The 144,179-nt window shown below is 44.0% G+C and overlaps 2 long non-coding RNA genes across 2 annotated transcripts; one reads left to right on the top strand and one right to left on the bottom strand.

The window, feature by feature from the left end:
- Nucleotides 1-52,703: 52,703 nt before the first annotated feature.
- Nucleotides 52,704-96,047, bottom strand: LOC125447833 (uncharacterized). The gene is made up of 7 exons (XR_009443045.1): nucleotides 96,001-96,047; nucleotides 94,894-95,087; nucleotides 94,518-94,703; nucleotides 93,141-93,214; nucleotides 76,785-77,265; nucleotides 61,459-61,555; nucleotides 52,704-52,798 (listed from the first exon to the last, which is right to left on the bottom strand). It is a non-coding gene; the product is annotated as an uncharacterized LOC125447833 (long non-coding RNA).
- Nucleotides 96,048-127,102: 31,055 nt separating this feature from the next.
- On the top strand, nucleotides 127,103-131,619 carry LOC125447796 (uncharacterized). The gene is made up of 3 exons (XR_007246607.1): nucleotides 127,103-127,181; nucleotides 127,564-127,675; nucleotides 130,361-131,619. It is a non-coding gene; the product is annotated as an uncharacterized LOC125447796 (long non-coding RNA).
- The last annotated feature ends 12,560 nt before the right edge of the window (nucleotides 131,620-144,179 follow it).

Raw genomic sequence — 144,179 nt, 5'->3', positions numbered from 1 at the left:
CAGTCCTGGGCATGAAACTTCCGGAAGCCGGGATTTGAAGTGATGAGAGACAGCACTGAACAGATTCATGTGAATGGTGCCGTGTACGTGGCATGTTAGCAGTAAAATTAGATTGGAAAGTTGGGAAAGCTCACCTTGTGTAGTACAAAGCTGAAAGCTGGTCTGTTTGAAGCTTTGAATAGAGAAGGTTCAGGTCTATAAATCACTGTCTGACAGAACCCAAACAGGTTCTGTTGATATGAAGGGGAATTCGATGGCTATGTTAAAATTGATAATGTGCACAGTTACACGGAGAAGGTAAGAGATAACATTAAAAGAGACACTCATTTACTCCTTGTGAAGAGCCGCACAGCTGTGGTGCGCTGCGTGGCCTCTGCCTGTGTTGTGACAAATTTTGTGATCCTGAGTGAAATCAGAGTTCAGCCAACAGAATGTGGGAAATTAGACAAAAGTTTTGTTTACACAAGTGAGACACATCTACGCAACAGAGAATCACACAACAGCAATGAAATCTTTTGAATTCATCCCTGTATATCAATGCTCCTCAGCCTCCTGACATTTACTACAAACTTTCTTCCTACATTTGATCTCCAAAAATGCATCATACGTGTCCTGCCAACTTTCCAGTTGGTCTATATCCTGCTTTATCCTTCGTATCCTTCCTGCCAATCCACATGTCTACCAATTCTCATTTCATCAGCAAACTTAATCAGATGACTGACGTTATCATCTAAATTACTTACAAAAACTACAAACAGAGGTCCAGGTATTATCCTAATGGAACCCTACTGGTCACAGACCTCCAGTCAGAAATTCACCCCTCCATAACTACCCATTTCTAACTTCAGACTCATTGTTCTTGCAATAGACCCACATGACATGTATTTCCTGGAGAGTTGCCTCTAAATCAGACACCAGTCAGGAAGGGGACAGCATCAACCAACCTGATCTCTTTATTTGCCATTGGATTTTACCGAAACAGTTTATAAATTTCAGCCTCACTGTGGAATGTGAAGACGGGCCATGGGACTGCAGTTTCCTCTCCTGCTGTCGAATAAAGATCATTCTAACTGTAAAATGAGTTATTGTAGTTTGGAAATTTACCTCCCTGAACTCATTGCCATCTGCTTTAACAGGAGGAGCTGGAATATCCTGATAGATTTCAATGTGAAGTTGCATGTTTACAAATTCAGTTTGAAAATATCAATATAATTTAGCAACATAACGCTGTCACTGACTGAATGAAGCAACTGCCCAGAAGGAGGCGGCTGTGTGTTTAAACCCCATGATGAACAGTTTTTGTTGAGCACACCACATCCCTGCAGCAATGTTCCCATTTAAAAATTGATAGGAGAACATCCCCCATACTTAAAAAGCTGCTGAATAGGCAAAGGGCAAAGAAGCAGCATCCCCAAAATCGGTGGCTCATGTTGCCGCCAAACACCATGAGCCTGATGTGGCGAGAGCACACAACCTTATGAACTGCAGACAGACATGCTACTGTTGCACCTCCGGCTCTCAATGAGCGAGCTTTTGCTGCGCAGGATTAAGAGAAGTGATTGTATCCCTACAAGACGTCGTTACCAGCAAAGGGGGTCAAAAGGTCGTGCACATTCTATCCAACTTCTTCCCGTGCTCTCTGCCTGTCTCCAATGATCTTCTGTCATTCTCCAATTTTTTTTTGTCTCCCTCATCCTTCCCTTGATTGCTTCAGCCCCTCTCTTGCCTTTTCACATCCTGCTGTGACCTGGAGAGATTGATTCCAGTCTGTATGTCACAGGGCGGATCCAGGAATAATTATCGATCCTCCAAAAGAAACGGCCAGAAAGAAACGATTTGTTTGTTGGATGGGGGTAGGGGCAGATTCCAAAACAGATACACTCACCAATATCCTTTCAAGTAAAATGACAAAACAATTAACTCATTGTATTCCTGCACTCGGATCATTAGAAACCTAATGCTCTTGGTTTCGAATGAACCCAATGTGCTTTCCTCAGCTCCCTGCTGGGTAGGGGAATGGTAACGCATCTGTTTCAGGATCAGGAGATTGTAATTTTCTCTCTGGCTCGATTGCAGTTCATAGCGTCTTTATACTTCCATTTCACTATTTCTCATCTGACTGAAGCCGTGATGAGGTTTGACTTTCTGTCGCACATGAACGAGAATCCTTTCACTGTCTCACATTTGTAAACGTCACCAAGAACATCCGAGTTAATGTCCCAGCGGCATCAAAGGAAGGGAAGCTGAAATATTTCCACAAGCTGTGAGTAGGCACTTTTCCATTTCCTAAAGCCACCGACCCAATTATGCAGCTCTTAGGAATGGCAAAGAAACAAACCAGAAAACCAAGTCTCAGCTTTATGAATCTTTAGAAATTATTTGGGAAGTGGAATCAGAGGGGAGTAAAGGGTGAACTGTCCGGTGAACAGAGACAGTCATGGCACCTTCCCCATCTTTAAGAGTCTCAGGCATTGACTCATTTTCTGGGGATCATTCGTTGATCAGGGGCATTAAAAGGATTCCTGCCAGAGCTGCTCTGCTTCTGCTACGGTTACTATCATGAACCAGGAATGGAAGCCAACTCATAGTCGTCAGAATACCAAATCTCAGCCAAAAGCAAGAAGGAGTCAATTTCATGAATATTTCTTCTGATTTAATTTCATCAAACATCCCCTTTTCACGTCTGCATTTGATGTTAGAATGATAAAGGCATTATTCATCCATCCGCTTGGAAACAGAGCAAAAACACACCTCTGGCAGAATTTGAACCCAGTCAATAAAAGACGCCAGATAAAAGCAGGGATTGCATCTCTGAGAGAAAGTTCACTTCCTATTGTTAGGGCATAACTTTGGTTTCCAATCACAAAATAACCTCAGTTCTATTGTTAATGCTTCACGGGGAAATATATGCCACGCATTTCAAATCCATGAATTGTTTTTATTGTCAATGCTATTCAGCTGCACGCCTTCACGAAATGTATTTACTTCTAAATTTCCCGTATCTGTTTTTAAAATTCCTGATCGGTTCTGTCGCAATATATAATGGGCTTCACTTTGAAGAATATGCCGCACTTTTCAAAACCACAAGTGTTTTCGCGTTGTCTTAATCATCTGTTCACAAAATTTCCTTACACCTATAGTTATTCAAATTTGAATTGATTCTCCTGCCTGGCCCTGCCCCCACCCTTGCACTGCCACCTACTTTTCGCCCGACACCTCCCCCCACGATCCCCGTAAGATCCAGCCACTGACTCTCATTGTTAAACCCACTCCTTGAATGTTTTCTTATTTGTTTTTTTAAACCCTCTGGAATCAGCTTCTAACTTTATTTCTGGAAAATCGTTGCCAACTTAACTCTGAGAGAAAGAAACTCTGCTCTAATATTTTCTTCATCATTCACTGATAGTTTTGAATCTCTGACATCTCTGAGCTTGATTCTCACGAAAGAAGGATTCATCCTCCTGTACAGGCACTCTGAAACTCGCATAGTCAGGAAAGTTACGTTTGTTTACTTCCCAATTTTCCCAGGTTCAGATGCAACTTTTCCAAATTTTGCAACATCAGGTGAATGTAATCCTGCATCCTGTCCATCATCCCAATATGGTCAGCTGTGTATTTTCTAATCTCTGCATTGTTGGTGAAGACTGACGACAAAAATTACATACAATGATCCAACTGAGGCTGAACTACAGACATTACAGTTGCACAATGATCTTTTTTGCTGACTTAGTGTGACTTTTTTTCCATTTATAAACTCAACTAACCCAAATTATTGTCTAATCACATTATGGACATCGTTTCTATGTGGATCAAAAGCTCTCAACTCATCTCCTTTGTTACTTCTTGGAATGTGGGAACAGCTTATAATGTCAATATCCCAGTAACCCGACTGACTCTCCGCCATTTCCAACATAAGTGACATTCAACCACCTCTCTGTGGGGCTGTAGTCACTTCCAGTGCAGACTGGGTCAGGAGAGTAAATTTCTTTACCAAATGTCAAACTGAATCTGAAATTTACATTTAAGTTTTAAAAAAGCCTCTCCTAATAATAGTGTATTGTCTTTCTGTGTTGATCCCCCATTTGAGCATCACTTCATGCTTCCCCATATTGAATGAACCGAATGATTACGTTGAGAATGGACGTACTTGCCTGACCTCTCGATATTCTAAACTCTATCGGGCATTGACTGATTTAATTTGTATGCTCCCAGAGGACAGCCCTCACATCCCTAGGATGAATCGAATGAACATTCCTGGCGTGACATTGAAGGCAAGTACTCCCTTCTGCGAGCTAGGAAATCACTCCTGCCTGACCCACATTTGTGCGCTCATTAAAACCAAGCCAAATGCAGGAAGACTTTTACATTCAGCTTTTGCAATCTGATCCCTGTAAAGGTCGACCCAACCACTCATTGTCGTTTGCCTGCCGATGAGAAGCTTTACTGAATTGTTCAGAATGACATCCTAATTTGTCTGAACACAAGCATTCGCTCTTCTATCTTCACCGTCCCATTATGTATTTTAACATCACGTAATTTGTCAGTTTGTCTTACTTTTCCAATATTTCCAAACAATCTCACTCATAGTAATGCAGTGGTTTAGTCAATTCGGAAATACTACAGAAGCAGATGGGAGTGTGCTTGTCTTGTAAATCGAAGGTCATGGGTTGGATCTCTGCTCGTGTGTTGTAGCCTATTGGCTGTTAATTCCAGAGTTAAATGTTTGCCATTCCCTTTTTGGACCCTAGACCTTCCTTCGAGTGAAGGTGCAACTCAGTAAATGTGATCTTAGTGTGACTGAGTTTCCTGTTTACTTTGAAGGAGGAAAGACGAGTGTTTCAAACCTTAAAAGGGCAATGACATCAATACGAAGTTAGGGCTGAAGTGAAATGGAAAATTGGGTTAAGAATTGGCCCAGTATAGGTCCGATAGCAGAGATTTACGGAGACAATTCAGAATAGTCAGAAAAAAAACGTTCAGCTGTACTTGCTAGTTTCCCGTTGCATTTGAAGACGAGCACACATTTTTTGCAGCCTCATTCTGGCTTCGCAATTGCATTGCATCGCACCATCCAGAAGGTAAGAGTCAGGCAGATAGAGACACAGAACAAGCAGAACACCTTCAGTGCACGTACAATGACAGTTAAAGTGCTGAGGAGACACACAGCATGCTGAGATGGAGTGAGATTATTTATCTGAAAGAGTTCCTTACATAACGTCTGTTACATGAAGACTCCCCTCACTTTGGCAAGAGATGTATTTGCTGCCATGAAACTCTGATAAACAAATAAATATTTGCCTCGCTACAGCACAGCATTTAGAGGCAGTGACATAATGTCCTCTGTAGCAGCGTGACCTCGTGCAAGAATGCTAGGACTATCAACCGAATTCAAGGCATCAAAAGATACCTATGCGCCGTACAATGTGTTTGCTGTTCCTGCAAGCAGATTTCAATTGCTTTACCCTCTATCTTCCTTAGTTTCCAGCTTGCAGTAAGCACTTCAAACCCAAACAAATCTGCCATGTGTTTCCACTTTCACGCTTTATTTGAACCACCACCCAAGCGAGAAGACACATGTACGATAGAGAGATTGGCCATCACTGGACCTCTCACTCTGGGATGACATGAATGGTAATGTGCACTTTGTTTGATCCACAAATCAGCTTGCAGTACTATCCCACGCTGATTCGGACAGCAGTGCCCTCCCTATGAAATCTGTATGCTGTGCAGATATGCTCCATTTGTGTAAATGTAACATTTGTCTAAATTGCCAAATTCTGCTGGTCTAGCTCTGATTTCACACAGAAACATAAGCTTGTCCCAGCGCAGACGGAGACTATGCAGCCCAGCTTCACTGTGCCCATTCTCCACAATGAGTATATGGGGAAAACTTTTAGTGTCATTCTCTTGACTTCTCCCTGGAACTCAGTGCTACTTTCAACATAATGATCTAATTCATTTTCCAATAATTTGATTGAACCTGCTTTTTGTTACAATCAGACAGTGATTACAGATCCTAGGCAACCCCTGTGTGAAAAAAAAATATTTCTCATGTCATTTTAAGTTCTTTTCCGAATCACTTTAATTCTCTGCCTAATTGTTCTCGATCCAATTATGCAAGGGAGCATTTTCTCCTTGCTGACTCTGCATAGCCCCCTCATGACTTGGAAAGGTTCAAATAAACCCACTTTTACCCTTCGGTTCTCCAAGGAGAACTGCTCCAAACTTTCCAAACCATCTTCACTGCTGACATTCCACATATCCGGCACCATTCACATGATCCTGCTCAGCGCTGTCTCCACTCACCTCGCGGACACATTTACTGATGTTATCTGCCCAAATCTTAGTGATAATCCAAGTGGAGCATAATTCAACGCCAGACTGCATGGATAAATTATCTGAATGACTTGTTTTGACTTACACTACTTGCGTTGCTGCGCCATGCTCACTCCAATGACACCTCTGCTTCTGAAGTTCAATCTTATTTCAAGAAGCTCAACTTTGTGAAATGCTACCCAATTCTCAAAAAGCTGATCAGGCGACCTGGCAAAACGAATATCAAACAACCAGAGCTCGTCCGACATTTGAATCCAGAATGTCTCACATTCTGGTTGACTACAAATGAGCTAGTAAAACTCTTGCATTTCTACCACGGAATTATGTGTGAAACAGAAGACCATTTGAAGAACATCTTCCCATTCTGTCTCCCTGCTCCCGGGTGGTATTGTTACTCCCTTGCCCTGGGACGGGGCACTCTTCAGTTGTGGCTTGAACCATTTTCTTCCTCTTGCAAACAGTACTCGGAGAGAGAGATAGAGGGGCATATGCGCTCTTCTGATTCCTCGCAATTACTTGAGGGGGCGGTCAGTGGCACGCATGCGCAGCAAATCAGCAACTTTGGTTGTGAACTTCCAACAAATGTCTGTCATCCGAGACAGAGAAAGATGTTGAGCTGCTGGGAAAGATAGAAATGGACATCATAGATTCTTCTCTCAGGTAAATCAGTGTGAATTATTTTGTGCAGCCTGATTGTTCAGAATTTGTCTTCACACAGCAAACCTGCAAAAAGACTTTTGCAACATGGCCATCGGTTTCTTTGCTGCAACCGGGCAGGAGTTATAGCTGTTATATCTGACGCCAGAATTCCCACATTAAGAGCATCTGCGTAGAACTCTCACTCATGGCCTCAATCCCATGCAAAAAAGAAACTGTTCAGCACATCGAGCCCACGGAGAGTTTCTTGTCACTTTTATCTCTCGGTGGTTATTTAGGAGTGGGGATTTCTGTCCTAATAATAGTGCCTGCGTTGCTTAGCTGTCTCCAATAGGCTGATCCATGACTTGATTTCTTGTGGTCATGATCCTCTTGTTATTCACAACTTTCCATTTCATTGGGAGGACCCTGTTGTCTGAAACAGAGTAGGGAATTACTGCAGGTTTCCAGAGCATTGAGCACACTGCATTTAATGTTTCTCATCTTCATTTGTTTTATATGGAGGTTTCATCCAGTGTCGTATTGCTTGTGCTAACAGCCTGAAGTATCTGTTTTTGTTATCAACAAGTGTTTCCCTTTGCTCTCTCATGACTTCAGGAAGTCCGAACTGATTGAACACAGCTTTTTTTGTTTGGCTGGGAGGGTGCCAGTTGATTGGGAGATTTGGCACAATTGTCGAAAGTAATAATGAACTGTGCGGGATATGAACTGGAGGCTCCTCGTGTAGCCATAATACACAATCTTCAAAGCACGAATCATACCCCTGAACCAATGACCCAGTACAGCCATCAAGCCCTTCTGACAAACCAGCCATTGCCACCAATTTGTACCCAGCTTTGAACCAGCTGAGACTCACTCACAATGAAGTGCATTCCATGTTGCTCCTGGAATTCAAAAGAGCAAAGGGTCTCAAGTATACCTTCTTATTTTGTCTCCCTGCTCCTGGCACAGTTTATAAAATTCAGGCTCACTGTTACTGTGAAGAAGTGCGGTCAGGCTGTGGTTCCCGCTCCTGCTGTTGGATAAAGATCACTGTCGCTGTGTTCAGTGAGAGGAAATGAATCACTGTTGGTTGGAAACATTTCTTTCCGAACTCACTGTCACTCTGCTGCAACAGGAGGAGCGGGAAACTCCTGAAAAATTGTAGAATAAATTGGGTGTCTATAGGTTAATTAATAAAAGATTAGTATAATAGTATTAAAACGGTGCTGTCACCAACTGAAAGAAGAGGCTGCCCAGAGGGAGGCGGCTGTGCGTTTCAACCCCATGATGAACAATTGGTGTATTACTTTGCACATGAAGGGAACAGGGCATTCTCTCCAAAACATTGGGCAAGCCACATCCCGAAACTATGTTCTCGTGTAAAAGTGCCAAGACATTTGAAACCAATCAAAAACAAGACTTTGATCAATCTATGTTGTCACCAACAACCTCTGCCCTCACATCGACTCCAGGGCGGATCCAGGGCTTATTCCCGACTCTCTTTCAGGTGCAATGAGAGAGGAAGGATCTGAGTGGGAAGAAACAACTGAAGAGATTCCTCTATCGGATATTGTTCGGTTAATTCAGCCACCAAAACACAATATTTCTCTCATTTCACCAAGAAAAGTGTCATGAGCATCATTAATAGAAATACAGAATCCTCGTAGTTGTTTAATGTGAGGCCATACACGAAAGTGCCTGTGATTGTAATGCACAACAAAGATGCTTTGTGATTTCAGACAGACTTTGATTTCACAACAAACCACGCTCCCAAGCTGTCGAAGATTTTCGTGAAAAGAAGCCAAACAGTGAATGGAGTACACCGCTGCAGATAACAGGTTCTTGTTCAGGATTTGAACGTGGGACCTCTCGCAAGCCTTTTAATAACCTGAAATAAGAATCATATTTCGAGACCAACGTAGCCAACTTCACCTTTCACTTGTAGCCGAGGTGACCCTCATACAATGACATTTTCCCAAACTCAGATGTCAGAGGCTTGTTTCAAGGTTCCATCTGCTCAAAAGCTGTGTAATAATATCTCTCAACAGGCTGATTGCATTTTTAAAAATCTCAGCTCGGGCAGTGAAAGCAACAACGAACAGTTTCTTCCCATTCTGCCCCGGCTCTGGGGCAGCTGCTATTTTCTCTTTTCCCCCAGGTCCAGGGTCTCTTCAATGGCAGATGGATTAAACCATTTCCTTCCATGGGCAGGCAGTGCTTGGAGATGGTATACGTTTTGCAGCTCCTTCTGAAACGCTGGAAGGGCAAAGAAGCAGAAGAGGCAGAATCAGATGTCAGGAAATTATTTATGATAACTGGGAGCTTTTGTCAAATGACATGAATCAGAAACAGAGAGGAGAAGATAAAAGTCGAAACTGGGGACTATTCTGTTTGGAAACTTAATATGGGATCTTTATGTGCAGTCCGTTTGATTTCAGGATTCAACTTCACACAGCAATCTTGCAGCAAATAAAGTTCACAACACATACATCGGTTCCTTTGCTGCGACCCGGCAGGAATTAATTTCTGACACCGATAGTCCCAGATTAAGAGAAACCGATTGAAACACTTATTCAGTGAGTATCATTCCCGACGCTCCTGAGCAGCGGGGCTGCAGGCAGTTCAACGCGGAAAGGAGAGTTAAAAATGAACCATTGTTTCTCCCTCACACGCCTACTCTGTCTCAGAGACAGTAGAAAATGTCAGGAATCACAGGACACCAGGCTTTCGTCCCACAGGGTTGTGTGAAATCACATGCTTTCAAAACGCTTCTCCTCCATCAGGTGAAGTGACACTTCCCACTGGCATCTCCACGTCTCAGAGACAGGGATAGTGACGCCATAAACCTACAGCATGATTCCGGTGCAGAAAGAAGCCGTTCAGCTCATCGAGTCCACGGCCACTCTCTGACCCTTGTATCTCTCTGATAATATTCAGTATTTGTCATGGCTATCCTAATAATGGTGTATTGTGTTTGTGCCATGCATTTTCTCCGATATGATAATCATCGTGTCATTCACAGCTTCTCATTGTGCCGGGAGGGCATTGCTGTCTGAAACAACGTGAGCAACTACTGGAGGGTATCCTGCACATGGAACACACCACAACTGATGTGTTTCACATTCAACGATTGGCTCCTGCCATGTCAGAGAACAGCTTTAATCAGATCATCGCAGACCGACAGAGAACAGGAGAAGACCACTCAGACTTTCACAAGTGTGCCACCTCACCAGCGTAAGCTTGACCCATATATCAGTATGAGATATTTATTTTAGATGCACGGTGTTGCTGGAAGCAGATCAAAATGCATCAAAATGATGCGGTCTGATTTAGATGAGATCAAGGCCAGTTTGAGATCCCTGAGAGTCTTTGCAGTGAAGATTTATCACATGGGGTAGAAGGAAGCAAGATTAAAACAACCTCTGTCCATCGTCAACAGATATCATCGCTGGTGGTGAAAAGTCCAGTATAAATACAACTCTCCGTATTTTCAATGTTCGAAAATCCGATCCCCCTGTTTACTGGTCCTGATCTGTGGAAACAGTTTCTCACTGTCTGCTTCATCCAAACACTAGCGCCAAGAAATATCTGTTTAATCTGATTTTCACGAAACAGAACAATCCCAGCCTTTGGAGTCTGTCCAGAAAATCCAAATTCCCTCATCCTTGGGCATGCTGAGGCTGGAGAATTGCGTCGCAAGTTTAGGAACAACGTTCGGTGGAAGCACGGAAGCGAAACAAAACAGAAATCCAATCTCCAGCTAAGTGAATCTTCAAAACTTTTTGTAATCCAACTGGAAAAAAATGGGATAATAATCTGCCATTAGAGTGAACCCGGCGCAGGAGAAGAGGCAAACAGAACCATCGGGGAGCAGAGATACAGATTGAGAAGAAAATATTATTGAAACTTTTCTGTGGCTTCGAATTCCCGAAACAATGTGAAATGTACCGCACTCTGGGGGTTTGGGGTTGGGGGGGGGGGTTGCAGAATGCCTTTATACAGGCAGCGTCTTGGTCTAGAGGCATGATTCTCACGTAGGGTCATGTACAATACTGACATGCAGGAGGTCCCAGGTTTAAATCCCACATGAGCCCCGTGTTTTTTTTTACTCTCACTTTTGCCAAAAAACAACTTGCTTCAATGAAGCCCGTCATAGGAATGGGGCAAAGCTATGATTGCAGCGAACACAGCAAAGGAAAAGAATTGTTCAAATTGAAAACGAATGCTCTTGTTCACCACACAATCCTACTCTGAATGAATCCGCAGATAGAAAGAACTGCAAATGCTAGAGTCAGAATCGTCACACCGTGGAGCTGGATGAACACAGTGGGTCAGGTAGCATCAGATTAGAAGGAGAGTTGATGCTTCGGACCTGGGCCATTCGTCAGAGTGAATAGTCCAGCTGTACTATTGATCAATTATATGCATGTGAAACTTCAGGTCGATGGGATGGGAAGCAATTCGAGACAGCACTGAACAGGTTCATGTGAATGGTGACGTGTATGAGCAAAGTCAGCAATCATGAGAGATTGGTAAGTTGAGACAGTTCTCCTTGCTGAAGGGAAAACTGGTTTGATTGAAACTTCCCAGGTCATGAGGGGTATGAACAGAGGAAATCAGGGGGTGAAAATGCTCACACCCCTGAAAGGATCGAGAACGATCAGGCAGAGATTTAAAGTCATGAGGAAAACGTCAGAGTGACATGCCGAAGAGCGTTTTTTGCAGAAAAAGTAATGAGGACCTGCAAATGTCACATCTGACTGCGACAGAGGCAGATTCATTCACCCCAAAACGGAATTCGATGGTTATTGTTACAAGTAACAATATGCAGAGTTACAGGGAGAAGGCAAAAGACATACTCATTTACTCATTGTGGAGAGCGGGCACAGCTAAGGCTGGCTGCATGGTCTCTATTTGCATTGTGACAAATGTTGTGATTCTGAATGGAATCAGATTTCCACCAGCAGAATGTGGGAACTGAGATAACGGTTATATTTACACTGCCATGACACGTTTGTGCAACAGAATAATACACAACAATAGTGAAGATCTCTTGGCATCATTCTTGTAGGTACATTTCACACACCAGATGTAAAGCTGAATCCTTGACTGAACAAAACCACTGTATCCAATAGCAGTGTGGTGCAATGGGAGCATGCTGGCACCATAACTGTGAGGTAGAAGCATCATAAAACATCCTCTCCTCTTTGAACCAGGTGCGTCGTGTTTTGTTCTGTGTTTTGATCAATTTTCCGCTTCCCATAGTTTAATGTGTGTGAACTTAAATATCACATATTGAAACACGGGCCAAATTTAGACAGGTGAGGTTACACGCTTGTGACGGTCTGAAAGTTCTTCTTCTGTTATCTGTCGGTCTCTTCTGAACCGATTTGTAAAACCTTTTCTCTGAGACGGGAATCAGCTGGGGAAGTTGAAACACATTTTTCCATGCCCTGCAGTAATTCTCCATGCTAAGATGTAAATGACAAGAGGAGCAGCATGTCAGAGACAGCATCACGGCATAGGCACCATTATTAAGGCCAGATATCACCAATTGTGAAAACACCTCAGAGAAATACAAGTGACAGAGAGTAGATGGGCTGAACGGCGTCTTCCTGCGTGGGAATGACACCATGGGGTTATGACGTCACTCTCCCTGTCTCTGTGAGGCAGAGCATTTAAAAGGCCTCTTGTCAGCGTGAACCCACTGGTGTGACACGCAGCTGGGTGACTGAGCAAATCCCTTCCCACACATTTAGCAGGTGAATGGTCTCTCCCTGGAGTGACTGTGACGGGGAGCTTCCAGCTGCCCTGGGTATCTGTATCCCTTCGCACTATCCACACATTTCCAAGGTTTTATTCCATGATGCTGATCTCCTGGCATCTCTCCAGGTTGGACGGTCTGTTGAATCCTTGTCCATAAACACAATGTGTGTACAGATTCTCTGCTCTGTGGATTTTGTTTTCAGAATGTTAACTGGATGATGTTGAATAATCTCTGCGGTTAGCTCACTGGAACATTCAGAATCAGGTGTGTCAGTGTCCGGGTGTTGGCGCTTTCCCACTCACACTGATCTTTGAAATCTTTTCCCACAGACATACCAGATAAACATATTCCCTTCTGGTCCTGATGAATTCAATAACGGTTGGATTTTGACACTGTGTTTGATTTGACTCTCCCATTTTCAATGTCTTTCTTTGTATTAACATTACAAACATCATCACTGTCTGAACAGGGTAAAGTCTCAGAACAAACAAATTCAGTTTCTGAGAGATATTTTTCCTTTATTGCACACACCCCAAAACTTATGACCCACACTAAAAGATGTGAAAATCAGTGCCAAAAGCAAAAACAACATTCCTGAATAAATCAGGTTGTTGTTCCCAGTGTCTATGAGGCATTGTATACCCTGAGGTACCAACTTGCGATGGGAAGTACCCAGCCCAGTGGTGGACTCTACAAGCTCCCCGTCCAGAGAGAGGTCACAAAAGATAGATGGTACCCTTTGGGGTTAGTAGGAACTGCCCATGTTGGGGTCTGAGATAACAAGGTGTGGGAGAACAGGGTGTGGAGCTGGATGAACACAGCAGACCGGGCAGCATCAGAAGAGCAGGGAAGCTGACATTTAAGGTCTGGACCCTTCGTCTTAATTGAGGAGGGGAAGCGCACTCTGAAATAAATCGAGAGAGGGGAAGGCAGTAAGAGAAGGTGGATAGTGGACCAGATAGCTGGAGAGAAGTTGGGAAGGTCATGGAGGCAGGTCTGAAGCCAGTAAAGGTGAGTGTAGGTAGGGAGTTGGATGTGGTTTGGTCAGTGAGGATTGAGAGGCGGGTATGTGGGATGGAAGACAGACAGGTCAAGGAGGTGAAAATGAAGTGAGTAGAGGTGGGGTAGGGACAGGGAGGGATTGAGGGACAGTGACAGGGAGCAAGGGACAAGGACAGGGAGGGACAGGGACAGTGAGGGAAGGACAGGGAGTGAGGGAGAGGGAGCGAGGGACAGGGAAGGGTCAGGGAAAATCAAGGAGGGAGTGAGGGACAGGGATGGAGGCACAGGGAGGGAGCAAGGAAAGGGACATGGAGGGAGGGACAGAGAGGCGGCAAGGAGTAGGCACAGGGACAGGGAAGGTCAGAGAGGGAGCTAGGGACAGGGATAGGAATGGACAAAGAGGGAGAGGGAGATGGAGGGGGCAAAGGACAAGGACAGGGAGGGGGGGGAACAGGGTGAGTCACGGAGGGGGACAGGTTGGGACAGACAGGGATGGAGTGACGGACTGGGACAAGGAGAGGAAGCAAGGTACAGGGAGGGAGCAATGGCTAGGGGCAGGGAGATAGGACAGGGACAGGGAGGAAGGGGCAGGGATGGACAGGGAGGGAGAGGGGGAGCAAGGGGCGGGGAGTGAGCGAGGGATAGGCGGGGGCAGAGAGGGACTGTGATAGAGGGAGGGGCATGGAGGAAAGGAGCGAGGGACAGGTGGAGTGCAGGAGTGAGCGAGGAGGTGAGTGAATGAGGGATGGGGAGGAAGGGAGCAAGGGACGGGGTAGGAAGGGAGCAAGGGATGGGGTAAGGTAGGGACAGGGAGTGAGAGAGCAAGGGATGCGGATCGAGGGATGGGGAGGGAGGGAGCATGGGATGAGGAGGGAGTGATGGGGAGTGGGGTGGGAGGGAGCAAGCGAGGGAACGAGGGACAGGGAGTGAGTGGTAGGGAGGAAGGGATGGGGTAGGGAGGGAAGGAGGGATGGGGAGAGTGTGACGGGGAGTGAGCAAGAGGCAGGGAGGGAGGAAGTGAGGGACAGGAGGAGGGAAGGAGTGAGTGAGGGGGTGAAGGATGGGGAGGAAGAGAGCAAGGGACAGGGGTTGGGAGGAAGCGAGTGATGGGGAGGGACCGAGGGAGAGATGGGGAGGGGGAGGGAGTGATGAAGCCAGAGAGAGAGGGAGGTTGTGAGGGAGGGACCGGGGATGGGGAAGGAGCGAGGGAGGGGGATGGGAGTGAGGGTGCAAGAGAGAGAGTCGGGGAGTGGGGAGGGTGGCAAAGATGGGGAGTTGGAGGGGACAAGGGAGTGGGAGTTGGAAGGAGGGACTGAGAGGGAGGCAGCAAACAAGGGAGCCAGGGACAGGGAGCAGGGGAGTGAGGGATGGGGAGGAAGGGAGCAAGGGATGGGGAGTGAGCGAGGGGCAGGGAGGGAGGGAGAGTGGGAACGAGGGAGGGGTGGCAGGGAGTGAGGGATAAGGAAGGGAGTGACAGGGAGGGAGCGAGCATCAGGGAGGGGGGAAAGAGCGAGGGACAGACAGGGAGATGGTCGGGAGAAAGCTAAGGGGAGGGGGGCGGAGCGAGGGAGGGAGAGGAGTGAGGGAGCAAGGGATGTAGTTAGTGAGGGACGGACAGGGAGCAAGGGCGGGAGCGAGGGACAGGGAGGGAAAGATGGGGAACGAGGGAGTGAGGGATGGGGAGCGAGGGACAGGGGTAGGGAGTGAGCAAGGGATGGATGCAAGGGAGGGAGGGGGAGAAGGTGCAAGGGATGGGGAGGCAGGGAGCGAGAGACAGAGGGAGGGATGGATGGGGTGGGAGCTAGGGAGGTAGCAAGGGATGTAGAGAGAGCAAGAGAGGGAGCAAGGGACAGGGAGAGAGCGAGGGACATGGAGCGAGTGACAGGGAGGAAGCGAGGGATATGGAGGGCTAGGGAGAGGGGCAGGGAGGGAGAGAGGAGGAGTGAGGGACAGGAAGAGAGAAGGAGCGAGGGACAGGGATCGGGATGGATAAGGAGGGGGAATAAGGAGGGGGAGTGACAGGGAGGTAGCAAATAACAGGGAGGGAGGGACAGGGGCAGAGAATGAGGAGAAGGAACAGGAACGAAGCAAACAACAGAGGAAGGGATAGGGAGAGGAGCAGGGAGGGTCAGGGAGGTAGACAGGTTTGGACGGACAGGGAGGGAGCCTGTCTCTTTCCAGCTGAACTTCTTCCACACAAAGACAAACAACAATATAGTTTGCTGTGCTGCTTGGCACTTTTTAATGAACGTTAATTACATATTGAAGTTTTGGATGCAGTCAGTGGAATGGTGCCTTTTCTCTTCGGCCTGTGAGTTGAGAGAAATATTGACATGTTTCCCTGTAACCCTCTGTGGGATAAGGTTGGATAAACCAGCACTACCCTCAGTCTGTGACAGCAGCGACAGGCTGCTTCATTGCTGAAACATTGAACTGAAATAAGAAAATCCTGGATGGATTTATTAATGAGTGAATTTGATTGATGGATGAATTTGGGTAAAGGGATATTTGAGCACATTCTTCAGCTGCTGCCTGAACTTAGTCTGGGTCACGGCATAAATCGCGGTGTTTGTGCAGCAACTGAGGAGCTGCAGCATGAAGCCCAGTTCCTGCACACAGACATGTAGATACACAGAGTTATACCCAATCCACTTCATCCGGAACCATATAGAAAACACCATTAACATTGACCACAACAGGATGAAATTGGCTGAGATCACAAACAATAAAATGATGGATTTTTTTCGATTTTGCATTTCCATGTCACACTGACCATCCCCATTGGTGTGAGCCCGGAGTCTCCTGCGGGCTCTGCTGGTCACTAAAATGTGTCTGACGGTGAAAACATTGAGCAGCAGAATCAGGAGAAATGGGAGAGTCGGGGTTAGAATGTGGTGGAGGAACTCGATTGTGACCCAGGCACGAGAGTCATAAACATCATCGGTTACATCACAAAACCAGGGGGTGTTCCCCAGCCAATAGCGAGCTGTGAGCATAAAATACCAGAAAATGTTCTTTAAACAGCTCAGCACAGTCACTGTTCCCAGAACCACAGCCGCCGTTTTCTCACTGCAATATTTACTTTTCAGCTTCTGGCAACAAATGGCCACAAATCGATCAAAGGTGAAAGTGACGGTGAACCAGACAGAACAGTCAGTGGCTGCATAAAGCAGGACGGCGTGGATATTACACACAGGGATGTCCCGCAGGAAATAAAACTGTTCCCGATAAACAATGGGAATGTGTCTCAATATCAGGTCGAGAATAATGACCAGTAGATCCGCTCCTGCCATGGCCCCCAGGTAACGTCTGACACATGGAGACAATCCACAATCTTTATAAAGCAGGACGTAGATTGTCACTGCGTTAACTGTGAGTGAGGAAAACAAATAAATTATACATCAGCCTGGAGACAAAGTTACCAGTTTGATTGAGAGCCCAGTGACATTTTCAAATGTGTCAGTGATTTAATGTAAAAAAAATGACGCTGAAATGACAAATACTATGTCCCATTTTTTAAGAAAAATGTTACGAAAAGCACAAGAAACTCTCCCCCTCCCCCCCCCGAAAGGCACAAACGCACATCCATAAGAACAGATGGTTTCTAGAACATTCCCACAGACTCGATCGCTCGAGAGCAAGCACAGGTCACCTCTTTACAGCTCCTGATATAAAGGGTGAAGACATTGCCGTCCTGAAGGATTCTCTCTCAGTTCCTTGAAGACAAACAGAGATTAGAAATTTCCAACTTTTTTATCTAAATTGTGGTCAATTTTCGGTTGTGAAGAAAAACGAACACAGGGAAAATGTATCAGAGATAATGGGTACTGCAGATGCTGGAGATTCCAAGATAATAAAATGTGAGGCTGGATGAACACAGCAGGCCAAGCAGCATCTCAGGAGCACAAAAGCTGACGTTTCGGGCCTAGACCCTTCATCAGAGAGGGGGATGGGGGGAGGGAACTGGAATAAATAGGGAGAGAGGGGGAGGCGGACCGAAGATGGAGAGTAAAGAAGATAGGTGGAGAGGGTGTAGGTGTGGAGGTAGGGAGGGGATAGGTCAGTCCAGGGAAGACGGACAGGTCAAGGAGGTGGGATGAGGTTAGTAGGTAGCTGGGGGTGCGGCTTGGGGTGGGAGGCTGGGGGTGCGGCCCACCCCAAGCCGCACCCCCAGCTACCTACTAACCTCATCCCACCTCCTTGACCTGTCCGTCTTCCCTGGACTGACCTATCCCCTCCCTACCTCCCCACCTACACCCTCTCCACCTATCTTCTTTACTCTCCATCTTCGGTCCGCCTCCCCCTCTCTCCCTATTTATTCCAGTTCCCTCCCCCCATCCCCCTCTCTGATGAAGGGTCTAGGCCCGAAACGTCAGCTTTTGTGCTCCTGAGATGCTGCTTGGCCTGCTGTGTTCATCCAGCCTCACATTTTATTACAGGGAAAATGTATTCACCTCTTTAACTGCCTGAGGGGATTTTGAAACAGTGTCCCCTTCTGCCTGGAATGGGATCTTTTCCCTCGGGATCTAATTTTTTGTTCAATTAACTGACATCCTACTGTTCACAAATAATGTCAGTTGGAGACTGTTCCGGGGAATGTCGGTTACAGAACATTCTGGGGAATGTCGGTTACAGAATGTGATGGAGTGATGAAGATCCACATCACAAAGGCCCTTCTGTCCATCAGTTTTGGGGAGACCCACTCAGCCTCACGGTGGAAATCTCTCCCCAAACTCAACACAACTGGCAAACACAAATTAAAGGCATTGCCAGATCAGCTGAAGTGGTCAGTTATCTCACATTCTCAATCCACCTCACAGAACCAGCCCAGACACCACAAACCCAGATGAAATATCTGTTCAGCATGGAGCACTGTGCAGACCAGGCTAGAGTCCTGCTCAATACAACCCGGCAATCTGTCCAGAGTGGGACACTGTGCAGGCCTCACCAGTCACATAGATATCAGTCCAGCACGGGGAGCTGTGCAGACCACACCAGTGCGTTGATCTATAAGCCTGGACCAGGTATCTCTCCAGCACGGGGGGCTGTGAAGTGAACACCACTGATCTGATCTGTAAACCTAGAGCAGTTGCCCTCCTAGCGGACAAGCATATGGACGTACATAGAATACTGTAGGCTAGATGGGGTTGAGATCGGTATGACAGGTCGGCACAACATCGAGGGCCGAAGGGCCTGTACTGTGCTGTAATGTTCTATGTTCTATGTGTAGATCTGTACAGACCACCCCAGTGCAGTGCTCAGTAACGCTGTGTTAAATCGTTGCCCAGCCTGGGGAAACTTGCAGCCAATGCTGGAAGTGACAGGATGTGCGGCTCCCATCCATTTACAGCTCCATATCTCCAATGTGCCATGACAAGGGGTGCCATGGGGTGACAATCACTGCCAGAGAGAGATGGTGGGGCATCAGTTTAAATACAAACAAATGGGAGGGGTTGGATATATAGACAGAGAGGGGGAGAATGAGAGACAGTGTCATGGAAGGATGTGTTCACATGTTTTAGAATGCTGACATGTAGACATTTTGATAGCATCTTGAAACGTGGGTCAGTTTTTCAGGAATGATGCAAGAATAGGATATTGCTGTGAGTTAAGATGATGGAGAGTTTGAATGAGCATTTGTTCTGCATTTGTTCACCACACTCTATGTCACACAGCTTTTGACTCATTGGGCTGAAACTAACATTAATTTGTCTCAGTGACATTTTAATTGCGTGTGACAGAGGGATAGTCTGCAGGAGGCCGAGCTAGTTTTCTGATGATTTCTTATCAAACTCCCCTCATTATCTACCTACCCCAGCACATGCCATTCCTCTCATTCAATGCCAGCCTGATTCTCCCACCCATCATGGATGGTAATATTTCCCATTGCCTGGATGGCCTGGATATTCCATTATCCCTGGTGCAGGTGCCACCTTTAAAAGGCCAATGAGCACACAGTTGACCTTTCTCAGTTCGAAGCCAGCCTGCACGGTATACCCCGAGCCTGAAAGATAAGGGGCAATTTCACCAAGATTTGTTGGAAGGTGCACGGAATTGCTGGCGGATGGGCTTTTTCAGAGAAAGGCCATTCTCTTCCCAGCTGAGGTCACACCACTAGACCCACTGAGCATGGTCTGAGCTCACCATCCAGCTCAGTGCAGTATCTGCAGTCTGAAGAAATGTCCAGCAATACAGGACAAGAATCAGTAACCTTCCTCGCTCAGCCAGGATAAGTATCACTGTATTCTCTCTCTCTCTCTCTCTCTCTCACCTCCTCCGTACCCCTGCACTGAAAACACTGTATGGACTCAACACTGGTGACTGCCTCTCTCTGCACACCTCACCCTTCCCTCGGCCACCACCAACCCCACCTCCCCACCCCAAACCTAAACCAGCACTTACAGCAGGACAACCACGTTCACTCTCCCTCCCTTTCTCTCATTCCAGGAGAAACAGCCTGGAATAGGACTGAAAGGGCCAAGCCAGGTGCTGGAGTGTCTGACATCAGTTCCCTCAACCCCCTCTGCCTGCCACGTGGAGATAACTGGAACGACCCATGTGGAGATTCCAAAATATTCACTTCCCATCACCCGAGTAAGAAGCAATATTCAGTGAAGGGTAATTCTCACTATAAACCCACTGTCAGTTCCATTTCCGCCTGCCACAGCTTAGAAACCGTGTGCCTGATGCCATCTCCCTTTTATATCGAGCCGGCACAAACGAAATCCTCACGGTCTTGGTGGGCAGGAGGATGGGCTCACAACACATCGTCTCTACCAGCTCCCAGGAAGGGAGCATGGAGTCTTCCTCCTGCACCTCCTCCTTCAGACAGCTCAGACACTGAAACCAACCTGTAACATTTACTATCTCCTAACTTGTCCTGGCATCTTCAATAAGCAAACACTGAAATTGTCAGAGGCACAGTTCCCATAGAACACCTGAAATGCTGCCACATTCACAATTGTGGGCAAGTGACACACTGATATACTCCCACAGACCGAGTCAAATATTGACATGTTGTCAACAAAACAACAGACATCCTGATACACACCACATGTGGAGAATGAAATATGGACAAACCACAGAGCAAGAGAAATCTGACAGGCTCCCCTTACCTGTGTTAGTACTGGTGTATTTGTGTGTGTCTCTGTGTGGGGTAGGTCTGACAGTGTCTGCGGTATTTGAACCTCCTGTCAACCTTCTACGCTCCAGCAAAAAAACTCCCAGCCTATCCAGCCTCTCCCCATAACTCACACTATCCATTCCCAGCAACATCTTGGTAAATCTCTTCTGAAGCCTCTCCTGCTGAATATTATCCTTCCTATAACAATGTGACCAGAACTGGTTACAATACTCCAGAAGAGGCTTCACTAATATCCCGTGCAATGTCAACATGATGTGCCTCCTCCCAAACTCAAAGGTCTGAGCAATGAAGACAATGTACTAATGCCTTCTCAACCACACTGTCTGTTTGTCTCTCTGTTCTGTCACACTACCAAAGAAATTATTTAAATTTTACAAGTCCTTCCCCGGTTGTTTTACCAAAATGCAATACCTCCTATTTATCCAAATTAAACACCATCTGAGAGACCACAGCCAAGTGAATGAAATTGCCACTCACTCTTGAAATGTTGAAAACCCTTGTCTCTCCAGAAGGCCTGCAAACTTCGACCTTGATTTTCAAAAGACCCTGAGCATGGTTTGCCTTGTGCAGGCAGGAGGAGCAGGGAGGAGGATTGCAGACCAGCCAGTGGTGAGGAGATGCAGGAATACAATTTGTTGTCTTGTAACATTTAACCATGTTGAGAACAGGGTGTTCACACATTTGAGGCAGAAATAGTGATCTACAATATGGTCTTTTGGGGCAGAAATTATGGCCTTTCATCGTCTCTGGTTTTCAGTAATAATATCAGTTTGAGATCCTTCATAGCGCACAGTGTACCTGCAGGATTTCTTTCCCAAACATTGCAGTCTACAGATAATAGCCATTTAAGCGAGAACTCATAGCCAAGCAATTAAAGGTATTAATAGTTTATCACAATGGCAGAGTGAATCCACTCAATATCCTACAGTTGAGCCAAATGCTTTGCGTTTGTTTGTAATAAAAAAAACTCCCCGTGTAGTTCAGTAAAATTGACTAGAATTTCAGAAAATCAGACTTAGCCGAAAGCTTGCACTTGAAAAGTGATCCAAAATCTGGGCATATTGTAGGTCTTGTGAAGTGGGTAGCGCCCATGCCCCTGAGGCAGAGCTCTGGATTTGATTCCAATCCCTGAAACTGTAGTAATGTTCCCAGCTCTGGAACAGAAGTTCTCAGTTCATGTCCTGCCTGTTTCAGAGGTGTGTCACTGCATGACAGAACATGTTGTTGAGCAAACATACAGGAGAATAGTGTTGCAGATTCAGGGCCTATTGCAGTGTGGTGGTAGTGTTCCTCCCTCTGTGCCCAAAGGTCTAGATTCAAATCCCATACAGGTGTTTCATAATATATCTAAACAAGTTTATTAAAATTATTTTAAAATTGTGACTTGATCGAGAAGGGAGAGGTATCAATTTTGAATTTCATGATTTAGGCCAGGGATGGCAAAAAACATAGAGATTCATGTTGAGAGGAGTAAAATTTGCACTTTATAAACGTTTGTAACATCATGCAGGGCATGGTTTGGGTGAATTGTCAAGGTCTTTTTCCCTGAGTAAATGAGTTCAAAATTAGAAGACATGGGTTTAAGGTGAGAGGGGAAAAAATTAAGGAGGACCGAAGAGGCAACCTTTTCATGCAGAGGATGATGCGTGTGTGGAACAAACTGCCAGAGAAAGTTGTGCAGGCGAATAAAAACATTTAAATGGCATCTGGACGGCTATATGACCAGGAAGGATTTTGAGGGACATGTGCCAAATGCTAGCAAATGGGACGAGATTAATTTAGGGATGCCTCTTCAGGAGATCCTCAGAGTAGCTTCCTCAGCACAGGCATCTTCAGCTGCTTCATCAATGTCTTTCCCCATCTTAAGATCAGAAGTGGGAACGGCCACTGAAGATTACACAATATTCAGAACAATTTGTCACCCCTCAGGTACTGAAGCAGTCTGTGTCCATGTGCAGCAAGACCTGGGCAACATCCAAGCTTGTGTTGTTAAAGTGTATGTAACATGCAGGTAACAGTACTGCTGGACACTGCACATTTCCACAGAACAAAGAGGAGCTTATTCAGCAACTCACACTTGCTTCACAGGAATATGAGGAAGCCATTCAGCCCATCAAAACTCTTGGGCAAGAAGATGGGTAGCTCATTCAGTCCCTCTAGCCTTTTACACATGAAGAAGAGGAGTCTAGTTTTATGGACCAGACAAGAACCCCCCTCAAAAATATTTTAGGCAGGTAGCCTCGACCCTAACAATTTCTTACTAAAGGCAAATATGAAGTGTCACGTTCCAGATGCAATGTGACTGTTTAAGCTGCTTCATGTTAAACAAAACACAATTTATTCAGCACTGTAGTTAAAATACAAATAAAGAAAGAGGAATTTAGAATAACTTAACTCTATTGGAAAATGTAACAGAAAAATAGTACAGTTGCTATTATGAATTACCTGTTCCAGTATAGTAAATTCCCATAAACCCACCTATTGTCACAAAGGAAATTTCAGTCAAAGATTCTCATATGCAGTCCTCCGATCCAGTTGGGGAAAAAAAAATCCAGTGAAAATTCAGAGACAGTAGCAGCCAGGAGACATTCATTGATATGTCGAACTTTGTTGAGACCCCAATAGCTTCTGACATTAATGAAAACCAAAACCCAGAAATCCTAACCTGAGAGAGCTGGTCACACTCATGCAGGCTGCATGAAATAAAAAAAAACCCATGGTCTCCCAAGCTATTTCCTCAAGTGTCATTAACGAGACTGCTTATACCTCTCGGTCAATCTCTCTCTGAAAAGAAATGTTGACAAAATTACTTCTTAAAGTTACTGCTTTGTCATACAAGTGAGCACATCGAACTGCTAAACAGGAACCGGGGGTAACCCAATCAGGCCCTTGGCCCTGTCCAATCGGATGAGGAAGGAGCCATTCATCCCCTTGAGGCACTTACACAGGAACAGGATGAGGCCATCCAGCCCTTCTTGCCACTTGTACGGGGTCATAACGAGGTAACTGATGCTCCAACATGACAAACAATTGGAGCAGAGGCTGCACAGATAGACTGCTCCATATTGTTCCTCATGCCTCTTTTGCTTGTAGAACACACGTGGTACTTTTACTTGGTTTTATAGCAGTGAGGAGGGAAGTCAAATGTTTTGTGCAAAGTCTCAAGGAGGCATTTTGAATCTCTGAGGCGATGGAGTGATATTCCCTATGGATGTCAGAAACTAGAGGGAATGTTTAGTTTCAGAAGGAAACTAGAGGATACTGTGGGGATTGTGAACAACATGACCTTCATTGCAGGGTCACACATTAATGTGGGGAGAGTTCATTCAGAGCTGGTACCCTTCTCAATCACCATGGGGCTCCGCAGAGGCACATAAACTATTAGGAATGCAATCTCCTGGGTAATGTATGGAATTTCTCACCCTATCAATGTATTTTTTGGACATGAAGTTTTAATGCAATCATCTCATATTCTCTTACAGTACAACAGATTAAATTCTCAGTTTCTTCACACTGTCCTCAATGTTACCATCATCTTGGAGATTAGACTGGTGATACACATTTGTACTGTGTCCATGGCAAGAGATTATTTCTTACAAAGGCGATTAAATATGTACACAGTGCCCCAAATGCTCTCCCATCAAGGCTCTACAATTGCAGGATCCAAATGATACACGTGATAACACATGAATAATGGCCTTCAGTCTGGGAAAAGGTGCTGTCTGTATCGTCACAGCTAAACAATTCTCAATTCATGCTGTATACTGTCCCTTAATACTAAACTCAAAAACTTTCTTCATTTACCTGTGTGCAACCATGTCAAATGTCTTCTGTAAATTCAAATTCACCACTCTCACTATTTCTCATTTGTGGATGTCCCAACTATTATGTACATATTATTCAGTCATACAAATGCTGGACAAGGGGCCACTACATGCAGGAATTACCAACACAAATAGGGAAGAACATCTAATTTTGTCGGTTATCTGGTTTTCTCTATTGTTACATCTCCTCATCCATATTATCTCTCTCTATATAGTGTGACTGTGTGCGTGTGCGTGCGCGTGTGTGCGGGTGTTAAGTACGAAGACATGTTTCTGGGTACAATTTGGATGCTAATCTAAGATCTGTGGATTCCTCAATTAACAAAAACTCCAAAGGTTTAACAAAGACGATTTCCTTTCCTGAATCTGAGTTGATTTTGCCAAATCATGATTCCCAAACTGTCCTTATAAAAGATTCCAACATTTTACTCATCACATACATCAAGTTGATCAATGTTTAGCTTCTTTTTTTTTTGTTTTCCCTCCTTCCCTTGTTTTTAGGCCTACAACTTCTACATTCCAGGCGCAGGAAACTGAATTTGCAGAACCTAAAGAATTTTGAAGTGTAATCAATAATTCTACCTTTTAATTACAACTTTTACAAGACTTTTGGATACATGCATGAATAAGAAACATTTGGAGTGATAATGTGAATAACACAGGCCAGTGGGACAAAGTTAGTTTGGGATTATGTTTGATATGGACGTTGGACTGAAGTGCTGGGTGGCCCTGGAACTGTTTCACGAGCTCAACGGCCACCTCCATGAATATTCTGGGATGGAGATACAGCAACATACCAAAGCTCAATTCAATTAGTTTTTTTGTGTAATTCCTCTTTATTAATTCTAATCTGTTACAATTTTTCATTTTCACCAGTCACTCTGTCCTGCAGGATTTCTGGAAGGTTTTCTGCATCTTCCTCTGTGGAAACAGAAGTAATGTATTCCACTCAGCAGTGGGTCAGTGGGATTGAGGTGAAGAGAGATGGCCCCTGTCAACGAGTGAATACATTGAAACACTGCACTGAGGAGCTGATGGACATGGCACCCACTCCTGCTTGGAGAGTTCTAAAATCTAACCAGTTCAATGAAACTGTTGTTTCATGGCCACCGACAGGTTATGCTGAAACCAGTGGAACAATGCCGTGATCACCTCATTTTTGAATCAAATTGGCTGCACACTTTGCACCTGACAGTTCCAGCTAGAGACAAGAATAAGTTTGCAGTCAAAATATTTGTAACTGGATGAGTGGCCAGTAGAGGACTGCAACTGGAAAAGCGTAGATGCTGGTTCATTCAGAAACAGCACTGCGGCAGGAATGAAGACTGGGGGCACTATTGGTGACTGAGGGAATATTTAGATATAAATCAGCTCAGGACAAAATGGGGCAATGATGTTGAGGAACAATTTTGTTCTTCCTCAGATGTTTGTAAGTGAAGGGTATGAAATCAATGGAACAGCAACAGCGCTTATAGTTGAAAACAAATACAATAGCTAACAGCTTTGCCAAACAGATCACAGGAATAGTGACGACATTCACAATGGCTTACAGAATTAATACATGGACAGAGATAGAGAGACTTCCTGGGAAAGCCAGCAATATTGTGAATGGGTTAGTAACACGCCTGAATAAACATCAGTACATATTCTTTCCACAATGTTAACAAGATCCAATTGAAAGAATGCCAGTAAACAGCCCAAGATAAACTCCTGTATGTTGCTGGAACATTCCAATCTGTTACTCTCCGATTCTTGTACATTGTTCGAACATTCCAGTCTATGGTTGGAGATTTTGTCCATTATTGGAACATTCCAGTCTATTGTTCTCACATTCTGAGCCATTATTAGAACTTCCCAATCCACTGTTCACCAATTTTGATCTCTCCCTCTCTGAAGCTGCTGATTCTAATTGTGTTGAGGATGATGCTGCTGCTGATACGATGGGAGAACACGTTGAAAGAACCCCCCATTAATAGTAGAGGAAAACCACTCAGTGACATAGTGACATAGTTCGGATCCATTGAATCTGATATTAATCTGAGTCACAGACAAACAGGTCGAGTCAACCCCTGTCACTACAACTCTTTTAATGTAACAGCAATACATGGTCTGGGTGGGATGTTGACCAGCTATTGGTCTTATTGGCCATCTCCAATTACTCTCAATGTTACAGGTAAAGGAGAAAAGTGATGCCTTCTCTGCACAGGCTCAATGATTCTGCCGTGTTACAAACATACAATGCTCTCTGTAACCGCATTCCGAAGAGCCAATTGAGAAGTTGTCACTATGCTGAAGTCTCCTCCAACAGAACGACAGCCAATTTTAAAAAAAACTGTCTCAGGCCACAACTACCCTGAACACGCACAGGAAGTTTGGATGTCCCTGAACTTTGCACTCACTTCTCTAATAAGGCAACATTTTATCTTTAACACAATACATTCAATAATTTGCTTCTGAAGTTGCAAACATCTTTTCGCACAGTTCATATGCCTTTTCAGATTTATTAGTTTAGCCCAAAAGTAAATGTTATATTTCCAGTCGCCTTGGAACATAGAACATTGAAAATAGAACATGAAACAGTGCAGCACAGCACAGGCCCTTTGGCCCACGATATGGTGCTGACCTATTAAACTAATCTAAGATCAGACTATCCCACAGATACTACATTTTACTATCATCCATGTGCTTATCCAAGAGTTGCTTAAATGCCCCTAATGTATCTGACTCCACTACCAATGCTGGCAGCGCAATCCATGCACCCCTCACTCTCTGTGTAAAGAACCTACCTCTGACATCTCCCCTGTACCTTCCTCCAATCACCTTAAACTCATGCCATCTCAAAATATATATTTCCGCCCTGGAAAAAAAGAGTGTCTGGCTATCCACTCTATCTATGCCTCTCATCTCTCGTACACCTCTATCAATCACCTCTCATCCTTATTCACTCCAATGAGAAAAGCCCTGGTTTCCTCAACTTTTCCTTATAAGATCTTATATCCAGTCCAGGCAATATCCTGGAAAATCTCCTCTGCACCCTCTCCATATCCTTCCTGTAATGAGGCTACCAGAACTGAAAACACTATTCCAAGTGTGTCCAACAAGGGGTTTTATAGAGCTGCCTTTTTTATTCAGATTAAAGGTCAGACACAGCATCTATGTGATTAGTTACGAAACAGAAAGGAAGAGACGACAGTTGCTGTGGAGACTGGTCAGGAATAACATTGTATCACTTGGGCACCATTATCTTCCTCACACATGGAATGAAACCAACGCAGAGAAGGAAACGGAATACATTTTGAAGAAGGAATGGCAAGTGAGAATGTAAGCAAATCGGAACAGTGTGAAATGGAATGGAGGAGACACAGTTTTGTGTATGTGCGTGTGCGTAGAGATGGATAAGATTGTTCATTGGTGCACAAGGCACCCTGAATGACCAACAGAGCGCCAGCTAACAAAATATGATACAGATGATGTACAAAATGCACAAAATATTGAAACATTATTTGATTATCAGCTGAGGTAGTATATTTCCCTTCTCTCAAGGATTCGCCCTCTCTGGGATTCCCTGATCTAGTCTCTCATTCTTTTCTGTTTGAGTGTTATAAATTCCTTCTTCTTCTGTCCCAGTTTTTAAAAATAATTAAAACTCTACCAGGAAACAAATATATTGGCCCACTGGGTTCTGTCAAGGGCAAGTGTCTGTCATATTATTGGCGGTAAAAGTTCTGACATCAGACACACAATGTGACCTTGTACAAACAATGTACAGAGGACCACAGCACAAGGTATTTCCCAAAAACGAACGGAAAGGACTTTTACATCCGTTGATAACCTAGTTTTCTCTCATTTTACACCTCCTCCTCCTCCATATTCTCTCTCTCTTGCTCTCTCTCCCTTTATATTGAGTAACTATATTCTCCAATCGTTCTCCATGTCGCCAATCACAAATCTTCCTCTTTCAGTTGCCCACACCTGGATGTGACATGGTTATAATTGGGGAAATTCATGACAAAGACATGTGGGAGCAACGGATCAGAGATAATTGGAAGGGAAGCCCTGCAGGGAAGACAGCGGAACAGCAATGTCAGGAGTTTCTGCCGATAATTCAGAGGCACACCTAAAATTCATCACAAGGTAGAAGCATACTTAGGGGAGGCAAGGCAGCCGTGGGTGATAAGGGAAGTCAGGCACAGCACAAAAGCACAACAGGGAGCGTACAATGCAGTGAAGATTCTTGGGAATCCAGAGAAGACTTTAAATACGAGCACAGCAGAAATAATTAAAACAACAAGGAGGAGAGGATGGAATATTCTGCTACGCAGAGATTTTTATGTGTGTTTTCTGGAAGAGAGGGAGGCAAGAGCAAACATTGGACTGCTGGAAAATGTGGTTGGAATAGTTATGGGAATCAAAGATTTGGCAAAGGAATTGAACAGGTAATTTGCATCAGTCTTCACAGTGGAAGACACCAGCAACATGCCAGAACTTCAAAGGAATCAGAGGGCAGAGGTGAGAAGGAGAAGGTGCTGGGGAAGCTGAAAGGTTTTGGGGCAGGTAGATTAAGCAGATTAGATGGAGTGCACCCCATGGTTTTAAGGAGATATTTGAGGAGATTGTGGAGGCTTCCCTGGTGATCTTTCAGGAATCATTGGTGTCAGGGATGGTCCTGGAGGACTGGCAAAAATATCTCCCCTGTTTAAGGAGAAACAGACGCAGGAGACAGGAAATTATAAATGGCTGGACAAGCTGAAATTGTTGTTTGGAAGGCTCAGTGGATCCTTGGGTTTATGGATATAGATACAGCGTAGAAAAGCAAGGAAGTTGTGGAGCATTTTGAAAATTCTGTTATTAACCTACAGCATAACAAGGGTTAAATTCACAAATTATATCACAAAAGCAGACTTGCAAGTACTTTTGAAACAAAGAATCTCAGTTTGAAGCAGACAGGACCATACGTGACAAACAAACTGTTGCCTAGATTCTGTAGTTAGGATGTGGCGAACAGTTTGCAAGTAAACAGATTGAAACAAAATGCACGATTAAAGCTGTTGCTGTCGAGGTCCCAACATGCAACTATGTCATCTCCAGTGAAGAAAGAATAAAAACAGATATTTGAAAAGTATGTGGACTTGTTCCTCATTTCCTAGCAACCCAAATCACCCCTTCCAAGTGAAGCAACATTTCAGTCGTATCCTTTCAATCCAGTCAACTGTTGTTGCTGCTCACTCAGCACTCCTCTTTACACTGGTGAGACCAAACAGAGACTGCCTTGAGTAACATGTCCACCCTGTCTTTTGGAATCACCCTGACTTTCTCATTGCTTAAAATATCAATAACCAACTTACTCTCGTGCTAATATTTCAGTCCTGGGCTGCCATAATGTTCCAATGAAGCACTTCCTAAGCTCGAGTAACACCTTATTTTACACTTTGGTACTTTGCAATAGTCGAATTTAATATTGTATTACATAAAGTCACAGCCTGGACCCATTATGACTGTCCTGCATTTCTCATACATTCTCTCTCCCTGTCTCCCTAAGGCCTTGTCTTGTTTGTGTCTTGTTTACGTTGCAATCAATAGGGAGAACCCATCTCTCCCATTCACACCTTAATTTACACCCATTTTACATCTTGTTTCTCTTTCACCAAAGTTAAAATGCCTGTTCGTTTTTTGCACTGCACCTCCACACCCCCTCTGCTCCACCTCTGTCAAGGTATTAAAATAAAAAATACTTTCCAACTCTTTTCGGTTCTGAAGAAGGGTCATGCTGACTGGAAACTTTCACTCTGTTCCTCTGTCTCCATAGGTATGCCCAGGCTTGCTGGGTATTTCCAGAAATGAATAAGCACAGAATAAATTTTCAACAAAACAAAGAACTATGGACACTGTAAATCTGAAAGAAAAACAAAACAATAATTGCCAGTGAAAGTGGGAACTTTGAAGAAGCATCACTGGATCCGACAGATTAACTCTGTTTTCACTCCACAGGTGCTGCCAGACTTGCTTATTTTCTCCTCAATTTTCTGTTTTTGAATAAATGTCAATGATGTGAACATAAACACAAGGTGCACAGATTCATTGGTTCTGAAATTTCATAAGGCTGGCACCACTGACACTGCAGAGCTCTTAATCACAGTCAGAGAGAGAAACAGGGAGAAGCACATTCACTTTAAACACAGGAGATGGCACTACGGGAAGGGAGAATATTCAGATGAATACGCTAAAGGGCTTTGAGGAATGTGACAAATTGGAGGCATGGCACCATGGAACCTCAAAAGAATGAGAATATTAAAATGGAAGTGTTGCTACAACAGAGCCCAGAGTAGCTCACTGAGTACAGAGGTGGTAGGGGATTGGCCTTGGTGTGAACTGGAGGAGAGGCAGCAGAATTACTTTGCAGGTATCTCAGCTCAAAACTGGACATTCATGTGACGACGGAGACCACAGCAGCAGGAGAAGCAGCCGAAGCAGAGTTCAAGCACAGTCTGTAAATTTTTTGGTCGGGATAATTCCTCAGTCTCCCATTATCATCAAGCCAGTCAATGCAGTGGCAAGTGCGGATGAACATGCCTCAGACAGAACCAGCTGAACCTAAAACTGATGCCAAACCTTTATAAATACCGCATTCGGCTGCTTACATTCCAAGCAGCAGAACCTATCGATTATAGACAGGGAAAAGGTGATGGTAAGACCAACAGACCAACAATCCTGTCACACCCTGTCATAAATGGTGCTGGATGGTTAAACAACTCCCTGGAGGAGAGGGCTCCACAAATAACCTCATCCTAAATAATGGAACAGCCCTCCACATCAGTGCAAAAGTCAAGGCTGTGGAACCTGCACCATTCTCAGCCAGAAGTATTCAGTGGGTGATCCACCATCTTGTCATAGTGTCCACAGGATCACAGATGCCAATTTTCACCCAATTAGATTCGCTGCATGGGACATCAAGAGACAGCTAAACACAACAGATGTGCCCTAACACCATTCCTGCAATAAGCTTGAAGGCTTGTGCTGCACAACAAGCCATGCCCCTGAGGGAAGCTGTTTCATTCCAGCCCCAACTCTGACATTTGCCTGGCAATGTGGAAAATTACTCAACTATGCCCAGTTCCCAAAGAGGAGAATAATTGCAATCTGAGCAGTTACCCCACCCTCAGTCTCATCATGATAGTGGAGTTATTTTTGACAGAGCTGTCATGCAGCACAGAAATAACCTGCTCAAATGTGGTTCCCAATAGGACCCCATGTGGAAATGGCGTTGTTGTGGAAATGTCACTGGATTTCTCATCTAAACCAATCTAATGTTCTGGAAGCTGGTGCATGTTAAAAACATTTTATAAAGTATTGAGATCTAAAGTCTGGTGTCAGTAACAGTGACCTTGAAGCCAATATCGATTGTGAATATAAATTTGCTTCAACAACGTACATTCAGGATACAAATCTATCGTGTTTTCCTGGTCTGTCCTAAAAGTGACTCCAGCCCTGTGATGAATTCTTTGATGGTCTCTGAAACAGCAATGCATGGCAGTCAACTGTATCAAAACGCTCCAACATCTTAGAAGATAAAACCAGACAAAACACTTGGTCCCAGCCTCAGTAATGGAAAAAGGGAACAGGAAACGCTGTCCTGTTGATCCTGCAGAGCCCTCCTTCCTGACGTTTGAGAGCTTGTGAGAACATTTAAAGAGCTTTCCCACAGAATGCACAGAAACATCAGAAAAGGAGTAGGCTTATCAACCCATTGAGCCTTCCCTGTTATAGTTCATGGCCAAATATCTCAATGCACTTCTCCCACACTATATACATATCGCTTAATGTGATTAATCATGGTAAAATTGTAAAGTAGAAACTACAGTCATCCCTTCGACCCATTGATCTTGCTCCCCCATTGAACATAATGGTTTAATTATGATCCTGTACCCGCTTCCCATACTGCAGCTGTCTTCCCATCCATTTCGTGCCAGGAAATCTTTATTTTTATTCAGTGCCTGGCTTCCACAGCCTTGTGCAGTAGAGAATGTCCCAGGTTCACCAGTCTCTCTGTGCAGGCATTTATTCTCATCTCAATGCACAGTGGCTGCCTGTACCTAATACTGTGGTCTATTGTTTTAGACGTCCCAGTCTGGGGCATTATCATCTCTGTTTCCAACCTGTCTCACCCTGTCAGAGTTTTGTATGTTGCACTGAGATCTCCACTCATTTTCCTAACCCTCATGGAATATTGGCCCAGGTGACTCGGACTCTGCTCAAACAACAAGCGTGTCACCCCAGAGATCAGACTGATCATCCTGCGCTGCACTCCCTCAATGTCAGGTTTGTCCTTTATGAGGTAAGGAGACCAAAACATACACAAAATACTGCATAATTATCGAGGTGAGGTCACATCTGCGACTTGGTCTACAGTCATACAAACAGCCTTCTTCTATCATAATCCTCTGTCTCCTGCAACTAAGACAATTTTGGATGTAACTTGCCCAGTTACACTTGATGCCATGAGATATTATTTTATTTATCAGTTTTCTACGTAGGGCTTTTTCAAAAGGCATTGCTTAAAAATCTTATTCATGGCCAACACAAAACAGTCAAATTTGTTAGGCATGACTTCCCTCTGGTAAAATCATACTGTCTGTCCCTGATCAAACCTTGCTGTATTAATGGAGATCAATTTTCTCCCTTCCTATTTCCTCCCATGCTTTCCCGAACACTGATCTGGTGCTCATTGGGCTACTGATCCGCGGTCTACCACTATCATAAACTGTAAACAGGAAACACATCATCTGTTTTCCAGTCCTCTAGCTCGTCTCTTGTGGAGATTCGTATAAATTTGGGTCAGGGCCTTTCACCTCTCTTCTCCCATAACATCCTATGATAAAACTCATCCATACTTGGGAATGTGCCCAATTTTACATCAGACAAAACCATCAATCCCTGCTTGCATCTTATTCCAATCTGCTCGAGAGCTTCACCGTCCATCTTCTTGAATTCTCCACTTAAAACAGATGCAAAATACTGATGTAACAATCTATCAATTTTCTACACACAGATTGGCCCTTGGTTTCTGAAATGTCCTAATTGTTCCTTGGCTATCCTGTTCCTGTAGAATGTTTTGGTCATCTCCCTAATCTTGTGACCTTGCACATCTCTACACCCAAGTGTGAGTCAGTCCCCTCTGTGAATTTTCTACGTTTCACTGAGATCACTCTCAAACTTTGAAACTCCAGAGAACACAGGCCGAGTTTCCTCATCAGACAATCTTGCCATCTGTGGGATTAAGCTGGAGAATACCCACTGCACTTCCTCTTTGTTCAGTATATTCTTTCTTTGAAAACTGTAGACAGGTACAGTCAACTAAGTACAGTCTTACTGACATTCGATGCAACAGCTACAGGATGTCTTTACTTATATATGCTCATTCCCTTTGAATGAGGGTTTGCCCAACTTTCAGCTTTCCATTTGCACATGTTCCTCCACATACCCTTCACTTTAATTTTGCCTACTAACTCACTGTGTAAACTTAGAAAATCATCCATATATACCACATCCACTAGTTCTGCATTATCTATGTCTACAAAAAATTCAAACAATTTGATAAAAAAGGATGGTCAATTGGAATCTTTTCTTTCATAAATTCATTAGCATTCCCTCCAATTTTATTTTTACTTTCTAAATATCCAATATCCCATACTTTATGTTGGATTCCAACAGATTCTCTCCTATGGATGACAAGTTAGCTGGTCTGTAGTTCACCACTCTCCCTTTTCCCTTCTTAATCCATTGGATTACATTGAAATATTTCTAGTTTCCCAGATTGGCTTTTTTGCCTTTGCAAACTGTGCAAGAAAATTACACAGTGATGCCCAATACAAACAAAATGTTGACTGTGGCTTCCTCCAAAATTCTCATATGAAGTATATCTGGTCCGCCAGACTTATGGATGCTTAATCCTGTTAGGTTTTCAAATAATACCTTGTCACTTGTATGAATGATTTTAGTCTTTAGTTACACACGTCCTACGGTCATTTAATATTTCTGGGAGATTTTATGGGTCTTTCTCCATGAAAGCAGGCACAAGGTAATTGTTTAGTTTCCCTGTAACGTCTGTTTTCTGCAGTGGGTTTTCCTATTTGCACAGTCACTGTTCCATGTTTGACCTTGTTTTCATTTTCTTTCTGGCAGTCTTTATATTTCTTGTTAGTTTTTGTTCTCTTTATGACTTTTTTTCACCCCATCGGTTTGCTGTTCCTCTTTTGGTTGGTGCTAAATTACTGTGAACCCATGGCTTACCACAATATCTGGCGTTTTTGCAATCGAATGCCATCTTTAACTTCTTTCATTAACAACCATTATGCTATCTTTCCCTCTTGCTATTTGCACTTGGGGGATTTTTGTATGTTGTGAACCTTACAGAGATTCTGTGCATAATAGACATTGCCTGTCTGCCATTAAATCTCTTTTCATGTACTTTTCCAACTCACTGAAGTCACCTTGCTCCTCACACCTTCACGGATTGCCTGGTTCAGGTTTATGATTGTTTTTTTATTTAAACGAATACAAAGAAACAAAAATGTATACAGATGTCATGTAAAATTCAACATACTGTAATCACTACTCCAGAAGTTCCTTTTCAGCAATGTTTCCAATTCGCGGCTCTGACCACACACCACCAATTCCCAAATAGCCTTATCTCTAGCTTGGTGCTCAACATAAAATCAACTCATATGCATTCATGAAATCCACTTTTCCAAGAATTAGTATTCACGTAGGTGAAAATTGAATCTGTCCATTATCACTGCAGAACCCACAAACTCGTATATCTAATTTCCTGTTTTATAACATGCCCAAGATTTACACTGCAGTTTTGTCTTTGAAATATGACTGCCATCAATGTTTGCTTCTCCTTACTGTTTCTAAACTCCACTTTAGCAGATTAAGGAGTCTGAACAATGTGGGTTCTGAGGAGATTAATGGTAGATTCAGGTAGGATATTTGGCATGGCCTACCTTAACTTTGAAATCATCTCACAACATCTTGTTTGTTCTCCTCAAGTGTCATTGTGACATTTTCACAGCTTTCCCACAGCGAAGGACAATGATATTTCAGCAATGCTGTGCATTCTTCCCACCTGGGTTGGGAACCTTACAACAGGCTGGCAAAGTGTTGTTTCTACTGCAGAGGATCATAGTGAGATCACATCTGGAGTAGTGTGCACAGATTTAGTCTCCTGGCTGAAGAAAGGATATTGTTGCATTAGAAGCAGCTCAGAGATGGTCCCCTCAACTGATTCCTTCAATGAAGGTATTATGAAGCGGAAGTTGACCCCCACTGAGAACTAAACCCAAAATATCCTGAGAGGAATGCCTCACCTTATAATCTGTTAAAAGGAGTGGGATAAGTGGTGTAATCTCTTTTTTCAGCAAAATCGAATGGTTAAATAAACTAAATCCCTGACATTCACTCTACAATCAACAAGTAACAATTTATTCATCTTACTTGAATAGTGAATAAATTAACTAAACTATTTCCGAACCAAACCCCTGCTAATTGCTCACTATTCCCAAATTATCAAACTTCTAATGGTATGATGTTCCAATAAATCTAACTCCCAGTAATGTAAAATTAAAAAAAAATCTAGTCTTTCAAAATTACAGTGTGTTATATCTTCTGGAATGTACTGTGTCTTCTCTGCTGAATGTTCTGTAAAGAACACCATCTGCATTAAATCTTCTGTCATAAATATTAACCAGTTGTGCTGAAGGTACCTTTCACTTAGACGGTGCTTTCTCTAAGGCACAGAAAAAGCACGTCATCTTTTACAGAGACTACACAGTGTTTCCCCTCCCAGCATTTTACAAGCAGCAATATTTTACAAACACCAAATTCTAGCATCCTGTCTCCCAGTTCTCAAATACCCTACCCAACTTCGCAACACTGATAATGAAAGGATGCTCAGGTTGGCTCAGTACACATTAGAGTTTATTAAAAAAATGAAAGATATTCTTATTTTGACATAGAATGAGCCAATTCAGCCACTCATGCCTCTTACACGGAAATCAGAGATCTTTTACAGTTTTGTGCCTGTTACACAGGAATTGTTATAGAAGTTATAGAAAGGGAAAACACTAATCATCTATTCGAGGGAATAAAAAAGTAATGAGCCACGTGTTGGGATTCAAGGTAAATTATTAGAATCCACTGTCAAGGAATTAATAACAGGGGATTTGGAAAGGCAAACCACAACCCATTGTAGTCAGTATGGTTTCATGAAGGATAAAGAGAGTCTGAATTATTTCCTCAAGTTCTATAAAGATGACAGCAAGGTGGCTTGGCAGTTAGCACAGCAAGCAAGGTAGATAATGGGGATCCTGAGGATATACTACATCTGGATTTCCAGCATACATTGAATAAGGCACAAGACAAGTGATTAATCCATACAATAAGAACACATGGGGTTGGGAATAATTTATTGGCTTTAATAGAGCAGCAGTGAATGAAAAAATAATTGACAGAGACAGAATAGATGGTTCGCTTTCTGGTTGACAACTCTATTCCATCCCAAAAGTTAAGTTCCAAGGCCTAAAATACTTGTAATCTATATTATTGCCTGGATAATGGGATAGAAAATACTATAGCCACATTTTCAGATGACACAAAAATAGATGGAAAGTTAAGATGCATGAAAATGTATGAAATATGCATAGGTGCAGTGAATGGGCCAACATTTGGCAGATAAAATTTAACACGGATAATTATGGTGCTATCCATTTTAGCCAGACAAATGGAAAAGAATGTTGTCATCTAAATGGAGAGGACCTTCAGTGTGCTTAGGAGCAGAGGGATCTGGGTGTCATTATACATATGACAGAAAATCCGCATGCAAGTACAGCAGGTATTGAGTAAAGCAATTGCAATTTTAGCTTTAATTTCTGAAAAGCAGGGAAGCGTTGCTGCAACAATGCAAGCCTTTAGTGAGCCTGAGACTGGGGTATTGTCTGCAGGTTTGGTGTCCTGACTGGAGGAGGATATAGGTGCATTGGAGGCAGTCCAGAAGAGGTCTTCTGGATTGATTCCAGAATGAAGAGTTTGTCTTATGGAGACAGATTGAGTAGATCAGGCGTATTCTCTCTGATGTTTAGAAGATTGAGATGAAATTTCATTTAGCTATGTAAGCTGCTAAAGCTGGCTGACAATATAAATGTGAGGTGGATGTTTCTTCAAGTGAATCAATCAAGAACAAGAGATAATTTTTAGGAAAAGTTGGAGTAGATTTAAAACAGGGGTGAGGAGAAATTACTTCTGTCTACAGGTTGTAATTCTATGCAAGTCACTACCCCAGGGTGCACTGGATGCTGGGATAAATTGGGTCAATGAAGGGTTATGGAGAGCGGGCAGGAAAATGGCACTGGGCCGACGTGTTGTCAGCCATGATCATATTAAATGGTGGAGCAGGTTCGAGCGGCTGAATTGTGACTGATGGTTCTTGTTCTTATTCAGCCATTCAATGTGTGACACAAGAGTGGAGGAGGACTGCTGAGCAAACAGGAAGCAGACATTCGGGATAAATCAGTATTCATCAGTGTGACAGAAACGTCACCACTGGAGTCACAGTGAGCTCTGCTGCGTCCTCAATTGTTTACAAACTTAATCAATGATATGGAGGAGCGGAATAACTGTACTGCAACTACATTTGACAATCACATTAAGATAAGCACAAAATTAAATGATCAAGAGAAGGTGGAGCATCTGTAGATGGATATAGACAGGTAAAGTCACTGGATAATAGTTTAACAGGTAGGATGTCATATGATACATCACTTGATATTTTTCTTCCCTTTCCCCAGAAGAATGGAAGACAGTATTTTACTGAAATGGACAGAGATTACAGGGCTTAGTCATGTAGAGTGAACTGGAGGGATCACTCTGACCCGTTCATACCTCAGAAATGCTGCTCCATCTCCCTGATGGTCTTCTCTCTGATGTTCCCACTGGCCCCACTGCCCTCACTACATACAGGGTATCTTGTTGTGTCTGGTTGGTGGTGAGGAATGGTGAGGGGGAGGGGGTTTTGAGCCGTGTATCACAGGAAAGGCCTTCATTCAAAATGCAATCCTCTCTTTTGATGCAGAGACCCAAAGACAGTGGGAACAGCTGCCTGCTTCTGAATGAAGAGGCTGTGGATGCTGCCAGGACAGTGGGTATTCACCAACATGGTGTACTGTGTATGATCAATGGAGTTAGGGTTCCTTCTCTGTTAGTCCCACACCCCTGGTCTTCTCTCCTAATTTTAACTATTAACACCTGCATAATATACTATACTGGTTTATCCCATCTACTATTTCAACCTTGATCTATGAAATATAGTCTTCATGATGCCAATAATCCACTGCAATCACTTCCAGCTTCAAACCAGCCAAAGCAAATCTGAGTCAATTCTCCAGCACCCATATCCAAACAAGGACAAAATCTCATCCATCCACCATTCATCTACTGATCTATATTGTTATTGGGTCTGGCAATGCATTTATTTTAATATTCCCAATCATGTCATCACATCCATCCATGAAATGTCCCTCCGTCTTGCTCTATCTATTATCCAAACCACTGCCAGTTGTGCATTTTAAAACTAATTTTCTCCATGTGTGTTCTCTCTCAAATAATGATTTTTACATCTCACACTCCATCACACCCACCACAGACAGAATGAACCCCTTGGCTGTTCAGATGTCATGGAAATATGGAGAAATATATTTGTAAAAGTCCTGCTTACTGTCACTCACAACATGGGCTGTAAATTTCCCTGTGCTAGGCAGATATCTCAGGCAAGTATAGTTGCAATATACTGGCAAAGACTTGCTATGGCCCCTGTGCTGGGCAGATCGCCCAGTTTACTGAGCAATAAGCTAGCATAGTTTGCACAGCTCCCCATGCTGGGTTGTCATCTTGTCCCAGTTAATGGCTGGTACTGTGAGGCAGATTCAGAATTTGATATAACGAACCATTTTGACTGATTTGGAAAAGAAAAACTTTATGCAATGTTCTCATTCCTCTGATTTTGGACCCTCTGAGATCTTAGTTCTCCAGTTAGTCCCACGCTCCTGAAATAAATAGGGAGAGAGGAGGAGGCAGATAGATAGAGGAGAAGTTAGGTGGAGAGGAGAGTAGATTCCCTGAGGTTGGTCTGGAGGGAGGAGGGTAACTTCTTCAGGATAGACATCCCTGGAGGAGGCTTTGCAGTGAGTTTAAAATTGTTATCAGAGATGATGGCAACTGCAGATGCTGGAGAATTCAAGATAACAAAATGTGAAGCTGGATGAACACAGCAGGCCAAGCTGCATCTTAGGAGCACAAAAGCCGACGTTTCGGGACCCATCCCTCTTCCAGGGATGCCTAACTTGAAGAAGTTACCCTCCTCCCTCCAGACCAACCTCAGGGAATCTACTCTCCTCTCCACCTATCTTCTCCTCGATCCATCTTCGGTCCACCTCCCCATCTCTCCCTATTTATTTCAGAACCCTCTCCCCATTCCCCTCTCTGAAGAGGAGGCTCGGCCCGAAAAATCAACTTTTGTGCTCCTGAGATGCTGCTTTTCCTGCTGTGCTCATCCAGCTTCACACTTTGTTATCTTGGATTCTTCAGCATCTGAAGTTCCCATTTTCACCGAGTCCCATGCTCCTGTCTTCCCCCTGCCCCACCACTCCACTCTCCTTCCATTTCTATTGTCTGTTTCTATCTTTAATGTAAATCGTTCTGTCCATCTGCCCCTTACCCTGGCATTGGTTTTTGGATCCTCAAGTGTACAAAATAGTGGTATTGTGAAGCTCAGAAACAACGAAATGGTGTGTCAGTCTGTTGTTCACTTCCGGTATGTCCCATGATGTGCTCCATGTTGGATGGGGGGGTGGGGTGGTTTCAGCAGCTTTGAGACATGTCTTTGAAACTTGGTCTATGCCTCTCCACTGAACCCCTGTGTTTGCCCCTCTCAGCTTATCATGTGGTCAGTTACACAAGGAACAGCCCTTGAGCACTGAAAAGGGCTGGGCATCTTGTAGCTGAGGGGTTTCTGACTGCCTCCTGTTATTGGAGGTGCTCCTATAAATGTATTTTTCACTATCTCCATTGAAACAAAACAAGGCAAGGTGTTTGTGCGTCTACGCTGGGTGTTATTGAGGGGAGAGTGGTACAGTAGATCTGAAAATCATTGCTGAAACAGAACACACTCAGAGGAAATCAGTTTAAACTATGTACAACTGTCAATGGTTTGGATATTTGAAAAACAGAATGAGGGAGGTTTCATGGACAGATGCGATGACGTGCTTGACATTATTAAATTAAAGGCATTTCCAGAACCAATAACAACATAGATCAGTGCACACCGGGATGAAGGATGGATGGGATTTTGTTGTGAGCTTGGATACCACCTATGGTGTATCAACGCAGATTTGTTTCAGTAGGTTTGAAGCTGGTATTGTTAGCAGTAGATCATTGACATTATTAAGACTGTATTTCATAGCTCAAGGTTCAAATAGCAGATGGGATGAGCCAGGAAATTATATTCTTGAGGTGTTAGTAGTTAAAATTAGGAATCATAGGGTATGGTATCAGGAATCAGCTCACATCCAAAGGGACTACCAGGGATGGGATGGAGTCAGAGGAAGGAAATGGAGTTTGTAACCTGAACAGAATACAGTGACCTGCATTATCTCAATATTTAAATAACAAGGATAGTGATACAATGAATCATGGCTCACAGCTGAAACTGAATAGCTCACTATTGAGACCCATGAAGGACACTGCCAGAAGCAAAGAGGGAGAAATGGTGAATGAACAAGTTCACTGACACAGTTAGTACTGGTTTTTAGAGTGAATATCTGGGTTCCGAGTTTTAGCAGGAATGATAACAGACAAAAGGAGTGTCCAGTAAATGACAAGAACAGTGGTAGAGTAGTACATTGTTTAAGGAAATAATAACTGGACCGTGAGACTTACCAGGCACTCCAATAGCCAGGATAGGATAATAAACATATTGAATAATGAGAAGTACATATAAGATCCGCCGTGAAAGTGACATCAAATCATAATATGTGGAAAGATACCAAACATTCCAGGATAAACTCCTGTCCATTGCTGCAAAATTCCAGTCTATCATTCTGAAATGCTGATCTCTCCTCCCCCTCTCTCTGGAGCTGCAGATCCCTGCTAGTGCTGTAGGTGATGTGCGTGCTCATACAATGGGATAACACATTGAATGGAGCCCATTTATCACTAAAAGATGGAAACCCTCCACTGGGATAATTAGAATCCATGGAGACTAACATTAATCACAGTCACTGAATAAACAAGTTCAGTGTGCCCCTTCCTTACATCACTTTCCATATCACAAATAACATTTACTCGGTCTGGATAGAATGGATGAGTGTTGCAGAGGGATGGACCATACCTCTTTCAATTTTTTTTAAACTTTCTTCCTTATACATAGGAATTCTGTTGGCTCAGGATCTCATGGTAGGTGCAAAAGGTACAGTCAGAAGCAACAATTAAATCCACACAGTGACAGATAGCACATGAAGAGAATCTGGGTGATATCACCAGGAAGGTTTTAGGGTCACACAGTGGTCAGGAAGAAGGGGCTTTAATACATGGTGCGCTGGCATCAGTACTCAAGGATAGGTGAGCCCCAAGGGGGACAGGCAATGGCCAACTCTCACTGGACTATTAATCCAGAAAACAATGACAATATTATAAATACTCATCTGATCACCTCGTATCCTTTAAAGGATTCAGCTATACTCATGTGACAGACATGTGACTCCAGAACCAGAGCAACATGCCTGACGTGTATCTCCCTCTGTACAATGTGCAATGTGCAATGTACCTCCCTCTGAAATGGCCCAGCAAGGCCCTCGGTTCAAAGGCAGCTTGGATGGGCAATAAACACTGGCCGTCCAGAGACATCGTATCCCACAAGTGAAGAAATGGTCATGTGAGCCGTGTTGGGACCAGTGTCCTGGCTAATCACATCAGTAAGTTTATGGACAAGTCTTCAAACTGACAGAGGATGCAAGACAGGGTACAGGTTAAAGGAGATTTCCAAATCGAAACGGAAAAGGCAAAGCTTTGGGGTGGCATGGTGTTGAGGCTGAAGCACAAAGGAGCAGGAAGGGAAAGAGTTTCACGAAAGCTGCACATTTGTTAATAGGTGTGCGACAGGAAATTGTGGAAAAAAGTAAATTGTAGTACTCCTAACTTCTGAAAGGACAAATATCTATAATGAGATAGATGGACTTGTGTCACAGAGAGAAATGAGATTTAGTTACCAGGAAATGTGGTTACAGGGGGAACATAAGGTGGAACATTAATATTCAACAATACAAAACCTTGCACAAAGTCAGCCTGTATGGGAAAGCAGGCTGACTACCCCTGACAATACTGGATAACAAAAGCATTACAGAAAAAGCATCCGGCCTCAAATTATGGAGTAGAATCAGCATTTCATTGCATATCACTGCATTAAATAGGAATTCATTGAAATTAGTTACGAAGGTACTGTGATAATTTTGGGATACTTCAATCTTCATATAATCTGGGACAATCACACTGGCAATAGTGACATTCGAAGAGGAATTTGGAAAATGGTTCTGTCAGTGCTTCTTTGAATAACATTGCACAACTGGCCGTGTTGTGTAACTATCTCAGATTGATCTTTGTGTGATGAAGCTGACTGAATGAGTGGCACGGTGGCTCAGCGTTTAGCAATGCAGCCTCACAGCTCCAGGGACCCGGGTTTGATTCCAGCCTCGGGCAACTGTCTGTGTGGAGTTTGCACATTCTCCCCATGTCTGCGTGGGTTTCCTCCGGGTGCTCCGGCTTCCTACCTCAGTCCAAAAATGCGCAGGCGAGGTAGATTGGCCATGCTAAATTGCCTGCAGTGTTCAGGGGTGTGTGGATTATAGGTGAGTGGGTCTGGGTGGGATGGTTCAAGGGGCGGTGTGGACTTGTTGGGCTGAATGGCCTGTTTCCACACTGTAGGGAATCTAATCTACTCTAACCAATAGTCACATCGAGGGATCCTCAGGGAAATTGTGATAAAGTGGAATTCAAAGGGATTATGAAGTTTTGAAGTTGTCACACAAATGACATCCAGAAACAAGGTCAATTACGTGAGTCTGAGAGGGGAACTGATCAAGGTAAACAGGGTAACAGACTGAAATGGATGGCTGTAAAGGAACTTTGGAAAACATTTGAAGGAACAGTATAAAATATTCGACAAAAGGACGTCCCATTGAAACTGAAAAACACATTGGAATTTCTTGCTTATGTTATCTCACTCAGGGTGTAAAATAACAGAACAGATTCAATTAAGAGAGGCTCAGAAAACTTCCAAAAAAAATTCTGAAGAGAAATAGTGTGTTTCAGAAAACGACAAAGGGCTACCAAATTATGCAAATAGGTATGAGGGAGATTGCAAGGGGTCTCCTTGTAGGAGCCAGATGAAATATAGTTGGGGTTCCATGAGATGATCGGAACAGGGAGAGTTGAAGGTGCTGGAGGTGGTGAGGGTGTTATAGAGTGGCAACGACCTGAACGATGTTAAAAAGCCAGTACGAATTGCTGCAGCTTTTGCAGAGGGTGGGGAGGGAAACATACCCTTTTATTTCTTCATTTGTGGGACGGGGGTGTCACTGGGTGGACCAGCATTCAGTGCCTATTGCTGGTTAGCAATTGTTATGGGACAGTTCAGAGCTGGCCATTTTGTTGTGGGTCTGGAGTCATATCTTGGCCAGACTTGGTCAAATGGTCTTTTCTTAAGGGCATTAATGAATCAGCTGAGATTTTTTTTAAATAAAAAGATCAAACATGGGCACATCATTACAGATTATTATTATTGAATTTTAATTTGACTAACTGCCAGGGTGGGATTCGAACCCTGGTCCCCAGAACATTATCTGTGTCTCTGAATTAATAGCCTAGTGGTACTATCATGAAACTGTGGCCGGCCCCATAATGGAGTTGCTTGAGGAGATATGGAGGATTACTGAACATGGAGACCATTACGGCTGCAGAGCACGTTGTGTGATGGAAAACAGGCTGCAGAGATGGAAAGTATTAAAGGGGGATGAAATACACCAGAGTTCAGAGTTCAATCGGGCAAGAGGTGATTGAGCAGGTTCGATATTGTGAGGAGCTGTTAGGGCTTCTGGATGGTTACAGACAAGAGGAATGCTGTAGGGACTGGACAAAGACATAGTAATAAGGGGGCATTTTGTTGTTTGAGGAAGAGATGCCAACACACATGCAGAACTGAACAGTCACAGAGCTCACAAAGACCACACGTATGACTAATCACAATAAAGATCATCTCCACATTCATGTCAGTTGTGTGATATTACTACTTAGAACTCCACAGGATTAAAAACCTGCTCACCACACAAAATTGGCTATTTACAATCCACTTGATTTAAATCAGCTCATGATAGACAACTGACGATTTGAAGTCCACAGGTTAAACAAGATGGTGTTTGTTCGAGCGTCACAGGCTGAGGAGGTAACTTGTTGAACTATATAACATTGAGAGGCACGGATAGACTAAGTAATCCGAGTCTCTTCGCTCAGGTGGAAATTTCAAGTACAAGAGGGGCATAAGTGAAAGGTGAGATGAAGGAAGTTTAAAGCACATGTGCGAGTTTTTATACAGAGGCTAATCAGTGACTGGAACATACTGCCAGTGGAGGAGTCGATGCAGAGATGATAGCGATGCTTAAAGGCATTTAGACAGATACATTTACAGGCAGGGAACAGAGGAATATGGATCATGAGCAGCCAGATGGTGTTAGTTTAGAAGAGCATCATGGTCATTGCAGACCTGGTGGACGGAAGGACATTTTCCTGTTCTGTACAGTTCATTGCCCTATGCCCCAACAGGCTAAATGAAAGCTCTAAAATTAAACAAAGGTCTGCAAAATCTGAAGATCTGAAACAGAACAGAAAATTGAGGAGAAAGTAAGTAGGTCTGGCAGCATCTGCGCAGAGAATTGAGTTCTTCAGAAATGAAGGAGACACAGATTCACACACTTGCAAACATGCCTAACCATTCAAAAAAAAACCAAAGTAGAAACTCAGTTCCCCAGTGAAATCAAAACCAGCTCGGCAAACAAGTGACCAGAGTCCACAAGGTAAAGTTCAGTTTTCAGACAGAAATAACCACAGTCCATAGAATAAAAACAAGCTCTCCACACAGAACTGACCATTCACTATCTGCAGGATTAATCATCTCCACACACAAAACTACCTGCTCACAGTCCAGAGGATAAATAAAAACTTCCCACATTGTACTGAAAATCTCAGGCCACAGGTTGAGAACCAGCTCAACTGAGCCACATAGCCATTTCAAGTCCAGGGGTTAAATCCAAAGCCAGACACAATTTTCAGGAGTAAACCCGCTCCCTACTCGGGCAGGGTGAGGGCAAAACAAACCAAGAAAATTTTTAAAAAGTAAAAAAGAAAAGAAGAAAACAGTGAATTTGAAATCTTCTCAGTTCAGGGGAATGACTCAGAGCTGGCTGGCCATAGACAGTGCACTGTGCAGGAATAAAGAAAGGGTGACTTGCTGATGGGATACCGGCCTCGGTGCAGTTGTTTCATACGTACACATACAAAAGCAGTTTGCAACACAGGACTGAACAAAAGCAGCCGACAGGTTGGAAACAACTCCTGACACAGGACTGACCATATGTAATGTGCGCACACAATAGCGAACAATCGCAGGACACAGAATGTTTAAAAAAAACTGAGTCATTCCACTCAGGAAACTGACTATTCACTCCCCAAAAATGTGTTTTTCTGTTTTTTTCATTATTCCACAAATGAACAACTGCTGACAGTCCACAGAATGAAAACAATCGCCACTGAACATGTAGAGAGTTGGCCACTCACAATCCACAAGACAATAAAGGACAGCTCCATATACAAACCTGGTCATTCATTATTCAAGGGATAAGATAAATCTTCCCAAATGCAGTACTGCTATTTTACAATGAAAAGACGTTTTAAAAACAACATCCCAAAGAATGTATGCTGCCCATCTGCAGTGCACATGTCAGAACTGTGATGGAACACTCTCCCCCTGCCAGGATGAAAGCAGCTCCAACAATACTCAATAAGCTTGACACCATTCAGCACAAAGCAGCCTCATGTTTGGAATGATATTTCCTCACTTCATTCGTAACACACTGTGACAGCAGTGTCTACAATCTACAAGGATCAGCAGCTGCAGCATTTCACAAGACCACAAACAACCTGGAAGGAAAACAACAGCAGGTGTATGACAGCAGCAGCATTTCTGAGGGCTCCTCCAAGCCACACTCCTTCCTACCAGCACTGTGGCAGTCCCTGCACCCAAAGGATTACAGTGGGTCAAGCAAGACAGCTCACAGATAAAAACAGAATTTGTTGGAAAAGTTCAACATGTGAGAGGAAAAACCAAAGTGATCTTTGCTAAGGACTAACACCACTTTCACCAGGCAGTTAGAGATGGGAAGCAAACGATGACCAAGCCACTGATGGCCACATCACATGCATGAATATGTGTGAGGAAACTCAGAGACCATTCATGTCCCCGTTCATCCTCTTTGCATTCTCCGTGCAGCTCACAATCCCATCCACGGTTATGCCATCAGCATGCATTGAAACATTAAATTTGACCTGTACATCTCATTCATCAGCAGAGATTAAGACTAGCTGGAGCTCAAACATGAATCCTTCCTCTAACTCACAAGGTACAGCCTGCAAACACACAAATCAACAATTCATAAGCATGTGCTTTTCTGTCTGTTAAACAATTCTCAACACACCAGCACATCACCTCCAAGTCCATGTGGTCCAAAGTTGTTTATTTGCTTTTTCAGTGGGAACCTGTTAAAATGCATCTGAAAAGGCAAATAAAGGTTCCGCCTACCATCATTTTTTTGGGGATAGATATAATAATTCCATGTTTGAATGTCATTATGGGAAGAGATAATTTAGTACGGAAGCTCAGTGTCTAATTGTGAGGAATGCCAATTTTGATTGGATTACCTCTACCACTAGGCATTATCGCTATAATTTGACAACAGTTAGCACATATAGACTCCATCTGCCATTCCTCATCCCACTGGCCCAGTAGATCAAGATCCTGTTGTACTCTTGGGCTGTGAAGCTGGGTGTCTACGACACCAATTTTAAAGTCACCTACAAACTTACTAATCATGACTCATGTCTTCTCATTCAAATTGTTAATATAAATGCCACACAGCAGTGTATCAAACACCGAACCTTGTGGCACACCACTGGTGACAGATTTCCACTCAGAACAACAAACCTCAACCAGCACCCACTGTCTCCCACCAGCAAACCAATTTTTGTACCCAATTGGCAACCTCTCCTGGGAGTCCACGTGATCTAACATTACTGAGCAGCCTGCAATGCAAAACCTTGTCGAAGGCCTTGCTAAGAGCCACGTACCACCCTGCCTTCATTCATTTCCTGGCTACTTCCTCAAAATATATGAATCGAGTTTGAGACATGATTTTCCACACACAAAAGTTGTGCTGACCATCTCTGGTCAATCCTTGCCTTTCCAAACGCATGAATATCTGGTCTCTCGGGATCTCCTCCAACAGGCTTTCTTAGCTATGCCATCTGTTCAACTTCAGTCAGATCCTTGATTCATGTTCCCATATATTAATTGCACTTGCTGTTCTTGCTGTTAGTTATCCTGTGTCTAGAATGTGCTTCTTTTGAGAGCCTTGATAAATGGATGCATGACTTTTTGTAGATTCCCTCCACCGCCACTGCACAGTAGCTGCAGCAAGGCCCATCTATAAGATGTAATACACGTTCCACAGAAGGACAAATGCAGTTCATGCATGGGAACACTATCAACTTGAATCAGGATCAAACCTAAGCAGCAGCAGCAGATACACAGCGCCAGACAAGCCAAGCAGTTTTTCAACATCCAGTTATGAATGGCAGAGGACAACTAGCAACAACTTATTGAAGGCAGAAGCCTCACAAATATCTCCACTCTCATTGATGAAAAAGGCAACCCATTTGTGAAAACAATTAGATTGAAGCATTTACAACCTTCAGCCAGAATTGCTGATGGGATGGTTCATCTCAGGCTCCTTCACAGATCATTCAGCAAACTTAATTCATTTTAGATAGGATTTTGAAAAACGGGTTGCGGCACTGAAATATGCAAAGAACACTGGCAAGTGCCCGGTGATACGATTGAATTCATGTCCTTCAAAATGTCCAGCAGCCCCAACTAAGCTGTTCCAGTATCATTACAGTGTTGTCATATATTTGACATGGTGGACATCTGTCCAACTTTGTTGTGTATGGAAGAAACTGTGAAAGTCCAAACTGGCCAATTAGAAATTCATAAGCAATAGAATGAGTGAAGGGGACAGCACAGCGCTATCAGACGGCATTCAGTTTGGGTTCTGCAGGCTGTCATAGCTCCTGATGTCATTCCAGCCTTGGTTCAAGCATGAATAAAGAACTGAACATTAGCAGCAATTTAGTGGCCACACATGACCAAATGCGGGATCAAGGATCCCTTGCAAAACTGGATTCATAATGTGGGAAGATGCACAGTTCTTAATTTTGGAGGCAAGAACACAACAGTATTTAAATATAGAAAGCTGCAACAGAAAGGGAGTGAAATGAGGAGGAATTCATTCTGCAGAGTTGAAAGCCTATGGCTCACCTTGACAGAGAGAGCTGTGGGAACACAGTCTTTGTGATACTGAAGGGGAGATATGTTCTCGAGCACTAGTGGTATCAAGGGGTACAGAGACAGAGAAGGAATGTGGATGGGAGGAATAATTGGATCAGCAATAGTCCTACTGTAGGATAACAAAGTGTGGAGCTGGATGGACACAGCAGGCCAAGCAGCATCTTAGGAGCACAACAGCTGACTTTTCGAGCCTAGACCCTTCTAGCTCTGAAGAAGGGTCTAGGCCCAAAACGTCAGCTTTTGTGCTCTTAAGATGCTGCTTGGCCTGCTGTGTTCATCCAGTTCCACACTTTGTTATCTTGGATTCTTCAGCATCTGCAGTTCCCATTATCTCTGAACACAATAATCCGACTGTTTCGTTTTATCATTCATTCATAGGATGTGGGGGCTTTTGGCTGACTAGCATTTGTTGCCTGTCCCTAGTTGCCCTTGGGAAAGTCATGGTGAGCTGCCTTCTTGAACCGCTGCATTCCACCAGCTATGAGTTGGCCCACGATGTACTTACGGAATGAATCCCAGAATTTTGACCCAGTGACCTTGAGGGAACAGTGATATATTTCCCAGTTAGGATGGCGAGTGGATTTGAGAAAATCTTGCAAATCTTGCAGGCTGCTTACCTTGTCCTTCTAGATCGAAGTGGTCATGGTTTACAATGTGGTGAGTATCTTTGGTGAATTTTTGCAGCCTTTCCTGCAGATGATACGTACTGGTTCCACGGAGCATCAGTGGTGGACAGAACGATGCTTGTGGATGTGGTACCAGATCGAGTGGCTGCTTTATCCTGGATGGTATTGGAGTTGCACCTGCCCAGGAAGGTGGGAAGTATTTCATTACACTCCTGACTTGCTCTTTGTAGGTAATGGACATAATCTGGGGAGTCAACAGGTGAGTTACTCGCTGCAGTATTCCCAGATTCTGACCTGCTCTTGTAGCCACTATGTGTATATTGCAATTACAGCTGTGTTTCTGGTCAATGGTTGCCCCACGATGTTGATAGTGGAGCATTCAATGATGCTGAAAGCATTGAACACCAAGAGGCAGTGGTTAGATTGACCCTTATTGGTGATGGTCAATGCCTGACATTTGTGTTGTGTGAATATTCCTTGCCACTTGTCAGTTTAAGCTTGGCTATTGTGCAGCTCCTTTTGCATTTGAATGGTGGAGCAGGCTTGAAGAGCAGAACAGCCAACTCATGTCCGTAGTCCTTATGGTCTCATGGGAATCAATGGGCAACTCTCAATTGAGTTAAGACTGAGCTGGCCCACAGGGGACTGATGATAGATTTTGAAAATCAGTTTTTTTCAACTTCTCTGTGGGAGGTCCTCGGAGAAGTTTCCTACGGCCCAAACTTCTTCACCTGCTTCAATGACCTGCCTCTGTCGTAAGATCAGGATTGAGAATGTTTGTTGATGACAGCACAACGTTCACCATCATTTGCAACTCACCACCGAAGCAGTCCATGTCCCAATGCAATAAGATCGGGACTACATTCATGTTTGGGATAACATGTGGCACACAACATTTGTCACAAACAAATATCAGACAATGGCCATCATGAAAATTCAGAATCTCACCATCAACATTTGGCATTGCCGTTCCTGAATACTTTGCCGTTTCTTTTTTCAATGAAATAAGGTCCAATATTCTATTAGTCTTCCAGATTATTTGCTGCACCTCTGGGCTAGCTTTGTGTTTCATGTAGAAGAGCCCCAACTCCCTTTGCAGCTTCCTGCAGGGTTTTCTGCAGTGATTACAATAGCAGATCAGAAGCTAGGAATCCTGCTGCTGGCATTTTTTCCCACTCTCACCAATAACCTGCACAGTGACACACAGTTTGGGTTCCATCAGAGTCAATCAGCTCCTGACCTCATGACAGACTTGGTTCAACATGGACAAAAGAGCCGAATTCCAGATGTGAGGTGACAGTGGCAGCCTTTGACATCAAATCTGCATTCGACTGAGTGTAGCATCAAGGATCCCAAGCAAAACTGGAATCAATGGGTATCGTGTGCAAACTCTCTGGTGGTTGGAGTAATCTGTGACACATCAGAAGATAATGGTGGTTGGAGATGAATCATCTCAGCTCCCAGACATCTCTGCAGGAGTTCCTCAGGGTAGTGTCTTCGGCCCAACCATCTTCAGCTGCCTCATCAATGACCTCGCCTCCACCTTAAAGTCAGAGGCAGCCATAGTCGCCAATGATGACACAATGTGCAGCACCATTCATGACTCCTCAGACGCTGAAGCAGTCCATGTCCAAATGCAACAAGATGCAGATAATATTCAGGCTTGGGCCGACAAGTGGCAAGTAACATTTGCACCACATAAAAGACAGGCCATGACCTTCACTAATAAGAGCTAATCTAACCACAGTCCCATTACATTCAATGGTGTTACCATGACGGAATTCCCCACTACCATCATCCCAGGAGGTGCCATTGATCAGGCATTTAACTGGACGCATCAGATAAACACAATGGCTACAAAAGCAGGTCAAAGGCTAGGAATACTGGGATGAGTAACTTGCCTTCTGAATCCCAAAAGCCTGTTCACCACCTGCACGGCACAAGCCAGGAGTGTGCTGAAATGCTGCACACTTTCCTGGAGGAGTGCCTCAATACTCGGGTTTGACACCACCAGGAAAAAGCAGCCAATTTTATTGGCACAACATCCATCAGGATTCATTCCCTTCACAAATGATACTCAATAGCAGCAGAGCACGTAATATCTACAAGATGCACTGCAAAAACTCAAAGATCCACAGACAGCGCAGAACAACACAACTTCCATCTCGGAAGACAAGGGCAGCACATGTATGTGAGCACTGTCACCTTCAATTTCCCCTCCAAGCCATTCATCATCCTGACTTGGAAAGATACCACTGTTGCTTCACTGTCGCTGGGTCACAAACCTGGAATTCACTCCTTCATGGCACTTTGGGCCAACACACAGCAGGTGCACTATAGCGATCCAAGATGTCAGCTCACCACCACCTTCTCAAAGACAAGCAGACAATAAATACCGGCCACTCAGTAAAGCCCACATCCCACAAAAATTGAATTAAAAACATTTCAATGCCTACCCACAATCTACAAGACTCATTTAGGCATGTGATGGAGTACACCCCACTTAACTGAAGGAGTGCCGCTCCAACAGTTCTCTGACAGTTTGGCAGAGGCAACTACCAAGCAGCCTACTTGATTGGTCCCAAGCAGTCGTCATTCGCTCCCTCTACCTCTGACACCCAGCAGCAGCAGTGAACGTCATTACCCTCCTTCGACAGCACATTCCACACACGTTACCACCGATATCTGGATGGAAAGGTGAGGCACTTTGTAATAATGATCATAATTCAGTGCAGTGTCATATAATTTGTTGAAAATAGAAACAAAAATAGACCAACAGCTGGATTTTTAATTTGACTCAGTTCAATGTTATTGAGCTGAGAAAAGGTTTAGTAAATATGAACTGGAAGCAGCAATGAGAACATAAATCAGAATCACAGCACTGGCAGGTATTCTGAGAGGAGATTAACGCAGTTCAAAAAATGCATTCCGACAAACTAAAAAGGGTCAGTCTCCAAAACCTAGACCTCCCTAAAAATCTAGGAGACTTTCAGGCAAAAAAGGAAACATTATGTCTGACGGTGCAAAGTCAAACCTGCAATAAGCTGAGAGGATTGTAGAACATGGAGAGATGCAATCCAAAAAGAGATTAGAAAGCAAACAGTGTCTGAGAAATCATATTGGCAAGAAACATCAAGATGATCTTCAGGAGTTTTTTTTCAAACACAGAAGGAAAAGAAAAGTTAGGTGAGGATAAAAAAAAAGACAAAATATAAACCATGTGGAAATTGAAATGTGGGCTCCTCAACAACGTGGGCTATGATGGGGAACATGGCAGAATCCTCTGAGAAATCCATAAGACCTTTCTCAATATTGCAAGATGATAATCCGAATTAGGAACATGAAATCTGGTCATTAACACATGGTGATAAGAATGGCAAAATTTGGGAACCTTGGGCCATAAGAGAAATTGTGAGCTTAGTCAGAAAGAAAAATGAGGCGTATGTAAGATTTCAGAAACTGAAGGCAGACAGAGCCCTCAAAGATATAAAGAAAACAACAAGATCTTGGGAGGGCTAAAAGGGGCCATGAAATATCTTTGCCAGACAAGATGAAGGAAAATCCCAAGCCATTTTACAGAATATAAGGAACAAGAGAGGAGCAAGGGAAAGGTTACATCCACTCAAGGACAAAGGGAATTTATGCATGGAGATGGATGAAGTGGGTGAAATCCTTGATGAATAATTGCAATGGTATTGACAAAGGAGAAGGGTATGATGGATGGTCAGTCTAGAAAGGCGGTATCTTCATATTCAAGAGCACTTCAATATTTAAAAGAAAATGGTGGTGCTGGGTGTTCTGAAAAGCATTACTATAGAAAAGTCTCAGTCCCTGATGGGGTTAATCCCGGAATCTGAGGGAATAAATTGCTGGGGCCTCATACAAAATCTTTGTGTCCTCTTTAGTAACAGCATAGGTACTAGAATATTGGAGAATAGCCAATGTTGTTCCTTTCAGGGCAACGAGGATAATCCAGGAAATTAGTGACATGTGAAACTTAGGTCAGTAGTTGGGAAATTATTGGAAAGGGTTCTTTGGGATAGAATTTACTCATTTTTGGAAAACAGGTGGATTTGTTAACAATAGGCAATGTGGCTTTATGCAGGCTAAGTCATATTTGGAACATAGAACATAGAACATAGAACAGTACAGCACAGAACAGGCCCTTCAGCCCACAATGTTCTGCCGACCATTGATCCTCATGTATGCACCCTCAAATTTCTGTGACCATATACATGTCCAGCAGTCTCTTAAATGGCCCCAATGACCTTGCTTCCACAACTGCTGCTGGCAACGCATTCCATGCTCTCACAACTCTCTGCGTAAGGGTGCGGCACGGTGGCTCAGTGGTTAGCACTGCAGCCTCACAGCACCATGGTCCCAGGTTCGATTCCAGCCTCGGGTGACTGTCTGTGCGGAGTTTGCACATTCTCCCTGTGTCTGCATGGGTTTCCTCCGGGTGCTCCGGTTTCCCCCACAGTCCAAAGGTGTGCAGGCTAGGTGAATCGGCCATGCTAAATTGCCCGCAGTGTTCAGGGGTGTGTGGGTTATAGGAGGATGTGTCTGGGTGGGATGCTTCAAGGGGCAGTGTGGACTTGTTGGGCCAAAGGGCCTGTTTCCACACTGTGGGGAATCTAATCTAAAGAACCTGCCTCTGACATCCCCTCTATACTTTCCACCAACCAGCTTGAAACTATGACCCCTCGTGCTAGCCATTTCTGCCCTGGGAAATAGTCTCTGGCTATCAACTCTATCTATGCCTCTCATTATCTTGTATACCTCAATTAGGTCCCCTCTCCTCCTCCTTTTCTCCAATGAAAAGAGACCGAGCTCAGTCAACCTCTCTTCATAAGATAAGCCCTCCAGTCCAGGCAGCATCCTGGTAAACCTCCTCTGAACCCTCTCCAAAGCATCCACATCTTTCCTATAATACGGCAACCAGAACTGGACGCAGTATTCCAAGTGCGGTCTAACCAAAGTTTTATAGAGCTGCAACAAGATCTCACGACTCTTAAACTCAATCCCCCTGTTAATGAAAGCCAAAACACCATATGCTTTCTTAACAACCCTGTCCACTTGGGTGGCCATTTTAAGGGATCTATGTATCTGCACACCAAGATCCCTCTGTTCCTCCACGCTGCCAAGAATCCTATCCTTAATCCTGGACTCAGCTTTCAAATTCGACCTTCCAAAATGCATCACCTCGCAATTATCCAGGTTGAACTCCATCTGCCACCTCTCAGCCCATCTCTGCATCCTGTCAATGTCCCGCTGCAGCCTACAACAGCCCTCTGCACTGTCAACGACACCTCCGACCTTTGTGTCGTCTGCAAACTTGCTGACCCATCCTTCAATTCCCTCGTCCAAGTCATTAATAAAAATTACAAACAGTAGAGGCCCAAGGACAGAGCCCTGTGGAACTCCACTCACCACTGAATTCCAGGCAGAATATTTTCCTTCTACTACCACTCCTCGCTGTCTACTGTTGGCCAGCCAATTCTGTATCCAAGCAGCTAAGTTCCCCTGTATCCCATTCCTTCTGACCTTCTGAATGAGCCTACCATGGGGAACCATATCAAATGCCTTACTGAAGTCCATATACACCACATCCACAGCTCGACCCTCATCAACTTTTCTAGTCACATCCTCAAAAAACTCGATAAGGTTTGTAAGGCATGACCTGCATATCTCACAGACTTGATTGAATATTTTAAGTAAGGGACAAAGATGACTTGAGATCATGGGGCGGGGTGGTGTCCATGAGGATGTTCACAAGACGTTTGATAAGGTTCCTCATCGCAGGGTAACACAGAATGTGAAGTCAGGTGGATCTGCGGTCAGCTGTTAAGATGGAAGCAGAGCTGACTTGGTCATAGTGTGCTGGAAGTGGTTTTCTGACTGGAGGTCTGTGTGTTGCAGAGATTGGTGCTAGGGCAGATGTGCTTTGTAAAATATATTAATGATTTGGAGGAGAGTGTAGGTAGCCTGATCAGTAATTGTCTGGGCGACTCAAAGATTGTGGACTGTGGATCATGGGACAATTACCAAAGGATAAAGCAGGTCAGAGATAGACTGGAAACTTAGATGATGAAAAAGCAGATGTGATTTCATCTGGAAAAGTGCAAGGTGAAGCATTTTGGAAGACTGAATGCAGAAGAGGACGATACAGTAAATGGAAGAAATCTTCTTGCATCAATAAGCAAAGGGATCCAGGCATACAGGTCCATTGTTCCCCGAAAGTGGCAACACAACTGGAATTTGTTGTCAAAACAGCATATTTCATGCTCGTGTACATCAATCAGAGTGCAGCGTATTTAAAAAAAAACCATGTTGCAGGCGTACAGAAATTTAGTTCGGACACATTTGCCAGCAGAAGGATGTACATGTGTTGGAGAGAGTATCAAAATGGGTTACCAGGATGCTGCTTGGCTTGAAGGGTATTATCCACGACGAGGCCTTTGGATGCAGTCACAGACATGAGAAGTGATGTCACAACAGGTGGAGGCTACACAGGTAACATTTCCAACGGCTGGTGCAGTGGCTCAAGGCGGAAGTTCACCACCACCTTCTCAGGGATTAATCAAAATCGACAAGAAAGGCTGGCAAAGACAGCAATGTCCACATCCCATGAATAAGCAAATGAAATAAAGATCTACAACCAGCACTGAAGTCACTAAGCAAGTCTCTTTCCACAGTACTTCACAAACCAGGAACAACTATAGCGAGGAAAAACAAGGGCGACAGTTGTACAGGATCACCAGTATATCCGAAGTTCCCTCCAAGCCAGGCGCCATTCTACCATTGCTGTGCCTGTCCTCACATCTAAGGGATTGCAGTAGGTCACAAAGGCAGCACAACACCACCTTCGAGATGGGAAATACATGATGGCCTAGCCAGTGATGCCTTCATCCCATAAGTAATTTTTAAAATCATTCCTTGCTTCTTCATACAAATCACCTTGCCATCTTGTTTCGTCACCACACGAATGGAGACACTAGAGCCGACACAATGTGGAGCTGAAGGAACACAGCAGTAAACGCAGCATTGGAGGAGTAGGACAGTTGATGTTTCGGCTCAAGACCCGTCCTTATCCTCTGACGCTGCCTGACCTGCTGTGCTCCTTCAGCTCCACAGCGTATGACACTGGCTTCCAGCATATGGTGCTCTTGCTGTCTCCTAGTCCACAGAAACATGACATTTTGTTCATCCACCAAATTAATTGATTCAATTTGTCAGTTGTTGAGGGGCAAGCACAAATCCATTTATTACCAGTTTTCTGTCTGATAAAGAATTCACAATCCATGCCAGTACATTCCCTCCATTCCCACATGTGCCCATTTTGCTCATCCACCTCTTCATTGGCAAGTAATTCAAAGATTTCTGAAAATTCAAATGAATCTCCTATCTATTCTGTTTATAGTCAAACAAGCAAACAAATCCAACAGGGTTTGTCCATCAAAAATTGCCTTTCATAACAACACACTTGGCACAGATAGTGGATTGGCTGAGAGAGAGAGAGACTGGGTTAAAGGGGTCTTTTTAAGGATGGCAGCCAGTGACGAGCGGAGTTCCGCAACTGTCAGTGTTGGGACCACAAGTGAACACGTTATATATTAGCAGTCTGGATGAAGAAAGTGACGGTATTGTTGCTAATTTTGTGTCATCTTCGAGAAGAGGTCGAGAGACAGATGGTGCTGAGGAAAAGGGAAGGCTGTAGAAAAAGGCTATGAACACAGGAAACATGGGAAATTATGAGGTCATGAGCTTTGGTAGGAAGAACAGAGGCGCAGACTATTTTCAAAATGGCGAAAGAGCTGAAGCACAGGGGTCTTGGAATCCTGGCTCTGTATGCTCTTCAGTTTAACATGGAGGTTCAGATGAGTCAAAAAGGCACAGGAAATGTTAGTAATTATTTCAAGAGGGCCAGCATACAGGAGCTGAAATCGATGGCTGAGGCTCTAAAAAGCTCAGGACAGACAGCCTATGGAACATTGTGTGCCGTTTTGGGACCCAGGCCTAAGGAAGATTGTGCTTGACTTGGAGGGAGTGCAGAAACGGTTTACAAGAAAGATGCTATGGATGAGGTGGTTATCAAAATGAGGCACAATTAAGGGCTTTGGGTCTGTATCTGATGAGGTTTCAAAGGAGGAGGCAGGATTTCATTAAAACTGTCAGAATACGGACGGGTGTGGAGAGAGTGGAAATGGAGATGATGTTTCCATTGGTAGCAGAGGTGACAGCAGAGCCTCAATGTGAAGGCACAACCCTTCAGAACTGAGATGTGGAGGAGCTTCTTCAGCCGGAGGGTGGTGAATCTGTGCATTGCTGCAGAGGGCTGTGGAGGCGAAATCATTGAATGAATTGAAGACAGAGATAGGGAGATTCTTGATGAATAAGGGGATCAATGCAAGGGAACAGGGTTGAGATAGATATTAGCCACAATCAAATGGCGGAGCAGACTCAATGGGCTTAATAGCCTTACTGCACTCCTTTAATTTATAATCCTTTAGACTATGCTTCGCCCATTGGTTTCCAAGTGTGTGTTATCATTCTTAACTTATTGTTTATCACAGATTCCAGCCCTTTCCTGATTACTCCTGTTACCTCTTGGTTTCAGATTGATTGCAACTTGTGATTCCTTGTGTATTAAACTCAAAAGGACGCATGCAGATTCAGCAGGTTATAGAGAAGGTAAATGGAATGCTGGCATTTTAAAGGGAATAGAGAATGGAAATAGGGAAGTTTTGCAAAAAACTCTAGAATGCACTACTTGGCCCGCACGGAGAGTACTGTGAACAAGCGGGGAACCTGTCGAGAGGGAATAAATATTCTTTCCCTAGAGGAAGTCCAGAGAAGAATTAGAAGATTGATCCTCTTTATGAAGGGTTTTTCATGAGAAGACCTGGAAAAGACTGAACTTGAACTCTTTGGAATTTAGAATAAAAGGTAAATCTATTGATACATTGAAGACACTTTCAGGTCCTTCCAGGGTCAGTGCTAACAAGTTGGCTCCGCTTGCGTGAGAATCTCGAAAAGCAGGATGTAAAAATCACAGTAAGGGCTCACTCATTCAAAGAGATGATGAGCAATTTCTCCAATCAGACGGTACAGAATCTGTTGAATCCTCACTGGACAGGGCTGTTAAAGTTGGATTTACTGCAGAGATAGTCAGGTTTTTAAAATCAGTGAGAGAATCAGGGTTATTTTGAAAAGGCATGAAAGTAGAGATGAGCATTATCAGAGCAGCAACGACAATATTCAATGGTGGAGCAGGCACAGTGGGCTAAACAGCCTTCTTCCCCACAATGTCTCATCTCTTAACGATATCAGAGTGAAATGCAACATTATCTGTTCACTTCACTTTGTGCTGTCATTCCATCTGTCTTGTTCAAAGTGTGGAGAGACTTTCAGTGAGATAGGGCTAAAAGTGATGGCTAGATGTTGCAGAGATAGATAGATATTCAGGGACTGCAGAATCAAGGACTGTTGTACTTTTGGTGGAGGCTCTTAATGGCAGAAAAGTGATTCAGGGACGGTGAGCGATGTGTAGACAAGCATTTGGGAAAAATTGAGAGTTCAGCTCATTGAAGGAGCATTGTGGCATTTGGAGAATATTAAAGGCACAGGAGTGGACAGTATGAGATGGAGAACACTGGAGAGAGACAGGAAGAGAAATTGCAGGGGTCTGAAGGAGGTACCACATATAGAGACGGCTCTTGGGCCTGGAGGGAGCCCAGAAAGGGAAGGATGTAGGGTCAAGGGGTAGGGAGGATACCAGTGGAAGGTGAGTTTACATATTCGGGGAGGAATGTAGGCAGTAGAGAGAAGCTTACAGAGAGGAGGAAGGTTGTAGAGACTGGAGGGTGTTACAGAGTTGTGGAGATTTGAGATCGTACATGGAATAGTGTAGTTAGATGGGCTTCAGGTCGGTATGACAGGTTGGCACAACATCGAGGGCCGAAGGGCCTGTACTGTGCTGTAACGTTCTATGTTCTATCACTGAAGGTGCTTACAGATCAGGTGGATTGGAGGGACAAAAGATGTGATGTAGATGTGGAGGGTCATCGGTTGTGAAGGGGTTAACTGAGATAGGGAGTGTTGCAGGCACTGGAAAATACACTGATAGGAGTGGTAGTTGAAGCTGCAGGCCTTTACCGAGGTATGGCCTGGAGGAGCCAGAGGGACTCAGGGTTGTCGGACTGAAAGAGAGTGAGTGAGGGCTGTGCAAGCAGGTTTGCAGCATTCCCATCAGTTAGAGAGAGATGTGGACTGATGTTTTGTAGGTGGTTATTGAAATTGAGAAGGTTGCAGATGCTGGAAGATGTTACAAAAATACTAAACTGTAATAATTGAGGTGGTTACACAGCAATTTGCCGATATAACAAGGAATGAAGTCTTTAAGGACTGCAGAATGTAACATTTGAAGACCAGGCTGTACGTGCTGGAGGTGATTAGAGCTAGGGGAGACGTTCAGCAGTTGGAGGGGTTTACAGGCACGGTGTACTGTAGGGACTGGTGAACAGAACAGGCTCACTGAATGGAATTGTCTCAGGGTCGAGTGCACTAATTTGTGAATCAGTTGGTGAGATTATATCGGATAGGTATTCGCACTGTGACAGACTGTCCAGAAATACTCTCGCCTAGCATTGGTCTTAATGTATACACTATTAAAATTCACATGGTGAATAACTTTACCAAGCAAAGCAACTCAGCACCCAGGCATCCTGGTTACACAATCCCATTAATGGCAGTTTGGAGAAAACAACAGGATCCACGAAACTGCACTGCATGGATCACGCTCAACACTAATGTTTGCAAGGTTGTTGACGGTCTCGCCGAGCTGGCATGTTTATGTTCCTGAGTGTCCGATGTAATGTTTGTGGCGATTGTTGTATGGTATTTTGTAAACCAGGTTCGTTCTGCATGTCGTGCAAACGGGGTCTTTAATCCTTCTAAGTGTTTGTCAGAGTGTGGCTGTAGGCTTGTCAGTCACCATGATTCCTAGTGGTCTTAGGAGGTTTGCTGTCAATTCTGGTATGTAACATCATGCAACCACTGCCATAAAACATTACATAAGCCAGACAGGAAGGAAACTAGCCATCAGAATACATGACCATCAGCGAGCAGCAAAACAGCACGACCGACTCTTCTTAACATCTGTACATTCAGACAATGATGGCCATCAAGGTAACTGGGACAAAATAAATTTAGTAGCCCAAGCCAAATATAGACACGCACGGGAATTCCTAGAGGCATGGTTCTCTACCCATACTTCAACCAACAAACATATCGAAACAAACATTTACAAACCCATACAGATCAAAACCAGAAATGATACTACTCACCGTAACAACCGGACAGTGTAAATTCCAAGCAGAGTAGAAGAACATCGCTTCATCGGAAGCACCACTGATAATACCACCTAGCATGGTCACAAAACAGCTGAAAAAACAAAAGCAAGCGAGGTCAGCAAGCAAGTCAGCAACCTTGTCCACAATCCAAGCTACAGATCGTTGCCAAAGCTTTAAACTAAAGTTTTCATTCACTCCCATAAGAAACCAAATCTTGTAGCTCACAAAACTCCTACTTCAAAGTAACATAGCAAAGAAGTCCAAATGAATGCTTTGATGAGGGGAGTTCTGGTCAGTCATGTAGATGAGGGTATCACCACATGCATGGAGAGTGCTTTCTACCAGCGCAGTACCAGACGAGGGTCAGACACACAGATAGAATGGGCAAACAGATTCACATTTCAGCTCACATCACCCAGCCTCGCAATCTGAAGCTGTGCTCGGCTATTCTTGTAATGAGCTTCAATACCAGCTCAGCAAGATCCCACAATTGTGCATTTGCAGATACAAACTATTTTGCGTTAGAATTTCATGATACAATTGGGAAAGCCCATTATACAAATAGTAACTTCCTTCTAGTTCCACAACCCTTTCTACCTCTGTACTTCCCTCGATCTCTAACATACTGCAGGATCCGCATCTTTTCCTAAATTTGCACAGTTCTCCCGTGTCTGCAAGTCTTCCTCTGTCTGTAACATGTCCAGGATCTAAAAACCTTCATCTCTCTGAAACGTCCCCAGAACGGCACTGGAGGCAAGGGGGGGTTACTACGATAGGAAGGGTGTTAAAGCACAGGAGAATTTTACATAAATATAGAGGGTTGCAATCACAGGAACGGGTTTCAGGGAGTACGAAAACATGCGATCAAGAGGAGGTAACACAAATAGGAAGGGTTGTCAGGAGTGGAGGAGATTACACAGACAGCAATAGACGTCTGATATAGATTGGACTGCCCAGGTTGGGAGGGTTGTGGAAGAAGGGTAACTGGAGGTGGTTTTACATGGTGTCAGGACCTTAGAACTATGAGGAGGTTACACAGAGATGAAGAGATGTCGAGGCTGCAGGAGTTCATGGAGATAGGGAGGTTAGGAGGGCTGGTGTAGTTTACAGAAATAAGGGTGTTTGTAGGATAGGGGCGGTTGACACAAAAAGGCAATGCTTTTTGGAATGGTGCGTTATACACAGATAAAGAGAGCTGCATAGAAGAGGATCTAACACAGAAATGGATGGTTGTAGTGACTGAAGAAATGTACAGACAAAGTAAGGCTTAGCTTCTACAAGTTAGAAAGATCAAAGGCTGTAATCCACAAGGGCTCACTGAAAGAGGAACAGCAAAATGGGCTGGACCCAGCTGTACAGATAAGGAGCATTTTTCAAACTGGACGAGTTCCTGAGGCAGGGAGGGTAATAGCCGTAGGTGAAAGTTTACATTGACAGAGGTGGAAGTACTGTTTACAGAGAGGGGGAAACTGTAAGGTACAATAATGGGGAACACAGAGGGAAAGTTGCAGAGTTACACAAACAGTGTTTGAGATGCTGGTTTACAAAGAATGTGAGGGCTGAAGGCAGGGGAAGAGCGAACAGAGAAATGAAGTGTGGTAGTGGCTGGAAAAATATACAGATTGTAGGGAGATTTGTTGAGTCTGGGGGAGGTTAGAAAGACAGTGGGCTGCAGAGTCTGTCAGGCCTGACAGATGGGGGCGGGGTGAGATAGGGGTTGGAGGACTTTACAGCGATAGAGGTTTGTCGGGGCTGGAGGAGTTTACAGGTGTAAGGAGGGCAACAGAGGCTGGTGTAAATCGCAGAGACAGGGTAGGATGATGATCTCCAGATCATCATACAGACAGGGATGGTTTGCAAGAGCAGAAAAAGGTAACACAGATAGGGAAGGTTTCAATGTTTTAAGAGGTGTGACTGTGTAGGATTAGTTCACAGAGAGGGGGGTGGCTGTTGGGATTGGAGGAGCACACGAAGGTGAGGACACTGGAAAATATGATGCTACAGAAATAGCGAGGATTCCAGCAGCAAATGCAAGTTGCAAAGATCAGGAAAGTTATCGGGCTGCAGGAGGAAGCAGATTAGGAGGACTGTACATACTGGAGGAGGTTTGAGAGATAGGGAGGATACTGCAGTCGGAGAAAGTTCCAATGAAAGGATGCTTTGTAAGTTACACACACAGTGAGGATAGTAGGGACCGGAGGTGTTTATGGAGACAGGCAGTATTACATAGAAACCTAGGTAAGAGGAGAAAGTGTAGGTTTTTCAGCTCCATGGGCCTGCTCCACTCTCCAATAAGATCACGACTGATCATTTCGCTGTTCCCTGTTCCCACTTTCTCCCCATACGGAGACTGTCATGACTGGAGCAATTTACAATGATAGGAAGCGTTGGAGTGACTGGGAGAAGTTAGGGATAAGGAGAGCTGTGGAGCCCTGTCAAGGTTAAAGAGACATGGAGAGTCATGCGGCCTGGAGAAGATTACAAGGATACACATTGATAGTGAGGGGTTCGGGGCATGAAAAAAGTTACCAATGTAGGGAGGCTTCTCGTGAATGGAAGAGACTGAATAGATGGTGATGGCTGAAGGGACTTTCTTCCACAGATAAGCAAAGTTGATGGAGCTGTTGACGGTTACAAGGATGGGGAGGGTTTAAGGAGTAAAAGCAAATACACAGGCATGGAGGGTCGTGTTGATAGGAGGAGATACAGCGATAGGGCCATTTCTTGGTTATCTGCCCTGCATTCATTAGTCACTTCAGTGTCTGGATGATCTGTAGGGGTTTACATAGACAGGGAAAGTTCTATCCCGTGGAAAAGGTTACACTGATAGAGACAATGTTGGAGATTGAAGAAACTGATAGAGCCAGTGATGGTTACGAACAGGGGAAGGATTAGAGAGTCCGGAGGGGATTACAGACAAAGGGAGGTTAGAGAGTGGGGAAGAGGTTACAGAGATGGTCAGTCTTGTAAGGATGGGGGGCATTGGATTGTGACCAATTGGCATTACTGACAGAGATGATCTGTGGAAGTTACAGTCCAAGAGACGTTTGTACAGACAATATGAGTTTACGAGACAGGAAAATGTTTCTCAGGGCCAGAGGAGGTAACACTGAAGGGGAGCACTATAACAAATGGAGAAGGTAACATTCACAGGGAGAACTTCAGTGGCAACAGGTAACAGTCATATGGCCCTTTGTTTGGGCAGGAGAAGGTTACATTGGCAAGTGGCACTTTGGAGACCAAGGGGCTTTACAGAGAGAGGGGTATGGGCAGGAACTAGGTAAGGTTAAGAGAGGAAGACAGTTGACAGGTTTGGAAGAAGATGCAATCATACAGAGCATTACAGAGTTTGGACGAGGTCAATAAGTTCACAAAGGTTATAGGAACAAGAGGAGGAGGAGGATACAGCTAAGTTGTGGTTTGGAATGAGATAAGGTTACATACATAGAATGCATTACAAGAACAAAAGAAGGTTCCAGGAATATGAAGGGTGATGGGGCTGCAGCCAATTCCAGAGATAGGGAGGGATTCATGTGCTGCGGGTTACAGAGTTCAGGGTGTTTTTTGCAATTGGCTGAAGTCAGTAATACAAAGGATTGTAGACACTGGATGAGGTGGCAGAGTTCGCACGGTTCTTCAGGCTGAAGGACGGTAGAGATAGAGAGAGCTGAAGGGACTGGAGTTGGATACAGCAATCAAGAGGATTTTACAGATACATGGATGGTTTTAGTGGCTTCAAAAGGTTAAAGAGTTAGGAAGGCTAACAATGGCTGGAGGAGGGAGAATGAGGGAGCATTGTAACGATAGGGGAGATTGCAGAGACTGAATGAGGTTGAGGACATGAGGAGGATTAAAGTGGCTTCAGAACGCAATGCTCAAGGAGGTTGCAGGGATTGAAGCAGTTTACACAGGCAGGAAGAGCTATCCGACTGGAGAAGTTGATGAAGATAGGGAGCTCTGTAGGAATGGTTGATTATCACAGATGTCATGTGGTGCTGTGTTACGGGAGGCAGGAGTGTTCTCGGGACTGGAGAAGGTTACAGTGATATCATGTGTTGCAGGGGCATGAGGATGATGTCCACATGGGGATGTGAGTCGGGGCTGGAGGATATTACAGAGACATGGTGGACTGTAAGTAGTGGACAAGATGACAAATGTCAACATTACTGTTGTGACTTGAGGAGAAGGAGGACAATACCAAGATTGGACATGCTATCAAGACTGGAGCAATTTGTAAAGATGGGACGGGTGGTCAGAATTGGCATCGATTTTAATTATACAGAGGGGTTTTAGGGAGGACGGGAGGTGACAGAGATACCAAATGTTTGAGGAGTTAAAAGGATTCAAGGCACTGACACAGATGAGTTGGAACAAAGGATCTGTAAACTTGCTGTATGACTGACTGTTGGAGAGGGAACGCGGAACGGAAACATGCCAGGCTTCAGTACCACCCTCTTGAGAGAGGCCCGCTTTTAACTCTGCTGCATTTATCCTCATTCAGTCAGCACAGGCCTGGATTGATAACTATGAACTTCCTGTGCTGTCCTCGGAAGGTTCAGTACAACAGAGCTGAAAGTAGGGTGATGAAGTTTGAGAAGATTTGCAGCTCAGGTTGTGGATGATGTTTTAGACTTGCTCGCTGAGACAGTGTGTTTGATTGCAGATGTTTCATCACCCTGCTGGGTAACGTTGTCAGTGTGCCTCCAGTGAAGGGCTGGTGTTCTGTCCCACTTGTTATTTATGTGTCTCGGTTTGCTGGGGTGGTTGGCATCACTTCCGCTTTTGTTTTTCAGTGGTTTGTATATTGTGTCCAGATCAATGTATTTGTTGATGGAGTTCTGGTTGGAATACCAGACCTCCAGGAATTCCCTAGCATGTCTCTATTTGCTTTGCACTGTTATGGATGTGTTGTCCCAGTCAAATTTGTGTCCTTCTTTGTCCGTGTGTACTGAAATCGGTGAGAACTGGTCACGTCTCTTGGTGGTTAGTTGGTATTTGTGCATCCTTGTTGTCAGTTTTCTTCCAGTTTGGCCTGCATAATGTTTCTCACTGTCCTTGCATGGTATTTTGTATTGGTTTTGGGTGTGGGGTCCCATGCATTCGTCAAAAGCAGTCGTAGGTGGTTGTTGGTTTGTAGATTAGCCTGATACCTCAGGGTCTGAATCGTCTTGTGGTCACCTCTGATAGGTTTCTGATTTGCTGTAGGGTGACTGGTGTGTCTGGCTGTATTGTACCTGATTGTTATGGTCTATCCTATGGGTACTAGCGGATTGTGCTTTTTGGGTATCCATTCCCTTTAAAAACTCTATCAGTGCTCCGCGCCTGCTCTGAGCAGTTCCAGGCTGCTGCAGTGTGTTGAGGTTCGTTTGAATAATGTCCTGATGCACCTCCATTACGGGTGTTGGTGGATAGTTGGTGGTGTGATAAGGCATCTGGTCCGTATGTGTGGCACACATTTTGTATACAATGGTCTGGAGTTCCCTGTTGCTCTTACGTTCCACCAAAGCTGAGGAAGGGTTATTGTCCTCTTCTTTTATGAATTTTATTCTGGTGAGGATGTTTATCTGTCATTGGGTTTCTTCTAGTCTTGTGCATGTGATAACATCAAGGTGTCCTCTACGCAGCAGACCCAGAGTTTGGGTTGGATAGTGGGGAGTGTTTTCCATTCTAATCTTTGCATTAACGCTTCTGCGAACACTCCTGATAATCGGGGATCCCATTGGTTTTCCGTTGATTTGTTTGAATATATGGATTGTGAGGCACATATCCAGCATTTTTAGGGTGCTGTCCTTGTTGATTCTGTTGGTGTCATGGAACGTCTGCCATCCTGCTTCATCCAGCAGTGTGGCCATTGTCTCTTTGGCTCGTTCGGTGTTTGTGGATGTAAACCGTGCTGTTATATCAAAGAATATCATCATCTCATCCTCTTCTATTCTGGTGTCCTTGATGATGTGGAAGAATTCTTGGGAGGAATGGATGGGTCGGGTAGTGTTGTCCATGAAGTATTTCAGCTTTCGTTATCATTCTTTGGCTGGCCTATATGTTGACCTACCCAGTACTGGCTGGGTGAGCAAGTGTACAATATCAGCAGGGTGGGGATTGAGTTCGGGGTCTTTCTGCACTGTGCACCCCCTTCAGTACTGTAGGTACGTCATAACTCATGAGTTGATGTTTTAAGCCTTCTGCTCTGTCCACTGTGATATCTTACCTGACTGCAGGATCGAACGAATGCTCCAGGTCTCCCTGTCTGTTGTCTCTCGAGCTGACCAGACAACTTCAATGTGGTGATGAATGAGAGTTGAGTCGGGAATTCTGCTGAGTTAGCAACTTTGAGTAACTGTCAAAGACAGAAACGTAACCAAACTCAGAAATTCGACTGACACAGTGAGGATTACAGATGTGGAATGGGACCGAGGACCGCAGAGACCTAGACAATCCCAATCTCCATCCTTGGCCTCTGCTACCACGTCTCTCGGGAATGGAGAATTCTGTTGACTCAGGATCTCATAGTAGCTAGAAAAACTGCACACAAAGGCAACAATTAGATGATCACAGTGACAGTCACCGCATGAAGAGATACTGAGTGATATCACGAGGAAGAAGTCAGGATCACCCAATAGTCAGGAAGAAGGGGTTTTGATTTATGCTGCACTGGTACCAATGCTCAGGGATACACGAGCTACGAGTGGGACAGACAATGGCCGCGTGTTACTCTCACTAGGCTACAAATACATAAATTATTGACAATGTCAGAAATACCCATCTGACCCCCCTAATATCCTTCAGGGAAGGACATGTGCTGTGCTCACCTGCTCTGACCAACATAGTGCTCAGGGTCTGAAGTCACATGTCTGACACTTAACTCCCTGAGAAATGGCCCAGCAAGGCCCTCAGCTCAAAGGCAGCTTGGGTGGTAAATAAATGCTGGCCGGCTTGAGACACCCACATCTCACAACTGAATAAATAATCACGGGAACCGTGCTGGGGTCAGTGTCCTGGCTAATCACATCAGGAGGTTTGTGGACAGGGCTTTCTCTGCACCCTCTCTGTCAGTTTAAAGGGTTCAGGTGAAATAAGCTTTCCAAATCCAAACAGAAAAGGTGAAGCATTGGAACAGCATGGTGATGAGGCTGAAGACAAGCAGGAAGCGATAGAGTTTCACTAAAACTGTACATCTGTGAATAGGTGTGTGGCAGGAAATTGCGGTAATAAGTAAATTTTAGCACTTTTTTTGAAAGGACAAACACCTGCTATGAGATAGATGGACTTGTATCACAGACATAAGTGAGATTTAGTCACCAGGGAGACGTAGTTGCAGGGTGAACAGAAGGTGGAATGTAAATATTCAATAACACACAACCTGACGGAAATTCAGGCAGAATGGGAAAGCAGGATGGGTAACCCTGACAGTAATGGATAACAAAAGAAGTGCAGAGAAAGCGTTTGGCATCAGATTATGGAATACAATCAGCATTTCATTGCTCATCGCAACATGAAACATGAATTCATTGGAATTTGGAACAAAGGCATAATTTTGGGAGACTTCAATCTTCATACACTCTGAGACCATCACACTGGCAATAGTGACATTCAAAGAGAATTGGGAGTCTGAAATTTTAAGTGGTTCTTTGAATAACACGTTGTGCAACTGGCTCGGGACGTAACTGTCTCAGATCGACCGTTGTGTAATGAAGCTGAATGAATGAGTCATGCCGCACAAAGAGATCCTCTGGGAAATTGTGTAAAGTAGAATTCAAAAGGAATTATGAAGTTTTCAGGAGACCACACAAATTACAAACAACAATCAGAAACAGAAACAGAAACAAGGCGAATTACGGGAGTTTCAGAGGGGAGCTGACCAAAGTAAACAGGGTAAACAGACTGACATATATGGCTATTAATGAACAGTGGAAAACATTCAACAAAAAGATGTTCCATTGGAACAGACAAAACCTCAGCAAGAAATGCCCATTCTCTCTCACTAAGAGCATAAAGTATCAGATTCAATGCAGAAATGCTGAGAAGACAACCCAAAAAAAGTAACAATTCTGAAGAGAAGGAATGTGTTTCAGTAAATGACAACCGGTTAGCAATGTATGGAAGTAGGTGTTAAAGGGATTGCAGGCAGTCTCCTTACAAGTGGAGTGGAGTTGCAAGAGGAAACATTTTCAGGGCTCAATGAGATGAAGGTGCTGGAGTTGGTCAAATGATTACAGACAGTGGCAAGGGCCTGAATGATGTTACAAAGTCAGAATGAATTACTGCAGTGTTTTCAATTCTCAACACCTGCCTGCACATCACCTCCAAGTCCATGTGGTCCAAATTTGTTTATTTGCTTTTTCATTGGGGACCTGTTGAAATACATCTGAAAAGTCAAATAAAGATTCCTCCTACCATCATTTTTTTGGGAATAGATATAATAATTCTAAGTTTGAATGTCATTATGGAAGATGACAATTTAATGTGGAGGTTAAATGTCTAAATTTGAGGAATGCAGCTTATCATTAGATTACCTCTACCACTAGGCATTATTGCTTTCATCAGACAGGACCTGGCACATACAGATGGAGTGGGGGGGCGGCTGCTTGCAGTTGAGTCTCTATAATGGTCCCACTTTCCGAATAAAGTGATATAATTAGAATGCAGGATAAAATAACATGGTGTAGAGCTGGATGAACACAGCAGGCCAGGCAGCATCAGAGGATCAGGAAAGCTGACATTTTGGCTCTGGACCCTTCTTCAGAAATGGAGGATAGGAAGGGTGCTCTGAAATAAATTTCAGGTGGGGGGGAAGCAGTGGTGCGAGGTGGCTAAAAGAGCAGATTGGAGGAGAAAAGATGGACAGGTCAAGGAGGTGTGGATATGAATCCAGTCAAAGTGAGTGCAGGCAGGGAGTTAGGATGGGGGTCATTCAGTTGAGGGAAGACAGACAGGTCAAGGAGGCGTGTATGAGGCTGGTAGGGAGGAGGTGGGGGTGGGGTTTAGTCAGTGAGGTAGGAGGAGTGGATAGACAGACAAAAGAGAGGGGTCAAGGAGGCGGGGACGAGTTTGCTGTTTTGGGACGAAGTGGGGGGTGGGGAGATTTGAAGCTTGCAAAGTCCACACTGAGACCATTGGGCTGCAGGGTTCCCAAGCAAAATATGACGTGCTGTTCCTGCCACCTTCAGGTGGCACAGCTGTGGCACAGGATGGTGTGGATCTCCAACATGTTAAGACTAATAAGGAGCAAGAATTAAATGCTTTTCAGGAATACTGGTGGATTAATGACCAGTTTCCAATGACATTTATCCCAGGTTACTAGTGGCAAGGAAGGAGATTGTGGCGGCCTGGCAGATATATTTAATACCTTGGTGGCCACAGGTGTAGTGCTGAATGACTGGAGGATAGTTAATGTGTTTCCTTTGTTCAAAATGGGGATCAAAGTTAGGCCAGGTAATTGCAGAAGAGATAGCCTGACATCAGCAGGAGTGAAATAGTTGGAAGAAATTCTTAGGGAAAGATGAATCAACACTTGCAAAAGGAAGGAATTGATCGGGGTGGTCAACACGGGTTTGGTAAAGAGAGGTCCTGTCTGATGAACTCAGTTGAGTTCTTTGAAATTGTATCTAAAAATATTGATGAGGTCAGTGCAAATGATATGGTTTGCATGAACCTCAATGGAGCCTTTGACAACGTCGCATGTGGGAGGCTGGTTCAAAAGGCAAGAACCCATGAGATTTAAGGCAAGTCGGCAACCTAGATCCTAAAGTGGTGGAGAGTAATTTTTGTGATGGAAAGCCTTTGACCATCAGCAGGCCACAGCATTCGGTGCAAGGTCCATTGCTGTTTATTCTGTACATTAATGACTTGGTTGTGAGAGCAGAAGGTATCAGCAGTAGGTTTGTAGATGATGCGAAAGTTGGATGTGCTGTCCAGAGTGAGGTGGATGGTCTCAAATGACAGTCTGATAAACTGAGCAGCGCAATGGCAGATGGAACTTATTTCTAATAAGTTTGAAGTAATACACTGTGGGAGTTATGGCAAGTGAAGGACATACATAATGAACAGTAGGTACAGGCAGAGTATTGAGAAACAAAGGGACCTTGATACACAAGTCCATAGATCCCTGAAGGTGTCAGCACAGAGAGACAGGGTGGTGAAGACACATGAACTGGGGCCACGTCCTCGCAAGATGAATTGTTAGAGATATCCGAAAAGATGTATCCAGCCTAGCAGGAGTGTTGGACCCTAATCAGCAGAGGCTGGCACAGAACTTCGAGACAGCAATTTAAATAGACAAGGCAGGCAAGAGCATCGTAGGAAATGAAGTAAAAGTGATTAATTAAACTGTATTTATTTCCATGCAATGGGCTTGACAGGAAAGGCAGATAAACTCAAGGCATGGATGAGGACATGGGGCTGGGGCAGCAAACGTATTACAGAAAAAAACAGCTGAGGGAAAGAAAGGCCGAGCAGGGGTTCCAGGGTACAGACACCACAGGAAGGTTAGAAGGGGAGGCAAGGTAGGAGGGGAAGAGGTATTTTTGAATTGGAGAAACATGACGGCAGCGTTTAGGGAGAATATTCCTGGGGTTTGCCCAGCAAAACTATTTTTGTGGAACCGAGAAATAAGAGTGGGCGATCGCTTTGGTATAATTAGACTACAGGCCCCAAACAATCGGTGAGGAATTGAGGAGCAAATATGTTGAGGGATCTCAGCTATCTGTCAGAATAATAGGGATGTAATGGTAGGGGATTATAATTTTCCGAACGACAACTGATACTGTACAGTGTTAAGCACTTTCATGGGAGGAATTTGTTTAGTGTGTTTAAAAAAAACTCCTTCAAACAATATCAGAGATAATGGGAACTGCAGATGCTGGAGATTCCAAGATAATAAAATGTGAGGCTGGATGAACACAGCAGGCCAAGCAGCATCTCAGGTTGTGCTCCTGAGATGCTGCTTGGCCTGCTGTGTTCATCCAGCCTCACATTTTATTATCCTTCAAACAATACATAGGTAGCCCAACTGAAGAAGGGGCAAAACCTGATCTCCACGTGAGAAACAAGGTCAGGCAAGGGACTGATATGGTATTGGGGCAGCACTTTGGCAAACAGATCACAATTTAATTAGTTTTAAAATAGCGATGGAAAAAGTTTGGCCTGGCCCACAAAATAAAGTTATAAACATCCAGACAAGACAGCACAGGCCTGCTATGATAACTGTGAACTTTCTCTGCTGTCTTTGGAAGGCATAGTGCAAAGATGCTTAAAGTAGGCCTCCCACGACAGTAGTGAAAAAGTTTGGCTCAGGAATTAGGGAAAGAAGTCTGCCATTCTCACTTGGTCAGGTCTACATGTGACGTCAGACCCACAGAAATGTAGTGGACTCTCAACTGCCTTCTGGCTTGCTGTGCCATTTCATTTAGTACAAAGCAGTTTAGGCTGGGTAATAAGTGCTCTCCAGGCAGAGACACTCACAGCTCACAAGTGAATAAATAATAACTGGAACCATTGTCCTGGCCAATCATGACGGGATGTTTATGGACAGGCCTGTAAAGTGACAGAGAGGATGCTGGGATTAGGTTCAGGTGAAAGGAAATTTCCAGGCCAAAGCAAAAGCTGAAGCATTACAGCAGCACGGTGGTGTTGCTGAAGACAAGCAGAAAGGGACAGGAAGCAACAGAGTTTCACTAAAACAATGCATTTGTGTACCGGTATGTGTCAGGGAATTTTGGTAAAATGTACCTTATAATGTTCCTTTTTGGCAAGGACAAAGTAGATGCAATAAGAAAGTGTCATTTGAAGAGGAGCTTGGAGATTATTTGTGTCAGTATTTCTTTGAATAACACGTTGTGCAATAGGCTAGGGACGTAACTATCCCAGGTCGACTGTTGTATAACGAAGTAAGTAAATGAGTAATGTCACACCGAGAGATCCTCAGGGAAATTATGAAAAAGTGGAATTCAAGGGAATTATGAAGTTTTGAAGTGATCACACAAATTACAAACAACAATCAGAAACAGATACAAGGCCAATTACAAGAGATCAAGGGGGGAACTGGCCAAGTTAAACAGTGTAAAGAGACTGAAATATATGGCCACAAATGAACAGTGAAAAACATTTGAAGGAACAGTGTAAAATATTCAACAAAAGGATATTTCATTGAAACAGACAAAACCTCAGCAAGAAATTCCTGTGTGCATGTCACTCAGGGCATAAATGATCAGGTGCAATTAATAAAGGCTTAGAAGACAACCAGAAAATACCCAAAAATTCTGAGAAAGGGTGTGTTTCAAAAAATGACAGTGGACTACCAAAGTATAGAACTAGGTGCTAAACAGATTGCAAGGGGTCTCCTCGCAGCAGAAATGTAGTAGGAAGTGGAATCATTGTTGGGGTTCCAAGAGATGACAGGAACAAGGAGTGCTGAAGGCTGTGAGAGTATTGCAGTGAGTGGCAAGGGCCTGAACAATGTCACAAACCCAGTACCAATTGCTGCAGTGTTTGCAGAGGGTGTGGAGGGGAATATACCCTTTTATTTCTTCATTCCTGGGACTCAGCTATCACTGGTTGGACCAGTATTCAGTGCCTATTGCACTTTTGAGTTAAGAGTCAGCCATTTTGCTGTGGGTCTGCAGTCACATGTCGGCCAGGCCTGTTCAGATGCTGTTCCCTAAAGGGCATTTGTGATTGGGTTGAGATTATTTTTCTTTAAAAATAATGATCAACAACAGACATACCATTCGTGATTATTTTTATTGAATTCTAATTCCACGATCTGCCACGGTGGGATTTGAACCCAGGTCCCCAGAGCATTATCTATGTCTCTGGATGAACAGGCCAGTGATATTATCACTAGACTGTGGCCGACCCCATTATGGAGTTGGTTGAAGTGATATGGAGTGTTATAGAACATGGAGACCATTACAACTGCAAAGCATGTTGTGTGATCCAAAACAGGCTTCAGAGATGGAAAGTGAGAAAGGGGTGTGAGGTGTACAGGGACCAACAGGGCACGAGGTGATTAAACAGGTTCGATATTGTGAGGATGTGTCAGAACAGGAGGATGTTAGGGCTTCTGTCGTTTGCAGACATAAGGAATGCTGTAGGGACTGGACGAAGACACAGTAATAAGGGAGCGTTTTGTTGTTTTGAGGAAGAGGTGCCAACTCAAATGCAGGAGGGAACATTCACAAAGGATACAAAGGCCACACACACGAAGGATCACAATGAAGATCATCTCCACATTTATCAGCTGTGTGAGATATTACTACTTAAAACTCCACAGGATAAAAACCTGCTCTCCACACAACATTGACTATTTACAACTCATTTGATGAAAATTAGACGATAAATAACTGGCCATTTGAAGTCCGCAGGATAAATAAAAACCTCCCTCAGATCATTGACAATTTGTAATTCACAACATATGAACCAGCAGTCCACACAGAATTACCTATACGCAGTAGTGGAAGGATGGGAGGGCCTTAAAGAGGGGGAAAAAAAACAGAGGTTAACCAGGACATTACATGAATGAGAGTGTATTAGCTATAGGAACAGGGTGGACAGGCTTGGATTGTTTCTGCTTGAGGGTCAGTGGCTGAGGGGGCAACTTGCCGAAATATATAAACCCGAGAGGCACAGATAGGGTGAATAATCAGAGTCTCTTCCCTCAGGTGAAAATGTCAAATACAACGGGTCAGAAGTTTAAGCTGAGAGGGGAAAATTTAAAGCCGGCATGAGAGTTTTTGACAGAGATTAGTAAGTGCCTGGAACATACTGCCAAGGGAGGTGGTCGAAGCATAGACGAGAGCAATGTCTAAGACGCATTTGGGCAGATACATAACAAGCAGGGGAGAGAGGGATATGGACCACATGTGGTCAGAGAGCATTAGTTTGGAATAGCATCATGGTCATCTCAGATGGTAGGCTGAAGGACCAGTTCCGATTCGGTACCATTTTATGCCTTATGCACTCACAGTCAAAATTGAAGCGCTAAGATTAAACAAAGAACTGCAAAATCTGAAGATCTGCAACAGAACAGAAATTGGTGCGGAAAGTACGTAGGTTGACAGCATAGAGAATTGAGTTCTTCAGAAATGAAAGAGACACACAGATGCACACAAGCGCAGACATGTCTAAACATTTAAAAAAGCAAATAATAAACTCAGTTCCCCACAGAGAAATTAAAACCAGCTCTGCACACACAACTGACCAGAGACCACAAGGTCAATTGCAGCTTTCAGACAGAAATGACCAGAGTCCACAGAATAAAACAAGCTATAAACACAGAACTGACCATTTACAGTCTGTAGGATTAACCAACACCATACATAAAACAACCGGCTCACAGTCCGCAAGATAAATAAAAGCTTCACAGACAGTATTGACCATTCTCAGGCCACCGGTTGAGAACCAGCTTAACTGATCCACCGAGCCATTCAAATTCCAGGGCTTAAATCAAAACACTAGACACAATTTGCCAAACACAATTTGCAGGTTTAAACCCACTTCCCACTGCTGCAGTGTTAGGGGAAAACAAACAAAGAAGGGGAAAAAAACAAGAAGAAAAGAAGAAAGCAGCGCTTTTATAATCCCCTGAGTTCTGGGGAATGACTGAGAGCTGGCTGGCTATAGGCAATGTACTGAGCAGGAGTAAATAAAGGGTGACTTGGTGATGGCATACTGGCGTCGGTGCAGTTATTTCACATGAATACACACAAAAGCAGTTTACAACACAGGATTGACCAGGTTGGAAACAACTCCCCTCACAGGACTGACCATACGCAGTCTGCACACACACAAGAGCGAACAATCACAGTCTGCAGGACGTTAACAGAGAACTTGTTACACTCAGAAAATGACTGCTCACTCTCCAAATACTTCTTTTTAAAAGCAAAATCACTCCACACTTGAACAACTGCTAGCATGAAAACAATCGCATCTGAACATGCAGAAACTCGGCCACTCACAATCCACAAGAAAATAAAGCACAGTTCCATACCCAGAACTGCCCATTCATCATTCACAGGACAAAATAAATGTTCCCAAACACAGAAATGAGATTTTGCAATGAAAAAGAATTTTAAAAGCAACACAATCCCACAGAATGCATGCTGCCCATCTACTATGCACTGGTCAATAATGTCAAGGAATACTCTCCATTTGCCTGGATGAATGTCGCTCCAACAATACTCAGTAAGCTTGACACCATCCAGCTCAAAGCAGCCTCATGTGTGGAATGATATTTACTCACTGCATTTGAAACACATCGTAACAGCAGTGTCCACAATCTACAAGGATCATCAACAGCAGCATTTCACAAGATCATAAACAACCTGGAAGGAAAACAACAGCAGGTGTATGACGCCAGCAGCATTTCCAAGGTCTTCTCCGAGCCACGCAAGCTCCTTTCTACCAGCGCTGTGGCTGTCCGTGCTCCCAACGGATTGCAGTGTGTCAAGTGAGGCAGCTCACAAATAAAAACAGAATTGCTGGAAAAGCTCAACATGTGTGAAGAGAAACCAAAGTTCACATTGCTCAGAACCACCACCACCTTTGCTTGGCAACTCGAGATGGGAAGTAAATGATCGCCTAGCCACTGATGGCCACATCACATGCATTTAAATATGACGAAACTCAGACAATGTCCTTCTTCATCCTTGTTGCATTCTCTGTGCAGCTCACAATCTCATCTATGGTTATGCCATCAACAAACACGGAAACATTAGATTTGATCTGTACGTCTCAGTCATCGACAAGAGATTGTGAAGAGCTGGAGTCCAAACATGAATCCTTCCTCAATTTCACAAGGTACAGCTGCAGACTCAAATCAACAATTTATTAGCATGTGTTTTTCTGTCAAAGGATTCTCAAAGCATGCCAGCACATCACCTCCAAGTCCATGTGATCCAAATGTGTTTATTAGCTTCTTCAGTGGGACCCGGTGAAATTGCATCTGAAAATCAAATAAAGTTTCCTCCGACCTCCAATTTTTAAATATTTAATAAGATAATAATAAGTTTGAATGTCATTATGGGAAGTGATAAGGATAGTGAAGAAGCGTCTAAGTTTGAGGAAAGCCACTTATCATTACATCACTTCTATTACTCGCCATATCACTCTCATTAGACAGGACCAAGCACACATCGGCTGGGGGAGGAACTGCTTGCAGTTGATTCTATTTTGGAAAGTGAGACGATTATAAAGTGATACAATAAGAATCCAGGGCCACTGTGTTCCATGGAGAGTGAATGACAAAGGGAGCATTCCAGTGAATACTGACGAAGCAATTTGAGTTTGATGAAGAAAATACAGCACAAACAAAAAGGGAAGAAAACAAAGTGTGAGGCTGGAGGAACACAGCAGGCCAAGCTTCTCAGGAGCACACAAGCTCTTCCTCTCACCGATCCCCTCCTGCCACCTCAAGCCACACCTCCATTTCCTACCTACTAACCTCATCCCGCCTCCTTGACCTGTCCGTCCTCCCTGGACTGACCTATCCCCTCCCTACCCCCCCACCTACACTCTGCTCTCCACCTATCTTCTTTTCTATCCATCTTCGGTCCGCCTCCCCCTCTCTCCCTATTTGAGAACCTACTCCCCAGCCCCCTCTCTGATGAAGGGTCTCAGCCCGAAACGTCAGCTTTTGTGATCCTGAGATGCTGCTTGGCCTGTTGTGTTCATCCAGCCCCACACTTTGTTATCTTGGATACTCCAGCATCTGCAGTTCCCATTATCTCTGATCACAATGAAAAAGGGTAAAGCCCTTCGAAATTATACAGTTTGCAAAATGTGGTCCTTAAAATTGCAGAGCAAACAATGGCCATGAAATATCTTTGGCAGGTACTGTTAAGGAAAAAAGCCACAAGGTATTTTTTACGTAGAGTCAGAGTTAGAGAATTACCAAGGAGAGTGCAGCCTGTCAGAAACCAAAGGGGCAAATTGTCACAGAGCCAGAGGAAGTAGGTGAGGTCTTAAATGAACACTTCTCATCTCACAAAGGAGAAACATATTGCAGCCGTGGATTTCAGTTAGGACGGTGAGGGTCTAGAACATGCTCAGACGAAAGTTGGGGGTGTTGTCCATAGTGAGGTGAATGGTCTCTGACTACAGTCTGATATTGATCAACTGATAAACTGAGCACAGTAATGGTAGATGGACATTACTTCTAACGAGCGTGAGGTAATACACTGTGGGAGGTATGCTCAGTGACGGACATTCATAATGGGCAGTAGGTACACACAGAATACTGAAAAACAAAAAAGGACCTTGGCACAAAAGTCCATAGATCACTGAAGGTGTCAGCACAGATAGACGGGGGAGGGGGTGAAAGCACCTGAACTTGGGGGGGGGGGGGGGGGGGGGGGAATACACATGTCCTGGCAAGGTGAATTGTTTGAGGCATTGAAAGGATTTAAACCAGTCTCGCAGGGCTGTGGGACCGTAAACAGCAGTGAGGGAAAAAAAAAGAGGCTGGCAAAGAAGTTCAAGACAACAATTTAAATAGACAAGGCAGGCAAGAGCAGGGCAGGATATGAGGGAAAATTGATGAATTAAACTGCATTGTTATCAATGCAATGGACCTGACAGGTAAGGCAGATCAACTAAGGGCATGGATGGGGGCATGGGACTGGGATATCAAACATATTAGAGAAACACAGCTGAGGGAAAGAAAGGACAAGCAGCTCAATGCTACAGGGGGCAGACGCGACAGCAAGGATAGAAGAGGAGGCAAGATAGGAGGAAAGAGGTATTTTTAAATCGGGAAAACATGATGACTGTGTTTACAGAGAATATTCCTGGGGTTTGCCAAGTGAAGCTAAATTGGCAGAACAGAAAAATTAGAACGGGTGATCGCTTTGATGCAATTGTCCTACAGGCCCCCAACAGTCAGTGAGAAATTGAACAGCAAATATGCTGAGAGATCTTAGGTAACAGTGAGAAGAATAAGGGTGTAATGGTCGGGGATTCTAAATTTTCCAAACCTAGACTGGTACTGCCAAAGTGTGAAGCGCTTCGATGGGAGGAATTTGTAAAGTATGTTCAAGAAAACTCTCTCAAACAATATGTAGATGGCCCGATTGGAGAAGGGACAAAACCTGACGTCCACGTGCGAAACAAGGTCAGGCAAGGGACTGAGGTGTTATTAGGGCAACATTTTGACACCTGACCACAATTTTATCAGTTTGAAAATAGCTATGGAAAACGATTGGTCTGGTCCATAAGCTAAAGTTATAAACTGGGGTTAGACCAATCTTGATGGTATTTGACAGGAATTTTCAAAAGATAATTGGGGAAGCTATTTACAGATAAAGGGGCATCTGGCAAGTTGGAAGCTTTTAGAAGTGAGATAAAACGAGAGATCAGGGCCAGCATGTTCTTGTTAGTGTGATGGACATTGCTGACAGAAATAGGAAATACTGGATGTCTGGCGATAGAGACACTCTGGTCAAGAAAGAGGGGACGTAACTGGATCAATGCATCCCTTGAGGAGCATGTGAGTCTAGGAATACACTTTATGATGGAAATCCAGAGGGCAAAAATGGGACGTGAGATAACAATGTTGTGCCGACCTGTTATCCGACTAGATCAATCTCCCCTGCATACCCTACGTTGTACAATCCTCCATGTGCTTATCCAAGAGTCGCTTAAAAGCCTCTAAAGTATCTGATTCCACGACCATTGCCGGCAGCACATTGTACATGCCCACCACTCTGTGTGAAGAATCTACTTCTGACATCTCCCCTACACCTTCCTCCAAACACCTTAAAATTATGCCCCCTCATAATAGATATTTCTGCCTTAGGAAAAAGTCTCTGACTATCCACTCTATCTCTTGCCTCTCATCATCTTGCACACTTCTAGCAAGTCACCTCTCATCTGTCTTCACTCCAATGAAAAAATGCCCTAGCTCCATCAAACTTTCCTCATGAGACCTGCCCTCCAGTCCAGGCAGAATCCTGGTAAATCTCTGTACCCTCTCTGAAGCTTCCACACTTTTCCTCTGATGAGGTGACCAAAACTGAACACCATATTCCAAGTGTGGTGTAACCAGAATTTTATCGACCTGCAGCATAACATCACAGCTCTTAAACTCAATTTCCCTGCCAATGAAAACCGACACACCGTACGCCACTTTTACAACCTTGTCAACTTGGGTTGCCACTTTGAGGGATCTATGGACGTGAATCCCAAGATCCCTCTGTTCCTTCACACTGCCAAGAATCCTGTTATTAGGCCTGTATTCTGCATTCAACGTCAACCTTATAAAATGAATCATTTCATACTTTTCTGGGTTGAATTCCATCTACTACTTTGCCCAGCTCTGCATCCTGTCAATGTCTCATTGCAACCTACAACAGCCCTCTACGCTATCCACAACTCCACCAACCTTTATGTCATCAGCAAACTTACTAACCCGCCCTTCCACTTCCTCATCCAAGTCATTCATAAAGATCACAAAGAGCACAGGTCCCAGAACAGATCTGGAGAAGCTAGGTGTTTGAGATCCTAAACAGTATTTATCATCAGTACTTACTGTGGGGAAGGACTAGCAAATTCAGGGAAATAAAGCACAGGAGGCTGCAGGGTGACCTTTTTGAGGCTTATGAATGCCTGAGCAGCATGTAGAAAGTGAATAGACAAGGTCCCAGGGGAGGGGAGTCCAAAAGTACAGGGCATCGGCTTGAGGTGAGAGGGGAAAGTTTTAAAACAGGCCTGAGGGGTAATGTTTTCTACACAGAGAATGGTGCAAGTATGGAATGAGGTGCCAGTGGAAGTGGTGGAGGTAAGCACAATTACAACATTGAAAAGACATCGGGGCAGGTACACAGACAGGAAAGGTTTGAAAGGATACAGGCTAAACGCAGGCAAATGTGACTTGTTCAGTTCAGGAAACCCGGTCAGCATGAACGAGTTGGGCCAAAGGGTCTCTTTCCGTGCTGCACAATTCTAGGACTCCAGTTACTGGAGGAGGAGATTCCCAAGGCATATTGGAGAGACTGAAGCAATTTACATTGATAGGGATGGTGGTCAGGATTGGAGCACATTTCAATTTATGGAGAGAGTGTAGAGAGGAGAGGTGGTGGCAGAAATAGGAGTTAGAATGATCGAAGGCACTGGTCCACAAGACAAGACACAGATACAGCCAGGGAGGGGAAAACACAGAACTGGAAGATCAGACACAGCATTACTGTCCTGTCGTGGGAGATTTGCTTTCACTTCTATTGTGCTGATCCTCACAAAGGCAGCACAGGCCTGGATTGATAACTGTGAACTTCCTCTGCTGTCTTCGGAAGATATAGTGTCACAAAGCTTTCAGTAGGCCTCCCATGATGACTAGTGATTGAGTGACTCAGTAATTAGGGGAGAAAATCTGCCATCTTCACTTGATCAGGCCTACATGTGACTTCAGACCCACAGGAACGTGGTTGACTCACAACGACCCTCTGAAACGGCACAGCAAGCCATTCAGTTCAAGGGTAGATCGGGGTGGGCAATAAATGCTGGCCAGCCAGAGACACCCACATTTCATGAGTGAATAAATCATAACTGGAACCGTGCTGGGGCCAGTGTCCTGGCCAATCATGGCAGTAGGTTTACGGGCAGGGTTTTAAACTGACAGAGAGGATGCTGGGACAGGGTTCAGGGGAAAGGAGATGTCCAAATCCAAACAGAAATTATGATCAGAACAGCATGATGATGTGGCTGAAGACAAGCAGAAAGGGACAGGAAGCACAGAGTTTCACAGAAACTATACATCAGTTTGTGACAGGAAATTGTAGTGTAAAGTACATGATAATGTTACTTTTTGGAATGGACAAAGTATGTGCAACAAAACAGTGGCATTCGAAGAGAAGCTCAGAGAATATTTCTGTCAGTATTTCCTTGAATAACGTGTTGTGCAACTGGCTAGGGATGTAACTATCCCAGATCGACTGTTGTGTGATGAAGCTGAGTGAATGAGTAATGTCACACTGAGAGGTCCGAAGGGAAATTATGAAAAAATGGAATTCAAAGGGATAATGAAGTTTTAATGTGACCATACAAAGAACAAACAACAATTAGAAACAGAAACAAAGCCAACTGTATAACATTGAGAGGAGGACTGACCAATGTAAACAGAGTAAACAGACTGAAATGAATGGTTGTAAATGAACAATGGAAATCATTTGAAGGAACACTGTAAAATATCCAACAAAAAGGGCATTCCATTGACAAAAGCTCAGCAAGAAATTCCTACCTGTGTTTCACTCAGGGTGAAAAGGAATATATTCAATTGAAAGAGCCTTAGAAGACCACACACAAAAAAAGAACAAATCAGAAGAAAGAGACTGTTTAGCAAAAGAGGTTATCCGAAGTATGGACGCAGTTATTAAAGGGATTGCAAGGGATTTCCAAGCAGAGGAATGCGGCAGGAACAGGAAACATTGTCAGGATTTATTGAGGTGATAGGAACAGGGAAAGTTGAAGGTGCTGGAGGCGATGAGTATTACGGAAAGTGGCAAGGGCCTGAACAATGTTACAAATCCAGGAGGAATTGCTGAGCTAGAGGGTTTGTAGAGGTAGGGAGGGAAATATGTACTTTTATTTATTCATTCATGGCATGAGGATGTCACCAGCTGGTCGAGCAATCATAGCCCATCACTAACTGCAAGAGCACAGCTCAGAGTCAGCCATATTGCTGTGGGTCTCAAATCACATGTCGGCTAGAGCAGCTAAGAATGTCAGATGTCCTTCCCTAAAGGGCACAAGTAAACCAGAGACATTTTTGCTGATAATTAAGAATGCTTTTATGGTGGTCTCATCGATGTCCTGTACAGCATGACGTCCCAATCTCTTATTCCCAATGCTGTAACCAATGAAGGCAAGCATGCCAAATGTCACCTTCATCACCCCATCTAGTCTACCTGTGACGCCGCTTTCAGGAAACTATGTATCTCCACCCCAAGTCTCTCTGTTTGACAACACCATCTAGGGCCTGAACATTAGCTGTTTGTGTTCTGCCCTGGTTTGTCTTTCCAAGATTTAATACTTCACTTTTATCCACCTTAACCTCCATGTGCTATTCCTCATCCTATCAACCTGATAGATCAAGTCCTCATTGAATTCCTAGATAACCTCCTTCACTGTCCATGATACCACCAATTTTATTGTCACCCACAAACTTACTAACCATGCCTCCTATATTCTCAAGCAAATCATCAATATAAATGACACACAACATAGCCGAACCTGGCGGCACATGCATCGGCCTCCACTAAGAAGAACAAGCCTCTGCCAGCACCCACTGTCAAGCCAATCTTGTACGCAACTGGCAAGCTTTCGTAGGACTCCTTGTGATCGACCTTTGCTGAGAACCATGTACCACTCTGCCTTCAATTATCTCCTGGCTACCTCCTCAAAGCAAAATCAATCAACTTTCCGAGCCACGATTTTCCACACACGAAACCGTGCTGACTAACCCTATTCAATCCTTGCCTTTCCAAATGCATGAAGATCCAGTCTCTCAGGATCTCCTCCAACAACGTACCCACCACTGACGTCAGTGTCACTGGTTTGTAGTTTCCAGGCTTGGCCTTGCAGCACTTAAGTGACGTAATAACATTAGCCAACTTCCCGACTTCTGACATCTCACCGTGGCTGTCAATGATACAAATATCTGTGTTACAGCACCTCGCACTTTCTTACCTAGCCTTCCACAATGTCCCGGGATAAACCTGATCAAGGCCTGAGGATTTATCTGCCTTTGTGCATTTTAAGACTCCGAGCACCTCATGCTCTCAGTTGTGGGCTTTTCTAGTCATCACTATTTATTTCACCAAGTTCCTGAGGTGCTGTGTTTTTCTCCACAGTAAATACTGAAGTGAAATACTTGTTTAGGATTGTATCCATCTCTAGTTGTCCCACATATAATGGCTTAGTTGATCTTTAAGAGGCCCTATTCACTCCCTACATACTCTCCAGCCCCTGTTCAAAACTTGTCAAAAGCATTCTGAAAATTAAAATAACCACATCCCCCGACTGCCAATCCCCTCCCTCACCTTATTTCTTCTGCAATTTAGACCCACACCAACAAAAAGATAGAAATCGAACAGGCTCATCAAAAAAAAATCCCTTTCATAGAATCATGCATCTTCTGTTGATTCAAAGGGTGCAATTATTGTTTATTGTCATATCCTTTATAATACACTCCAGCACATTTCTAACTTACTGTCAGTCTCACAGTGTTTGGTTTCAGACTGACTGCACAAAGGGTTTCAGGAATCCTTGAGCATCAATCTGAAAAAGGGAGCTTACAGGTTCAGAGGTAATAGAGAAGGCAAATCAAATTCTGACAATTATTAAAAAGGGCATGAAGTTTAAAAATAGGGAGTGCTTGCTATAATAAGTAAGTTGTCAAACTACACCAAGAATATTACGAACAGTATGACAGCCTCAGGAAAGATATTCTTGAATTAGCGACTGGCCAGAGGAGGTTCACTGAGGTGATCGTGGGAAGAGGCGAATTTTCTAATGAGGAGAGGTTAAGTGGTCTGAGCTTGTCTCATTGTTGTTGAAAAGAATGAGGGAGAAACAGAACGAAATATCGAAGATTCTGAGCACTTTTTTCAACGGGGTTAAAAAATAAAACTGTACAGCTCAGCACGAGGCCCTTCAGCCTACCATGGCTGTGCCTACCGCAATGTTATTCTAAACTAATACCATCTGCCTGCACACAGTACATATCCCTCGATCCTCTGCCTGTTCATTGCATTTATCTCAATCCTACACAAAAAGTTCACTCATGTGCCTCACACATCTCATTTAAAATTTCCTCCATCCTGGGCACACAAGTATTTGACATTTTTACACTGGAAAAAGAGGTTCAGACTGTCCACATTGTCTGTGGGGCAATTCTTTTCTCTTCTCTTTCATCTGCTTTTAACCAGAATTTAGACCGAGTTCCTTTTCCTGTTCAAGTTGCTTCATCTGCAATTGAATCCTAGCCATTTCAAAAGAGTGTTGTAAGGACCTCTCCTTTCCTCACAGACCAGAGAAACCCCAACTCCAGCTTGTCAACCAATTCCAACAGCTTTGCCTTGGTCACTTTATGCAAAGACACTGAAGTCACTGCTTCCACCCCCAGAAAACTGAGGTACGACTGAAAGAGCCATTCCTACACAAGGCATTCCCTGTTTAAACCAAGGGAGTGCAACACCTGAAACTAAAGACACTAGCAACTAGCACTTACCACCTTCAAGTCATTTAACCATAATCCCAAAGTGGAATTGTAGAATTATTGCAGCAAGAGCCCCCAGTCTCTTATGGGCCAGGTGTGAATTTCCTCAAGCTTTTAAGAAAGGAGCCGAGACCCCAACTTTGAGATAGTCAGAAGGGTCCCGACCTGAAACGTCAACTTTTCTGCTCCTCTGATTTTGCCTGGCCTGCTGTGTTCTTCCAGCTCCACATTGCTATCTTTACACACTAACTTTCTTGTTTTAGAGGCAGATGTCAAGTGGGCGTTCCAGGTATGACGCACTTGGTTTGAAGCAAAACACAAGTTATTTGAACACTATAGTTAAAACATGAACAGAAGAAAGTGGAATTTAGAATAACAAATATCGGAAAACCTAACCGACCCAACGCAGTAACTATTATGAATTAACTGTCCCAATATAATCACATCCTATAAACACACCCCTTGGCAAAAAGGTAAAGTCAAACACGGATTCTTAAAAGGCAGGAGGGAACAACAGCCAGAGAGACATTTCAGAGAAAGCCGGTCAGGAATTATTTATTGAAGCTTGCAACCCCTCTGGATGCACAGATCTTGCCACTGCTACAGCTGGAATAGAACTAGAAAGCCTGAACTGGCCACTCCTCTTCCATTGTTACATTGGTTTTAAAACAAAAAAAAAACCCAAAGGCCTCCTAAAACCCCTGGACACTTCACCGCCTCTGCTTTTACAAACGATCTTTAAAAATTAATTAATTAATTGATTAATTAAAAGGACAAAGTAACCTTTTTAAAAAGGTGACAGTTTTGTCTCACACTACACCCACCTACCATGAGCTGAGACCCTTGGAAAAACAGAATCAGCTTCAGTTCATCTAGTCTGGTGCTACACTCTGTACATGCTCATTAAAGACCGATACATCCCCTGGGACCCACAGTAAAGACTGATGCACTCCCTGAGACCCACAGTAAATACTGATGCAATCCCTAGGACACCCTGGAAACCACTGGAAATACCAACACACTCCGAAACCCACAGTAAATACTGATACAATCCCCAGGGCACAATAGGAGCCACCTTAAATACTACCACATTCCCCATGGTCCCTTTTACATCCTGGCCTGCTCATTGGGGCCCCTAAACAAACGCAAGAACATGAATATGCATGAGGAGCAAAAGTAGAATATATCTGCCCAATCAAGCTTGTGCTACCAATAACGATGACCATTGGTGGTCAACAAACTCAGTCCTCTGATCAAGCTGATTCCCTACATGTGCTTTCTTTAAGCCGAAGAGCTTGATTCACCTTCTTCTTGGAAACATTCAATGGTTTGGCCTCAACCACTTTCTGTGGCAGTGAATTCCACAGACTCAGAGGCGAAGGCCTAGTGGCATGATCACTGGACTATTAATCCATAGACTCAGGTAATATTCTGGGGACCTGGGTTCAAATCCCACCATAGCACATGGTAAAAACTGAATTCAATAAATACCTGGAATTAGGAGATTAATGATGACCATGAATCCAGTGTTGTTTCTTGAAACAAAAACCATCAGGTTCATGAATGTCCTTTAGGAAAGGAAACTGCAATTCTTATTTTTTTTTGGCCATCATGTGATTCCAGAGCCACAATGCGGTTGACTCTTAACTCCCCTCTGGGCAATTAGGGATGAGCAATAAATGCTGCCCAGCCAGCGAAGTCCTCACCCCACGAGTGAATGAAAAACAAACCTCTGGCAAAGACATTTTTCCTCATCTCAGTTCGAAATGGCCTATCCTGTACCCTTAGACTGTAAGCCCTGCTTCCAGAATCTTTAGTCAGCAGGAATGCGAGCAGCAGCGGAGGTAAGACGGACCCGGAAGACTGCAGCTAAAGTAAAGCAGTTTATTTTTAAAATTACTTACCGGTAGCGGGCAGCGGTGTTTTTCCTCTTTCAGAGAAGGAGCGGGAGCAGCGGAGGAAGTGACGACGGGCAGCCGGGAAGGAAAGCAGTGAGTATATATATCAGCAAGGCGGCTAAACCCGAGACTCTACAACTGTAGTGTCTCCCACCCGCCCTTCTTTTCTAACCTAGTTAATAAGGTAATGTTCATTCTAAACTTTCTCTATTGAATATAAGTTTGTTATTAATTTGTTATTATTACTTTATGTAAGCTTTCTACTTTACTACTGAGTGGGTGTTCAGATAAGTGGGGTATGGATGCTAGGGCAGTTGCTTTCTGCTCCTGCAGAATGTGGCAGTTGGGAGACGTGGCACACGTCTCCGCTGGCTACATCTGCGGGAAGTGCACCCAGCTACAGCTCCTTGAAAACCGTGTTAGGGAAATGGAGCTGGATGAACTACGGATCATTCGGGAGGCAGAGGGGGTAATTGAGAGGAGTTACCGGGAGTTGGTCACTCCTAAGGCTCAGGACAAGGATAGATGGGTTACAGTTAGGGGGAGGAAAGGGGACAGACAGACAGTGCAGAGATCCCCTGTGGGCATTCCCCTCAGCAATAAGTATACCGTTTTGGATACTGCTTGTGGGGGATGACCTACCAGAGGAAAGCCATAGTAGTCAGTTCTCTGCCACTGAGCCTGACACTGTGGCAAAGAAGGGAAGGGGGCAGAATAGAAAAGTACTCGTGGTAGGGGACTCGATAGTTAGGGGAATTGACAGGAGATTTTGTGGTCAGGATCGGGATTCCTGGAAGGTATGTTGCCTCCCTGGTGCCAGGGTCCGGGACGTCTCCGATCGGGTGTATAAGGTTCTAAAAGGGGAGGGTGAACAGCCAGAAATCGTGTTACATATTGGCACAAATGATATAGCCAGAAATAGGATTGAGGATATAAAAAGTGATTTCAGGGAGTTAGGATGGAAGCTGCAGAGCAGGACGAACAGAGTAGTGTTCTCTGGTTTACTACCAGTGCCACGAGATAGCGAGGTGAGGAACAGGGAGCGGGCGCAGCTGAACACGTGGCTACGCAGCTGGTGTAGGAGGGAGGGCTTCAGATATGTAGATAATTGGGATGCCTTCTGGGGAAGGTGGGACCTGTACAAGAAGGACGGGTTGCATCTGAACTGGAAGGGGACCGATGTCCTGGGTGGAAGGTTTGCACGAGTAGTTCGAGAAGGTTTAAACTAGTATGGCAGGGGGGTGGGAACCTGAGCTGTATACCGGAGGTGAGAGTTGATACAGGTGAGGCAGTAGCAAGACGTAGACCAGCTAGTGGGAAGGAACCAAGGGATTGGTTAAAGTGTGTTTGCTTTAATGCAAGGAGTATCAGGAATAAAAGTGATGAACTTAGAGCATAGGTCAGTACCTGGTGCTATGATGTTGTGGCCATAACAGAGACATGGGTTTCTCATGGGCAGGAATGGTTGCTGGATGTTCCAGGGTTTAGAACATTTAAAAAGAATAGGGAGGGGGGAAAAAGAGGAGGGGGTGTAGCACTAATCAGAGAGGGTATCACAGCTACAGAAGCTTCCATTGTCGAGGAAGATCTGCCTACTGAGTCAGTGTGGGTGGAAATTAGGAACAGCAAGGGAGTAGTCACCTCGTTAGGGGTTTACTACAGGCCCCCCATTAGCAGCAGGGAGATTGAAGAAAGCATAGGTCGGCAGATTTTCGAAAAGTGTGGTCGCTGTAGGGTTGTTGTAATGGGTGACTTTAACTTTCCCAATATTGATTGGAACCTGCTTCGAGCAGAAGATTTGAATGGAGCTGTATTTGTAAGGTGTGTTCAGGAGGGTTTCCTAACGCAGTACGTTGACAGGCCGACGAGGGGAGAGGCCATTCTAGACTTGGTGCTCGGAAACAAGCCGGGGCAGGTATCAGATCTTGTGGTGGGAGAGCATTTTGGTGATAGTGACCATAACTGCCTCACATTCTACAGAGCTATGGAGAAGGAGAGGATTAGGCAAAATGGGAGGATATTTAATTGGGGAAGAGGAAACTATGATGCAATTAGACACTAGTTAGGAAGAATGGACTGGGAGCAATTGTTCCATGATAAGGGAACTATAGACATGTGGAGACTGTTTAAGGAACAGTTGTTGCGAGTGATGAGTAAATATGTCCCTCTGAGACAGGCAAGAAGGGGTAAGATAAAGGAACCTTGGATGACGAGAGCGGTGGAGCTTCTTGTGAAAAGGAAGAAGGTAGCTTACGTAAGGTGGAGGAAGCTAGGGTCAAGTTCAGCTAGAGAGGATTACTCGCAGGCAAGGAAGGAGCTCAAAAAAGGTCTGAGGAGAGCAAGGAGGGGGCACGAGAAAGGCTTGGCAGAAGGAATCAGGGAAAACACAAAGGCATTTTACACTTGTGAGGAATAAGAGAATGGTCTAAGAAAGAGTAGGGCCGATCAGGGATAGCATAGGGAACTTGTGTGTGGAGTCTGAGCTGGTAGGGGAAGCCCTTAATGAGTTTTTTGCTTCTGTCTTTACGAAAGAAACAAACTTTGTAGTGAATGAAACCTTTGAAGAGCAGGTGTGCATGCTGGAATGGATAGAGATAGAGGAAGCTGATGTGCTGAAAATTTTGTCAAACATTAAGATTGACAAGTCGCCAGGCCCGGACCAGATTTGTCCTCGGCTGCTTTGGGAAGCGAGAAATGAAATTGCTTCGCCACTTGTGAAGATCTTTCAATCCTCACTCTCTACTGGAGTTGTACCTGAGGACTGGAGAGGCGCAAATGTAATTCCTCTCTTCAAGAAAAGAAATAGGGAAATCCCCGGCAATTACAGACCAGTAAGTCTCACGTCTGTCGTCTGCAAGGTGTTAGAAAGGATTCTGAGGGGTAGGATTTATGACCATCTGGAGGAGCATGGCTTGATCAAATACAGTCAACACGGCTTTGTGAGGGGTAGGTCATGGCTCACAAACCTTAGAGTTTTTTGAGGATGTGACTAGAAAAGTTGATGAGGGTCGAGCTGTAGATGTGGTGTATATGGACTTCAGTAAGGCATTTGATATGGTTCCCCATGGTAGGCTCATTCAGAAGGTCAGGAGGAATGGGATACAGGGGAACTTAGCTGCTTGGATACAGAATTGGCTGGCCAAGAAAAGACAGCGAGTGGTAGTAGAAGGAAAATATTCTGCCTGGAAGTCAATGTTGAGTGGGGTTCCACAGGGCTCTGTCCTTGGGCCTCTACTGTTTGTAATTTTTATTAATGACTTGGATGAGGGGATTGAAGGATGGGTCAGCAAGTTTGCAGACGACACAAAGGTCGGAGGTGTCGTTGACAGTATAGAGGGCTGTTGTAGGCTGCAGCGGGACATTGACAGGATGCAGAGATGGGCTGAGAGGTGGCAGATGGCGTTCAACCTGGATAAATGCGAGGTGATGCATTTTGGAAGGTCGAATTTGAAAGCTGAGTACAGGATTAAGGATAGGATTCTTGGCAGTGTGGAGGAACAGAGGGATCTTGGTGTGCGGATACATAGATCCCTTAAAATGGCCACCCAAGTGGACAGGGTTGTTAAGAAAGCATATGGTGTTTTGGCTTTCATTAACAGGGGGGTTGAGTTTAGGAGTCGTGAGATCTTGTTGCAGCTCTATATAAAGCTTTGGTTAGACCGCACTTGGAATACTGCGTCCAGTTCTGGTTGCCGTATTATAGGAAAGATGTGGATGCTTTGGAGAGGGTTCAGAGGAGGTTTACCAGGATGCTGCCTGGACTGGACGGCTTATCTTATGAAGAGAGGTTGACTGAGCTCGGTCTCTTTTCATTGGAGAAAAGGAGGAGGAGAGGAGACCTAATTGAGGTATACAAGATAATGAGAGGCATAGATAGAGTTGATAGCCAGAGACTATTTCCCAGGGCAGAAATGGCTAGCACGAGGGGTCATAGTTTTAAGCTGGTTGGTGGAAAGTATAGAGGGGATGTCAGAGGCGAGTTCTTTACACAGAGTTGTGAGAGCATGGAATGCGTTGCCAGCAGCAGGTGTGGAAGCAAGGTCATTGGGGTCATTTAAGAGACTGCTGGACATGCATATGGTCACAGAAATTTGAGGGTGCACACATGAGGATCAATGGTCGGCACAACATTGTGGGCTGAAGGGCCTGTTCTGTGCTGTACTGTTCTATGAATATTGTTCTTACTGTTAGTATGTCCAGAATTTTATACATTTCCATGAGATCCACCCTCATTTTCATAAACTTCAGTGAATACTCTCCTAATCAATCCAACATCTTTTCATATGTCAGTCCAACTTGGTCTCAGTCTGGTAATCATTGCCTCGATGGTTAGAACATCCTTCTTCAGAAAAAGGAGACCAAAACTGCACATAATACTCCAAATACGGTCTCTTAATGGCCCTACAAATACAGCAAGACCTCCCTGAATACTCTCCCTGTGAAGGCCAACATACCATTTGCCTTCTTCAACCCCTGCTGCACCTGCACCCTCTGTGTAAATACTAACACACTCACTAGGGAATCTCTAAGTACTGACTCATTACCCCACAAAACCCTTATAATTATGAGCACACTCCCAAAAGGCACAAAATCCTGACACTGTCCTTGGGCACACCTGAAAATTACAGTCAGTCACTGGAGACATACTGTGGTCTCTCTGTGGAAGTCCGTTACACAGACACAGTACCCCAAGGCCCAAGTAAACGTGGACAACATCTTATGTAAATGACGACACACTGTCAGCAGCATTCTGTTAAAGTCACCCTGTGAGAATCCTGGCAAATATTAACAATTTCCTTGGGAGACGCCTCTAAAAATTGACACACTTCTTGGTGATTCCTTGTAAACTCTAACACACTACATTGGAACATATTTTTCAAAATACTGACACATGCACAAAGATCCCCTGTAAATACAGACAGTCCCAGTGAATGCAAGTAAACATCATCAGAGTCACCTTGGACTGGCTGTAAATGCTGACAGACTTCCCCAGAGACCCACTGTAGATACTGTTGTATTCCCTCTGGAACACCCAGCAATTATTGACACATTTCCCTTGGATTCTCTGCAGATACTGATATACTGCCCACAGAACCCTGAAAATTCTAACACATCATACATGAATTCCCTGTCAACATTACGCACTCCCCAGACCCTCAATTAAATACTGAAACACTCCTGGTCAGCTTTCCACAAATTGTTAATGCACTCCCAGTAAATCTGTTGTCAATATTGATGCACTGCCCTGGGATTTCCTGAAAAGTTTTGTTACACTTCTTAGGAATGCCCTTTTAATATTGATGCTCTCCCCAGAAACACCCCGTATATGCTGAAAATCCTCCCCGGGACAGGCTGTAAATACTGATGCATCCCCTCTGGAACCCCTGTAAATATTAACACACTCATCCTGGATTCCCTGTGGATACTGCTTTTAGGAGATACAGAGCCACATAGCTCAGAATCGGATCCTTCAGTCCAACCAGTCCATGCCGACCATAAACCCAAACTGAACTGGGGCCAAGCACAGGAAGGTGGGACATGTCCCTCCGAATATTTCTTATTCATGTACTTACCCAACTGCCTTTTCAATGCTGTAACTGTACCCGCACCCAGTACTTCCTCTGGAAGTCCATCCCATACATGAACCCTGTGTAAACAAAAATAAAATTCCATGCATTTATTAAAATCTTTCTCTCACCTGGTAAATATGACCCAGCCTTGAAATCCCCACCCTCTTGAATTGAAATCTGCCATTCACCTTATTGATACCGCTCATGACTTTTAAACCTCTTTTAAACCTCAATCTCCTCTGCATGGGGTCCATCAAAATGCTGTAACAATTCCCTGTAAATACACGCACTCCCCAGGGATACTGTATTAACATCGGAATCTCCCTGAACACCCCGCTGTAAATAGTGATACACTATCAGGGACCCCCAAGCAAATAATGACAAAGTCCCGCTGGACCCACTGTAAACAATGAATGAATACCCCAGACACACTGCCAATACTGTCACACTCCCCAAAGACACCTGAAATAGCATTCACTCACTGCAGTGAGGACAAACTCCCCAGCAAATCCCTGGGGTACTGAGACAGTTCTGAGGGACCATTCTGTAAATGGCACTCCACACCAATCATTGGAAAAAGTCTATAGATACGGATTCATTAACCACAGGCTCGCTGTGAATACTGACACACTCACTGGGAAACCTGCACAAGTACTGATTCATGCAAGACCCAGTAACAATCGCCAATAGTAAAACATTTCAACGAACTCTACATTTTTGGGCAGAATCCTGGGCTTCCAAACTTTTCAAAGTGACAGTTGGGCGGAGTCTGTGAGAAATACACAACACAATCATCATGCCTGGGAACGGAGATTGAGTGTGGGATTACTGAGATAACAAGGTGTAGAGCTGGGTGAACACAGCAAGACAAGCAGCATCAGAGGAGCAGGAAGGCTGACGTTTTGGGCTGAGACCCTTCTTCAGAAAATTATTGTTCAGCGTGGACTCCCATTTTCCACCTCCTCTCTGAAAGGAGGATTGACCAAAACCAACAGAAACTAATCCAAGACAGATTTTACACCTCGGGCTACTCAGTACAGACAGCATGGAGCCGACAGAGATACTTGCCATTCAAATCCAGTCTCACATGCTCTAACCATCAGAGAGCCAATTAACCTCAGAAGAGAGCATCAAGAGCAGAGTGAAAACTACTGATCTGGTGTGAAGACAATGGGACCCACAGTCAGTATAACTGCCAGCCCCAATCTCTCAGGAGGAGGAATCTGAACAAACAGCTTCCAAACAGGGGTCTTTCTGAACCAAAAACACCGACAACAAGATCCTGACCAGCACAAGCAATCATTGACTTCAGCGAAGCCACGAGTCCTCAGTCACAACCTGAGGTGAGAACCCAAAAGGTGAAGAGAAACGGCTACTCACCAAAACACACCTTTGCGCATCAGCCGACTCAACCCAAACTTACAAACCCACACAGTCCCAAGTCTTCATCCAGGCTCTAGGTGTGGTAATCCAGAGGGACCACCGGGACTTCAAAATCACATTCTGGGATGGGAGCAGAAACCCCGAGATCCCAAATTCCAACATCGGTGGCAGTGCATTGGGACCCTATTGGGAGGAATTCAGGCAGACAGTGTAAATGCTTGTTTTCTGTGTGTCAGTAAATTATGTCTAATCATGGTAATCTCTTTTCATAGTGTATTGTATTAACTTCATGAATTTACTGAGGTACCCATTTCTTAAACTATAATTACCTTTATGCGCCTAAATAAATGGAGATTCCTTTGCCCTGAAATACCTGTCTAAAGTCTCCTCATCCAAATCCCCATAAGTAAGTCCAGTGTTCAGAATCACAGGTCTGGGAGAAGCCTCAAGATCAGGAAAGTAACTGCAAACCAGAATCCTCCACGAATGCCCCAAAGGCACTCTTCAAATCCTCACACACTCACTGGGGACCCTCAATAAACACTGACATCTTCTGCCAGGCGCCCCCTGCAAAAAAATTTCAGAGACTGGGTCAGATTTATATTATTTAGCACCTGGAGCCTGACTTGCAGTTTAACAGCACTGTTTGTTCTGAAGGAGAGTCACATCAGACCTGAAACTTGAACTCTCCACATGTGCTGCCAAACGGCTAGATTTCTGCAGCATTTTCTGCTTTTTTTTCAATTTTCCAGCATCCACAGTTCATTTTAGTGACATCATTGTTGACTTCTTAGCACTCATCCCGTTTTTGCAACATTTTTTGATCCCCTTAGCATCGCAAACATTGCAAACCATTTTCTGGAATATAGTCAGCGATTCAGTCCTTGAGGTGAAAATGATCACAGATTCACAGGTATTTGAGTGAAGACATTTCTGCTTATCTCAGGCACTCAGGCTGTTCTACCACTCTGAGACTGATCCATTATGTTACATTCCTATCAGCAAAGATAGCTGCCAACATTTATCCTGTCACTGTCTTTGGTAATAACATGTATTCAAAGAGAACACCTCCTTATTCACATGCAATATAGGATATCTAAATCTAGCCAACTTAGTCACACCTCATTATAATCTCCAGTCCCCAGTTAAATCTGCTACCCCTGTGTTACAATCACTTGTGTGCTAATGTGCGCTTCCTTAAGTGAGGAAAACAAATCTGCACACATTTGTGTATCTCTGGCTTCCGAAGGGTGCACAAAGTGCAATGATAGAAATCACACTGCAATGAACACAGCCTTTTTCCAGGTGCTCAACTAACTTCATGTGTAATTTGTAGGCAAAAGAAATCTGTTCCAGGGAACATAATCCCATTAATGACTTTGAGTCATTAATGGCTTTTTGAGTGCGAGCAGCAGCGGAGGCAAGACGGACCCGGAAGACTGCAGCTAAGGTAAAGCAGTTTATTTTTAAAATTACTTACCGGTAGCGGGCAGCGGTGTTTTTTTTTCCTCTTTCAGAGAAGGAGCGGGAGCATCAGAGGAAGTGACGAGGACCAGAGGGGCAGCCGGGAAGGAAAGCAGTGAGTATAAATACTCACCCTTCGACGCCAACGGCCTTTTTGAGTGCGAGCAGCAGCGGAGGCAAGACGGACCCGGAAGACTGCAGCTAAGGTAAAGCAGTTTATTTTTAAAATTACTTACCGGTAGCGGGCAGCGGTGTTTTTTTTCCTCTTTCAGAGAAGGAGCGGGAGCATCAGAGGAAGTGACGAGGACCAGAGGGGCAGCCGGGAAGGAAAGCAGTGAGTATAAATACTCACCCTTCGACGCCAACGGCCTTTTTGAGTGCGAGCAGCAGCGGAGGCAAGACGGACCCGGAAGACTGCAGCTAAGGTAAAGCAGTTTATTTTTAAAATTACTTACCGGTAGCGGGCAGCGGTGTTTTTTTTCCTCTTTCAGAGAAGGAGCGGGAGCATCAGAGGAAGTGACGAGGACCAGAGGGGCAGCCGGGAAGGAAAGCAGTGACCATATATATCAGCAAGGCGGCTAAACTCGAGACTCTACAACTGTAGTGTCTCCCACCCGCTCTCCTCCTCTAACCTAGTTAATAAGGTAAGGTTCATTCTAAACTTTCTCTATTGAACATAAGTTTGTTATTATTACTTGAAGTAAGCTTTCTACTTTAGTATTGAGTGGGTGTTCAGATAAGTGGGGTATGGATGCTAGGGCAGTTGCTTGCTCCTCCTGCAAAATGTGGCAGTTGGGAGATGTGGCACACGTCTCCGCTGGCTACATCTGCGGGAAGTGCACCCAGCTACAGCTCCTTGAAAACCGTGTTAGGGAAATGGAGCTGGAGCTGGATGAACTACGGATCATTCGGGAGGCAGAGGGGGTAATTGAGAGGAGTTATCGGGAGTTGGTCACTCCTAAGGCTCAGGACGAGGATAGATGGGTTACAGTTAGGGGGAGGAAAGGGGACAGACAGACAGTGCAGAGATCCCCTGTGGGCATTCCCCTCAGCAATAAGTATACCGTTTTGGATACTGCTGGGGGGGTTGACCTACCAGAGGAAAGCCATAGTAGTCAGTTCTCTGGCACTGAGCCTGACACTGTGGCAAAGAAGGGAAGGGGGCAGAATAGAAAAGTACTCGTGGTAGGGGACTCGATAGTTAGGGGAATCGACAGGAGATTTTGTGGGCAAGATCGGGATTCCCGGAAGGTATGTTGCCTCCCTGGTGCCAGGGTCCGGGACGTCTCCGATCGGGTGTATAAAGTTCTGAAAGGGGAGGGTGAACAGCCAGAAATCGTGTTACATATTGGCACAAATGATATAGCCAGAAATAGGTTTGAGGATATAAAAAGTGATTTCAGGGAGTTAGGATGGAAGCTGCAGAGCAGGACGAACAGAGTAGTGTTCTCTGGTTTACTACCGGTGCCACGAGATAGCGAGGTGAGGAACAGGGAGCGGGCGCAGCTGAACACGTGGCTACGCAGCTGGTGTAGGAGGGAGGGTTTCAGATATGTTGATAATTGGGATGCCTTCTGGGGAAGGTGGGACCTGTACAAGAAGGACGGGTTGCATCTGAACTGGAAGGGGACCAATGTCCTGGGTGGAAGGTTTGCTCGAGTAGTTCGAGAGGGTTTAAACTAGTATGGCAGGGGGGTGGGAACCTGAGCTGTATACCAGAGGTGAGCGTTGATGCAGGTGAGGCAGTAGCAAGAGGTAGACCAGCTAGTGGGAAGGATTTTCCTGGGAAGGAACCAAGGGATCGGTTAAAGTGTGTTTGCTTTAATGCAAGGAGTATCAGGAATAAAAGTGATGAACTTAGAGCATGGATCAGTACCTGGTGCTATGATGTTGTGGCCATAACAGAGACATGGGTTTCTCATGGGCTGGAATGGTTGCTGGATATTCCAGGGTTTAGAACATTTAAAAAGAATAGGGAGGGGGGAAAAGAGGAGGGGGTGTAGCACTACTAATCAGAGAGGGTATCACAGCTACAGAAGCTTCCATTGTCGAGGAAGATCTGCCTACTGAGTCAGTATGGGTGGAAATTAGGAGCAGCAAGGGAGTAGTCACCTCGTTAGGGGTTTACTACAGGCCCCCCAATAGCAGCAGGGAGATTGTAGAAAGCATAGGTCGACAGATTTTGGAAAAGTGTGGACGCAGTAGGGTTGTTGTAATGGGTGACTTTAACTTTCCTAATATTGATTGGAACCTCCTTCGAGCAGAAGATTTGAATGGAGCTGTTTTTGTAAGGTGTGTTCAGGAGGGTTTCCTAACGCAGTACGTTGACAGGCCGACGAGGGGAGAGGCCATTCTAGACTTGGTGCTCGGAAACGAGCCGGGGCAGGTATCAGATCTTGTGGTGGGAGAGCATTTTGGTGATAGTGACCATAACACTCTCTCATTCTACATAGCTATGGAGAAGGAGAGGATTAGGCAGAATGGGAGGATATTTAATTGGGGAAGAGGAAACTATGATGCGATTAGACACGAGTTAGGAAGCATGGACTGGGAGCAGTTGTTCCATGGTAAGGGAACTATAGACATGTGGAGATTGTTTAAGGAACAGTTGTTGGGAGTGATGAGTAAATATGTCCCTCTGAGACAGGCAAGACGGGGTAAGATAAAGGAACCTTGGATGACGAGAGCGGTGGAGCTTCTAGTGAAAAGGAAGAAGGTAGCTTACATAAGGTGGAGGAAGCTAGGGTCAAGTTCAGCTAGAGAGGATTACATGCAGGCAAGGAAGGAGCTCAAAAATGGTCTGAGGAGAGCCAGGAGGGGGCACGAGAAAGGCTTGGCAGAAGGAATCCGGGAAAACACAAAGGCATTTTACACTTACGTGAGGAATAAGAGAATGGTCAAAGAAAGAGTAGGGCCGATCAGGGATAGCATAGGGAACTTGTGTGTGGAGCCTGAGGAGGTAGGGGAAGCCCTAAATGAGTTTTTTGCTTCTGTCTTTACGAAAGAAACGACCTGTGTAGTGAATGAAACCTTTGAAGAGCAGGTGTGCATGCTGGAATGGATAGAGATAGAGGAAGCTGATGTACTGAAAATTTTGTCAAACATTAAGATTGACAAGTCGCCAGGCCCGGATCAGATTTGTCCTCGGCTGCTTTGGGAAGCGAGAAATGCAATTGCTTCGCCACTTGCGAAGATCTTTGCATCCTCGCTCTCCACTGGAGTCTTACCTGAGGACTGGAGAGAGGCAAATGTAATTCCTCTCTTCAAGAAAGGAAATAGGGAAATCCCCGGCAATTATAGACCGGTAAGTCTCACGTCTGTCGTCTGCAAGGTGTTAGAAAGGATTCTGAGGGATAAGATTTATGACCATCTGGAAGAGCATGGCTTGATCAAATACAGTCAACACGGCTTTGTGAGGGGTAGGTCATGCCTTACAAACCTTATCGAGTTTTTTGAGGATGTGACTAGTAAGGTTGATGAGGGTCAAGCTGTGGATGTGGTGTATATGGACTTCAGTAAGGCATTTGATAAGGTTCCCCATGGAAGGCTCATTCAGAAGGTCAGGAGGAATGGGATACAGGGGAACTTAGCTGCTTGGATACAGAATTGGCTGGCCAACAGAAGACAGCGAGTGGTAGTAGAAGGAAAATATTCTGCCTGGAAGTCAGTGGTGAGTGGGGTTCCACAGGGCTCTGTCCTTGGGCCTCTACTGTTTGTAATTTTTATTAATGACTTGGACGAGGGAATTGAAGGATGGGTCAGCAAGTTTGCAGACGACACAAAGGTCGGAGGTGTCGTTGACAGTGTAGAGGGCTGTTGTAGGCTGCAGCGGGACATTGACAGGATGCAGAGATGGGCTGAGAGGTGGCAGATGGAGTTCAACCTGGATAAATGCGAGGTGATGCATTTTGGAAGGTCGAATTTGAAAGCTGAGTACAGGATTAAGGATAGGATTCTTGGCAGCGTGGAGGAACAGAGGGATCTTGGTGTGCAGATACATAGATCCCTTAAAATGGCCACCCAAGTGGACAGGGTTGTTAAGAAAGCATATGGTGTTTTGGCTTTCATTAACAGGGGGATTGAGTTTAAGAGTCGTGAGATCTTGTTGCAGCTCTATAAAACTTTGGTTAGACCGCACTTGGAATACTGCGTCCAGTTCTGGGCGCCCTATTATAGGAAAGATGTGGATGCTTTGGAGAGGGTTCAGAGGAGGTTTACCAGGATGCTGCCTGGACTGGAGGGCTTATCTTATGAAGAGAGGTTGACTGAGCTCGGTCTCTTTTCATTGGAGAAAAGGAGGAGGAGAGGGGACCTAATTGAGGTATACAAGATAATGAGAGGCATAGATAGAGTCGATAGCCAGAGACTATTTCCCAGGGCAGAAATGGCTAGCACGAGGGGTCATAGTTTTAAGCTGGTTGGTGGAAAGTATAGAGGGGATGTCAGAGGCAGGCTCTTTACGCAGAGAGTTGTGAGAGCATGGAATGCGTTGCCAGCAGCAGTTGTGGAAGCAAGGTCATTGGGGTCATTTAAGAGACTGCTGGACATGCATATGGTCACAGAAATTTGAGGGTGCATCCATGAGGATCAATGGTCGGCACAACATTGTGGGCTGAAGGGCCTGTTCTGTGCTGTACTGTTCTATGTTCCATGTTCTATGTTCTAATGACAGGCTGTTGCACACAGCAACACGACCCCCTCACAAATATAAGCCATCGTCTTATGTTTTAAAATTAAAATATTAAGCAGAGAAAATGTCATCTAAAAAAAAACTCACTTGCTGATAAGATAATGCTAAAAAAATATAAAATACAATGAGACAGGGGTAAGTTAGTGCGGCTAACTGGTGAAACTGGCTCATATTGACACCGAGGCTCCCCACAGTGAAGCAATAGATTTACCGAATCATTGACAAAAATAGCTCAGAAACAAAGGGTTGAATGCTCATAAAGCTGACAAGCAAGATGTACCATCAGATTGACAGCTAGAGATCGGAATTGTTCAGAAAATAACTTACCAGGTATATTGATTAATGGTGCATGCTAGAAACCATTCTGAGTGAAATAACTTCAGTATCTACCAATTATTCACTAAGAAATAAATCTCTGCTTCACCTCAGAAGAGCACGTGTGTGGTTTACTGGCCGCCTGACTTGCAGACAAAGGAAACCTGATCCCAGGGCTCTCAGGGACGTTACACTGTTAGTGACAGTCCATCACACACAACAACAGCCTCTTACACTGAGAACAGAACAGATTATAGTTTAACAGACATGCATCCCAACATGAAAATCTGCCACTAATTCTAATGTCATCTGCAAACCTACCTCCAAGGTTCACATCCAAATCATTTATGTAAATCACAAAAAGTGTCTTTTTGTCCCCTACTGTACGTCCAAGGTTTATCTTTGATCCACATGCTGCTTGTTTGAACAATGTGAACGCTTAGCTACTAATATTTAGACTTTTAAACTGTCAGATATAACGATGGAATCTTTCTTAATTCATTGATCATTTGGCTTCTATGTATATCTCAAGCTACTTTGAGCTGTGTATGTATAATTAGTTCCTGGGGAAAAATATCTGTTGTGTATTCTGTTGAATAAACACATTTACAACCTGTATGTTCCTTGGTCCAATTATCTGTGCAAAATGTAAATATTTTTTAGCCAATTACAGTAATTATCTTTTAAGTGGGCGATTCATGGGGGGAACAAAAGGACGTTTTTTTAAAATCATTGATATAAATGATTTGCACGTGAATATAGGAGATAGGTTTGTAGATGACATCAAAAGTAGTGGTGTAGTGAACAGTGAAGAAGGTTATCTCGAGAGTACAACAGGACCTTCATCACATGGGCCAATGAGCTGAGGAGTGGCAGATGGGGGTTAATTTAGATTAATGTGAGGTGTTGCATTCTAGGAAGGCAAATCAGTGCAGAAGTTATGGACTTAATGGTGAGGCCCTGGGAGTGTTACCGCACAAAGATCTTGGAGTGCAAATTCATTGTTTCTTGAAAGTGGAGTTGCAAGTAGACAAGGTAGTGAGGAAGGCATTTGGTACGTTTGCCTTTGTTGGTCAGAGTTCTGAATCTAGGAGTTAGTGTGTCATGTTGCAGATATATTGGGCATTGGTTTGGCCACTTTTAGAATACTGCATTCAATTCTGATCTCCCCGTTACAGGAAGGATGTTGTGAAACTTGAAAGGGTTCAGAAAATATTAACAAGGATGTTGACGTGATTGGCGGGCTAGATCTGAAGGGAGAAGCTGAATAGGTTGAGGACATTTTCCCTGGAATGTTGTAGAGTAGCGGGAAGTAGGAGGGGCTGCTTACAGAAGCTTACTCAGTCATGATGGGCATGGATTGGCAAGATCTTTTTTCCAGGGTTGGGAGTCCAACACTGGAGGGCTGAGGTTTAAGGTGAGAGAGAAAGATTTAAAAGGGATCTAAGGGGCGACGTTTTCACGCAGATGAAGGCGCACGTATGTAATGAGCTGTGAGAGGAAGTGGTAGATGCTAGTACAATTACAACATTTAAAAGTCATCCGGATGGGTTTATGAATGGGAAGGGTTTAAAGTGATGTGGGCCAAATGTTGGCAAATGGGACTAGATGAATTTAGGATGTTTGCTCAGCATGGACGACTTGGATTGAAGGGTCTATTTCCATGCTACACATCTCTATGACTCTGTGACAACCGACAGAAACTAAACCAACATACCCATATAGAATTGACCCTCACCACCCCAACCACTGAAATGAAAGGAGCTGCAGGAGGAACCGAGGAAGCTAGATGAAGTGAACCTTTTTGGATGCAGATTGGGAATGTGACATGCGTGAAAATGAGATAAGGACAATTCTGGAAGTTGATCTTTGAAAACAACGAGGAGCATCTAACGCTGTAGAAACCCTAACTATGATGGGGGACCCTCTGGCCAGGACAGGGGCAGGAGGAAAAAGACAGGCTGCATCTCCAGAATAGCTACACTGTCGGGAGACTGGGACAATCAGGCAATCTGGGGAGTTACACCTGGGACCCACTCTCAAACAGGAATATAAGTTATTATCTGTAAACCCTGTAAAAAATCAAGGGCCCTCTCATTCCACCACAAAAACAGCACCCATCAAAGTTGGGGTTGAGGAGGCAGTAATTGTGGTCAATAACAATCGGCAGAAGCAGATAACAGTCAGACTGACAGCATCCCAAACTAATTCACTGAAGCCTGATGACTCAAACTGCCTCCCTATTAATAATACCTCCCAAAACACACCTGTCACTGAAGAGTATCCTACAGTAGCAAAATCCACAATGTACTTAAATCGTAACAGGATACTGTCTCAGTCCAGGTCCGTACCTGTGGACCTGGAATCCCAGAATAAGCTGTTGTTTACTCTCTGAGGAACACAGTATACCTGGTCCCAGTCGTTTCAGCAATTCCATGACAGTCCAGCCATATTGCACCAATGTATGGCTCATGGAATTAGCCAAATTGATCTTATCAAGACCTCATTACCTCAGTCGGTCAGAAAGAACATATCCAGATCTTCAGAGTATTGAGTCACATCAGCCAGGCAGGGCTTAAAATTAAACCACGGAAAGTGCAGTTGGGACGACAGGGAGTGATGTGTCTGGGATATCAGTCAGGTAGGGAAGAGGATAGTCCCAGAGGAACAAAAGAATGCAATTTTAAACTATCCAGTCACACATCATGAAAGGAGTAAGACAATCTTTAGGATTGTTTAATTATTGTAGGAATTATGTGAAAATTTTTCAGAACTGGCAGAACTACTAAAAGCCCTGAGATCAGCCAGGAGCCAGGGAGTCAACATATACACAGACAGTCCTGATGTCTTTGGTACAGTTCATGACCATATATTAGCCTGGCCTCAGCGCGGGTACGTCACCTTGTCTGGGGGCCACATACAGCACAAAGACCAGATTAAAAAGTTGATGGAAGCAGCTAATTTTGTGACTGAAGCAGCAGTAATGAAGATTAGAGCTCGCAGGAAAGTAGAAACCCCACAACAACAGGACAATGAGCATGCAGGTCAGGCAACTAAAATACTAAATGAGACAGTACAGATATTTGAGGAAGTGGCTGTAGTTACTTGAGGAAGAGAAGAAAGTTTGAAGAAATTTCAAGAAACAGCCCCACAACACGAGAAACGTGAAAGAGAAAAGGGTGGGGCAATGAGAGGGCAGGATTGAGTCAGGAAGACGTAGGATCTGACAGTGCCACCACATACCATCGGCTGGCCCATACTGGGTGGGATAAAATGCAATATCGGATGCCTCATTGCTGGTGGTGACCTGGAATAGGGAGCGATATAATAAAATGTTATCAAAGGCATGTAGTCTGCACACACAGAGTCAGGGAAAACAATCAAGATTCAATGCAGACAGCAGACATAACCCAGGGGGCTCATGGGAACAATTGCAGATGGATTCAACGGGCCCCTCTCCGAGAAGAAATAAATGCTGAAAGGTCTAAACATATAGAAACAGAAAAGTAGATGCAGGAGTAAGCTATTTGACCCTTTGAGCCTGCACAACCATTCAGTATGATCATGACTGATTGTGTAATCTCAGCATAACATTCCTACCCTATCTCCATACTCCTTTCTCCCTTTAGCCAAAAGGTAAACGACCAGCTCCCTCTCGAATATATCTAATTAATTGGCCCCAACAGCTTCTGTGGGAGAGAATTCCACAGGTTCACACTCTGGGTGAAGAGATTCTTCCTCATCTCAGTCCTGAATGTTTTATTCTTAGGCTGTGACCCACAGTTCGAGATTTCCTCATCATCCGGATGATTCTTCCTGCACCTAGCCCACCCAGGCTCATCAGGATTTTATGTTTCTATGCCATCCCCCTTCATTCTACTAAATTCCAATGAGTACTTGCCCAGTCGATCCAGTCTCTAACCCAGTTGATCCAGTCTTTGCATAGATCATAGATTATAGAATCCCTACATTCGGGATGGGTCATTCAGGCCATCAAGTCCACACTGACCCTTTGAAGAGGGACTCAGTCCACCCTATCCCTGTAACCCCACAATTACCATGGTTAACCGATTGAGCCTGCACATCCCTGCACACCATCAGTAATTTAGCATCGCTGCTTCACCCGAGATTTACTGGGTGGATGGAAGCATTCCCCTGCAGATTCTGGAAAAGGGACACATATACAGGGAAAGTAGTTAAAAAGCTTTGTGTGCTGTTAGGTGCTGAACAGAGATTCCATCTCCCGTACCAGCCCGAAAGTTCAGGTGGGACAAATTAACCAAACACTGAAACCTGGTCTAAGACCCTGGCAGAGACAAGGCAAGGGTGGTTTAGAGGACACCCCACCATTCTAATGAAACTGAGGTTATCCCCAGCAAAGCGACTGAGGCTGACCCCTTTTGAATTCATGACTAGACAGGCTATGCAGCTGCGGGAGGATGTGGAAGAAGAACAACCGGAAATGTGCAAAGGAAATAACAAGGCAAAACAATTTGAGAGAGAACTGGCAAAACAGCTGCATGAGTTGAGAGGGGAAGTTGTGGACGGACAGAGAATCAGAGATTGGGAAAGGGAGCATAGCAACATCCAAGCTGGCATTCCTAATCCAGGAGATCAGGTCCTGGTGAAAATATTATCCCATCATGTGGCACTGTGACCACGATGGGTCAGACCCTACTCGGTAATTATTACAGTGAGATATGCACTCTTGTAGATATTACAGTGGGGGCCAAAGTGGAAGCAGTGGTCCCAACTGAAGTTATACAAAGTCCAAACACGATCGTTAACCCTTATGGCAAGTTGTGTTGGGTTCCTGTTCTTTACAGGCTGGCGGTCACCTCTATCACCCACTTTGGGAATTATTCATGGATTCTGAAAGCAACTGAACCAGAGGAAGGGAAGTTTGATTGCTTATATGGCAATGTAATTGGAAGGTTAAATTGTGAATCATGTGCAGAGCATGACCCTGGGAGTGTTAGTGATAGAAATGGGTTTCATGGCAGTATGGAAATTGAAGGGGTGAAGCTGGCTGTGGCAGGCATGCAGCAAATTGAAATAAGAATGAAAGCGAATTGATTAATATGGATCCCAATAAGTATTACATATAATTAAGCCCAAATTATGGGATGAGGACAAAGGCCAGTGAGGTTTGTGTGTGGACAAAGGGGAACGACAATATGCTTTATATGCCCAGAGTATTTATGTTACCTGCAGACTGTATGCTCATGTATCGCTATGGATTTAGTGTAGGTATGAGACTGAAAGGGGAAGAATTGAAATTGGCAGTACTTGGTTTAAACAGGCTGCGTGGTGGCCCACTTTACATAGGGTCTAAGGATTGTCACCATGTGTTACCAATGTCACAGTTACGAGTGAAAACGTGGCCATGACCCTGAGCCCAGAGACTGTAACTTTCACCTCTAAACCGAAACATTGTGAAGGCCAGCAGGATCTCTGGTCTGGGACAGTAATGGAACATACAGGAAAAAGTGTGACTGTTGTGCCAGGATATAAGCTTGTGCATGTAGGTTTTGGCCTGACAGGAAGTACAAGTGTTCGAGTGGTGTTCCACTACCATGGAACTATTGTATTCCAAACTCTTACGATTACAGCTAGGTAGGAGGGGGTTTAAATCTGAGAAACGTCTGCAGGCTTTAAAATAAAGGATCATTGGAAATAGCAAGAGCAGGTGATAGTGACAGTAAACACATTAGATAGAGAGCTACAATAGATGAGCAGTTTCAGAGTCTGCAGAAGATGCATAGAATTGGAGACAGAGTTTATCCAGATCAGGCTAAAACAGGTCTGCTTGACAGAAGGACTTCCCACATTATATCAGACGCCATTGAAATTTTGAAGTCTCTGCAAAATATGACCAATATACTCATTGACCAACTGGCTAACACATCTATGGAAGAACATATCATGCAGACATGCACAACCTATGGCAGCTGGCTGTTGACAATGATCAGTACTAAACTGATGAAATTGGATAGGCACCAAATCCTCAAATGGGTGACTGATAAGCAATTGAGAGAATGGGTAGAAGGGAACATATTCTTGGGACACCTTGGGAGTTTAGCCCTTGCCAGCAGATTATTGGGTACTGAGAACATTGATGAGGAGGGATATTGTATAACAGTAATGTTACACATCCCCAAACATGGGGACAATCATAATGCACTCCCTAAAGAAGGTCCACAATATTAGGAGATAACATGAAGGGACTTGGCTATCACGAGAAGACACTCGCACTTACGTGGTTATCATAATAAAATGAAAAAGGGAATTGACTAAATGAGGCGTCACCAAGGAGGGGATCACTGATCATGTCGGGTTGAAATGACCAAAGTTGTACAGCTTGTGGTTTTGTAAGTTATGACAACTGTACACAACCTATTACTTCCTGGTGAACAACTGGTCCTTCTTGCAGTACACCCTGGTCAGATCGATGTATTATCTAGTGATGGCAGCCAGCTATTAAAGGAAGGGTCAAAGCCATGCAAAGTCAATGTTGCTATCAACACCCAACAAAGAACATTACCATCAGTGGACAAACCGGGCCTAAGCCGGTAAGACAGGCAGTGATTCATCTCACCAACCAGCAACGTGAAGTGGACTGAGAATCATTACAGTCCATGGTGATGGAATTACCACCGATTCCACATGTGACTGCAGATTGGGTAAAGATCGTGGAAGGAGCTGAAGAAGTTATTCAATGATCTGAACATACAAAGGAGATTTAAGCTCCTGCAGATCAAGCGGGCTGGGAATTAAAAACAACAAAACTGGATAAATCAGACGAAGGATGGGGGACGGGGGACTGATTACCCAAATACACACCCTAGATCTAGATCATACGCCATGTGTGAGAAGGAATACAATTCAATGTTTTGATTGTGTTCTTAACACTTGTAAGAACAATGCTGTACCAAAGGGCCACAGCACAGGCAAACATGGGCACTGAAGGATTCCCCCATTAGTTCTAACACCAGAGACAGTGAATATATCCCATAAGTTACATCGGCCTGCTTAGCGTAAAAGTCAAGTGCTTCGAGGGGCGAGTTGTTGGAGCAGCCAATGATTAAAGTTGACTTAACATGGCTGTTCGGGGATTTTAGCTGTCATAAAATGGTCAAAAGGAATTTCCAGATGTGCATCATAGACTTTCATAGCCAGACTTGTACTCTCATGAGTATGAGATGTAACATGTAAGAATTTTAGTTAGGGACATTTTTGAAAAGCCAAGCTAAGCCACAGTCCCAAGTTTGTTATTTAGTAAAATTTAAAAAGAAAAGTCTGATCCTACAGTATTCTGAACTTTTTAGTTAATTGTAAATTAGAAAGGCAAACAACAAACTGTTGGCAAAGAGTTAGCTAAGCTTCTTGAGTAAATGTTTGTAGGCACTGAAATGAGGCCTATTTCATTACAGGAAAGATAAAGCTTTAAATGGTGTAAACAGAATATCGAAAAAGCAACATAGCCAGGAGTGGGGGCAAAAGACAGTTGTAAAAATGCAGTAATTAGGATTTCAGAGAGATAACCATCCAGTGATCAGTGGAAAAGTGACAGAGACACATTACAAAATAGAGTGAAGATGTGGTTATGTCGCCTAGAAATTTGAAGAATATAAACAAGTTTCTTTTAATGATTCGGTATTTTTTTAAAGAGATTGAATTTCACTCTCATCTGTGCAATTCGAATAGATGCTGTCTCACGAAGTAAAGAAAATTAGTGATGCAGAGTGTTCAGAGAAGAGACATTAAAGATTTATCCATGAATTAAATGCTGGTTCATAACTCACTGGCTGCATCTGAGTGCTGGGGCTTGTAACTGGAACTGCAAGTCAGAGAGAATGTTTGTTTGATTTCTCAGGCCAAGTGAGAGAGGGGCTGTTCCCAATCTGTCAGCTGTCACAGAACTGTAGTAACCTCATGTTAGAGTCCATTTTAAAGAACGTACAATAAGCAGTAGAAATTAATATCATTTCTATTCTTATGAATTCAGGTTAAAAGTGAAAATAAAACCAACACAAAATTTGGAAGAGTCCTCAGTGATAAGGGAGTGTTGAGGTTATTGGTAATTAATGTGTGCAGCTGGTAAATGTTTGTGAAGGAGTATAAAACTGTCAGGATTGAAATGTGATTTAACAACAGGTATTCTAAAGGCAAATAATAAAGGAATCAGGTAAACATCAACAGACTGTGGGAGCACCAAGTTCTGTAGAGCCATTTCGCTTAGGCAAATGTGGCTAACAATTGCATTAACATTACAGTAATGACATATAATGCTAATGTATAAGAATGCTGCACTTGGTTGGGGGATGGGGGAGTGACAGCGCACCAGAAACTCTCCCACAATGAATTGCTAAGGAGCTCCACATCAAGGTTGCTCGTGCTGCTGAACGCAGAACACAAGGCTCCTGTTTGATATTTCACCCGTCAACAGTTGTGGAGTGTATTTTTCTGACTGGAGGTCAGGGGCTGGTGCTGTTCCACAAGGATCAGAGCTAAGACCACACACACACACACACATATATATATATATATATATATATATATATAAATATATATATATAACTATGAGGTGATGCATTCTGGGAGGCCAACTGCAAGGGGAACGTAAACAGTAAATGGAAGAACCCTGAGTAGCACTGATACACAGACGGATCTTCAGGTCCAAGTCCATAGCTCTCTGATAGTGGCAACACCTGTGCATAAAGTGGTAAAGGAGGACTATGGCATGCTTGCTTTCTTCTGTCAGAGGGCTGAATAGAAAGTTGTAATTCGGCCACCTTTGAGTGATGTGTGCAGTTTCGATCACTACATTACAGGAAGGGCGTGGAGGCTTTGGAAAGGTTGCAGAAGAGGTTGCCAGGATTTTGCCTGGCTTGGACAAACTTGGATTGTTATCAGTGCACAGAGTCAGTTGCTGAGGGGCGACCTGAGAGGGAGAGAGTGGATAGTCTGAGCCTTTTTCCAAGGCAAATTCTCAGGGAAATAGGATTAAGGTGAGAGGGGGATTGTTTAAAGGAGATGTGTGAGGCACGATTCTTATACAGAAGGTGATAGGTGGCCACATTGTACTCTCTTGGGAGGCGATAGAAGCAGAAACGATCAATCACAACATTTAAGAGGCATTTAGGCAGATATACGAACAGGCAGGGAAGAGAGGGATATAGATCACGTACAGGCAGATTGTATTACTTCAGAGTGGCATCAATATTAGAATAGACGTGGTGGGCCAAAGGGCTTCTTCCGGTGCTGTACTGTCCTGTTTTCCAAGTGGCAGGAATAATGGAGCCACAGTTAATATTTTGAGTAGAAAACATCTCTTCTTTAGAATACACAGTGAGTTTATGCATTTTGAGGGAAACAATGTGGAAGGGGAATATATATTTGAATGGCACAGATGCAAAGAGCAGGGAGCGGGGACTTACAATGTACAAATCTTTATCGGACAGAGAACATAACCAAAATGCATTGAGGAGACTGTATGGGATCTTGGGCTTCATTAATGGAACCCGCAGTTTCATCAGAGTCCAACATGTGTTCGGCTGTACGACCCAGCACTGTTAGTATAGATGTGTGACTGTTAGGATAAGTAAGAATGTCTCCAGTGGCTATCCCTCTGCCAGATATTCAGCTTTTGGAACTGTTGAAGGACGTGGTCTCTCTGAGGAAAATGGAAGGGCCAGTCACTTTTTGGACCCTTGGAATGATTCTTATGTTACGCAGCATTTCAGAAGATTTAATAGAATTATTGTTGTCGGGGTCTCTCCTGTCAGAGGCTTAAACAGGAGATTCTGTGGCAGTGAGTGTAAACTTAGGGTGGTTTGTTAATTGTCTGGTGCTAGGATTAAAGACGCCTCTAAACATTTCAAGTATATTGTTAAAGGTGAGATTGAGGGGCCAGAAATTATTCTACACATTGATAGCAATGACATTTTTAGGGAAAAGATTAAAAGCAGCGAATTTGACAGGTTAAGTGAAATTTTTTTTAAAAACCTGACAATTAGTACTTTCTTGTTTACTCCCAATGCCAAACGAGGTAGGGAGAAGGTTAAAGGAGACAAATCGATGGTGAAGAGCTGGTGTATTGTTCAGGGATTCAGCTTTTTTGACAGTTGGAATACCTTTTGGGGTAGAAAAGACATGTTCCAAAAAAATGGGTCTGACGTAAACTGGAAAGGGATCAATATCTTAGCTAGGAGCTTTGCTCATTCCATTAAAGGAGACTTTATACTGACAGAGATGGGAAGTGGGGGAAATTATACGTAGCAGTGTAAACAGGAGGATTGATGAGGAAGGCTCTGAATGTGAGGAGAGCACATCAATTCCAAAAGTAAGACAAGAGAGTCAGAGTATGTAGTAACTCTGAAGAGCTTTTCTTTTCAATGCAAGGAGTCTTAAAGGTAAAGCTGATGAACTCATAGCTATGACAGGAACTTGTCTGTGAGATGGGCAAAACCGGCAGCTCAATGTTCCAGGTTTTAGTTGATGTAGGAACAATAGAAAAGGTGTGTGTATGTGTGCGTGCGCACGGGGTGGTGGGTGTCGGTGGGTTTTTTTTTAATTAAGGAATACATAACTGCCTTAACTCGGGAAAATATTTCAGAAAAATTGCCCACTCCCCCACTGAATGAATGAAGAAAGTGAAGTTCACTTTAATGGGATTGTTCTCTCGGCTCCCCAATAGTAAGAGAGAAATTGAGAAACAAATATGTCGGAGATCTCAGATATATATATGTCAATATGTAGATGCTCTTACAAGAGGAGGAGCAAAACTGGATTTCTTTTGGGCAATAAGGCAAGGAAAGTTACTGAAACAAATGTGGCAGAACACTTTGCGTCTGGTGTTCAGAATTGTATTAGACTCAAAATGGTTATGGAAAAGGATAATCCTTCCATAAATGTTAAGAGTTTTGAACTGGAGTAAGGCAAATTTCAATGATATGAGACAAGAACTTACAAAAATTGATTGGAGTAGACTGTTCACAGGCGAAAGGACGTTTGACAAGTGGGAGACTTTCAAGAGTGTGATGACAACAGTTCCTGTTAGAGCGCTGGGTAAGGCTGGTAGGATTAAGGAAGAACAGATGAAGAAGGATGTTGGAGTTCTAGTCGAGAATAAAAGAGAGTCTTATTTCTGACATAGACAACTTGATTCAATTGAATCTCTTAATCAATATAGTGTGTGGCATTGTTAGGAGATAAATCAAGATGACAAAGAGGGAATATGAGATAACTTTGGCAGATAAAGTAAAGGATTAATCCATAGAGATTCTACAAATACTAAGAGCAAGAGTGTAACCAGAGAGGGGGCAGGGCTTTTTAAAGATCAAAGACATCATCTGTGTGTTGAACCCCAGGAGATGGGAGAGATACTAAATGTACATTTCTTGCCAGCTTTTACTGCAGAGAAGGAAATGGTGTCCAGAGAATGCAGAGAAATAAACTTTGATGTTTTCAAAAAACTTCATGTGTGTAAAAAAAGGAAGTTTGAGAGTTCATGGGGAATATAAAGGTCGATAAATCTCTGGGACTGGTTCTAACGTGTGCCAGAATGTGTGGGAAATAAGGGAGGAAATTACTAGAGTCTTTGCAAAAATATTTGCATCATCTGTAACAACAGGTGAAGTACCTGATGACTGGAGGGTAGTTAATGTTAAATCTTTCTTTAAGAAAAATTGTATGGTGAAACTGGGGATCTCTCGACCTGTGAGACTGACTTAAGTTGTAGGTAAATTGTTGAATGTGAATAGAAAAGATAGGATTCATGGACATTCAGAGGCAAAAATTGATTAGGGGTTGTCAGCATGGTATTTTGTGAGAAAAATCGTGATCTCAAACTTGATTGCATTTTTTAAGGAGGTTACCGAAACAATGGTTAATGGCAGAGCAGGAGGCGAGGTTCTGCACGGTAGACGAAGTAGTAAAGTTAGGATTCAGGGTGAGCTTGTCAATTGAATATGGAATTGGCTTAACAGCAAAAGCCAGGGAGTAACGGCCAGCTTTTGTGCTCCTGAGATGCTGCTTGGCCTGCTGTGTTCATCCAGCCTCACATTTTATTATCGAGTAATGGCGGAGGGTTGCTTTTCAGACTAGAGGCCTGTGACCAGCGATGTTCCACCAGGATCAATTCTGTATCCTCTTTTGTCATTTTATATAAATGATTTGGATGAGAATATAGAAGATATGGTTAGTAAGTTTATGGGTTACACCAAAATAATGGCATAATAGACAGTGAAGAAGGTTATCCAAGATTACAAAGGGATCTGGATTAAATGGGCTCAAAAAATGGCAGATTATATTCAATCTGAATAAATGTGAGGTGTTGAATTTTGATGGAACAAACAAGGGCAGCACTTACACAATTAATGGTAGGGCCTTGGGTAGTATTTCAGAACAGGGGACCTAGGAGTGCAGGTACTTTTTTTTTAAATGTTTGCCTCACATATACCCACAGGGTGGTTAAAAAGGCATTTAGCATGCTTGCCTTCATTGCTCAGTCCTTTGATTATAAGAGCTGGGATGTTATCTTGAGGTTGTCCAGGACATTGATGAGGCCTTTTCTGGAATACTGTGTCCAGTTCTGGTTGCCCAGTATAGGAAGGATATTATCAAATTGTTCATAAAATAATGACAGCTATAGATAGAGTTTACGGTGGGAAGGGGAATTTCAAAACTAGGGGACACACTTTTAAGGTGAGGAGAAAGATTAAAAAAACAAGGGTTTTGTTTTGAACAAAGCAGGTGGTTTCTGTGTGAAATGAACTTCCTAAGGATGCGGTAGATGCAAGTATAATTATAATATTAAAAAGACATTTGGATAGATACATTAATAGGAAAGGTTTGAAGGGGTCTGGGTCAGGAGCAGACAAGTGGAACTAATTCAGTTTTGGGGTAATGGTCAGCATGGACTGGCTGGACTGAAGGGTCTGTTTCTATGCTCTATGACTCTGGCTTTAAGAAATAATAGGAGGTTATGAGGACACACTCACTGAAAAGATGCTGAACCTTGATAAAGCTCTGGTGAGGTCACAGTCAGTGCATCCAACTCTGGTCAGGAAGGATACGAGGGCCTTTTAAATTGTGGAGTACAGATTTACTGTAGTAGTTCATTGAGAAAGAAAACGTTTCCCAACCCCCAGGTCCTCAGTGCAAAGCAGTGACCATTCTGTCCGAAACACGCGGGACATTGGAGCCAATATTCTGGCGGTAACCTGGGCCTCTCGCGGCCTGAAACCTGCAGCCCTTTTCAGTTTACTGCAAAATGCATGATCAAGAAGTTCTAATTCGGATCTACAGTTGTACACAAGCGGTGATAAAGCCTCCCAGACCACAATAACCTTCATTACTTCCCCGATGGCCCTGTCTTTCGTTCCTTTACCAGCTCCGACAAAACCAACATTCGCCCGCTTACGTCATTCAGAAAGACGCTGCGCGTGCGTGCAAACACCGGCCGGAACATTGCTGTTCTGAAGAAGGGTCACCGGATATGAAACGTTAACTCTGATTTTATTTTCTTTTTTCACAGATGCTGCCAGACCTGCTGAGCTTTTCCAGCAATTTCTGTTTTTGTTCCAGATTTACAGCATCCACCGTTGTTTCTTTTAAGCTTGATCACGTGTCGCCGCTCAGCCCCGCCCCATGCTGTTTCCGATTGGTTGGAGGACCGAACACACCACCTCGGTCCTCCAGTCCCGCCCCTTCCCTTCTATTGGCCGAACCCGCTGTCAATCACGTGTACGCAGGGCTTGCGGTGGGGAGAAGTATGCTTCCTGTTTCCCGTTTCCCCTACTATTGCTCAGCTTCAGGAATGAGGGTGCACTGTGTGGTAGGGTTGGAATGTGTCTCAGCTGCTCTCCATGGTTCACGGCTCCTAGACTCGGAACATAAGTTCCGTTACGTTTTGCAGTCAGTTAGAACAAAGCGAATACTGAAAACGGGCTGTCAAGATTAAGTTTCCAATTTGAAACTGATTGTGGCCGTGATGGTCCGAGAATGTAAAGGCTCAAACTGATAATCCTGTTCCTCTCAGTGGAAGCCAATAACAGCAACAATTTGCATTTGTATGGAACGTTTCAGATATTCATCAAACTAAAATGTTTCAAACATTGAATAGAAAGGTTTATTTTACATTGTGTATCTTAAAGAGGGTTAGAGAGGTTTAAGGAGGCAATTCCGGAGCTTGTGGTCTCAGCAGCTGAAATGGTGAATGATGTGTTTGAGTGCAATACTCAATGCAATGACCAATAAAAGCAAGTGCAGCAAACACCTTCTTCACTATACTGCCGTTAGGCTCATCTGAAGCAATTGTCTTAGGCAATTGGTCTTTAATATTATGAACCTCATCTTTAATGCCAAGTATGGTCCAGCCACTTATTAGCTTAATCCTTTATCACCATTAATTTCAGTTTTACTAGTGTTCCATGATGTCATGCAAATTTAACTACTATTTTGTGATATCACACCACAGCCTTGTGCCAAACATTAACATGATTTGGAGTATATACCCTTGAGTTTAAGGTTAATTTCAGTACGGCACCGAGGAATCCAAATTGCTTTTGCAAAGTTAATTGTAATTCAGAATTCACAGAGAATGTAAAAAGCATGTGAATAATATGATTGGTATCCCACGATCAAAATTATTAAAAACTCACATTCCAATTTTTCACGCTATTTTATCAAATGTATTATCAGGTATGAAGATGCAACAGGAATGTTGGCTATTTGTCAAATGCAGAGCCTGACTAAAGTCGGAGTCTTTAGAAAAAGTGTATGCAGTCTGAAAACTAGATCAGTTTCTGGTTCAAACTTCACATAACTTGAAGTTGGATCATTCGAATGGGCTGTATATCCCACAGTCACTAGTTTAGAGTAAGTTGTAGTCTCCATTAGTTAGGTAAGGCATGTTTTGTTGATGTGCTACTGTCCATAACTAAACTGCATTTGTGATATGCACATACATATCAATGTACATATGCACACACATACATACACATTGGACTTTTTTAAGAATAAAGTATATTTTTGGAAGAGAAAAGGGTCTGCAGCAGAGTGGGAACACAGAGGTAACTGCTCCATGGGAGGAGTGACAGAGCACAAAGGGAACTCGGTTCTCTCCACAACCAAACCAACTGACTACTATTGGTTTAGGGAAGTGATGTTGAAGGATCCAAGAGAAGTTGCTTCAGTGCATATTGGTCTTGGTAAAAACTAGTGTTGCTTTCTATCAGTAGTGAAGGAAGACAGTGTTGAACGTCATCTTTGAAGTCTGAATCACAGAATTGCTGCAGCACACAAGGAAACCATTTGACCATAGTATCTGCACTGGCCTTCAGAATGAGAATACCTCACCTAGTGCCATTCTCCTGCATATTCCTGCCTTCTCCCTCTAACCCTGTACATTGCAGCTAATGGTCTAATTCCCTCATTGAATCATTTGATTCATGAACAAAGATTATGGGGTCTGCTTTATGCAGGATATATTTGAGTTGCTTAGTGTTTTTGAAGCTCCACTAATCCAGGCAAGTGGGGATTATTCCATCACATTGCTGACACATGCCTTGTCGATGGTGGGCAGACTGTGAAGTCACTAAATTTCCTAGCCTCTGGCCTATTGTAGTCACAAAGTTTATGTGGCTGGTTACGTTCAGTATGTGGCCAAATAAAACACCAAGATGTTGATAGTGCAGGATGCAATGATGAAAATGCTCTTGAATATCAATGCAAGTTCCTTAGATTCATTCCCGTTGTAGATGTCCATTACCTGGCAATTGCCTGTAATCATTCCAAGACTGCATCTTGTCAAAGTCTTGCTCTACATGGATATAGACCATTTCAGTGATTGAGGCAAATGGAATAGTCTGAAATATTGCACAATCATTGGGGAATATCTCCATTTCTGACCTTCTGAAATAAGCAAGGTTGTTGATGAAGCAGCTGAAGGTGTGTGGGCCGAAGACACCACCCTGAGGAATTATTGCAGTGATGTCCTAGGGCTGAGATGATTGGACTCCGGTAAGCACAATCATCTTCCTTTTTGTTCAGGAGTCCTCCAACAAATTAATATTTTCACACTAATTCAGATTTTGGTCCTTGATACAACACTCCATTCAATGCTTTCTTGATATCACAGGCAAACATTTCCCAGCTTGCTCCCAGTCTGACAACAATGGTATGCAGTGAGTTGAAATGAAAGTTTGAACCCAGTCCTACAGCCAGAGTACCTGAATGGTCTCTCCCCATTGTGAAAGTTCTGGGGCATGTGCAGATTGACTCACTGTGACTCCTTCCCTGCAGTCAAAGCAGAGTTTCCACTGTGGCTACATCAGTGAATTCCCAGTTCAATGGGAACGCGAATCTCTTTCCACGTTCCTCTAAGTCAACAGTACATTTATAATCTGGCCGACTTCATGATCAGCTGAATTCTTGTCCAAACGTAAGACACGTATATGGCTTCTCTCCAAAGTGAACAGTGATATTCTTTTTAATGTTCAAAATCCAGGAATATTCGGGTTACCATGAACTGGTTGTCTGCCAGATTCCGATCTGCTGTTTCGGTTGAGTTTCCCAACTGCACATCCAATCATGGAATCCTTAAAATGCAGAAAGGGGCCATATGACCGATCAAGTCTGCACTAACCCATCGAGAAGCATCCTACCCAGAACAACCTCCAAATCTCTTCACATCGCCCTACATTTCCCATGGTTAAACCACCTAACCTATACGCCCCTGGAATTAATATACAATTTAGCATGGTCAATCCACTGGCCTGCACATTTTTGATCTGTGGGAAGAGCCCACGCAGACACGGGGTGAGTGTGACAAGTCCACACAGTCAATCGAAGCCGGGTCCCTGGTTGTCTGAGGCAGCAGGGCGACACATTGAAACACCGTGCTGCCTCCCTCTAATATTCTCTGTAGCCTATTAATCTGAAATTTAAAACAAAACTGGTAAAAAAGAATGCAAGAGAACACAGAAAAGCACAAGGGCAGGTTGTGAAATGGAGCTGAATGAAACTGGAATTTTGTGGGGCTGGGACAGGAGAAAGTTGTCATGAAAGCTGCTGGATATCATTCAAAACACAGGTCGTTCACTCCCATTGGTTGGAGGACCAGCCGCTCCGCGAAGTCTTACAGTCCCGCCTCTTATTCGCTCCCATTGGTTGGACTAATTGATTGATGGCCTTCTCTGGCGAACCAGCGGCACGGATTGCAATCGCTTTGAGCATGCGCTGACCATACAGGAAGCCGACGGTTACGCTTACAGCGGTTTCCGTGCCTTTTGGAATTGTGGGTATTTCTACAGCCATGGGCGAGTGTGTCTCTGGTATTTGCATCTCAAGCTAGAGAACGAAACGAGAGAGTTACAGCATTATTCAGGTGAAGGTCTCTCTCCAACCAGCAGCATTTATGAAGCTGTTGGTCAACTATCATTAACAGAGAAAACGTTTTGCTGGAATAGAAAAAGAAATTGCTGGATAAATAGAACATAGAACATTACAGCACAAGACAGGCCCTTCGGCCCTCGATGTTGTGCCGACTTGTCATACCGATCTCAAGCCCATCTAACCTACACTATTCCATGTATGTCCATATGCTTGTCCAATGACGACTTAAATGTACCTAAATTTGGCGAATCTACTACCGTTGCAGGCAAAGCATTCCATTCCCTTACTACTCTCTAAGTAAAGAAACTACCTCTGACATAATCGGAACAGAGAAAGCAGTTACAATTTCAAATTCAGTGGATCTTTGTCAGAAATGATTTTTTTTTCAGTTTATTACAGTAGTTGTTCTGTTCCAGTTGGTATTTTGATCAGAAGTTGGGAATAGAGCTCGATTTTTGACCCAGAATTCCACACGTCAGGATGCCGTCTGCCTTCATTAGCAGGATACCAACCCACTTAGATATTTCACATTTTGATAAGCATCACCTATCCGTACTGTCCCTTTCTCTGGTCAACAGACTCTAAAAGTTAACTCTGACCCTTTGTCACAAAGGCCGCCAAACTTGCTCAGCATTTCCAGCATAATAATAAAATGTGAGGCTGGATGAACACAGCAGGCCCAGCAGCATCTCAGGAGCACAAAAGCTGACGTTTCAGGCCTAAACGCTTCATCAGAGAGGGGGATGGGGAGAGGGTTCTGGAATAAATAGGGAGAGAGGGGGAGGCGGACCGAAGATGGAAAGAAAAGAAGATAGGTGGAGAGGAGAGTATAGGTGGGGAGGTAGGGAGGGGATAGGTCAGTCCAGGGAAGACGGACGGGTCAAGGAGGTGGGACGAGGTTAGTAGGTAGGAAATGGAGGTGCGGCTTGGGGTGGGAGGAAGGGATGGGTGAGAGGAAGAACAGGTTAGGGAGGCACCTTGTTTTCGTTCCTGATTTACAGCATTTTTAATTTGTTTTGCATGATATCAGTTCCCCATCCATCTTCTACCCTCCACACAGTTCAAGTGCTGTTGGCTGAGGATTTCCTATTCGTACCAATGATTGTGATTGAATCGGGGAGGTGGATACATTCCAACTACATCTGAATCTTCTCCCAACTGAGAAAGAACTCAAAAATTAGTCACAGTTTCTGAGGAGACTATAAATTACAGATGAATTGAATCATTTAGGCCATTTTTGGGGTGAAAGTACTGAAAAACACTGCAGATGGTTTGAATCTGAAAGGCTAGTAGTGCATTCTAGTGACAATTGGCAAATCAAGACACAGTTGGATGCACCCCCCCCCCCATCCTGAAAAGATCACCAGAGGAATGGGGAGGATTTTTTTCATTAAACTGGGACACAGGGACGACTGCAGGAGGTTGGAACCACTGGGAAGGAAGAAATGGGAAAAAAAGGCGCATGATTGGGTCGGAGAAAGAAGATTTCACATAGAGGTATTGAGGTACTCACTTTGAACTATCCCCCTCCGGGGCATGGCTGGGCTAAGGACCTGGAGGCTGTGAGATGGAATTTTGCTCTGAACTGGGTGGGAATTCAGGTGTGAGTGACAGGCGTGTGGGAATATTGACCCTGGGGTTTCAAATTGGTGAGTGTTTCTGAGCTCTCTGGTCCCGTACTGGTAAGGTTGATAGATTGCAGTTCTCGGCAAATGTTAGATTTTTCTCGTTCCCCATTTTTCTTGCCATTTCTCCCATTCCCACTTACAGCATGCAGGCTCGAGGTCTATAGCAGATGAGGGAGTATGGTCTATCTTGGCATTGATTTGGGTGTGCAGAAAGTATTTGTTGGTAATGGCAGATCCTCCTCCCCAGAATGTCTGGCAGGGTAGAATCTAATCACTCTCCAACAGCAGGGAACACACAGCCAGCAAAGTCTGGGATAATGGGAACTGCAGATGCTGGAGAATCCGAGATAACAAAGTGTGGATCTAGATGAACAAATTGTGCTCCTAAGATGCTGCTTGGCCTGCTGTGTTCATCCAGCTCTACACTTTGTTGTCTCACAAAATCTTGGGTTAGTTTCTTTGGAGCAGAGAAAAGTGAGAGGGGGCATGATTGAGATGCGTAAAAATGATGAGGGACACAGACAGAACAGGCAGCACGAATAGTTCCCTTTGTTGGAGGGATCAATGAGCAGGGGCATGAACTAAAGTAAAAGACAGAAAGTTTATCAAAACTGGGAGAATTTTTTTCACCCGAAGTGCAGTGGGAATCTGGAACTCAATGCCTGCAAGTGTTGTAGGTGCAGAAATCCTCAGTACACTTCAGAAGTATTCAGACACTTGAAATGCCAAAGAATTGGCAATGGACCAGGTGCTGGAAAAGGGATTAGAGCAGTTAGTCTGTTAGTGGTTTGACTGGGACAGACTCAGTGCTTCGAAGGGTTTCTTTCATGGCTCTGGATATGTGGACCATGAATCCAGCCACATCTGTGGGAAGAGAAACTGGGTGAATGTTCAGGTCGGTGAACAAGGGGTGGAGTGTGACAGTGAAAAAAAGGAATGAGTGGGTGAAGAGCGGGAATTATTTACTGACAAAAGGGTTCACATTGCAAAATCAGATGGAGAAGTAAAGAGATAAAAGAAGTGTCCAGATGAAGGCCATGACCAGGCCGTTAGAAACACCGAATGCAAAGTAAAGACAATCAGTGAAAAAACCTAAAGCAAAGGACCAGATGAAAACCATTTAGATTTTCTTTTAACCCAGAAAGTGCCGAGTGTGTGAAATTCTTTGCAACAGGAAGTGGCTGATACGAATACACTCACTGTTTTCCAGAAGGAGTTAGATATAGTTCTGAAGGCCAAAGGAATCGAAGGATATGGGGTTCCTGACCTGGACGATCAACCATAATCATACTGATGAGCAGAACAGGCATGAAGGGACGAGTGGTCTGTACTTGCTGCTATTTTTGAAGTTTCTATGACTAACACAGAAATGGAGACGATTGACCAGAATAAGTAGGGAGCCGGGAACAACAGCATAATGTACAACTCACTGGGAATGGACAAATGGGAACAATACATGGGATGGATGCAGAGAATGAGTACAGAGCAGAAAAGTGCTGTTCTGCGCCAGAAATGCCCAGACTAAGTCTGCAAACCAAGGTCCATCAGGTATCTACAGTCTATGTTTACAGGGCCATGGGGATGGTGAGGGAGGATCAATCTGTGATGAGAAACAGGGCAGGAGATCATCCAATACCGATCCCCCCCTACCCCGCCTAACTGGTGACAGAGGCTCATCTTGGTCCAAACCACTCCTGAACAGGGGACTGGGTCAAGCTTCAGGAAGTTGCCAGCTGACAGATGGCTCTGTCCGCTGGGCGGGGTTGGAGTGGTTCAAGGAACAGGTTTTGAGCGACATAAGAGTCAGCATCTTCCCTGCTCCTCTTCCTCCTCCTCTCATGGCTCTTTTACTGGAGCTGTGTTGGTGAGCATTTCTAAACTCTTTTCTTCCCGCATCCTCCTAATGTACCTGTTGGTGGTGTCTGTGAGTATCAGAATTCTAAACAGGCGATGTTTTGTCAATGTTTCTTATGCAGTTATTGTAACAAATCTTTTTTAAAAAAGACTGCTAAATCCATTTTGCTCCGCCAGTTCTTTTTTTTAAATAAAATTCCATCCTTGAATGTGGACAAGCTTAAGGAGCAAGAGACCAGGGAATATGGTCAATCCCCAGGAGTCTATTAAGCAGGTAAGAGTGGACACGTGAACCATGAGCATACGTATGCATTCTTTCTGAGAATTCTCACAAAGTAATGATGAACGAACATTGATAGGTGTATAAGTTAACCAACAAAATTGACGTTTACGTGGCAATCTCAGTACAATGAAATGCACTCTGGAATTTCACAGACATATGATATCGCAAGATTTGTCACCAAGAGACATAAAGCTGATGATCAAGAACATTGTGAAATGTATCAGCTTGAAGGGAAATTTTGACATGGAGGAAGAGTTACAGACATTTAAGGAGGCAACTACGGAACTTCAGGCTGAAGCCCAAGGTTATTAATGGGTGGAAAAGGACAATTTCAGATGCTGCCAGAATTAATATCGGTTTCGTTATATATGGATAAATGTAAGCTTATCCAATTTGTAACAATTTTTAAAAAAGGCAGATTATTATTTGAATGGCACATGGGAGTGTTCAACAAGACCAGAGGATCCTTGTGCACCAGTTGCTGACAGGAAGTGCACAGGTGCAGCAGGCAGTAAGGAAGACAAATTACCTGCTGGCCTTCATAGAGTGAGGATCCAAATACAGGAACAAGAATGCTTAGCTGCAACTGCACAGGGTCTAAGTAAGTCCACACCTGTTACATTGTGTACAGTTTTGGCCTGCTTATCTGAAGAAGACTGTTCTTCCTTTTGACAGAGTTCAGTATGTGTTTACCAATTTGACTCCTGGGATAGTAGGAATAACGTATGAAGAGAGATTGAGTCGGTTAAAATTGTATTCACTGGAGTATAGAAGAATGACGGGATCTCATCAAAATCTCCAAATTCCAAACAGGATTGGACAAGTTAGATGCAGGAAGGATGTTCCAATGGTGGGGAATTACAGAACATGGGGCCACAGTTTAAGGATATGGGGTAAATATTTTAGGATTGAGATTAGGAGAAACACCACCATCTGGACAGTCATAACAAAGTGTGAAGCTGAATGAACACAGCAGGCCAAGCAGCATCTCAGGAGCACAAAAGCTGATGCTTCAGGCCTAGACCCTTCATCAGAGCGGCGGATGGGGGGAGGGTTCTGAAATAAATAAGGAGAGAGGGGGAGGCGGACCGAAGATGGATAGAGGAGAAGATAGGTGGAGAGGAGAGTATAGATGGGGAGGTGGGGAGGGGATAGGTCAGTCCAGGGAGGATGGACAGGTCAAGGAGGCGGGATGAGGTTGGTAGGTGGGAAATTGAGGTGCGGCTTGAGATGGGAGGAGGCGATAGGTGAGAGGAAGAACAGGTTAGGGAGGCGGGGATGAGCTGGGCTGGTTTTGGGATGCAGTGGGGGGAAGGGGCAAGCTGGGCTGGTTTTGGGATGCATTAGGGGAGGGTGTGATTTTGAAGCTTGTGAAGTCCACATTGATACCATTGCGCTGCAGGGTTCCCAAGCGGAATATGAGTTGCTGTTCCTGAAACCTTCAGGTGGCATCATTATGGCACTGCAGGAGGCCCATGATGGACATGTCACCTAAAGAATGGGAGGGGGAGTGGAAATGGTTCGCGACTGGGAGGTGCAGATGTTAACTGCGAACCGAGCGGAGGTGTTCTGCAAAGTGGTCCCCAAGCCTACGCTTGGTTTCCCCAATGTAGAGGAAGCCACACCGGGTACAGTGGATACAGTATACTACATTGGCAGATGCGCAGGTGAATATCTGCTTAATATGGAAAGTCATCTTGGGGCCTGGGTTGGGGGTGAGGGAGGAGGTGTGGGGGCAAGTGTAGCACTTCCTGCGGTTGCAGGGGAAGGTGCTGGGTGTGGTGGGGTTGGAGGAGAGTGTGGAGCGGACAAGGGAGTCACGGAGAGAGTGGTCTCTCCGGAAGGCAGACAAGGGTGGGGATGGAAAATTGTCTTCGGTGTAGGGGTCGGATTGTAGATGGCAGAAGTGTCGGAGGATGATGCGTTGTATCCTGAGGTTGGTGGGGTGGTACGTGAGGATGAGGGGGATTCTTTTAGGGTGGTTATTGCGGGGCGGGGTGTGAGGGATGTGCTGCAGGAAATGCGGGAAACACAGTCCAGGGCGTTCTGGACCACTGCGGTGGGGGGGAGTTGCGGTCCTTGAAGAACACAGACATCTGGGATGTGTGCGAGTGGAATGCCTCATCCTGGGAGCAGGTGCAGGGAAGGAGAAGAAATTGAGAATAGGGGATGGAATTTTTGCAGGAGGGTGGGTGGGAGGGTGAATTGCCTGGAGGTGCATTCCTTTTTTCTCTCCCTTTCAAAATAAATTGATCTCCATCTCGTGTTTTCATGGTCTCTTCCTGATACCACACTTGCTAAACAGGGACCAATTTAGGAAAAGCATCCCAAGCAGATACCACATGTCTCATGAAAGCTAGCCACCAGAATACATGAACATCAACTAGCCACAAAACGACATGACCCACTATCACTTGTATCCTTACTTACAGATGAGGAAGGACACCACTTTGATTGGGACAACACATCCATCCTAGGACAAGCCAAACAGAGACACGCACGAGAATTCCTAGAAGCATGGCATTCCAACCGGAACTCCATCAACAAACACATTGGCTCCAAATCAATCTACCATCCCCTGAGAAAAAGAACAGGAAATGACATCACCAACACAAGGAAACCTAACCAGATAAATAGAAAGCGGGACATAAGACCAGCGCTTCGTCGGAGGCTCACTGATGATGTTACCTAGAATGGTGACGAAACGTCTGAAAACGAACCTTCCAGCTCAGCGAGCAAACTCACATCCAGGACCTCAACCTGAGCTACAAATCTTCTCAAAACTCGCTAGCATCCAGAACATGTCTCATTTCATTCAGTCAAATGTCTAAGCTTTTACTTAAATTTCGAACTTTTGAGCTTACACCCGAATGTATGTGAATAGCTTCAATATGACTATGCATGTACATGTCAGCACTAGGAGCAGATATGTGCCATTTAGACACTCTTGCCTGGTTGGTCATTAAATAAAATCATGTCTGAACTGAGGGTAGCTTCAATTCCACAATGCTATCTATCATAATAAACTTTGACTCTCTTGTTGACCATCAATATATTTCGCTTTAATGTAAAAAAACTACCTTCTTCACCTCAGATAGCAGCCCACCGATGTTTATTTGTTAATTCAGGTGTGGGATGTGAATGTTGGTAGCTGGCCAGCATTTATTGCCCATCCCTCATTGTCCTTGAGGGAGTGGTGGTGAGCTGGCCTCTTGAACCTCGGCAGTCTCAGTTTTATAATTTGCCCCACTATATTGTTCGGGAGGGAATTCCAGAATTTTGACACAGCAACTGTGAAAGAATTGTGATACATTTCCAAGTCAGGACAATGATTAATCAGCAGAGGAAATGGCGATTGTTGGTTATCCCATGTATCTGCTTCCCCAAAACCCATTGGTGTAACTGAAGGTTGGTGGTGGAGGGTTTGGCTGTTTATGGGTATAGTGCCAGTGATGTGGTTTGCATCGTCCTGGAAGGTCTCAAGCTTCATGACTCTTAATGGAGTTGCACCCATCCAGTGGGAAGTTATTCCATTTCACTTTTACAGAAGATGGACAGGTTTTGGGAAGTCAGCAGGTGAGTTACTCACGGCAGTATTTCCTCGGTTTTGACCTACACTTGTATTCACTGTGTATATGTGGCAAGTCTAGTTGAGATTCTGGTAAATGGGACCCACCTGCACGTTAACAGTGGGGCACTTAGTGATGCTAATGCCATTGAATGTCAACAAATTGTGATTATATTTTGTCTTATTTGAGAATGTCATTGCTTGCCATTTATATGGAGCAAATGATACCTGTCACTTGTTAGCCCAAGCCACGATAGTGTCCATTTCTTTGGACTTGTACTCCTTTACTGTGTCTCCGAAATCTTCTCTCTCCACAAGGCAAGCATCATTTCTGGACGCTCTTTCTCTTTGCATAGAAAAAAAAAGTAACATCTTAAAACATAGGATAGAAGTTCTGACTTGATTTGTTCTTGGAGCTGTCATCTAACTCCTGTGTTAAGCCTGACGGACAGATTAAACACGGAAGATGTTTCCACTAGTGTGTAGACACAAAAAAAATGAGTCACAAATGAATTGATTGTACAATTCAGAAATCAGTTCTTTGAGTATAAAACAAGATGTTGGAAATATTCAGTCTCGATGATAACATCTCTGGCTTGAGAAAAAGAGTTAATTTTCCCTTTCTGTGGACTGATGCAGAGAAGTCATGTAATATAAAGTGCATTTCTCTCTCAACTGTTGCTGAATATTTCTGGTTGATTGAGTCTGCTTTTGTTTATTCAAAGAGTGCTGAGGCAATGAAACTCATTACAGGAAGTGATTGACATCTCAGTCTCTTCTGAAGCCCGTGTGTAACATTTCACGCTTGTCTGAACATCTTAAATTACTGACATATCAGCACAGTCACCGCACAGGAAGACTCTTCATACTTCAGTGAAAGAACGGATTTTTATTTAGTTTTCCTACCTGGCATTATTCAGCTTTGAAATTTGAAATGATTTTATCACCAATAAATGCATTCTTCTTGCGGCGAAATTCAAATGTTCTACACAGGAAAGGTGTACATTTTGTTCACTTTATCCGTTGAGTGTGCGTTCATATCTCTTTGTTCTGCTGTTAATTAGAACCAGGACAGACAGGGACCATGCACTTGTATCAATGGATTCCTTCATCTTTCGTCCTGGCATATTCCTTCATATCTTTGTTATATCAATACTGCTGCTCAATGGCAGCGTTTCTTTTCCCCAGCATTCTGGGTGGGAATGCATTTGCCCAGATAACAAAGTGTGGAGCTGGATGAACACAGCAGGCCAAGAAGCATCTTAGGAGCACGAGAGCTGATGTTTCAGACCCACACGGGTTATCTCGGATTCGCCAACATCTGCAGTCCCCATTATCTCTGAATGTATACGCCCACTTGTGCGCGCGCAATCTGAAGCTTTTCAAACATGCGCAGACTTGGAGGCAAAGCAGAGCCGGAGGAAACGGATGAGGAACAGGCGCGATAAGGATTTGAAAGGTGAAAAATAGAAATCGAGTGAGTGAGTGGGCGGAGAGGCTCTATAAAATCTGACAGTAGTCACCGTCACTGAATTGATAAAAACCGATCCCGGTTTTGTCACGAATAGACTGGAATTGCTGAATTCCTTTGTTTGCCGGGCAGGGCTGGGCGCCGCCATGTTTATTAGGGGCAATGTTATGATGCCGTGTGTGAGTCCGCCATCTTTATCCGGGGCCAACTGGAAGCGGAGCGCGCGCATGTCCTTTACTTGTTGGGAACGGGGCGAGGGTAAGGCGAGCAGGATTTACCAACAGCAACTTCAAACCAAGAGAAATGCTTTTCTTTTTCTGTTTTGAATCTCTATGCTGGATTGATCGTGATGGATTTTACAATCTTACAGATCAATGTCAGCAGAGGAATTGGCAGACTTGAACCTGAAACCAAACTGTGATAGAATAACTCGATTGATGAGGATCTGAATATTATCAGCATCTGAATGTGGTAGCGTTCAGGTACGTACGTGTGTGTCTGTGGGAAAAGATTTAAGATATCAGAAATTGACATACACTATCTGTGGTTAGATTACACTTGATTAGCTGTTTTCAGTTCTCAGACGTGCTCTCAGGAACGATGTAACAGCCATGGAGTGGATGTAGCACAGAATTCCCTGATTGATAACTTAACCTGTAGGTTTAGAATACAAGAAGGACCATATAAAAAAAGTCAAAAAGTGTGGACCATTCAGTCCATTGCCAACTCCCAAGAGCAATCTATTCCCTTGTTTTATCCGTGTACCTTTGCATTTTTCTCTCAAATGCTGGTTCAGTATTTCTTTGAAATCAACCAAGATCCAATTTTCTTTGCTGACTAATTAATCTATTTTGTTACCTTCAATTATCTTTGCATGTGAATCCCCCAGACTCTGCACACTCTTTAGCGTTGTATCATAGCCGCTTCCTATCCCTTCTGCTAAAATACATCACTTCACTATGAGAGAGGTATCCCTGGAAATTGATTAATAAGAAATAGTTTTGATCAAAGTTTTGGGAATATGATTAGTGACTGATAGTGGAGTTACAGAGAAACTATTTACACTGAGTGGGGAATTGAGGATGAGCAGTAACAGTCTGAACACGACGTTAGTACCAGCATATTTTCAGGTCAAGTTTTCCAGATCCTTGTAACTGTTTGATGGTGCAGGGCCTGCAGAATTCCACATTCAATCTGGAAGGTTGGAAAGTGTCAAATTGAAAGAAAGCTGCTGTACCATCAGGTCCTGTGAGCTTCATTAGAATGGTGCAGTAGTCCATCAGGGCAAACTGGTACAAAGGATGATGTCACATGAGCTGGAGAGATAGATTCAGAAGTGGCTTAGCGTCGAAGACAGAGTGTAGCAGTGGAAAGATACTTTTCAGAATGGAGGGTTTTGACTAGTGGTACCTCTGCTGTTTGTGGTCTACATAAATAACTTGGAAGAAAATGTAGCTGGTCTAATCAGTAAGTTTGCGGACAAATCAAAGATTGGTAGAGTTGCAGATAGTGAGAAGGATTGTCAGATGATACAGCAGAGTGTAGATCAGTTGGAGTCATGGGCAGAAAGATGGCAGATGTAGTTTAATCTGGACAGATGTGAGGTGATGCAATTTGGAAGGTCAAGTACAGGTGGAAATTATAGAGTAAATTGCAGAATACTTAGGAATATTGAAATGCAGAAGGATCTGTGTGTGCAGGTCCACAGACTAGTGAAAGTGACAGTGCAGGTAGATAATTTAGTAAAAAAAGGCCTTTGGCATAACTGCCTTCATTGGAAGGTGCATTGATGATATGGACAGGCAAGTTATGCTGCTGCTTTGTAGAAAAATAGTTAGGCCACACTTAGAATATTGCATACAGTTCTGGTCACCACATGTGGATGTGGATGCTTTGGAGAGGGTATGGAATAGGTTTTCCAGGATATTGCATGGTATGGGGGAGATTAGCATTGAAGAAAGGTTGGACAGACTTGGTTTGTTTACACTGGGATGCAGCAGGTTGAAAGAAGTTTATAAGATTGTGAATGGCTCGGAAAGAGCAGAATGTATGAGACTTTTTTTTCCCAGGGCGGAAGGGTCAATTACTAGGAGACACAAGTTCAAGCTGCAGGGGGAATGTGTAAAAGAGATATGCGAGGCAGGTTTTTCATACAAAGGTTGCTGAGTCCCTGGAATGTGTGTTGCCACAGGAGACGATGGAAGCAGACGCAGCAGCAGCAGTCAAGAAGCACCTGGCTGAATCCGTGAACAGGAAGGGAAGAGACGAATGCGGATCCTGTGAATCAAGGCATTTTTAGCATGGAGGGGCAGAATGTGCAGGCATAGGCTTGGAGTGCTAAAGGGTCTGTTCCTGTGCTGTATTGTTCTTTGTTCTTAACAGAGGATTTTGTCTGGGCTGGGAAGTTAAAAATGAAACTCATGGTCCAGCTTGCAGACTGAATAGATTTTTTTTCTGCAAAATAATAACCCAATCCGTGTTTGCTATTCACAGTGTGGAGCAGGCCCCATCATAATCAGTAAGGACAGTAATTAAAATGTGTAAGGTATAAATGATTCATCATTTATTTTCACCTTGCAAAACCTTGAAGATAGCCTGAAGAAAGATATGTTTTTGCGGAGTAGGTTATATAATACAGAAAACCATTGCCAAAGTATTACATTCTAATTGAGCTACAGGCTAAAATAAACTCCGACTGTCAGAATGAACACAGTCCGTATTTTTTCAGCAGGTTTATTTTTCAATTAAATGTATTCTGACATAATGAGCAAGTGAATAATCTCTTCCCAGTCTGAATCTGCTGCCGAGAGTCCTCCAAGTGATGGTTTTCTGTGCACCACTTGATCTTATGTTTCTGTCCGGTTTGGGAGATTCTGTTAAAACTTTGTTTGAATTACTGGCAGATGAAGCCCATCTCCTTTAATGCTCTCCATATTTCTCAGTTTTCCCACAAAGGACACTTTTATGGAGCCTCAGATTTGGCAGCGGGTTCCTTTCCCTGCAGTTTAATACTGAACCAGTTCTATTTTTATAACAATCCAAGAGCTTTCTTGTCTGCTTGTCCGCTGCACAAATGATTGGATTTATTTGGTCCAGTTTTAAAGTTTTGCATTTTTCTCTGTGGGTCACATTTTCCTCTTTCTGTTTGTCATTCATTTTACTGGCAGTTGGACCATTTGCAGTCAATGAACTCAAATGTCACTTCAGATTCCTACGGAAATGTTGAATTCATCCGGTCTTGAATATCATCAGGCTTTGATCATGGAAGTCAAAACCAATCTTTGCACTGAGAAACCATGGAAATGTGAGGACTATGAGAAGGAATTCAAATATCCATCTTGCCTGGAAAGTCATCAGTGCGGTCACACTGGAGAGAGAGCGTTCACCTGCTCTGTCTGTGGAAAGGCATTCATTTGATCATCCAATCTGCTGACACACCAGCAAGTTCATGTAAGAGAGAGGCAGTTCATCTGCTCTGATTGTGCGAAAGGATTCACTCACTCATCCCATCTGCTGACACACCTGCAAGTTCACACTGGGGAGAGACCTTTTAAATATCCAGACTCTAGGAATTGCAAGAAAAGTTCTGGAGAACTAATATCCCATCAAGATGTTCACACTCGTGAGAAACCATTCAGGTGCTGTCACTGTCTGACTCAGTTCAAGCGATCATCTAAACACCCAGGACATCAGCTCGTTCACACGGGGGAGAGACTGATCATCTGTTCCGTATGTAAGAAGTATTTCATTCACTCATCTGACCTGGTGAAATACCAGCAAGTTCATTCTAAGGAGAGACCTTTTAATTGTTCAGACTGTGGGAAATGCTGTAAATGTTCTGGAGAATTGATGTCCCATCAACATATTCACACTAATGAGAGACCAATAAGATACTCTCACTGTGGGACTCGGTACAGATGAATGTGTAACCTCACTGTACTCCAATGAATTCACACAGTGGAGAAACAATTCACTTGCTTCAACTGCAGGAAGGGATTCACCAGGTCATTGTACCTGCTGAAACACCAGCAAGTTCATTCTGACAAGAGAATGTGGGAAATGGTATAAACATTCTGGAGAATTAGCCCCCATGAACTTCTTCATATTATCGAAATAACTTTTGAATTTTTCAATTTCAGAAAATGCTTTAAAAATTCTCAACAAGTGATGATCCATCAATGTGTTTACACAGGTGAGAGACCGTTCCAGTGCTCTCACTTTGAAACTGGGTTCAGGTCATCATTTCACCTCATTGCATGCCAGTGATGTCATACTGGAGAGAGATTGTTTGCCTGCATTGAATGTGGGAAGGGATTCACTCAAACACCCGACCCCCTGAAACATGAGTGAATTCACAAGTAACCACCATGGTTGCATTTTGCTATTAATTATATTTGGCAATGAGCATATTTCATTGTTGTCTGTTTCTACTGATGTTAAATTGACTTTCATTCAAATATAGATTTTTATTTTCTGGATAAAAGTCTCATAAATTAGCTTTGTATTTAATGCAAAACTTATGTTTTGTTTTCAAATGTCCCAAGTACAAGTTAATTTATTTTGGCCTTCTTAGCAAGAGGATTCAGACACAGGAGCAGGAACGTCCTTCTGTAATCCCACAGGTCTCAGTGAGACCATAGCTGGATTATTGTGTGAAATTTTGGTCTCTTTACTCTTGCGAAAAAATGCTTTGGCTATGGAGGGAGTACAATGAAGATTGACCAGAATGATTCCTGGGATGACAGGACTGACATGTGAATAAAGACTGGATCAGTTAGGACTGTATTCACTCGAGTTCAGAAGAGTGGCCTTTTATAGAAACAGAAGAATTCTGACAGGACTACACAGGATAAACATAGGAAGGCTGTTCTCAATAAACAGGATGTCCAGAACCATGGGTCAGTCTTTAAGCATATGGGCTAAGCTATTTAGGACTGAGATTAGAAGAAATTTCCTCACCTCTGGAATTATTTGCGACAGAAAGCACTTGAAGCCAAAACATTAAATATATTTAAGAAGGATTTAGATACAATTCTTGGGGTAAAAGGGATCAGGGTATGGAGAGAAAGCAGGAACAGATGGATGATCAGCCATGATCGTGTTAAATGGTGGAGCAGGCTTGAATGACCAAACAGCCTACTTCTATTTTGTTTGTCAATGGTTATTATTTTCCCCAATACTTCTTCTCTTCTGGTCATTATTATGGTTCTTTTCTCCCCTTTCCGCTGCTTGGCTATTTTTAGTGTATTTTTAATGTTGTAAGTATGCCCCACTGTGAATATTAATGAAAAGTATTTGTTTAACTCTCCTACCCTTTCCTAGCTCCTGAATGTTATCCTTTACAAAGCTCATTCTATAAGGGGTCGATGCTCATAGTTTGGTCCTCTTTTTGTTTATTGAAATAACTGAACTCAACACACATTGTTCCTCCATAATCGTCTATAAGGCCTTGTGCAGTCGCATTGTGAGAGAGTCCTCACCACAACAATGTACAACAGTTTAATATTGTCCAACATTGTGAAAAAAGGCAAATTTCATCAAAGCTTTTTGCCTTGCACATTTCGGTTCATTCACAATAAGCACCAATGGAAAGGAAATGAACATTTTATACTGAATGACCTGACTGCTGACTGTGTGAATAATAGACTCTGATTGGTCAGGGCATTGCAAAGAAAAATGCACCAGTTAGACGATAACCAACAGTTAGCGACCAGACTTTGTTTAAATTTCACGCAGACAGATTGACTCTGATTTTTCAAGGCATTACTGGAGACCTGACCTAGAGAAGGTCTGGTTGAGTTGCAGGTGGTACAGTTTGCTGTATGTGTTCATACTGTTTGCAAAGAACAAAGGGCATGCCACTAATATATGTAGCTTCCAGTCCACTTATTTGGGCCACACTGAAATGTATCTGCCAATCTTAAATTGGTGCCAGCATAATATTCAACATGCTCAGAATTATTAATCAAATGCCCTTTAATCTCAGAATCATATCTAATATTGGGCACTGATAATCTTTCAGTGCTGTAAGCAAAAGCTGGCTGGCTATGGTCAATGTGTTATCTGTTGTGAAGAGACAAAAGGAAATGCTGTTTGACAAAATCTACCAACCTTTTAGGGAGAGGTGAGGAGTGGTGCAGAATGTGATCATTCATATTAGCTCAGAAGTGGAAAACAGGTGGACTGTTGCACTTAAGAATCAATTCCTGTGAAAGATAATGTGGGAACGTCATGCTCATAAGTCAGTCACACATAGTGAGGGGATGGGCAGTGGGAGAAGCCACAGTAAATGTATAGCCTGAAACAGAATCTAAAATACATGCATGATTGGAGGCAGTGGAATTTCGACAATGGCAGAGAGGTGATCAAGGTAAGCAAGGGTCATAAAGCCATACAGATGGACAGAGTTATATAGATTTACAGCACAGAAAGAGTGCCCTCTGCCCACCATTCCAATGCTAGTCATCAAACATCAGTGAAAGAGAGCAATAGATGAACATGGATTCAGATCCCATAGCAAAGGTATCACTCCAGATGCAGAGACATGGAACCTCTCCCAAACAACAGAGCACAACAACAAAAACCCTAAATTATCAATGACTCATTAAAAATATTTAGTGCTGAAACAGTCTTATTGATTTCAATATTAAAATCTGCTGGAACCTGCAGCTGGAAAGTTGTCAGAGAGTAGATTCAAAATTGAGGAAATCCTTTGGAATTGGGTGATGTAACTGAGGTTACTCTTTGAAAATTCTACGAGTTAGTTTGTAAGATCAATTTCAGTCAGCCAGAGTGAGCCATCAAGAAGAGATAATCATTTCACTTGATTTGAGTTTTGCCGTGTGTACTCTGAACTCTGATAAAAGGAGTTTCAAAAATCCATCCGTCAGCCCAGGACAGATGTTCACAAGATCCCCTCATCGTGGCTCAGGATGACTGGTTATCCTCCCCGCAGTACCCTGTACCTCAGCGTGGCCAGCAGTCACTCAATTTGAGGATGGTGTCTGCTCAGGGCTCAGCTTCTATCCTGGATTTTCATATGAATAAACCGGGCTCCTCCATCCACCCAACCAGACAGTTGGCCACTTGCTGTTGCTGCAATCCTAATGTGTCTGAATGAAACCAAGAAACAAAACCCTGTTCATTGCCGTTGAGAAAGCTGAAAGAACCACCTTGCTGTGGTACTCAAAGGCACCAATAATAAATCACAATATCGTAGGGTCTAATCAATTCTCGTTTAATCTGTCCTACATTCAAATACTTATGCACATATATACCCAGGTCATTCTATCCTTGCCACCCCTTTAGAGCTGTTCCCTTTATTTTATATTGCTGATGTACATTCATCCCATCAAAATGTATGACCTGACACTTCTGCACATTGAACTTCATCCACCTCTGATCCACACACCCCACTAACTTTACACAAGCTTCCAGAAAATTACAAGAGGCATTGATTGAATGGAGAGTCAAGTCTTTTCTCAGGTGGAAATGTCAATTACTGGGGGACCTAAGCTTACGGCAAAAGGGTGTATGTTTAAAGGAGATGTAAGAGGCAAGCGTTTAGACAGAGGGTTGTAAGTGCTTGGAGTACACTGCCAGAGGAGGTGGTAGAGATGGATATGATAGATATATAATTAGGCAGAGAATAAAGTGAAATGATTGCACAGGGACAAAAGGTTTTTAGTTTAGAAAGACATCATGTGTCAGCACAGTGTTGGTGGCCCAAAGGGCCTGTTCCTTTGCTGTGTTGTTCTTCTTTGTATCATTCTGCTCACATTTTTCTCTGTTTCTGAATCCTAACTTACGCACAAATATCGATCCTATCCCCTGTAGTCCTATGTTTAGAACATTAATACACATTTGGAAAAACAAGGGTCCCAACCTTGCCACCGAGGGAATTTCAATAGATTCATTCAACTATCCTGAAAAATATCCATGAGCCACAGTTGTATTTCTTTCTCTCAGCTAATTTTGTACATATATTGTTATTGTAGTTATTTTCCCCAAAAACATAAACTCATGGGTCAGTTCTGTAACATTGAATCACATACTTTCTGGAAGTCTTGGATGTGCATGAACTGTTTTCCTCTGATCAACCCCACATTTCACATGTTCAAAAGAAAAAGTAGGTCATTAACAGCAAGTTAACTAACATCATGTTTCCTTGAGAAATTTATGGCACCTTCTCATAAATTGACTGATCTCTGTCCGTGTGACTCTTCATTTTGCCTTCACCGTTGCCTCTACAAGTTTCCAAGCAACCAAAGTAAATTAGCTTGTCTGTAACAGTGGGATATATTCTCGCAACTTCTTTTTAACAAATGACTAATCTTTTCAATTTCCCTGTATTTCAGCACTACTCCCGATAAACTTACAAATTCAGCCAAGTGTCTAATTACTTTGAGCAAACTTTGAAAGTAGACATGGAGACCCCCAGTGAAACAGTTCTCATTCTTTCATGTGGCTCACCAACTCAGAGGATACCCATTTTTGAAAAGCCTGATTGGTATTTTCGTGCCGCTGATTACCATAAGATTGTTACAGGTCCACTTATCTCAAGTTCAAAGCCATTTTCAAAACTTAAACACAAGCACAAGACCGATGAATGTAGAAGGGGTAATGTGCACTGAGCACATTCACTAACTAGTACATGGGAGAATAAGGAAGATGAGATCCTTGTGCCTCTCTAACCTGTCATCAACAACCCCATCATGTTCTAACACCTTGTGTCGTATGTTCCTCCTGCTCGCTTTCCAGGCAAACGTTGGATTTGCCATTGGCCTGCATTGGCATTGAGCACTAATTGACCTTGGATCTAGCTGGGCTGAGGGAGGTGAAGGTGAGACAGGGCCAGAAGCAAAAAGAGATGCAAAATCGGAGTGTTGTGAATCAGTTGATTTCAGTGGGGACCGAGTGCTGTGAGTTGCAGCCCGAGTTTCCCAGGAGTTACAGTGATTGGGTTGGTGTTTTTTTTTAAATTGAACGTTTTCCTCAAGTGTGACTTCCTTTTTGTAAACCATGCTGACTCTGTCTGGATCCGCCTGTACTGCTCATAAACAAAAGACTTCACTGTATTTCAGTATATGTGACAACAAATCAATCTATTCATCCGAGATAATGGGAACTGCAGATGCTGGAGATTCCAAGATAATAAAATGTGAGGCTGGACGAACACAGCAGGCCAAGCAGCATCTCAGGAGCACAAAAGCTGACGTTTCGGGCCTATCCCTTTGTTTCTCTCTCATTCTGTCTGTTGATCTCTCTCTGTATCAATCCTACACTGTTTCTCTCCCTGGGATCTTTCTCTGTATCTCTCTTGAGGTCTCTCTCTCTCTCTCTTCCTGGGGATTTCACTCTGTGTCTGCCTGTGTCTCTCAGTCATTCTCTCCCAGGGGATTTCATTTTCTGTCTGCCTGTGTCTTTCTATTCTTCTGCCTCTCTTCCTGGGGGTTTCATTCTGTCTGCCTGTTTCTTTCTATCCCTGTCTCTCTCCTTGGGAGTATATTTATACCCAGTGCGAGGAGAGTTGCTGAACAATTATTGCACTAAGATCCTCCCTCTGACCATCTCTCTCCCTCTGTCTGTCCCGCTTGCCCATGGCTTTTCTCTCCTTCTGTCAGTGCCTCTTTTCTCCTCTCAAATTTTCTTTCTCTTACCCTCTGTTTATTCGATTTTCTCCCTCCCTACCTCCCTCTCCTGCTGTCTGTCCAACTCTCTTTCCCACTTTCTGTCTGACCCCCTCCGTCTGTGTGTCCATGTCCCTCCATTTTATTCTTTCCTCCCTCTCCCTCTGACTGTCCCTGGTTCCTTCTATCCCCTCCTGCCATCTGTCCCTAAGTGCGTCAGGCACAAAAATCTGTGTGGGGTGAGACAATATTTGAGAGACATAAATGGGGTGAGCTCCAATCTTGGGATGGAGGGCAAAATCTGGGGGTAATATTTGGGGGAACTGAATTGGGGGAAACACAATATTTGGGAAACAATTTTGGTAGGTCTGGGGCAAAATATTTGTGCAGGGGCAGTGCAATATCTGAGAGGGGCAATATTGTTTTGGTGAGCATAAAATATGTGGATGTGGTAAAATACTGTGAGGGTGGGACAAAATTGGGAAACAAACTTCTGGGAGGCAGACAGAGTGGCAAAACTGGGAGGCAATGAAACATGTTAAGAGGAATATCGGGAGAGTGAAAATGGAAGGGGGAGGGTGTGAATGAGGGGCATTTGGGGAGGCTGAAACTCAGCCATTTTAATGTTTGTTCACGGCTGTATTGCTTAAAGTTAGAAAGATGGGAGATGGTTTAAGCTTTCAAGAGAATACTGGAAACTGTTGGGATAGCTGGAGAAAAAAGTTTCTTGTTGTTACTGGATCTAGAACTAGGTTCATCACCTTAATATCTAAAAATTGCCGGAAACACTTTCAGGGTTTTAATCACACACTGAATATATGTAAACATGTAAATTTGTAACATACTAGATGTTTATATAAAGACATAAACGTGATATTGTTCTGTAACAAGCACAAAATATCATTTTATATCTCATGTATCAAACACTCCCAGGACAGGGATTGCACAAGGAGCTCTCTTGATGTTACATTAAAATTTTGAAGGACAGCCATAATGCAAGCAGAGATGCAGAGTTAAACTCAGTCTAAACTGTCTCCATCACACCTCCCCCCCCCCCCCCCCCCCACAAACACGCAGGTACACACACAGATACAAAGACACAATCCTGAATTCTCGACTGTGATGCAGATGACACCAATGTTGATGGTGTTGTGGACAGCAAAGACGGTTGTACCAGAGTACAAGAGATGGGCGAATGGGCTGAGGGGTGGCAGATGGAATTTAATTTAGATCAATTTGAGGTGTATTCATTAGAGTTTAGAATTTTATTCATTAAAGTTTAGAAGGTTGAGGGGAGCTCTAGTAGAAACATACAAGATAATGTATGGCTTAGAAAGGGTAGACGCTGGGAGGCTGTTTCCATTAGGTGGGGACACTAGGACCTGTGGGCATAGCCTTAGAATTAGAGGGGGTAAATTTAAAACGGAATTGAGGAAACATTTCTTCAGCCAGAGAGTGGTGGGCCTGTGAAATTCGTTGCCACGGAGCGCAGTGGAGGTTGGGACATTAAATGTCTTCAAGGCAGGGATTGATAATTTCTTGATCTCGCAAGGAATTAAGGGCTATGGGAAGAGTGTGGGTCAGAGGAGTTGAAATGCCCATCAGCCATGATTAAATGGTGGAGTGGACTCGATGGGCTAAATGGCCTTACTTCCACTCCTATGTCTTATGGTCTAGGTGCTGAATTTTGGTCAGGCAAGTCAAGACAGCACTGGTGCATTCAACGGGAAGGTTATAGGGAGTGCGAATGAACAAAGAGACTTTGGGGTGCAGGTTCTTAGTCCCTTGAGGGTGGAGCCACAGATCGACAGGATAATGAAGAAGGTATTTTGTATGCTTGCCTTTATTGGTCAGTGTATTGAATTGGGACGTCATGTTGTGGCTGTACAGTCATTGCTTTGGCCACTTTTGGAACACTACATTCAAATCTGGTCTTCCTGCAAGAGGAAATTATCTCTGAGACTTGAAAGGGTTCAGAAAAGTTTTACAAGAATGTTGCCAGGGTTGGAAGGTTTGAGGTATTGGGAGGCTGAATGGGGTGAGGTTATTTTCCTTGGAGTGTGGGAGGTTGAGGAGTGACCTTATAGAAGTTGATAAACTATGAGTGGCATGGATAGGGTGCATAGCCAAGGCCGATTCCACAGAGGAGCCAAAATGGAGGACATCGGGTTAAGGTGAAAGGGGAAAGATTTAAAATAGGCCAAAAATAAAAATTTACACAGAGGGTGGTGGTGTTTGTCTGGAATGAGCTGCCACAGGAAGTGGTAGAAATTGGTGTAATTACAACAGTTAAAAGGCATCTGGATTGGTCCATGAGTAGGAAGGGTTTAGAGGGATGTGGATGAAATTCTGACAAATTGAATGCAATCAGTTCAGGGTTTCTGGTTGTCATGGAAGAGTTCGACTGAAGAGTCTATTTCTGTAATGTACAGTTCTGTGACTCTCACACTGTATGAGTGTAACAGGGTTTGCTACATCCCATCATATTGTCTACTTTGCTGTGTGAATTCTATTTAAAACATTGGCAGATAGGAATTAATGCGGTGAAATAAGATTCATGTTGGATGCTGTCTGCGTATAATTTAGTACAACATTTGATAAGGGATCACTTGGCAAGTTGTCAGAAATGATAGAGTCTCACGGGACTCAGGGTGTGCTGGCTAAATTAATACAGAAATTTATGTATTAACTTGGCCATAATAGACAGACAGTAGGGGTGGAAGTGATGTTTTTCGGAATGGAGATCAGTAACTTGTCATGTCTGAAGGGATCAGTGCTGGGACCTTTGTTGTACGTAATATATATAAATGATCTGGAGAAAAATATAGGTGGTCTGCTTAGTAATATGCGGATGATACCTAAATTGGTGGAGCTGCAGATAGTGAGGGGGAGTGTCAAAGGATAAGGTGGGATATAGATAGATTGCATATTTGGGCAGAGAAATGGCAGGTTTAGTTCAATCCATACATATAAGAGGTGATGCATTTTGGAAGATCAGATTCAGGGACAAATTAAACAATAAGTGGCAGAACCCTGAGGAGCATTGACAGGCAGAGAGGTCTGGGCACACAGATCCCTGGAAGTGGCTACATAGATGGAGAAGGTGTTCAAGAAGGCATACAGCACACTTGCCTTCATTGTCAGGGCATTGAATATAAAACTTAGCAAGTTATGTTCCAGTTGTACAAAACTACAGCCAGGCCACATTTGAAATATTGCACGCAGTTCTGGTTGCTACACTACCAGAACAACATTGTGTTGGGGGTGGGGGAGGTACAGAAAAGGTTTATTAGGACATTGCCTGGTCTGGAGGGTTTTCCTTATGAGGAGATCTTCAATAAACCCGGATTGTTTTGTGTGGAAGGACGGAGGCTGAGGGGTGATCTGACAGGTCTACAAAATTATGAGTGGCATATATATGATGGATAGTCCGAGGCTTTCCCGCAGGTTGGAAAGGTCAACTCCAAGAGGACAGATGTTCAAAGTGAGAGGGGAGAAACGCAGGGAATTGTTTCACTCAGAGGTATGCGGGTGCCTGGAACACACTGCCAGTGGAGGTGCTGAATGCAGGCATGTCAGCAATGTTTAAGGCGTATCTTGACAGACACATGAACCAGAGGCGAACTGAGGGCTGGAAACCCCATGTGGCAGATACGTAGTGGGTCTGTGTAAGGTTTGGAATTGGTGCAGGTTCCTTTGTCGTTTTGTTCTTTGTTGTTTGCACGAAGAAGAGAAAAGGAAAAAGAAAACAGAATGCCCCATTTTAAAATGGTGACAAATTAGGAAACAGTGTTGTCTTGGTTTAGGTTCATATTGTACACAAAAAAAAACAGAAAGTAATCTAGCCAAAAATTAGGAGCCCCAGTGAAACAAAATACTTCCGTTTCCCCCAGCAACAACCTGTGAACCAATCCCAATCTGCTCCCCTAGCAATGACCCCTGAACTCACCCCCACACTGTTCCCCAAGCAAAGACCCCTGAACCCAACCACATTCTATTCAGCTAGAAATGGCCTGTGAACCCATCCTCATTTTTTTCTCCTGGCAAAGACCTGTGAATCCGTCCCCAATGTATCCCCTCAGCAAGAGGCTGTGAACACAACTCTACGTAGTTTCATGAGAAATGACCTGTGAACCCATCCCACTCCATTCTAACGAAAGACTGCGAACCCATCCCCATTCTGTTGCCTCAGCCTTTTTGGTCTGTAAACTCATCCCCACTGTGTTCCCCTAGTAATAGGCTGTCAATGGAATCTCTCTGTACTCCCCTAGCAACAGCCTCTGAACTCAGCCCTACACTGTTCCCATAGCAACATCATTTGAAACCACCCACAGTCTGTTGCCCTTGCAACGGCCTGTTAACCCTTCCCACTCAGTTCCCCTAGCAATGGCCTTTGAATGCAAACCTATTCTTGTTCCTGAGCAACGACTTTTGAACCCAGCCACATTGCTTCCCTAGCGATGGCTCGTGAACCCGTCTCCACTCGGTTCTGTAGCAATGGCCTGTGAACCCATCCCCACTCTGTTCCCCTAGCAACAGCCTGTGAACTCAGGCACAAACTGTCCCCCAAGCAACAGCAACGTAATCTCATCCCTATTTGTCCACTGAACAATGACCTGTGAACCCATCCCGACTCTGTTGCCCCAGCAAAGGACTATGATCCCTTCTTGGTCTGTTCTGCTAGCAACAGCCTGTGACCCCATCCGGTCTATATTGCCCTCGCTTCAGCCCGTGAACCCATCCACGCTTTGTTCCCTAGCAATGGCCTGTTAACCCATCCCTACCCTGTTCCCTTAGCAACAGCCTGTCAGTCTGTCCCCAATTAGTTCCCTTAGCAACAGCCTGTGAATGCAACCCGATCTGTTCACCTAACAGTTATTTATGACTCCATCTCCAAATTGGTCTTAAAGCATTAGCCTGTTATCCCAACACTACACTGTTGCCTGAAGAACAGCCTGTGGCGCATTCCCACACTGTTCCTGTAGCAATGGCCTGTTAACACATCTAAATCCTGTTCCCCCAGCAACTGCCTGTGTACCCATACCCACTCTGTTCTCCTAGCAATGGCCTGTAAAACTGTCCTGGCACTTTTGCCCTATCAATGACAAATGAACACATCCTTACTAATTTTTTTTTCCCCTAGCAAAAACATGGTAACCCATTCCCACATTGTTTTTCACTGCAATGACCTATGAACCCATCCTAAAGTTGTTACCCTATCTGTGGCCTGTTCTCCTTGCAGTGATGTGTGAGCCGACCTCCAACCTGTCCTCCTGGCAACTGCTTGTGAACCCATCCCCACTCTGTTTTTGCCGCCTTGGCCTGTGAACCAATCCTTCATCTGTTCCCCAAGCAATGACCTGTCAGTCCATCCCCATACTGTTCTCACAGCAATTGCCTTTGAATTAATCCTCACGCTGCTCCCTTAGTAACGGCCTGTCAACATATCTCCATTGTTGTCCTAGAAACAGCCTTCGAGACATCCCCAGTTTTCCTAGCAACAGCTTCTGAACCCATCCATCCTCAGTTCTCCGAGCATTGGCCGGTGAAAACGTCCACATGCTTTTCTCCTTGCAATGACATATTGATCCATGCTCATGCTGTTCCCCCCAGCAGCAGCTTGTAAAACATCCCCAATCTGTTCCCCCAGCAATAACCTGCGAACCCATCCCCTCTCTGTCCCCAAGCAAGATGTCCTTATCCATCCCCAATTTGATCTCACAGCAACTGCCACTAACCACATCTCCCTTGTACCCCAAGCAACAACCTATGAATAATCCACAAACTGTTCTCATCGCACCAGCATGTGAACCAATCCTTCCTCTGTTCTCTTTGTTCCAGCTTGTGAAGCCATCCCCATTTTCTCCCCCGAGCAATGGCCTGTGAACTCATCCCTACTCTGTCCACATAGCAACAGCCTGAGACCGCATCCTCAATCTGTTCTCCCAGCAGTGACCTGTGAACCAATCCTTAAAAATAAACTGTGAACCCATCCCCACTCTTGTGCCCCAGGAAAAGCCTGTTCCTCCAACAAGGCCTGTGAAAATATCCCCACTCTGTTCCCTCAGCAACTTCCTGTGAGCCCACCCCCAATCTGATCCCCTAGAAAAGGTCTGTGAACCCTTTATTAACCTGTTCCCCCACCATAGACCTGTGACTCCATTCTTACTGTGTTACCCCAGCACTGACCTGTGAAACATCCGCACACTTCTCCAATAGCAAAAGCCTGAAAGCCCGTCCCCATTCTGTTAAGCCAGCAATGGCCTGTCAATACATCTCCACTGTTCTCCTACCAATGTCCTGTGAACCCATCTACACTCCCTTCTTCTTGCAACAACTTAACACATGATGGAGAAAGAGAAAGTGACGGAGAGAGGCAGGAGGACAAAGAAAGACAGAGAAGACGATGGGGAGGGGGTACAGAGAGAGGGAAAGAGTGTGACAAGGGATTAGAGAGAGATGGCAGTAGAGGGAGGGGGTTAGAGTTGATGTGGGCAGGGGCTGTAGACAGAGTGGTGTGGACATTTGTGGTGGAGAGAGACAGGATGCAGAGAGGGAAGGAGGGGTTTGGAGAGGGGGCTCAGAAAGACGGTGATGGAGATAGAGACAGAGGGACTGGGGAAAGAGGGGGCCAGAGGATTGGGGGGTGGTTTGTAGAGAGAGTGGGGTGGGGACAGAGGGGGAGACAGAGAGATACAGACAGAGATACAGAGAGAGAGATACAGAAGGAGAGCGAGAGATACACAGATAGAGATACATATACAGAGAGGGAGAGATACAGAGAGAGAGAAAGATTTGGCTAGCCACGCCTACTACCTCACTGACCAATCCCGACCCTACACTCACCTCTACCAGCTTCACCCACTCCTCCTTGACCTGTCCGTCTTCTCTCCCACCCGATCTGCTCCACTAGCTCCCTTCTATCACCGCCGCCCCCTCGCTATTTATTTTAGAGCCTCCTTCCCCCTCCCTATTTCTGAAGAAGGGTCTCGACCCGAAACAGCAGCTTTCCTGCTCCTCTGATGCTGCCCGGCCTGCTGTGTCCCTCCAGCTCCACACCTTGTTATCTCAGACTCCAGCATCGGCAGTTCCTACTGTCTCTGAGTGAGTTATCTTCAATGTTCAGTGAAGTGACGGAAGGGAAGTGGACAGGGGCCTCAAGCATCACATTCTCAACAATAACCTGCTCACTGACACTCACTATCTTCTAATGTTCGCTGTCTTTGTTTGTCCATAGTCCCATTTTGCTTCTCGCATTAGATTTATCACCTTCCTCACCTTCTGGCAGGAAGGGGGCGTTCACCCACCATCCCATCAAACATGAGCTTTCCTCATGGTGGGCCAAACTCCAGGGATC

This window comes from Stegostoma tigrinum, chromosome 39, assembly GCF_030684315.1.
Source record: "Stegostoma tigrinum isolate sSteTig4 chromosome 39, sSteTig4.hap1, whole genome shotgun sequence".
In the NCBI taxonomy this organism is placed as follows: Eukaryota; Metazoa; Chordata; class Chondrichthyes; order Orectolobiformes; family Stegostomatidae; genus Stegostoma; species Stegostoma tigrinum.
This window is presented reverse-complemented; position numbering and strand designations above follow the sequence as displayed.